General features: G+C 47.4%; 9 protein-coding genes and 1 long non-coding RNA gene across 15 annotated transcripts; 6 read left to right on the forward strand and 4 right to left on the reverse strand.

Annotated features, from left to right (window-relative positions):
• Positions 1-39518: 39518 nt before the first annotated feature.
• gja1b (gap junction protein alpha 1b) lies at positions 39519-46057 on the reverse strand. 2 transcript variants are annotated; one of them, XM_086190561.1, is made up of 2 exons: positions 45906-46057; positions 39519-43199 (listed from the first exon to the last, which is right to left on the reverse strand). In XM_086190561.1, exon 2 carries the CDS (start codon positions 43178-43180, stop codon positions 42014-42016), a length of 1167 nt encoding a protein of 388 aa, XP_086046687.1. In that variant the 5' UTR covers positions 43181-43199; positions 45906-46057; the 3' UTR covers positions 39519-42013. The 2 variants fall into 2 exon arrangements, with proteins under 2 accessions (XP_086046687.1, XP_086046689.1); XM_086190563.1 differs by having other exon boundaries at positions 39519-43196; positions 45906-46046.
• Positions 46058-47670: 1613 nt separating this feature from the next.
• On the reverse strand, positions 47671-51925 carry LOC147242187 (gap junction Cx32.2 protein-like). The gene is made up of 2 exons (XM_086190574.1): positions 51788-51925; positions 47671-49711 (listed from the first exon to the last, which is right to left on the reverse strand). Exon 2 carries the CDS (start codon positions 49693-49695, stop codon positions 48838-48840), a length of 858 nt encoding a protein of 285 aa, XP_086046700.1. The 5' UTR covers positions 49696-49711; positions 51788-51925; the 3' UTR covers positions 47671-48837.
• Positions 51926-53559: 1634 nt separating this feature from the next.
• Positions 53560-55951, forward strand: LOC147242188 (gap junction Cx32.2 protein-like). Of its 2 annotated transcripts, XM_086190577.1 has the most exons (3): positions 53604-53660; positions 53914-54000; positions 54692-55951. In XM_086190577.1, exon 3 carries the CDS (start codon positions 54716-54718, stop codon positions 55478-55480), a length of 765 nt encoding a protein of 254 aa, XP_086046703.1. In that variant the 5' UTR covers positions 53604-53660; positions 53914-54000; positions 54692-54715; the 3' UTR covers positions 55481-55951. The 2 variants fall into 2 exon arrangements, with proteins under 2 accessions (XP_086046702.1, XP_086046703.1); XM_086190576.1 differs by lacking the exon at positions 53914-54000 and having other exon boundaries at positions 53560-53660.
• Positions 55952-56720: 769 nt separating this feature from the next.
• On the reverse strand, positions 56721-72040 carry mcm9 (minichromosome maintenance 9 homologous recombination repair factor). The gene is made up of 15 exons (XM_086190547.1): positions 71861-72040; positions 70918-71106; positions 68704-68869; positions 67352-67458; positions 65328-65534; positions 65165-65246; positions 64367-64567; positions 64143-64268; positions 63770-63889; positions 62726-62900; positions 62065-62267; positions 61130-61333; positions 59505-59587; positions 59209-59354; positions 56721-58587 (listed from the first exon to the last, which is right to left on the reverse strand). The coding sequence occupies exons 2-15, from the start codon at positions 71080-71082 to the stop codon at positions 56721-56723; spliced, it is 3852 nt and encodes a 1283-aa protein (XP_086046673.1). The 5' UTR covers positions 71083-71106; positions 71861-72040.
• Positions 72041-79437: 7397 nt separating this feature from the next.
• ptger2b (prostaglandin E receptor 2b (subtype EP2)) lies at positions 79438-84801 on the forward strand. The gene is made up of 2 exons (XM_086190568.1): positions 79438-80305; positions 81382-84801. Exons 1-2 carry the CDS (start codon positions 79505-79507, stop codon positions 81622-81624), a joined length of 1044 nt encoding a protein of 347 aa, XP_086046694.1. The 5' UTR covers positions 79438-79504; the 3' UTR covers positions 81625-84801.
• A 4417-nt stretch (positions 84802-89218) lies between these two features.
• Positions 89219-97430, forward strand: psmc6 (proteasome 26S subunit, ATPase 6). The gene is made up of 14 exons (XM_086190560.1): positions 89219-89376; positions 89933-90012; positions 91299-91338; positions 91424-91476; positions 91851-91918; positions 92566-92680; positions 93023-93110; positions 93343-93404; positions 93483-93606; positions 95403-95464; positions 95814-95934; positions 96014-96094; positions 96869-96940; positions 97030-97430. The coding sequence occupies exons 1-14, from the start codon at positions 89292-89294 to the stop codon at positions 97146-97148; spliced, it is 1170 nt and encodes a 389-aa protein (XP_086046686.1). The 5' UTR covers positions 89219-89291; the 3' UTR covers positions 97149-97430.
• Positions 97098-102321, reverse strand: cgrrf1 (cell growth regulator with ring finger domain 1). Its single transcript, XM_086190569.1, has 6 exons — positions 102115-102321; positions 101103-101239; positions 100850-101027; positions 100284-100431; positions 99524-99631; positions 97098-99235 (listed from the first exon to the last, which is right to left on the reverse strand). The coding sequence occupies exons 1-6, from the start codon at positions 102216-102218 to the stop codon at positions 98891-98893; spliced, it is 1020 nt and encodes a 339-aa protein (XP_086046695.1). The 5' UTR covers positions 102219-102321; the 3' UTR covers positions 97098-98890.
• Positions 102322-102575: 254 nt separating this feature from the next.
• ddhd1b (DDHD domain containing 1b) lies at positions 102576-118932 on the forward strand. 3 transcript variants are annotated; one of them, XM_086190548.1, is made up of 15 exons: positions 102576-103727; positions 104730-104906; positions 105335-105463; positions 106677-106824; positions 106913-107022; positions 108301-108407; positions 108509-108768; positions 109110-109185; positions 109435-109584; positions 111063-111127; positions 111341-111519; positions 113671-113928; positions 114377-114415; positions 114513-114599; positions 118166-118932. In XM_086190548.1, exons 1-15 carry the CDS (start codon positions 103013-103015, stop codon positions 118291-118293), a joined length of 2628 nt encoding a protein of 875 aa, XP_086046674.1. In that variant the 5' UTR covers positions 102576-103012; the 3' UTR covers positions 118294-118932. The 3 variants fall into 3 exon arrangements, with proteins under 3 accessions (XP_086046674.1, XP_086046676.1, XP_086046675.1); XM_086190550.1 differs by having other exon boundaries at positions 102585-103727; positions 114377-114599; positions 118166-118205; XM_086190549.1 differs by having other exon boundaries at positions 102587-103727; positions 114377-118932.
• Positions 118933-120897: 1965 nt separating this feature from the next.
• Positions 120898-130910, forward strand: stxbp6l (syntaxin binding protein 6 (amisyn), like). 2 transcript variants are annotated; one of them, XM_086190570.1, is made up of 8 exons: positions 120898-121074; positions 121356-121427; positions 122790-122957; positions 125284-125414; positions 125897-126200; positions 126279-126368; positions 128252-128409; positions 130051-130910. In XM_086190570.1, the coding sequence occupies exons 2-8, from the start codon at positions 121358-121360 to the stop codon at positions 130072-130074; spliced, it is 945 nt and encodes a 314-aa protein (XP_086046696.1). In that variant the 5' UTR covers positions 120898-121074; positions 121356-121357; the 3' UTR covers positions 130075-130910. The 2 variants fall into 2 exon arrangements, with proteins under 2 accessions (XP_086046696.1, XP_086046697.1); XM_086190571.1 differs by lacking the exon at positions 121356-121427.
• Positions 130911-135670: 4760 nt separating this feature from the next.
• On the forward strand, positions 135671-137317 carry LOC147242195 (uncharacterized). Its single transcript, XR_015110764.1, has 3 exons — positions 135671-135849; positions 135974-136210; positions 136712-137317. It is a non-coding gene; the product is annotated as an uncharacterized LOC147242195 (long non-coding RNA).
• Positions 137318-141123: the final 3806 nt, after the last annotated feature.

A 141123-nucleotide genomic window follows, 5' to 3' on the forward strand; every position in this document is an offset into this window, starting at 1 on the left:
CCCGACTGGTCTGATCTGCAGAGGCCAGCCTTAACGCCAGGTGTGCACACACTCACTGAGATCTGGTCACTGAAACCACATTCAGAGGTGGTCTGGCCCACATGTGGCCACATTCTTTCAGTGCTGTGTACTCAAATGTCTCCTGGGCCACAGTGAAGGATCAGCTGATGTCTTTTCTTTAAGCAGAAGTACGTACAAGTAAGTGTACGAGTAGAGGTTATTGTTATCACAGTTGCTTCAGTAGTATTTGAAGGTTGGGTGTGTCAGGAACACAACAGGGAACAGACTCAGCACTTAGTAAGAGTGAATGGCTCTCGTCCATGATCTGATCGCTCTCGCTCTCGCTCTCTCTCTCTCTCTCTCATCAAATACCAGACATCCAATACAAGGCTGTAATTCCTTTAGCGTTAAAATGTCGGTGATGAATAGAAACTTTCGCTGGTCCAGACACTGATTCAGAACAGACCCAATGTGGGGATTCATTTGCATACAAGGAGAGGAGATCAGGACGGATCTTGATTCCAGGAGTGTACTGGCCTGAGAGACTGGCGTATAGGCGCTCGTGTCCCAGCTTCAAGGTCACTGAGGTCACAGGTAGTCCTTTATCCTCCTGGCTGTGTCACTGCCACCTGCCCCAAGACGTGAACGGGTCTTAAACTGCCTGGACAGAGATGGCAAATTAGCAATGTATAAAGAAACTGATGGCCTTTTAACTTCTGTAAAATAAATAAACTGAAGATATGTGTACATTTTATTACACCACCTAGCATCAGCCAGTGCCCAACTACACCCCCATTATCTGGACAGGACACACGCGCGCGCACGCACGCACACACACACACACACACACACACACACACACACACACACACACACACACACACACACACACACAAGACCTGGAGTAACAGGCATTTGTAGGAGGACTGACCTCTCTCCACCCTCATCCTCAGCAACATCCAAAGGTCATGACCTTTCTTCAGGAGTCAGAGAACAGGCTCCACATCAGCCTGAACCTCCTATTACAACAATAACAGGAGTTGGTCACTGCAAACACGCGCAGTAATGAGCCTCCGCTGGCAGATCCGACCTTCCTGAGCTGCTGACTTGTGACGACTGCACGGTTACATGGGTCTAAGTATGTTTTACTGTTAGCTGCCAGTCCAGCTGTTACTCATCATTCGTGATGTCCATCACCTGAATCACTGGTTACAACCTAAACTGCTTTTTGAAAGCTTTACATGAACGTCTGTCGGGGGAGCAAAGCTGATCGTTTCCAAACCAACCTGACAGTAAATAAGAAGAAACGAGGGTTCAATATCCTCAGAGTCTGAGCAGCAGGTCTGATGCCTTTCTGGACTTGATGGATTCCTGGTGGCCTTTATTTTAAGACCGAACTCATCTGGTTGTGTAGCTTTCAAAGACAACTGAGCTGATTTCTCCAACATTTTGTTCCTGGTAATGAAAGGAAGTTAATGAAGAATGGAATCAAGTGAACTCAACGACAGATCTCACATGAACACAACCAGACACGTTAACTTATGACTCTCCTTGGACAGCGTGGATGCAGACCAAGGCAGAGCTGAATAACTGACCAGTTGCAGTTTGCCAGGCATCTAATAATAATGATCTCATTCAGAGTAATTGTCTGACTGTTGATTATTGAATGTTTTTCAAAGATAAATTAGTTTATCCAATGACATACACCGTCTTTGCCTCAGCTAATAAGAACGAGGGGGAAAATAACAATTATTCATTCCTGAGAAATTCAAACTAAACAGATAATGTCTGTTGTGATGTGTTTGTGTTAATTCTCTAAAATCATTTTTGGCAGCTGTCCTGAAATACGCACACTTATTGGATATTATCTTAAAATGACACACAGAGTATGTCATCCATTATGTAAGATTTCCACTTGTTCCTTTTCTCATAATCGAATGAGTGTCCCTCCGTTTCTCACAAGTGGATCTAAAAAGGTTGAGATTTCATAAACATTTCAAATGCAGTCAATTACAAAATAATGAAACCTTCTCAGTCATAAACATTCCTGCCTGTGTGTGTGTGTGTGTGTGTGTGTGTGTGTGTGTGTGTGTGTGTGCGCGTGGGTGTGTGTTGTAGGAACCAGCCTCCCCTCAGAGGACAAAGCGAGTCCCCACTGTGAGAGCCTATCTGCTGCTACAGTGCCTGATTACCAGCCATCACGTAGATTCAACGTTAGAGGGAAGACTTGTTGTGAGTTCGGGGTGAGGACAGCGGTCGGACCGCTGTAGTACAGGGTCGTTGTCAGTCTCCAAGCCCCCAGCTATGAAAGCTGAACCTGGTACAGAACTTAGAACCTAATGATGTCTGTGGTTGCAAGAAGTCCGTCTCAAGTTTTCTTCACAACATGTTTTTAATTTTGGCTCCTTTTAGAATGAAGTTGACAGTGCTGATCGAATCACCCTGTGATTTCCACATATACTGTATGTGTGTGTATCTACATCTATATCTATATCTATATCTATATCTATATATATATATATATATATATTTATTTATTTATCTCCATGTGCAGTCCTCCAGTTTGGAATGAGCTACTGTAAGTAACTGATTAGCTTCTCAAGATGAATCCATTTCATACAAAGAACAGAAAAAAGTGAACGACGTCGTCCAGACGGCAGCAGAGTGAAGCATCTTGCGTTGTGAATAATCTCTGTCAGCTGCAGTAGCGGCAGCATGGAGGACGGTGACTGTATTTGAATCCCGGAAGTTCCCGCGGGTCTCTGGGATTGGAGGGACGTTATTGATGTCCAACCCATGTGTCAAGAAAGCAACACTTGGGGTCAGAATCTTTGATGAGTTTCTGATAAGAACGAAGCTCCGCCTGCTCCGGTGTCTCAGACGCCGCTGTCGTTTGGTCAGGGTTTTTGTTTCTGTTGCGGCACATCGATCAAGGTCTTGGTATCATTGCAGTAAAGTCCAAAATGAAGCGGAAGCAAAATGTCACTGATGTTCTGAGTTATTGGACCAAACTTTTTCCAGATGAGGAAGTGGCAGTGCAGCACTCAAACAGAAAGTGTAATTGCATTCTGTTAATTATTGGATCCAGTTTAATAATTAATAATCTTGTCAGCAGCAAGGGGTTGGCTGCTGGAGCAAATCTTTGGTACCAGTTGCACGTCGACTACACGCCACCCTTGGTAAGCCAAGTAGCCACACGGAGAAAAAAACTAGACCAGCTGAGAAAACTGAGATCTGCCAAGAGCCTCATTGTTACATCGGTGACATATTTTTTCATGGCGACGACCACAGCCTGGTTAGTTGCTTCCTCTCGCCATCGAAGCTGCGTAAACACAGATATGCTCAGTGCCTCTGCCTGACCCACCACAGCTCGACATGTACTTGGATCAGAACCAACAACAACGGCCATTGAAGAATTACGTCATCACCTGTGACTCATTAATGTGTGTTTTAAGTTTTTGTGCACGGACGGATCAGGCTTTGATATGACATGAACTGAGCAGAGACAAGTACACGGAGAACCTGTCTCTGATGAAGAGAGGCATGAAGTCTGGGGATATTTTGGTGTGATAGTTATCATTTTGGTAAACCCAACAAAGTGATGTTACAGCTACGACGTACACATACTGGACATGCCATGGGCGGTCACTCTGCCTCTACCAAGAGCTGATGCACCCAGGACAGCTGGATGTATGGAGCAGCAGACGGAACAGGCTCCCAACAAATACAATCTCATTAGACGATTAATGGAGGTTCAGAAAGAAAGCAATTATTGGCAGAGAAGGCGTGGTTAGTTGAGTGGAAATTTCAGAACTGGTTGAATGATTTGAGCTTGACTTTAGAAATGAGAAATAAACCTAGCTTACTTTCTTTGAGCTATTTCATTATCGAATGTATTTTGTATGTTTGTTTGCTTTGTGGCATTTTTATTAGTCGCAGCTTAAATCTCATTGTGTTATGTTTTAGTTAACTCTGTATGGGAGCCCATACAGGTAGAAAAGGACTAACGAGGAGCCATAATCAACATAAACATAAACCTGCACTGAACTATTTGTCTTCTTTTGCACATTGAATTAATATGACAGTCAGTTAGGCTGCTCTTTTATTTTTCATTTTTATTTCCCATCTTTCAGGATTTTAATCAAACAGCCTTCAGCAATTTAAGCAGATAAAAGCCAGCCTGTAAATTGAAGTTTTTCTAAACGTTTGAGCGATGACCTCCAAGCTAAGCCCTCTAACGTACACGTGATTGATAACGACGATCAACTATTGAAACACAGATTAATCACGATTAAGAGCTTTCATTGTGCATTTCTCCATTAATACTGCTGGGTCGTCCCAGGAATGGTTTGCAGCATTCGGTTCTCCGGTGACAATTTATTCAGTTCAACTTGTAGATTCACCAAAGTGAAGGGTTTTAGACTCGGCCTCCATGAACGGTGTGATTCAGTAACCATAACCAGGTGGAGGTTGCCTGCTAGATGATTGAGAAGAACAGGCTTTTGATGCACTACAACATCAGCGTGAAGAAGCATCTTCCAGGATTGGTTCTGTTTTGCTCTTCCACTCCATGCAAGGCAGCCAGCTCCAGGCCTCCAGCTCCAGGCCTCCAGCTCCAGGCCTCCAGCTCCAGCCCTCCAGCTCCAGGCCTCCAGTTCCAGCCCTCCAGCTCCAGGCCTCCAGCTCCAGCCCTCCAGCTCCAGGCCTCCAGCTCCAGGCCTCCAGCTCCAGCCCTCCAGCTCCAGGCCTCCAGCTCCAGGCCTCCAGCTCGCACCGGTCTGGGTGTTGAGGGTGAACCAAAGAGCAAAGCGGCTCTCTTCACTTTTGGGTATCTTTCATCACTGCGAAGGTTCTGCAGGAACACACAAAATCGAGTGTTCGAGGCCTCAGGAGTGCAGATTTGCACGTCTTTTTTATCAGCTGACAACAGCAGGGCCCCATGTGTGTCATTTACGAATGCCTGTGTTCTTGTGTCAACTTTAATGTCGGGTGTAATTTGGGTGAATGGGATGTAATCAAAACCACCCAGAGTAAGAGCCCTCTTCAATTATGACACCTCCTTTTCACACATATTACGTGTTCACAGAAATGCGCCTCCAGCTGTGATGGTGGTGGTGTGGGGGGGGGGGGGGGGGACTAGCGGGGCCAGCACCAGCACCGTCCCCAGGAAGCAGGGACAGGAAACACTGGAGGACAGTTGTGGCTTTTCCAGTCTTGAGATGAAAAGGCTTCTTGGTCGACACCAGGATATTTCAACCCTGTTGACCCACGTTGAGTCTGAAGGTCTGTAAACCAAAGTTTTGACATTAGGACAAATAAATAGGATGGCAAACCATGACAGTAAATATACACTGATGTTTAACTGTAAAATGTAATCTAAAGCTGTCAAACTCTGGGATATACAGTATGGTTCATGTGAGTGAGGGGGTGGAGCCTATCCCAGCTGGGGCAGAGGCGGGGTTCACCCTGGACGGTTGCAGGGCCATCAGGAGCAATCAGGGGTTCAGTATCTTGCTCAAGGACACTTGGACATGGTCACCGGGGGAAGTGAGGATCAAACCAGCAACCCTTTGGTTGCTAGACAGCCACTCTACCTCTGAGCCACGCCGCCATGAAGACAAACTGTCTCTCATATTTCCTTTGTCTCTACACGTCTGGAACAGCTGGAGGAACGAAGCTCAGACGGAAGCACTGAGCCTATATTTGTTAGATGAGTTTAGCGTTTGATGAAGAGTCTGGGTGGAAACTCTACTTGGTGACCAGCGCCATGGGAACTGTAAAAATGATCACTGTGTGTTTTCATTAGCCAGATAGCACAAAAGAGCTGGCCACCGTCCAAACCGGACCCCCTCGTTTCCTCTTCTTCCACTCACATCATCTTAACCCTTGTGTCCCTGGAGGCTGATCAAATCTTGGAAGTGACTTTTAGAAAACTGTAGATTTCCGGTGAGCGTGTCGTTGCCCTGAGAGGAGCTCTAGAATCCGGCACTCTGGTTGTGGTTGCTTCTATTTGAAGACACACAGTTATGAATACTTACAAGCAACAAATCTTGATCATTGCTCAGATATGTTGGGGGGGTTGAGTAATCGAGGTTGTTAATGCTCGTACTGAAGGAAAAGAACTGCAGCAGCCAAAGCAGCATGAGTTTGCATTTCGTAGGCCAAAGAGGGCGCGTGGAGAGCTGTCACCCACTCCTCTCCTCTTCTTTTTAAGGTATCCTGCTAACAGACGAACCGCCGCCGGTGACCCCTGATGAATGTCCACAAGAGATCGCATTCATGCACGCAAATATAGCTTTCCATTACACCCTCAAAACATATACTGCAGGACATGACAAAGCGGTGGCGTGTACTACTGTAGCCCTCAGGTGCTGTGACTGCCCCACGTTAGCCAGCAGTGCAGACGAGTGTCAGTGTGCTGCTGTGGCTGTAGCATCAGCGTAAACACGCATGGAATGGTGGTCATATTTCCTGCCTGTGTCCCGCGGGGATACACTCTACGTAGAAAATGTTTATTTGCATGGTGTGTGTGTGTGAATGTCTTTGAACAGTGAGTAGCATAGGCCACAGCTGCAATAAGGAGCACTAAACAGATGTAAACACACACACTCTCACACACTCTCACATACACACACACACACACACACTGGAAGAACCAGTTTCATGTTAATGATCATGTTCTTGTATCAAAATTGCAAATGTTCACAGTTCGTGCAGGGAAAAAAGGTTTTATTTTTCCGAGTGGGTCACTGAGGTCGGTCAGTGTTTCTTCGACTGAATACATTTAAACCACCAGCGCAGCTGTGACTGAAATGTCCACACATTCCACCTGACAGAGAGAAAAACTCTGTCCGTGTGCTTTTATTTTCAGTGGCAACTATTGTTTTTTTGCATGTCGGTTTGTCTTTAACAAGGGATGGAGATGCAAATAAAAGATTTGTTTTGGTGCCTCAGAGTGAAATGAGAGTGACCAGTGTATTTAACGACAGCTTTTTCTCATTATAACGTTTTTTGAGTCACGACTAATTGCTTGTTTAGTGCTCCAGGGAACAAAAATAAAATGCCTGGCAGTGCGTGTGTGTGCGTGCATGTGTGTGCGTGTGTGTGAGGGGTGTGATTTCTGCACTCTACACATGGTGTACTAGCTGTAACAGGCTCCTCCCACTCACAGTATCTGTATCCTGTCACCTGACATTTGACCTCCACAGCCAAAGAACTGGGTTCAAAGCCTCAACCCTCATCATAATTCATGTTTCTTTTAATTTTCCCTTGGTTTTCATCAAAATGTTAGAGTTAATAAAGTGGTTAATGTGCCATTAAACAATGCATATTTTTGGTGAATAACCTTTACATTTTTTTGTACTCTGACCCCCCAGGCAGTCTAACGGCAGGGGGGGCACCAGTGTTCAGTTGATCATGGTTCCTGGTTTCGGTGCTTATCAAAGTAGATTTAGTGGTTTTGTGGTGTCTCAGGCCAGAAGACCTCTTTAATCTATGATATTAGACAGGCGTTCTTCACAAGGAGAGATTATAATTCAGGTGGGTGGGCGGCACCAACACCAGCACCACAACACCGACGTCACTGACGGTTCAGCTCCCACAGCTGCCGTCATTCACCGCCACGGGGAAGGTTTCCTCTTTGTTTTGGGACCAGATCTACTTTTTTGACCCTGGTGTGTTCAGCTGGATGTTTTAAATTAAAAGTCACCTTTACAAACTTTGAGCAAAGAAGCTACTGGCGTGTTTTTGACCTGATTTGACACTGCTGTCCATGTGCTGTCTTTAACTGGGTTTGCCAGTAGACTGGCGTGAGTCAGCTGGCAAAGACACAGCTATTTGTTCCTTTTGTATTTTCCAGGTCTTTTTGCCAAAACATAACCAGGCTTAAACTACAACCTTGTCACATTTAGAGATGTCAGTATGAGGATAATTGACTTATTCTGTCACTTGGGTATGTGGAAGTGTTGGACGTGATAAAAAACACATTGTTGTTGATGGACGGTTTTTCTTCTCTGTTGTTGCTGACATGCAACACCCAGGATTTTCCTAATTTTATGAAAAAAAGCTCCTGCTCAGAAATGCGTTCCACTTGTTGTGATGTTTTCAAGGTTGTTGCTGTTACTTGAAGTTGTAGAATTGGCAGTGAATGTGGGATTGTTACTGGTACTACAACCACAAAGCCACTCACGCGGGGCTTGTGACCGCTCACCGAGGCTGAGGACGGGCTGGTTTATGGGAATGGCCCATTACCTCCCGTGGCTCATTCTTTCCTGGAATAGTCAGTTAGATGACGGATCATCAGTGTTCATGTCTGCGTGTCACTGTGACATGTCTATGATATCCTTTGACACTCTGATGACAGCAGCTGTCTAAATGCCTTCTCTGATTATCTGCCTGTTCCATTGATACACAACATTCATGAGGGCCGAGGTTAGCAGCTGGTCTGCTCCTCACATCCAGCCAGACACGCCAGAAAAGTCACGGGCATTGGCGCGATGCACATCCCACATTTATATTGTAGGATGCAGACATGCATGAATATGTCATATTAACCAAACACTGAACTTCCATCAAGCAAAACAAAATATTCAGCTTTTATTCCAAAAAATGCTCACAAGCAACAGTCATTTTTGAAGAACTGCAAAATAAAATGTATGAAAACAAGACGCGGCTAGCATTGAGCTTGGATACCAGCGGATGAGTGTGTACTGTGTACTGATGTGTATTATAATGTGTGCATAGCAGCAGGGCCGTCACTGTCCAGTCTGAGCTGACTCCATTGATCCCTCTGAATACAGCCTTAAGTAAGACGTGAAAACTGTGGAGGGTTTTATTGGGTTTATTCCATCCACTGCTGGCCCAGCTGGAGTCAAATGTTAGCTCATTAACACTGACACAGGTTCACGGTCTGAACAGTAACAGGTTTTAGTATAAATGGTCATTAACTTTTAGTCGCCCATCAGAAATGTGAGTCCATTCATTAGCTCTTGTGGAAAGAGGAGGAGAAAACTTCTGCTGATGCAGCACCACTGCTGTTCGTCCCACTGGTGAGAATGTAGGCCTTGGGACATCTGTTCTGCGGTCATTTGGTCTAGATCACAGTTACAGATTGTGGACAATTCGTCCTAAGTGAACACGGCTGTCGATGATTGCGGAGGCTCACTAGTTAGCTAGTTGCTAGTTAGCTTAGCTGTCCTTGCAAGAACCTCTGCCCACACCTCCTGTTTAACCACGGCAGAGACCTTTGAGTCAGCGGCAAACCTCAACATGATTCACTCTGGTAAAGACTGAGACAGGAATATTTCTTGGCGGTGCAACATCAGTCTGACTGCTCTCCAGGCAAAAGCTTCTGCTCAGTGGACAGTCAGCCCTCACAGTCCTTGACAACAGAAGCCCCAGGCAGGACCGCCAAGCTCAGACCCACGTCACCGAATTAGTCCAAAACTTACTGTGTAGCATGTGAAAATATCTGGTGTGCTGCACGAACACTGGAGTGTGAAGAACGACAACCAGCTCATCCTCCTGGCGGAGTCCTGCTCTGCTCCGCCACTCACTCAGGAAGCACCTGACACCTTGTATGCATGGCTTCCTCTGGACCCTGCCAAAAATATTAAAGATGCCATAGTATTATAACTGTGAGATATATAGATACATATGTGTGTGTGTTGATCAAAGTGGTGTGTTTGCTACATTTCAGTCACCTTGACTCGTTAAATAGTTCACCGTGATTTAAAGGATCAGTGCAGTCGTTGTTCACTTGAGCCGTTGTTTCCATGTTTCAGGGTCTGAAGGACAAATAGGGCCAAGGCCTGGAATCAGTCCAGTATTTCGTAAGAATGCTTTAACCTCCATTTGTGTTGTTAAATGTGCTTGTTTTTGCCACTGACTGGCTCATGTTGTTATTCTAAGTGTCTGACAACATTATGGAAAGGATCCCTGCAGAGATAGACGTGTGTCTAACATATAACAGATGTCCTAGTCAAGAAAAGTCTAAATGTGAAATCCTGTGGGAGGTGAGTTGTTGCAGCAAGAGGGAAGAGTGGAGTATAGAGTTGGAGCACAGAGGCTTGAGCTGAGTGCTGTTTCAAAGATTTATAAAATAAACAGTACTTAGTATATTTCAGAGTTTAGGTGCTAAAAAGACACCATGTACTTTCCTAAGACCTGATGGACTTCCTCTGGAGCACAGGGAGTGAAAACACTCATCCATGCACTGTGTTTTGCAGTAGTTTGAACAGATCAGCCTGGACGATGACTGTCAGTCAGACAGGAGAGTAAAATTTATACCCCAGTGCTTCTGTGACGGCACAAACGTTGAGGATGAGTGGAGAGACCTGCTGCTGCCGGAGCGGAGGTCGTGTTATGGTGTCGGTCTGGTAGTCAACCTGTAGGATGTAGAAAGTGCTGACCTGGTATTAACTAGGCTAACCTGGTCAGTTATATTCCAAAACTTGGGAATTTAAACAAAGGACTTATCCTACAAGTACGTGCACTGTTCTGAAGCGCTACTGAACGTGATTCTGCTTATATTTCCCTCCACGTGCTGTCGTAGTTTCCTTTATCATGACCTTCAACCTTCTCACAGCCCAGTTAGGCAGCAGGATGAAGCCAGTCCTCGCAGTGAAGGCAGGGATCCATTCGAATGGGAGTGGGGAATGTGGACGCAATCACGTAACACAGAGGAAGCATAAGTATGCACTCAAAGACCTCAGGCCTCGCTGCTGGAGCCGGTCCAGTGAGGAACAGGATGGACTCCCTGGGTGCTGCACTACTACAGGATGATAGACTCTTTATGAATGCTCAGGTTTATTAGTTTGGGAAATTATTGTTTACTGTGAACATTTAAAGAGAACAGAGCAGGATAGAGCGCCATAGTTACAGCCGGTGAGGCCGCTTCATTAGAGTACACCAAAGAAGAAGCCAGTCCCTGATGGAAGTAGGTCAGCCGCCGGGGCGCTGAGCGGCGGTATGCTCCCTCACAGCTGGCTTCCTGTTCACCTTTTGCATCACATTCCAAGCACGGCAGCAAGCAGCGACCCTGTCGACTTGAAACTGATAAACTATTAAAAAAATGAATTCACAACTTAACCATCCAGTTTCAGTCTGGTTAACTCAGTACTAGAGCAGCAGCTGCCTGACAGTCTTTGTCATATTTTAATGGATGAATGAAAAACTGCACCATTTATATGTGAAGACATTGTTGATGTTGTTAGAAGACGAGTTTGATAAAATAATGATTCAAATAACTATTTCATGAATGAATGACTGGAATAACTGCAGTGCAGAATTCATTCTCATGGTTCTTTTTGACCTTTGTGCCCCTGCGGCCTGTCGTCCCGAAATGATCCACTTTAATTATTGTTGTTTTCGTTCTACAAGCAAGAGCCACACTCATGGATTCTGAAGCATTGACCCTTAGCCTCTGGTGGAGGGAAGCAACTTCACATCTGGCCTTCAAAAGTCCATCACTCCTCCAGACAAATAAGCCAGTTCATTCACTAGAAGAGACAATTTAACAAACTCACTGTCACATATAATAAAATGCTGCATCAGACGAACACTCTGACGCCCCTTCTGGCTCCGAACTGCATCGGTGTGTTCCAGCTGTGAGTTATCGTCATATATCCTGCTTGTAGGAGTATATTTGATGCTGTACATCCACTGACGCGCCCCAGAATCCTCCATTAGACACCAAACGTCTACAATCACGGCCTTCAGCAACTGTGTTACTGCACTCTCTAAATGCAGAGGGAGGGTGGTCTGGTCTCCAACGGCTTCCTGACTTCTAGTATCCTGAGAGGTGCTCAGGGTCACAACTGGAAAATATCTGACCTCTTGTTTGTGATTCGACAGATTCTAAGTCAAGGTCACCAAAATACTACATTTCTCTGCCTAATTACGCTCCTTCACACATCTGCCTACTTCATTTTAAAGGTTTGTTCCGCCCAAATACTACTTCTTGTCCAACAGAGTAGCCTGTGCTTCTGAAGGATTTACAGGTATTGGTGATGGAAGTGTCTCTGTTAACTATGTACAAGCATTCATCCGTGTCATGAATTCAGGCACTTACTGAGGTTTCTCCTTCAACACACACAAACACACCCACGAACATAAGTGAAATCTTGCGTGTGTCTTCACTTGTTTTTGTCCGCGTCTGTTTCCTGTGTGTGTGAGTGTGTTTTCCTCCTCTCATTAGCCTGCGTGTGATGTAACTGGGCATGTGTATGATACTCTTCATACTCAGACTATTAGCTCACCAGAATCAACTGCTAATAATGTGATGGTGTCTTTTTTTTTGGGGGGGGGGGGGGGTAAAATTATCTTTGGAAGGGCGCGCTGCCAGATCTTAATGTGAGATGCCAATGCAAAAGCACTCTGAGTGTTATTTGCTTTGGTGTTGCTTCATTAATGTGAAACAAGGACAGAGGGGGCGGAGTCCCACTCATCCCTGACTTTACCTACTAGGTTAACACATGTGTGCGGGGGCCCTCTCTGCCGAGCGCGTGCTCAGCTGACCGGGCTGTCGAATGTCGGCTCTCCACTGTGACTTCATTCAGCTTCAAACATTCCAGAGCAGAGTGCAGTCTCGCTGCTGGCCGGGCCGGCGGCTCCTGGCAGGTGGACTGTATGTTTCGCTGCACATGTAATTGTATGTTTTCACTTCCCTCCCACAGCACTGAGAGGTTGTTGTTGCAGCTGTTTTTTCCTTGAGTAGCTGTTGTTGATCCCTGAATGTGGCAGTTCTGCTATTAGAATCAAAGCGCTCATATACAGCCTTCCACTCGCCAGTTTTCCTTTTAACCCTGTGTTGCCGCCGCGTCGCCTCCTCGTGACGCCTTGCTAACAGGACTACAGTGTGATGGGTCTGCACTGGAGGGCCCACAGCCTCTCTGACTTTCACTCAAGCTGGTAGGATCCTTCAACTCAAGGTTCCATCGTGTTTTTCCTGCTCCAGCGAGTACGCCGGCTGCTGCATGGCTACTGTTGCTGGTATTAGTACTGCTGAACCGCCCGCTGTGGAATGACTGGTGACGCTGCAGCAGGTTGGACTGGGAACCACAGCAACAGTCACAGGCATCTTTAGCAGAAACTAACATTCATAATATCAGTAGGGTTGCACGGCCCGGGACTCTTTGCTTGTACAGGTATAAAAAAGTTTAGGAGATTTTAACATTTGTTTAAACTGAAAAACCACACAAGTAAAAAAGTTGAATTTGAAAGCGTAACGTTTTTTTTAATTTTTTTTATTTCAAAGACATTTGCAAAAGCCCGTTGCTCCTCCTTCCTCCCTCACACACAACAGCAACGGGCGAAAGTGAAGAATGCAGTCTTGACTTGCTGTGCTGACATTAATATCGACGATTGGGTCGATACATTTTAAATTTAGCTATATTTAGAATATGACCACGACCTGCCAGTGGCAATTAGTTAATTACTTTGTAATTACTACCAGTCGTAGCCTGGTGGAGCTTGTCCTCCCTCCCCTGTGGTTATACTCTGCTTTTACCTGGTATCTGGGCTGTGAAGGTGGGGCCACTCATGAGAGTCACAGCTTGGTTTTGTCTGATGGGAATCTCACCTCTCACCCTGCTGAGCTCCAGGGTTTGGTGGACCCAGGTGAGAGGGTGATAAAGGAATAAAACACTCCTCGAGTGGCCCAGTCACTAAGCCAGGAGGACCCTGATGGCCGCAGGCTGACAAGTGTCAGACTGATGACGTTTTTGGATCCACTTCAAGAGCTGCTGGAGCTTTTTAACCTCCTCACTCATTTGGGTGAAGGTAAAAGTACTTTTCAAAATTATCGACACATCGGTTCTGCTTCCTTCACAAGTTAAAATGAAACTTTAAACTCGCTGGAAAAAATCACCAAACTGTATTTATTGATAAATGCTGACTTAACTGAACAATATACTTGCTTTTACTACATTCAGTGTTGTTAAATGTACTGATCAATCAATCAATCAATCAATCAATCAATCAATCAATCAAAACAATTAATCAATTAGACTTTAACAATCCTCTACCCTGTTTTGTTAACCTTCATCGTCTCCTACATGATGTGTAAATCAGTCTCATGTATTTATGATGTATTGCAGGATATTGTATGCCTGCTCTTTGTCTTCTGCTTTGAATGATTGACAGCAGCCTGCGGTGTGACCTGATTGGTCCAGGCAGCTCATCCCAGGATGGTGAGACTGACACATCACCACTACTGCAAGTGTGACGAGGTGTCAGAGAGTTTTTTTCTTAGCTAATATGGATATCTTGAAAATAATTGATTGTCTGACAAGCCATTTGTGACAGGCATCGCTCTGACAACACAACGCGCAGAAGTGCGTGTGAAAGTATGATCAGCTTCTAAAGTGTTTACCATGTAACATGCAGCCCTCGCTGTAATGTGCAGTCTGACAGAGCAAAGCCACCAAATGGCTGCCAGCCTCATTTTGAGCCTCAGGAACTGCAGCCTGCAGTTACTTCAAGGACCCAAGAAGGATAATGGATAAAATGTTTGTTGGAAAAATCAACAAATACTCTGTGTGTGTGTGTGTGTGTGTGTGTGTGTGTGTGTGTGTGTGTGTGTGTGTGTGCTCAGTAGGCTGCCCACACATCTGGAATAATTGAAAAGGTTAAGAAAATACACCGCAGCAACAACAGGAGTTCAGTGGAGGGATGGTGACCTCATCATTCTACGTCTTGTTCCACGGTTCTAGTGTGCTTGCACCTGTTCCACGCTACTACTCTGGAGTATTTGTGCTGTACATCGCATGCAGTAGCCTCAAGCCTTTTGCCCCAAGGCCTCTTATCATTGTCCTACATTCAGGAGGTTGACAGCTGCAGTGGGGACCAGCAGAGTTCCTGTCCCGCGTGGCAGCAGACGGTGCAGCGCAGTAAATTTTATGCAGCCTGTTTTCAATTGTTTGCACTTTGTTTCTGTATTGTACTTTGAATGTGACTGTTACACATGATTTACCCATGGAAGCCCCAGACAGGCAAATCACAGGCTGTCAGCCTCCATAACTGAAACTGGAATTTGTCCCAGATGTCTAGCAGGTCATCTAGATTCTTCAGCGATGGGCTTCAACCATGACAGCCAATGGGAAGCCCAGACATGGCGTGAGGGGTAACCTGCAACTGTGGGAACATGGACCAGTGCTGTTGTAGGAGACAACAAGATAAAGTGTTTGGAAATGAGCTGTACATAGTAAACATGCGTGTGCTGAGAACATCCAGTCCTCTATCTCACCCACGATCACTTGTTTGTTAGCGATACATCTTTCAAAGTAAAAGCCTTGTCCTGATACGGGCTGGTGTCCCGTGAGTCTGGAGAGCAGACAAACATGTTGAGGACTCTTCTGGGGGATTATTCTCTAATGTGTCTGTCAGATGTGGAGTGAAGACACACCCTGAAGGGAGAGACAAGGAGGCTGGAGGAGATGTGTTCGTAGAGTCCTCAGCAAAAATCTCAAACTAAACTCACGCAACGAAACACACTAAAGCAGAGAACCTGGAACACTGGAGGACCGGGGGGTTGGACAGAGAAACGTAACGTGACCGAGCAGAGACTGACAAGGGAAACCAAACTAACATCAAAATTTAATTCATCGCACATCAAGAAGAAGATGGAGGAGCACAACAGCAGAGTAGGAGCCGATCGGAACAGGTGTGTGGCTGACTGAGGAACCAGGTGGAGCACTCCCATACGGCGGGAAAGACAGGAAGTGCAGAGAAAACGGAGACTCAGGAGGGAAGTGAAACATAAGAATAAAATATAAACCACTAAGAAGGAAACCCAAGAAACACAAACTAGAGACACACAAAGGAAAACTACGAAACTTCACCAAGATAAGAACTACTACACTAAAGAGTCAGTAATGGAAACTAGAGAGGCCAACACTAAAAGTGGACACAGCCCAAAACACGACGGTGTCACTGACAGCACACAGGAAGTGGCCTACAGAAGCATGTGGGTGTTGCGGCGGCGGCGGCGAGTGTTAAACTCTGATCCTTCACTTGCTTAGTTTAGATTTGTTAAGTCTGATAACTTTGCTCTCTGGCCTGTTTTTGTTATTACAGAAATGAGACTTTGGAGGTTTTTTTATCGGACAGTAAGTCCACCTCTCACAGCACTCCACAACTCAGAAGGACAATTATCTCTGCACTGCTTCTCTCTGACGCCACTTTTACACAGACACGCTGCGGTGGCGCAGTAAAACTGCCGCCGCCGTCATGACGCTGCGCTTTGTTATGGAGAAGACAGAAAGTGTTTCACTGACATGTGCATCATGAGAGAGTTTGAACTGTGAAGCTAAAGCTAACGAGATGAAGAGAGGCGGACGAGGTAGACAGAGAGACTTCACGCATGACTGAGCCGTTTAGTGTGTAAGAAAGTGTAAAATTTACTAGAGCGACTGCACCTTTGGAATGGCATCGTTCTGATAACACAGGATTAGCTGGGCTCAGCTCAGGGCCAGGTCCGCTCGCCCCCGTTGAGACGGACCAAAAACCTCCTGATATCATAGCCAGAGCTCCACTCAGCAGCTGCCTCGGCGCTCCCACAGCAGCTCACATGAGGCTGAAGTATGTTCATCATCAAAATGTAAATCTGCATTCATGTGTGTTGTGTTTCACGCTTAACACTGACAACTGAGTGCCTCTGCGCTAGGCTACACAGGAGTGCTGCGGTTCTACTGGCGTCCCATTTTGTCCTGGTTTCAAGATGGGCTCCTGAAAAAATACTCTGATGTCCAGAGTCTCAACATTCCTCCAAATCATCCAGGTCCCAGTCTTACAGGTAGTGGGATGGGCTCAGGGCAGCTGGGTGCGACTCTGATGGTTCAGCACAGGCTTGCCGGCCTCACTCACCGAGGCAGTAGGTTTTCCAGTCGTCCGTCAGTCCGTCCCATTCCTGTGAACGTGAAAACATTGGTGGTCAAAGACCAAAGTCACTGTGACTGCTGGGATACGGTAATTGTAGTTTGGTTTTTTATGATGATTTCTTTAGCTCCATACTCTAGTGTTGTTTTTGGCGGCCTGTTTTAATTTTAGTCTTCGTCTAGTCTTTGTCTTCAGCTAACATTTTAATTTGTATTACTTTTAGTCACTGTCATACCCTCTTTAGTCTAGTCAAGTTTTAGTCAACTAAAAGTCTGAGCATTTTAGTCGTTTTAGTCGACGAAAACTGATGACTGACGTATTTTAGTCTCTTTTTAGTAACGCAATTCTATTTATCCCAGTCAATATTGTATACGTCCAAAGAAGAATAGACAAAACCAGCATTTTCTTTTAGCCCAATTCAAACCAGGTTACAGTGTTAAGAGACTTAAGAATTCATCCGTTCCAGACACTGATATGAATTCACAACCTTCGTTGATGTGGTTCATGCTAGAGTCTAACGTCTCTGGCACTGCCAGTTGCGTGCGTCTTCTAAATAATGAGGCTTGAGGAAGTGACGTCACGTACATCTGCGCAGTGTTGAAAACAAACGAATGACGTCATCACATTTCGTCTCGTCCAGTTTTGGTCAACAAAAACGCCGAGACTTTTTAGCAAAGTTTTGATTTCGCGAACAACATTTAGTCTGGTTTTTATTCATCAACAATACGGCATTCTTCATTTAGTCACGCCACCGTCACATGACCAGCATTAACGTTGCGTCTTGTCTTCGTCACGTGACAAAAAGTTCGCTGACAACGATGTTTAGTCGTACCTTGCGTTGAGGAAAGCAACGCCACCGTACTCGCGGCTGTTCACTGAATCAGCTCATCATTTAGGGATTTTGAATGATTTTGTATTGCAATTCCAAGAAAGTGGGGCAGGTAGAGCGCATGCAGTTCAACAGCGTCACAACACCTCTGTCAGGGTCAAAACCACCCATGCAGTACGTGATGGATGAATGAAAGTAAAATGAATGTGCAGATGTGGCGAGCGGCCCATCAAGGTTGTTTTCTGCGACTCCTTTCCCAGGCTGACTCGGGCTAACTATGACAAGAGACCTAACGTTGACATGCAAAATTGTGGAATGCCCCATTACTGGTTACTGCTGTTTTCAAAGAGCGCGCACCACACAGTTTACAGCTCACAACAAGTTTCTTGTTTTTCAGTCTGGAGCAGCTTTGAAGCGGAGGGTCTGTTTCAAATCACATCGCAGAGATAGACACTGCAACTCCACTCATAGTAGGGGCTACAAGTCAGACGTGTCTTGACCCCTGATGCTCACCTGACTATAGCGAGTCCCCTGGCCTCATAGAACCATCACACTGTATCACTCTGTATCACTGGTACTCCACCACAACAACATACTGTGAGTATTTTGGTTTTGGCCGCAGAGTATCTTGGCTGTACTTAAGAGAACCGACAAGAACAAATGCCAGTCTATTCTGTACTTTCACAGATACATTAATACACACACACACACACACACACACACGCATTCACCCTCTTTAGCTGAGAGAGCACCTCTCCAAAAGCCCACACACTCTCAGAAGCGGATCAAACGATAGGGAGACTTCAGATGTTTCCCAGACTGGAGCTATTGTGGATCAGCTGCTATCTGCACCAGCGGTTTCACGATTGTCTGTTGAGTCAAAAAATACACGAAATACAAGTCTGGGCGTCATCGGATGCTCATGCATGTCCGCGCTGGAGCTGAACCAGGGTGAGTCGGCGTGGCAGAGGTCAGTTCCACCTCCATGCACAGCCTCCATCCATTTACTGCAGGAGCAACTCGCTGACTCAGTCTTGTTAGGGTGAGTCAAGCCAGGCCACAAAGAGAAAGAGCTGCAACTTTCTCATGTAAAACCCCTGGATACTGTACCGTGTGTGTGTGTGTGTGTGTGTGTGTGTGTGTGTGTGTATGTGTGTGTGTGTGTGTGTGTGTGTGTATGAAGCTATACACATGGCATAGCTTTTTTCTGCCGAGTCAGTGCTGTTCTCGAGCATGCAATTGATTGTGCTGCGGCTTTGCCAGCCAAAAGCAGTTAAAAATACCCAGCCCAACCAAATGAGGTGCAATTTGTTTGTTTCTCTTCAAGCCTGTAAAGTGGAACCATGTGAAGCAAAGACTTATATCTCCTGAAGGCTGTTTTCTTTCTTGTCTTCTTTGAAAATAATTGGAAATCTCGATATTCCAGTTACCACATTTCAAACATAATTACAAGCTGTAGGCATTGTTTTCTTGTCTGATGTGGGCCCACATTTTTTTTCTTTCTTGCATAAAAAGTGAAACAAGAATGAATAGTTTCTTTTTCTCTGTCTTTGTCCTAATTTCTTTCCACGCTGCCATAGGCGGGGAAGCGCTGAAGGTCCAAGCTCGATTTTATCTTCTTGATGATGGCTTTCCTGTCAGCAGTGAATCTCCTTGATCTGAAGCTACGTGCCGGCGTTCTGTAGACCCGAAGGTCAGTGTGTCACCCCGGACTCCACTGCGGGGCCGGCTGCTGGTTGTCTGCGTCTCTGGATAGTGTGGTGAGCTGGTTGAGATGGAGCCCTGTAGAACCCCCGTTGAGGACTGTAATCATCAAAGACTCTAATCACAGGCTGGGGAGCGAGGTATCGTCCCTCCCCTGTCAGTCTCTTTTCTCTGCAGGGATAAATGGAGAGCTGGCTGGTGTTTGGGGTGTGGTTCCACTTTCAAGGTCTACTCAAAGGTTGAAGCGTAGACTCTGATCCAGGGTTTTACATCCTGAATGACGGGATTCATCGAAGCCATGGACTCGACATCTCGTGTCACCCTGGGAAATTCCTGCTGTTGTAAAATATTACTGTTTGATTAATTACTCGGTGTTAGCAGTTAATATTTGCTTTCAATGTTTTTCCTCACTCAACATCAGGCATCAGGGTGAGTAAAGAGAAATGGGTTTCCAGCCATTAACCCTTAGCTAACCAGGACATTGAGCCTAAACTCTTTATCCTCCCGAAAAACAAAACAGGCAGCAGCAGATAAAACAAAGTTACAATGAAAGTTTCTGATCTGCATGAGAGGAAATGGGAAGCGCTGTCCATTTAATATCCAGTCAGTAAGAGGGTGGCACTCCCACATGACACCGTTATCACCACAGGCATTCATTTCATCTGCCCTGGTAACCCACAGTCATCCACTTTCCACTTTTGAATCTGTAGGTACACCATCACACTGAGAGACAGCGCAGTCAGGAGGCTCAGGGGCGTCACTTCCACACACACAACGGCAGCGCTGTCATACTAGAAGAGGAATAACTACATTTTTGAAGCTGAGTCATTATGCGAATGACATTTGCTAATGATGACGCCCCTCCATGCCCACCTGGTCGTGCAGGTCAGGCGTTCAGCATCATTCAGCCTCTGCGTGTGAGGCCCACCAGACCTCACCTGCATGCTCTCACACCCCTGGAAGACCAGCGTCAGCAGGCTAGCAGTCATAAACTCTATTTAGAGGACACACGTGAGGCAGAGCGTCTCAGATCATTGTTGTACAACACACAGAGTCCTGATGTTCTGCTGAGTCTGTTGTTAAGGTCTTCAGAAGGAGTTTACTCATTCAGACACAGAGTGCGTGGTGTGTACAGTACTGTCCCGGTGTGCGTGGTGGGGGGGGGCAGACCTACAGAGAAGCTGATGGCAACAGCAGAGGTCCACAGACACACAGTCAGTGTTCAGATGGGTGAGTAGATAGCGAAGGGGAGAGGGTCAGTCTCCTCCTGTCCCAGCAGCCATGCATGATGAAAGCAGTGTAGGAACTCTTTTATACGGTGATTTTCCAGCTTTGGTGGCACCTGGAGCTCCTAAACAACCTCCTGGATGTGAATCCCAAGTCTTACCTCTCTTCAGTGCTGTTCTGTTCTAATCTGTGAGTCTCCTCCCAGCGCGCCGCCAGCTGAGGGTCCTGGACGAGTTGCGGATGTTTGTCTGGGACCCAGCTGGCAACCTCAGACGCCTGCATACCTTTGAATCTATTAGTAACTACGATTGTACTCTGATTGTGTCAGTCTGTCTGAAACTTTGGACGTCTTTGTCATGTCTGTCCGTCCAGGGGGAGTTTTCTCACTAAAAGGGGAGTTTTAGCAAATGTATCCGATTCTCCAATCACTTGAAATCATCTCACAGCAAATGTTAGGCACAACCTGTTAGGCAAGCAAAGGTGAGAGAAGTGGGTTTGATGAGGTATGCTAACACTTCCCACCCACTGGCATTCATTGTGCTAAGCTAACATGCACACAGGGGGGGGGCTTTAAATGGAAAGGTTTCCTGCCCAGTGACCTACATCCTGGTTTAAGTGAGGAGATGATGAAGACCAGACCAGAACAGCTGTAGATGTAACACACTGTAATGACATCTGTCTAAAATATAAAATATTAGGATATCATATCAGAATGCCAAATGTAGGCGTTAAACCATCCTTCTTTGAAGTGTAGTTTGAAAGTCCTCTTTTCTCCTCTGAAATACTTTTTCTCTAAAAAGAAACATTCGTATATTTGCTCCGATTTTAGTGAACAAGTTAAAACTCCCTCAAAGTCTCTCTTACTCACTCACTGCAGGAACAAGACAGAGAATTGAGGAGGTATAGAAGGGAGGAATGGTGTGTGTGTGTGTGTGTGTGTTAGCGAACACCGTCAACAGCCAAAAACACTTAACTATAAAAGGGATAATTTCTTTGTTTCTGCTTCATGCTGACTGCACTGCCTGGAAACCCCAAAGAATTTCACAAGGCATTTAAGACGGAGGAACATGATAACTAGGAAACCAAATAAATTGCCTCAGCTCCAAACAACCGCTTTCTCAAGACTTTCAGACTCATTCTAATGACTTCAACTCTCAACCTTTCAAGCCACACTCATTTTCTTAACTTAATTCATGTCAAGTATCATTCTGCACGTATTTCTGGCCTCTCACTGCTATGGATGCTGCTGCTACTGTTTCTGCTGCGTATCTGCAGACAGCGCTTCCTACTCTGCACTGTGACTGATTTCCTTTTAGACAGGGATTCCTTCATGACCCCAGCAGCGAAGCTAAATCTCTACACAAAACATGTAAAGTGGAAGCTGTTCTTCCTTCCTGTAAGTCTGCGTGATTTTACAACGGACAGGGACTTCAAGGCTGGAACTGACATCATCGAAACAATGAGCTGTGCGAAAGATGAACAACTCTCATGATGCCTCGCCGCACAAAAAAAATCCCTTTTAAGTTCTGAAATTCTGTTTGAATGTCAAATCAAAGGTTTAAAATGAGAGTCAAGTTGACATTTTACAGATGTCCATGTCAGCTTGAAACCATACAACTCACATAAATTACAGCGTCAATGCTAACGGAAAGTTAACGGTTGTCTTGAAGCTAAGAAAGCTTCATTTTAGGGTTGAATTGTGTCACTGCAGCTTTTTGAAATTAAGTTCCCTGCTGGAAAATGTGTCACTAAGACTGAGGTGTGTTTCAACACACGCGACACGTGATGTGCGTGGTGTTGTTGGTTGGTGTTTTCAAGAGGCCATTGGATCAGTAACCCCGAGACTCCTCCGCTCCGGCACTCCGACTCTGTTTTTACGTGCGTCCACTGCACAGCTGCCCGTTCCACCAGCAGCCATCTTGTGTTTTATTCATTTGCTTTGTGAACTTGCTCAGTTTCTGCTGGTGGGGCCGTTGTCTCTTGGCGACCGTGTTTTAGCTGCACCACTGAGATCTGCTCGTGGAGCTGCGTGCTCTTGGCTGAGCGCTGAGTTGTGCCGTCTGTGACCTGACACAGACGTGTCTGGTGGACTTCAGGGGTTGAACCGTTAAGGTAATGTTATTGAAGAAGCTGAAATCATTTGTGAGACAGTTAAACACACGTTCAGCTTAGCAGGTTTCCATCAACATCCAGTCTTTCAGTTTGCTTTAGGACCCAAATGTGCTCAATTACTCCAAGAGAACCACTTCTGCAGGGCTAGAAAAGTGTTCCTCCTCAAGTGCTTCTGTCTTCCCCTCACCTGAAGTGTTCAGCTGGCACTTCCCCTCTGGTGATCGTTTCCTCTTCCCCAGACAGAACTCTGGCCTCAGTTACAGTTCCAACCCACGCCGTCATTGTCTGTTAACAGAGAGAACATGACAACGCGAGTCAGCTGACAAATCCCAGCTCTGAGCATCAGTTTGACATCACGGCTCAGGGGTGGTGGTGAGGAGAGTGTGTCTGCTAGTCTGAGAGGTTTACACATTGTCTCAGTGCTGCTATGCAGGTTGAATATTTTCCAACCAACATCTGCATCAGAGGGCCAACGGCCAATGACTGAGAAAAGACAGATGCTGGTCACTGAGTGATTTAGCTCTTGACAGTGAGGAGATGCATTCACCTTTCTTTTTCTTTTCTCCCTTACATGTGTTTATTCATGCGTGTGACAGGCCTGAATGCCATCTTCGACCATCCTTCTCTCTTTTATGTACAGTTAAAAGCACATCAGCATTTCCTTAAAGATTGCCTTTAATAAGAGGAGCCACAATTTAGTAATCAAAGTCTGATTGCAGTGCGATGGTTCTGCGTGTCTCGTGCTATGGGGTCTTTTTATGTTCCCGTTATAATGACAGAGGTAGGTGGACTTCATTCCACAGTACTGACATAGCCAATGAAAACACTTGGACCCAGCTGATAGTCTTGATTGATCTCAGATACATCCCTGATGACCTCACCAACAACACGTTCTTCTTCTCTTCTACACTCCCAACTTGACGAACACGAACACTTAGGTGTCACACTCGGAAACTCGACACCCTCCAGAATCCGTTTTCGATACGCAGAGTTACTTTAAACTGTGAGAATGTAGGTGGTACCTGTCTCCACTCCAGACGCTGCTGCCCTGCAGAACCCAGCCTTCACCAATAATCTTCTTTTATCAGGATTTGATCATTGTCGGAATGCTACGGTTTAGGTTTCGGCACAAAATCTTGGTTAAGGTTTGGAAAATATTGTGCCTTGATTATTAGTTGATTGATTATCAGTCCCTTTCTCATTTTTGTTACCATAGCTACAACATCAACTTGGTGAAAACACCAGGCTTTGCAGACAGGAGTTTGTTGTGCATTTTTCCCTGATAAGTGCATTACTGATTGTGGGTCACTCTTGATGTCTCAGAAGCAAACGGCTCTGCTGCCTCAGTCAGGAACTTGTCTTGTTCTTCCCTCTGTCAGTGCTGCTGCGGTAATTGTTTCCAGAGGTGTAGAGGTCATGTCCTCTGTTTTCTTCTTGGTATTTAGAGGCTTTACCAGCCACAGGTGTAGGTAACAGTTAGACACAGCAGGACATGTTGCACAATTGCATGCAAAGTGCAGCTTTCCAGTTTATATATGTGCTCTCACAGTGCCACTGTGGGCTGGTAGCTGTTGCACGGGTTTATTTTATGTTGATGTAATTTAGCTGCAAACTGCATAAATAGGCACCGGTCCCCTCTCGCCAATCTCAAAGAACATACCTGAAATCACCACAGCTTCTGAACACCACATTAAGCTGTGGTGCACAGAAACTCAACTCTTTCAACAATGTCGTGCGATGGGCGGTGCTCACTTTTAAAACATGAGAGAGTTCCGTGTCAGGGAGTTGCAGGTCAGGGTGGAGGTTGGGTGCAACAAACTTCAGACTTACACGAAGCGAGACGCCTGGTTTGGTCCTGTTTATAACACAGAGTCAAGCTGCTGCTCCAAGCCACAATTTTTTCTTAAAAACTTTGTAACGGAATGTGTTTGTCCACCTCAGATAAAGGATCCTAAATGAGTGTCCATCTGCTTTGCTGACAGGGTGCTGCACCAGCTCACAGTGCTTTGTTCTAGTTAATTCATATTTACTGTAAATCTATAATTAATAGCCGGCTTCTCTTTGCTTGAATCACTAAACTTTGCAGGCACATATTCGGGACAAACCTTGATGTCCTTTAAGCTAAAATCTTGCTCAGCAAAGCTGGGAAATACTGTCACATATCGGCCCCATATCAAAATAACAGCTGGCTGCCTTCTATTGTGCCAAAATAGTTTGACGTAGGATTTGTAGAACATGTAGTATTTTATGACTACTATTAAACAAAAGGTCTTAATGTCCCGCCCTCTTTAATGATAACAGCTTTAATGATGCGCTTCCTGAGACAATCATGTCAAGGAAATCAGTTTTTTCTAAAACTACAATAACCAGAGACCTTTCGGCGTATTTCAAGTTACAAAGTCAAAAGAAGGTCAGTCCTCAGGGCAGTATTTTAGCGGCAGTATGTGACTTGTACAACTGATCTGTTGCAGTATTTATAGCAAACTGAGACCTATGGAGGTAAATGGACTCAGTTTTATTCAGCGCTTTTCCACCTTAGCAGCACTCAAAGCTCTTTACAGTGTCATCTCATTCACACACACACTGATAGTGGAGCTGCCATGCAAGGCGCCAACCTACTCATCAGGAGCAATTATGGGTTCAGTATCTTGCTCAAGGACACTTCGACATAGTCACCTGGGTCGAGGATCGAACCAGCGACCCTTCGGTTGCTAGACGGCCACTCTACCCCTGAGCCACGCCGCCCAAGGTGACAGCAGTGTCTCAGTGTTGCTGTAAATGACTGCTTACAACTCAGGTTTAACATTAAATCCAAGTCCAATTCTGTTTGGAGTGTCTTGTTCATCAGTTTGCAGTCCGTAAGTCCATTAATACACTCAGAAGTCTGTTTACTGTAGTTGGGATCTCCACTGTGCTTGCGAAGCCTCTCCTTTTGTTTGAGTTTGCTCCGGTATTTGACCCGAGTACACGGTGCTAGAAACAATAAGCTAAAGGTAGTGTGCTATAAGTGAGCTAGCAGGCTACGAGTGAAGCAGCAGGTTGTCACTGTCTCTGCAGTTTGTCAGAGCAAGAACGTTCCAGTCTATCGGTTTCTGAGTGATGTAGTTTAGGTGCAGTCCTGGTCAGGAACTCTGAGTCTAAAGACGTGACGGCTGTGCACCGACTCGCTTGCTGTATCCATCTTGGTTGTCACAGACTGACAGCTCTTGGCTGCTCCTCAACAGTGAAGAAGACAAAGTTTGCTGCACAAAAACTGATTTGCAAACACAAAATGTTTAATATGATTATGGATTTCCTGTGGACTGTAAAAAGTTCAGGGTTGGATTTTAAAACTTCTGACAGGGATACATTCACTCTGGACCGGGCTGAACTCAGTACAGAGGGGAATTGGAACCCACAATACCGGGCCAGCAAAACGGACAGGCTTCTATTTGGGATTCAAACTCTAATTCAAGTTATATGGTAAATATGTGAGATTGGCTGTGTGTTCGCTTTCCATAATTTGAAAAAAAAAGATGTCATGGATGTGACTGTGGGGAGCAGACCTGGATCAACAATGACTGTTGATCATTCAACTGTTGGAACCTGGAATCTGTATGGAATTGCTTACCAGTCTGGCATAAAGAAAGAAAAAGAAACAGAAGATGTTCCTGTTTATTGGATCCTGATGCGAGACATTTTCAATCATGACTGAAAAGGTTTTTGTGTGACCCATGTTGAAAACCTCTGCGAGTTCACTGACTACAAATCCATCCCGCCGCAGTATTATATGGATTATATACATTCCACTAGCTGTAGTAGAGGACATTCAGCTTGCAAACTTCAGCAGACACAGAGAAATGTTTGTGTCATTTTCTACTGGTCACTGTGTGTGCTGCTGCCAACCAAAACCACAAAAATTGTTTTTTGTGCTTGTGTTTGGTATGTGTTGGACCGGAGAAACCGAAGGCTAAGCAGAATGTCTTGCCAAATCTCTACCAAAATTACACCACACTGCCTGATCTGCATAAATGCAACCTCAACAACGCCACTCCACCCAACTTGGATCTAAGTTTATTTGGAGTTAGGAAATGAACCATCAGGCACAGAAAATGGACTCGACAGTGTGTCCGTGTCAGTGATTCCACGCTCGGCAGTTTTTAGTTTGTGCACCTGTTCCTCTGAAAGACACATGCTGCTTTTATCACATGCAGGAATCCCAGTTGTTTGTCATTTTTGTAAATGTTTGCCTGGTGTGTCTTCCTCTTCATTGCATGCTCATGCACAAAAACCTAAATGTGAAGTTGATGGGTGCAGACAGCATCTGGAGCGGCCAAATCAACATGCTGCCAGCCTGGAGCGCTCGCTGAGTCCCTCACTGTACAACCTCGGGTGTCAAAGGGCCCATATTCTTAACCTATGACCTGTTAAATGCCTTCTGATGTATTCATAATATATCAGATATGATAATACTGCAGTTTTATAAATTGTATGATATTTTGAGTAACAGCCAAAACTAAAGCTTTGATTCAAAATTGTATCTTGACCTCTGACCCCATGAACTCCCTCTCCATTCCCTGCGCTTTGTTTAAGGAGCAGCATCAGTAAATCAGGTGCTGAATACAAATGGAAGGAGACCACAAACTCACTGAATGAGCACACGCTTGTGCAACACTACTTGCTTTGTAAAGCTGGTGTGTTTGGAGATGGTTACTGAGGAGACAGTATGCAGGAGTATGTACGCCCCCCAGGGCCTCCCACCGAACACCTATCTTCTGGTTCTGATAGATGTCCAAGGCTCTTGCTGAGTGCAGCCGTGTAACTCATGAGGAGTGGGCAGTTTACTTTTTCAAGCAACAACACTTATTAATCTATAGCCACATAAACATTTCAACTGCGATTTAATAAAGTGAATCTGCAAAACAACCGAGGCAGGGTGGGAGTTCTCATGTGTTGGCTTCATCTCAAGAAACCTGGACTACATCCAGCATTCCCCCATAACTACCAACCCCCATCCAAACTACCCTTGATTTCAAAAATCTCTACAAAAATAGTCATTAAGTAACTTACAAACAATAGAAGGAAATAATCTGTTTCACACATTTCAATCAGGCTTCAGAAGGAACCATAGCACCGAAGCGGCCCTCCTCTGAGTTACAAAGGACACGCTGACCAATCCTGACTGGGGGACTATCATCACTCTTCTCATTTTATCGGTGCAGCGTTTGATACAGCGACCGTGGATCAAAAAATCATACTCAACAAACTCGAGCACGGATTGGACAGCCCTTCAAGTGTTTTTTTATCAAACCTGTCTGACAGCTCCTCATCTCCAAACATTACGTGGAGTCCCACAGGGCGATGCTCTTGGCCCTTTGTTGTTCATTTTCTACCTGTTTCCTCTTTGGCCATGTTATGTGTACAAGTGTTACACTGATGACACTACGTTGTACGTATCCTTTCGTCCAAAGAATCAGAACGATGTGGATGCTTGCTCCCTTGCTGCTGTTGAATGGAAGGACTGGATGGACACCAGCTTCTTGCAACAGAACACACAAGACTGCGGTCCTGGTTACTGGTCCAGATCACACTTCTAACAGCATCCTGACCCATTAACATCGAACACAACGCTCAGCTAAAACAGCACAGTAGTTTGATCAGTTCTTCAAACGCTCTCCAAAACCACCATTCATCCATGCCCTTACTGTCTCCCCTTTAGATGATTGCAATCCATCATTCACGTGCTCTGTTAATTCAGCAGCGAGATTTGTTAGTCACCTGGTTCAGGGAAGTTGATTGAAAAAGGTTCCTGGCACAGGATGAAATCCTCTACGCCAGAATCAGAATAGTCAACTTTAAAATGTACAAATACATATGTAGGTTTTTTTTTGGTTTTTTTTATACAATACAACAATAAAATGAACATACAGTTGTGTGAACTCACACACTCTTGTACCTTAATACACACAAAATCCTACATTTGACCAGAGAAGACATTACTCTGGTCCTGGCTGGATTGGATTCCATTAATTATGTATAAATCCCTTTGTAGTCTGGAAGCTCTGAATATCTCAGAACTGTCAGCACCTTTTTCTGTCCCCAGATCCCTCAGAGCAAGAAGTTGAATGTTGCTTCATGTTCCAAACTGCAGGCTTAAAACTGAGGAGGACTCTGCTTCCTGTCTTAGCCATTAGACTTTGATGCAATCGCCCCCTCAGTGTCAGCTCCTCACCTGAAAAAACTTTTAGAAACTCACTTCTACTGATTGGAATCTGTGTAATGTATCTTTAAAGTTTTGGATTGTTGTTGTTTTAGGTTTACAAGAATGGGTCAAAGTCTCCGCTGCTTCAAACAGAGTGCAACATGCCATAAAGAGAGGGACAGTGTGGGACATGCACCTTCAAACAGGAAATACACCTTTAGTCCAAACCGCAATGTGACTGGCCTGCTACTTGGGATTGGAGTTAGGGGCCCTGCTGGGTGCCTCCAGGATGATAGTCAGGGAGGTTCCCTGTGAAAAACTCTACTTTTTTTCATTTTCCACCCACATTTATTCATCCTGACGTGGGAACTTTAACCCCCCGTCACAAGCTTCCCACATGACCTTTCGATGTGGAGTTTACCAGCAGAACATACGGTGTGACGTATGTTGTGTCGTGTGCCTGAATTGTTTTGCACTGTGTTTGTCTAAGGGCTGCACGGACGCAAACTGGCCCTGGAAAAAAAAAACTCCATCCATAGCATAATGTGGAGTTGAGGGGTGATGGGAGCGTCCTCCCCACTCACCTCTGACCCGGCGCTGAAACCTGGATTCAGCCTGAACTCATGACTCATCGGCTGTTTCCTTTTCTTTTTCCTTTACAAATGGTCTTGTGTTTGGACTTAAATGTCTTAATCGTATGGTTTAGCCTCTTAATGCACTTTAAGCTATTTTCCAACACAGTACATTTACACGCACGCACACGCACAGCTTGTAGATGTTGTGCTGTGTACTAACAAACACCACGTGTTTCATCAAGGTTGTATGACCAATTACCCTCCACTTGGATTGGACAGCCTGGAGGTGGAGGTGATGAAGACCACTGGACACCCCCCCCCCCCCCAAAAAAAAACCAACACAAAAAAAACAGCGTAGCCTCTGAACAACAGGAGAGGCTGAGAACTGATGTTTCCCACTGACATTTATGGTGGCATTTTTGTTAAAACCCACAAATGTGATTAATATAGTGGTTATGGTTTAAACAAAAAAAAAAACAGTTAATGAAAGTTAGAGACGAATTGTGGCCTGGTTGTCATGGATACAGTAAAAAAACAGACAGGAGCAGCAGTCTTTTGTTCCTCTGTCCGACGAGTCGACTTCAATGACTTCAAGGACCTGATTTACTAAGCAGCACAAATTAGCGTGAGGTCACTATCCAAAAATAACGCAGATGGGAGTGACTTTTTCTGAAATTTAGAGGAAAAGCGCAATTCAGCACCGTGCACACGCTTGACGAGGGAGCGGGCAATCTAATAACAAGCCAGTTGCTGCTTGTTACTTGTAATCACACAAACTTAATATAAGTGGAAGTTTAATGCATGAACTTTTTCAGGACGCACTACTGCATCGCAGACTAATGACAAGTTCTCTGGCACAGCTGCTCGACACACCTAAATATTCCTGCTGTTGCAGCATGCGATTAAGAGCATCGATGATGAAACATGATCAGATAGTTGGAGTCACGTATCGGTGCTGTATCCATGGATTGGTGCTCTATGTGTGGATTCATCTACAGCCTGTGGCAGGGTATGACATGTCGGTCAATAGTAAACTTAGAGAGCTCAGAGTGTGACCTCTTGGTTCACTCACTCCCCGGCGGCGGATGGAGCTCAGGAGGACATGCCTGCAGTTTTCAGAAACCTCAACATTGACAGTTAAGGGAGTGAAACCCACACTGAACCATGGCCCGACGGTTTTCTCTCAGAGGTCCTTGAGACTTGCAACCTAGACAAAATCTTCTTGGACGTACAACCTCGTCTGATTAGGGACAGCAAGCCTGATATGTGGGCTTTCTGAAACATCATCAGAGCCTGATTGAGGTGATCTCTCACCGCCGGATAACGACCATGGCATCGGTCTCACCTGTACCATTGCTAAGATGTACAACTGCATGACACTGAACTGGATTCCAAGCTGGGTGGCAGTGACTTCTGCTTCTACTCAGAGGAGAGAGAAGCAGTGTAGCCCAGATCGTGGCGTTCAGGGGGATCATGGAGGCGGTGAAAACAACCTGACAGCCGTGGAGTGATTCAACAGGGGCAGGACGATGAAGAGGCTTCATCCGGTTCCTCCCAACCTGCCCAGGGGTGTAACGACTTTTTAATATAGTCTCAGATTTGGAGTCACAGTTGCGAGATGAAAGAAAGGCGAAACTACTGGCTCCTTGTTTTGTGGTTTCGAATGAGTCGCACTTGCAGCACCAGACTGATGCCAGCAGCAGAGGACCAGACCCGTACCGTGGGCAGCACGGGTCCACAGCACTCTTTCAGACATCAACAGGACAGATGTAGTGCAGCAGCTCTGTATTACACACCAGAGCAGCACTGAAACACGCTGGAATCACCAAGTTGATCTTTCCCTTTCCTGCAGATTCCTTTGGCCTATTTTTCTTCACTTGTAATTACAGCTCTCGACTTGTGGTGAGAATACTTTAGCAATAGATGCCTGCAAATCCAAAAATCGTCTTCATTTCAACCAATATTCTAAAATAAGCAGCATAAAGAGTTTTTCTTTTGTTCCCTCACTGTTGGTCACACATTGAAACAGTTCTACAGCCGTAACAGTAAATGTAGTACATGCCCCTTTGGATGATCCTCATTAGTCTTTTTGTTTGAAACCACAAGACATGGATGGAACTTGGTGAGCACTTCAGACCTCTGAGAACATGCAGACTCCACACAGAAAGATCCCGTGCCCGAGCCGGGGCTCGAACCCAGATACTTCTTGCTGTGTGCCACAGTGCTGACCACTGCACCACCATCCCGCCCTGGGCTGGTAGTTTATTCAGATATCTGAGTTTCATGCTATGATTTGTATTTTATTGTGAAACACTTTGTCTCACAGTTTCCCAACTGTAGACTGGTGTACTGTACTCAGTGGGCAGTCTCATAAAGAACTCCTGCTCTGTTCATGTGCTTTCTCTTCATTAGTCCTATAATATTTTATCCTCAAGGCCGTTCGAAGCCTCAGGGATACGCAAGAGTCTCCAGTGATGGAGACTCTTGCGTCCTGAAACTCAGCAAATGGGCGATTAAGACACATTTACCTTCCTGCTGTTTGTTCTGTGAATGTTGAGGTTCTGACGGAAGCTCACTGGGAACACTGGGAACACAGGATTTAACAGGGGTCAGACTGGGAGGTGGACAAGTGGTGGATGGGAAGAGAATGCGGGATTGAAGGGAAAGTCTAATGTTAATCACGGAGAGGAGGTGCGGTGGTTGAGGAGCTGGAGAGTAAACATGGACGATAGTGAGCTCCAGCTACTGTGAGAGCCTCTGAGACCTGAGCTGCTCGTTTCCTACCTGTTTATTGATCATGAGTCACTCTTTCCACAGGTTTCGCCATTTCCATTCTTAGAACCAACTCTCTGGCTTTGATGGTAGGAGACTCCCCGTGCTTGCTTGTGCAGGCTAATTACATCCGAGATCTATGCTGCCTTTATAGTTTCTTCTATCTTCGGGGTGGGAAATGGTTCTGCTGCGTTATTATCAGGGTCTGTCTGTGACCGCCACCGCACTCAGTATCAACGTGTTCCCCCTTTTGCAACGTGTGACACGCCGGTCCAGCAGCTGTAAAATGACAGAACCTCAACAGAAGCAGCTGTTTGTGCTGTGTTGCTACCAGAACCATAGACACTTTCACAACCAAGACAGGAGGAGCGGATAACATCGTTGTCTGTCCCATCAAGGCGACCACCGTCCTGGTACTGTGCCCCTTCACTGCTTTGAAGGGGCACAGAAAATGTGCGCTGTTGTCCATAAAAAGAGCAAAGTTGTGCGCACACAAAAAAATCACACTCACAGACTGAAGTGAAAGGTTCAAGAATGGCCAGATGTCCACCGATGGGGCTCGATTCCAAACATGTGGATTCGAGGAGTTCTGAGGTATAAGTACTGCAAACAAGCTGTCGTACTGAGCAGTGTCAAAGGTGAACACAGTAAAGTCTCCACATAAATAAACATGCTGTGGATATTGCAGAACATTTTACCAGGAAATCGAGAAACTGTGAGACCAGCGACAAACAAATACATTGTGAACGTATTCTTTCCATCATTTTTCAAATAATTTTTCCCTACAAAAAGTGAGTTCATCTTGAGAGAACGTTGCAGTCCAGCCCGAACCCTAGAGCCCATGCAAGGGTGCATCCAGTGGTTAGAAAGTAGGAGGATCTGGAGGATCGTAACAGAGAAAACGTAATAAAGGAAAGGAGTTTGATCACTGAGTCGTGTTAAACGAAGTTAGCACAGCTACGGATGTGTGGTCATGAGCGAATACGATAACCTCCATTGCGTTTGTGCTCTTTCACAACTGCACACTTACACGCCATTGTGAGCTCCCTGCAGCTGCCATGTTTGTCAGACATGCAGAAATGCAGCTTTTCAGTCGGTGGGTATGATAAGGCGCTCGGTTTGACAGGCGGGTAAACAGAGCCCATTGAGTCAGGCGCACATGTTACAGTAACACACGCTGATACGCAGTCGCTGGAAGACACATCTTGGTGTGTTCGGCCTGGGTTTGACCCGTTCTTACCAGACTGCTGGCAGTGGCTGACTCCTGGTTAACCTAAATGATATAATAGAGCCGGCACTTCAACAGACACCACAAGCTGACAGAGTTCAACCATCTTAGGTCCACTTAGCTTCAGTGCGCTCAGCTACGTCTGAGTGTCTGATGGTGGCTGCAGTAATGACGCTAATCATCTGCTAAAGGCCATATTGGAAGACAGTCAGGCCGTAACCCCCCCCCCCCCCCGCCCCCCACCATTCTCAATGTCAAGAGTTCCGTCTCATGATTTAGTGGAACCTTGAATGATGATTTGCCTTCTTTTCTTTTTTCACAGGCATCTATGAAAGTGACTCAACCAGTTTTTCACGACCCTCTGATAAAGCACACTTTAAGGTTGTCAAGATCATGTTTGCGCCACCTGCTGCATGAGCCCGATGCTGCATCCGCGTAAATGCTCAAAAGTCACGAGTGCAGGATTTATCTGACCTGTTTGATACCATAGACCAAAATATCAAAATATGAATGTTAGATAAAAGTGAGCAGTGGCTCTGAGTGGAGGGCACTGGACGTTCAGCAGTGCTCGTTCACTTTAAGGCTCATTCCTACGCTGCTCTGTCGACGAACCATCAGCTGGTCCCTCGGGGGAGGACGGCGTTCCTCTGCGTGGTTTTATTCCCTCCTCAAGAGTGTCTAACCACAGAGAGGACCATCTCAGCTCAGCTCAACTTCTATTACTGTCCACCCGAATACTTTTAAACAGCCTCTGGGTACTTATGAGTATATTGTATACTTCATGATTATTATCATTACTATTATGACTATTAATTATCATCATCGTTAGCTAACACACAGTGCTCTCAGCTCTTTCTGTCTTGACAACAAGGCAGCATCTTCATCAGCGGACAGTTCCACAGTTGTCATGAAGTCGGTGGTTGTCGCCCAGGTTCATCGGCCTCCAGGCTCTGCCCTGAAGAACTTATTTATATTCCACTGAAGCAGAAGCGGCGAGCAGGTCAGTTCGTTATTGTTGTGAGGTGCTGCAGTGTGATGACAAGTCCTGAAATCACAGATTGATTAAAAAAAAGACTTATTTCGTACTATTTTTAAGACTTTTTAATTTGATTTAACAGTGTTGTTTAACAGTGGGTGGTGGGGGTGGAGCCTATCCCAGCAGCCTTCCCCCTGGACAGGTCACCAGTCCATGGCAGGGCCAACACATAGAGACAGACAACCATTGGCTCTCCCAGCCACGCCTACGGTCAAATTAGAGTCTGGATTAACCTGGTCCCTCTTGATGTCTTTGGACTGTGGAGGAAGCTGGAGTACCAGAGAGAACCCAGCAGGAACAGGGAGAACATGGAGACTCACCCAGAAAGACCCCGTGCTGCAGCCGGGACTCCAACCCAGAATGCAAGAATCAATTTTTTTTAAAAAGGTGGGGGGGGGGGGGGGTTGAGCATAGACATCAACAACAGAGGAAATTCTGGGGTTATGAAATTATATTTGTAGCACTTCTGGTGTTATTATATATATTATTATACATACAATGGGAAGCTGTTGCCTAAACATGCTTTATTTTCATTGCGCCGATGTCACAGCCAGTGATGAATGCACATAAAGCTTCAAATCAATCAATAATCATGCACTTCTTGGGTGGGTTTTATTAGTGGCTGCGAGGAGTCCGTGGAAATATGAGTCTCAGGGTTTGAGTTTGATAAAAGACGTTGGTTTTTTTTTTACTTCCTTTGTTCGGCGTGTTCCCAGAGCAGCGCTGGTCCAGCCTGCTGATAAAGCCAGATCGGCTTCCACTCAGCCCAAAGACCACAATGAGTCACTCAGGTGGTCCAGCCATGGCAGCCAGGGTTAGGTGGTTAGCTGCATTTCATCTCCTGTCCAAACCTCTATCAAAAATAAGAAGGGTAGCAACTTTGACATGCCAAAATGTGTTTTTCCTCAAATAACCCAACTCCCAGCATTCTGGCTATCAGAGCCATAATTAATTGCTGTATTTCAGCTGAGTGTGAGCGGCTATGTGGCCCAGCGCTGAGCCAGACCAGTGTTTCTGTGGGGGTTTGCACTGCCAGATGGTTCTGGTTTGAGGATGACATCACAGTTCCAATACCTTTTTTAGCTGCCCAAAAATGGACCTTCAACACATTCTGAGTGATGACGTAAAGCGGACGCGCGTGCGCGCGCACACACACACACACACACACACACACACGCACACACTATGCATTTTGGCCAAGTGAACCACGGTTCCACTCCAGCTCTGTGGTGTTAGGTTATAAGTTCTCACTGATGTCTGGTGCAGCACACCAGCGTGCGCCCCACAGCTGCCACCCGGAAACTTCCTTTAAAAATAACCCCAGCCGTCATAACAGCGTGCACAGTGTCTGGCCCTTCAGCACAACATTGGTCTTGGAACCTCGCTTGTTTGAATGTGGGTTGAATATCGTACGTGTAAGATACTGACTCAAGTTCTTATTCGTTTTGTTCTGGCCGGTCAGATGTGATGTCACACACCACCAGTCTCTCTGAGGGAGAGGTCAAAGTGTTGAATGGTGTGGTGAGTTTTGAGCTACTTGAAGATTGTGGCCAGACTTTTTATGGAATTCTTCCCATGTCAGGAGCGAGAGTCCCGCTGTCAAATGTCCCTCAACATCAGATCCTTGTAGCTGAGCCGAACAACTCGGAGCCTCGAAGGTCCCGTGATTTACGATGTTGGGATATCTGAATATCAATCAAAGTTGATATGACATCAGAAACAACTTAGCAGCATCGACCCGGTTTCTGAGGGAGCTGAAGATGTCTAAACAGTAGCTCAGACAGACACAGTAGCTGCCAATCATCCGCACGCAACGATGCAGTGACGACGCAGCAATGACAATTACACAAAAACCGCAATTCCATTCTGAACCGATATCCTGGTCTCGTGTGACTTTTATTGTTGCTCTGGTGTACAGTTCGATTTGTCTTCATCCTTAAAACAACACAATTGAACAAAATATTGAATTCTGTAATCAAAGTGTGAACCTGTGCCTTCTCTCTGATCCAGGCTGATGGACTAAGAGAACATGTGGGGCAGTGATGGAAGTCCAGGGCCATCTATTCCGGACAGTGGGTTTGATTTATGTTTTCACTCAAGCTCAGTACTTTCCACAAAACAAATGGATTAAAAGGTGCTCTGCGTCCCAAAAGAAATAAAAGAATTATTTAACAGATCATGCACTGGCCTGCAAGAATTCTGTTATTTTATGGTTAAAACTATTTAATTAATAAACCATGATTGAGAGTTCAACTCCCCCCTTTGCTGCTTCCCCTCTCTCGCTCTGACGCGTGTGGTTTCAGGCTGCAGCTTGACTCTCTGCACACATGTGGTTTGATTTAGTGCAATGGAAAGATTAAATGGGAAACTTGGAGAAGCGAAAAAGAGCCGTGTCCTTTCATAATATGAAGTTTAACTGCATCCCTCGGAAGCCTTATCAAAGCTGCAGTATAACTCCGCACCGAATACCTGGGGCCTTGTTGCTCTCCTCTATCTGGATCACGACTGGGTTTATGTGTTGTTCTGAGGGCCTTGCCAGCTTTCGCTGGATAATTTTCCTGTGTTTTAAGGACATGATGCAATCCTCCATAAATATTACAACCGTTAAGTCAGGAAAACTCTGATGATAAAATGAAGGGTTTGTGCATGAATGGCACGCTGGCTACACCTGCCAGCTCAGGTAGGACTCTGACAGCAGGAGCGCGCACAGCCTCGCCGCCACATCTCACTCAAGTGTGTAATATTCCAGAGTTGAATATGACATTATTTCAAAGGTGAATTAAGAGATTCTGATTCTGTAGAGCTAAGCCAGCATGGTGACGCCATTAGAGTATTTAAAATTACCATCAGTGACGAACCTCATATGTCCAACTTCCGAATCGTTTCAAATCGATTAAACACTGTGACGGGGCCCCGGGCCTTGGCCCTTCTCTGGTGCTCTGTGTGTTCTGGTTTGCAGGTCCGTCGTTGGGTGAAGGTACAATTAGGTAACCAGGAACACCTGGCCGGCTTTCCAGGTTGAGAGCCTGCCGACCCAGACACCTCCTGCCCTCCTGCCGTCCGTGTGGCTGCTGCCGATGGTCCCGCCACTCCACCGTGCTGCCTTTTAGTTTTGTTTGGTGTCGTTTCAGCACGCGCCAGTCATTACACACCCTCACACGCCACAGCACTGGCTTTCACACCTCACTGCAGTATTTGTTGTTGCTTGATTATTGAATGCATTTCATTTTACTTATGGCAGGACAGCGGTCATCGCTCTTCTTTGTGAACGTCACAAGTACAAACGTCCTAATAGAGCCACCAAAGTACGTCTACATACATGCGGCCTTCCGTCAGCCCAAGAACAACAGGGTCTCACTGCCTTTCGTGATGGCATCGCGTTGTAAATAAATCAACACGGTGACGCCATCACGAATATGACCTGATTTATGTGATGTGGTCACAACTCGCCGTAAAGTTGGTCGATAAATCACATAACAGTTTAATTCTTAATATAGTCACTATTTATGTTGGTAGGCTATTGTTGCAACACATTCAGTAACTTCCATTAAGGGGGAGGGGGAGGGGGAGGGTTCGTCGTGACCACATCACGTAAATCAAGTCCTGTTCTTGAATAAAAGAAAGAATAAAACTGGACTGCATGCAGACATGTCGACCTTCATTTTCAGCTTAAACCGGAGACAGAAGAGTCCGAGTTTGTGTAAATGAAGTGAAGCAAACCTTCACTGCGTCTACAACGTGAGCACAGCGTCCGTCCATCGCTGCCTTGTACTCTGCGACCTATGAACCCGTGTCAACCACGTTACTTTGTGACTGCTAAATGTTTGATGATATTTTCTATTCCAAGTGGACAACGTAGGTCCATTGACTGCTGGAGGATATGAGAGAAGCCTCAATAGACTCAGTAAACATATTGAACTGACCCCCCCCCCCCTTTTTATTTAATTGCGTGCTCAAAGTGATGAAGGGTGTCGACTCACACTGCATAGCAGCAATCATACATGGTTCTTCGCTCATCATAAAAGAAAGATGATGAGGGAAGGGGACTCGAGCAAGACTGGGCCGACAGAAACATGAGCCACCAGTGTGATACTGATGTACGTAGACGATGACCAGTGTCTGCTGGTGCCAGTCACGTCCCGGGATTATCCAGCATCCCTACTTCAAGCATTCCACGGATTGGATGTCTGTCGTGGCTGCGTCACACTCATCCTGGGTGGATGGTGATCTGGAATGACCTTCTGGACAAGAAATGCCGACCCAGGCTTCAACTGGGAGGTCCGCGTTAGTCCCCAGATCGCCAGTCAGCGCTTTACTGATGTTTGTCACTGGACCAGCAAAGTTTCGAGCAGCACTGGTCGAGATAGTAGGAATATGCCATATTTATGCAGGAAGGAGTTAAGCATGATTCAGCGCTCTCACTCACAGGCCTGCCTGGCGCTCTCAGTGGGCCGATTGTGAAGACAGGAAACGTCAGAGTCCAAAGCAGCTGGAGCACACAGACATCTGGCAAGAGCTTTATTATCGACTAAAGTTTCAACACCTGGTGCATCTTCATCCTTCTCTGGAGTTTCCTCTTCACTGATATTTCACCGAGGAGTTCAAGGAGCGCTGCGTCGCTCAGCCTGCGAGGTGTTGGACCGACTTTCCTCCCATCTGCTTTTTCTCTTTCGCCGGAGGGTTTTAACAGATTTAGATACCTGAGTCCTGCCAGTCCTTCAGTGTCACGTCTCCACACAGTGATTCGCCAGTTATGATACACTGAAACATTCTGATTTTTTGAATATAGCGTGTACATATAGAATATAGTTGACCACATTCGCTATGTAACCGTGGACGCCGAGCAAGAAAACGGCGTTGATGAAGACTCACGGCGAGACTGCGAGCCGCGTGTCAGACGGAACCGCCATGCACGTGGAGCAGGTTGCTAGCGGCTCAAACCACAGTGATGACAGCAATGAAACCAAATCAATCCCATCTTTAAGAAAGAAATTTTATTGGTTAAAATAGGTTTTCACAGATACAAAGAATGAGTTTTTGTTTTGCTATCATGCACTTACATCGTACATCGATTAGCACTGTCTGAACAACTGCGAAAAAATGACTACTGCTACCACTCTGTCAATGGAAGACATCCGGTGTGTCAATGAAACCTGTGGTCAGATGTCTGATATTATGCACTGTAGTGATTCTGTGTTATAAAATAAATTAGCAACATGTATATCAGAAAACTCTTACTGGGTGCATCATATAACATCTCTATCACCAAGATCTCAGTGCAAACGCCATTGTAGCTGAAAGATCCATGACACATGAAAGTACCGCCAGAGTGATGCACAATTGGCAATTAAAAAATCCAATGAAAAGAAAGAGAACTGAGATTTATCCTAATGGTTGGTAGTTGTGGAGCTACATTGGCATACATCTTTAATATAACTGACTAAATATTAGTCCAGATCTATACGAAGTCTTCTAAAAAACTCACATTTTTACTGTGACAGTTAGCTTGATTTACAGTACTAAATATCTATTTCTCAAGCAGCGAGGCTTAGATCGAGAAACAAAACATCGACTAAAAAGATCATTCACTCAAATATGTAAAACATCATTCTACTGTCTTCCCTACCTCCCGCAAATAGTCAACCTGCCACATTGATGGCAGTAATAAAGCCTTTCTTTGTGGAACCCACATGAAACCAGAGCCGCTCTCTCACACACCCCAAAAAAGACGCAACATCATCAAACAACAAAATGAAAACATAGATTGACACCACATAAATTCAAAGTTTATCAGGAAACAACAGTCCAGACTGACTGACAAAGTTACTAAAGAATTTTCTTTTTTGTTGTCAATAAATATACAGTTTGTGGGGAGTTGGTGTAAAATGTTTGATGTGAGTAGAGATACTGGATAGTAGTCAATTCTTCAACTGAATGGTACAACAATAAATATTCACCACGTGATTTTAAGGAGAAAAAAACCCTGTTTTTCTGTTGGTGACGTGCAGAGGGTGAGCCGGGTAGGTGGCGCTTTCCCTAGAGTTGCTCTTCATCAATGCAAGAGCACAGGACATGTTAGTCTAGTCGACTGAGAAAGATTATTGTGATAAATAATGAAGACCAGGCAGCATAAATGTTTATGAGCCAAGTGAGAGCAGAGGAACATGTAGAAATAACGCTGATTCACACATTCATCTCTAGAACAAGCCGACGAAGAGAGCAGGTGCTAATGTAGCTGAACACAGACAGACTGGAAAAAAACACTGACGTGCAGTGTTGGAAGGTGTGTGTGCGCGTGCGTGCATGTGCATGTGTGTGTGTGTGTGTGTGTGTGTGTGTGTGTGTGTGTGTGTGTGCGTGGCTTCATTTCACCATACGTTTATGGATGGTGTCTGAGCACCGTGAGGCCTCTGCACTCAGGGGGTCCAACAACGTGCCCTGTGGGACCCCATGAGTGGAGGGAAATGACTGTTTTATGGATAACTTGTGCTAGTAGACTTCAGGTTAGTGTCCGGCGCTCGGACGATGTCTGTAAGGATGCCTGGTTTGGAGCCGTCCTCCCAGTGAGTCTGAGCTTCACACTGCTTTATAATAAGGGAGCATAATAAGAATGCACCAGGGGACACAGAGAAACGGCCAGAACCACTGACTCAGTCACTCCTGTAGGGACAGAGTTGGTGTGTTGTTATATCTCCTAGCAGAACTATTTCAATGAACCCAACAGCCCCCCCCCCCCCCCCCCACAAACCTTAAACAGAAGGGGGGGCAGAACAGAGACCTCTTATTCTGGAACTGCCATGAATCACTTTGAAAAGCCCGGTCGGCTCAGTTTGGGAATGTTACAACTCCAAACTCCATTCATCCTCGTGCCGCCACTGTACAAGTCCAGACCATGTGACTGAGATCATTTGACAAAATCATGGGTGAGGAGCATGTGGGGTTTTGTTTTTGTTTTGGGTTTTTTTTTGGGGGGGGGGGGCCATCATGTATTAGTGTGGGGGGGGGCACAGATTATCCCATTGACATAGAAGGCTCTTTTTTTCTGACGCTTCTATCCAGATGTTAAAAAGACACAAGTGATGACACCAACAGGAAACAGAGCAGAGACAAGGACAACACACCTTTCCGTTTCTGTCGTTTTGACAAACCAGGACCAAACGAAAGAGGCGGACCTCAGTTCTTGAACTGACGAGTGACTGGATGTCAGGACCGCCTCTGATCGACTCAGCCACTCCCCCTGCTCTGTTCTGTTAAAGCACTAAGACGGTATGGTAAAAGTCATCCACAAAAATATTTGCAACTTGTACCTTTGACAGTGTTACATACGTTTTAATGTCTCTTGATGAACTAAGAGTCTCTATGCTGAAGACAGTGATTGAGGTTAGCCCCACCTCTTATTTGGACCTAGGTGATCGAGTGTTTCCTGATTCTCCGGCTGCAGCCAGGCCGAGGTGGGAGGAGGTGGAATCAGGTCTTACACGTCCAGGTCGTCCGGCCTGGCTCGGCTGCTCATGCGGCTGCTGGCCCGGCTGCAGGGCCTGGCGTCTATCAGCGCCAGCGGCTGCAACTCGTGTCCCGCTGACGAGGACAGTTTCTTGTGCTCATGGGTGTCATCAGGGAAGTCAAAGGCTTGTGCATGGGAGTTAGAAATAGTGCTTCCTCCACCAGTCTGGCCGAGCCGGTTCTGCTCTGTGGAGTAGTTGGCCCAGTTCTGCTCATTTGCTTGCTTATTATAATTACGACATGAGCCAGTTCCCCGCTCCCCCGTGGCCAACTTGTAACCTGGGGGGGACATGGGTGAGAGGGGGGCGGTCGGAGAGGAACAGCCATTATAGAAGGCATACTTGGTAGAGGACAGGTCTTTCGGGGTGGGGCTCAAAGTGCCTCCACCGGGGAAGAGAGTGGGCTGCTGTTTGCCCTTCACGCGATCTTTGATCCTCTTAAAGAAGACGTAGAAGAGCTCGATGACGTTGAGCAGCAGGGACACCAGCGAGACCACGAGCATGAAGATGATGAAGACCGTCTTCTCTGTGGGACGGGACAGGAAGCAGTCCACCCTGTGTGGACACGGGGCCCTCTCACAGGTGTAGACCGCAGACAGGCTGAAGCCGTAGATGTACCACTGGATGATGAGGAAGCCCACCTCAAACATGGACTTGAAGAAAATGCTGACTATGTAGGTTCTGAGCAGGGCCCCCTTCATCTTCACTTTGCCGTGCTCCTCAATGCCGTACTTAAGCTTTTTCATCTCAATTTTTTTCAGAGGGATGTCGACATCACCGCCATCATTTTGTACAGCTTTGAGCTCCTCCTCTTTCCTGTTGAGTTTCTGTTCCTTCCTGTTCAGGTAGAAGACGTGAGCCAGGTAGAGGAGTGTGGGCGTCGACACAAAGATGATCTGGAGGACCCAGAAGCGAACGTGGGAGATGGGGAAGGATTTGTCATAGCAGACGTTCTCACAACCAGGTTGCTGGGTGTTACACTTGAAGGCAGACTGTTCATCTCCCCAGGCTGATTCCACGGCAGTGCCCAGGACCAAGATCCTGAAGATGAAGAGAACGGACAGCCACACCTTCCCACCAGCAGTCGAGTAGGCCTGGACCTTGTCCAGCAGACGACCCAGGGCGCTCCAGTCACCCATCCTGGAGGAGCGTTAGCTGCTGAAACGAGAGGGCAGTGATTAGGACCACACTCTCGTCTACACACCAGCAAACACTTGGCTGCACAGGTAGAGGGACACACGTGTGTCCTCCGAAGAGTCGCTGTGATTGGCATTCCTGGCATGCGCGACCCTTGGCGGCGCGATGTGATTAAAACACGTGAACGATAGAAGATGCGATGTTTCAAACACAAGCTAATCCAAACACAGAGCACATGCAGTTTGAGCAGCACAACCTTTCACATCCAGGAAGGACCTGAACCTCTGAAATAAACTGAATATTGAAGAAACTAAATAATTTTTTTTTAAAAAGACGAAAAGCTTTACTTATTAACACAGCAACTGTAAGAGACCCTCCATCTCCTTAAACTCACATCAGAGTGACGATCAAATCACAGAGTGACACAGAAAAGGAGGATGGGGAGTAACAGGATTATCAAGTTCCTCTAAATTCTTCCCGGTTCTGCTAAACCCATCGCAGCTCCAAACACTTCTCCCCTGAGAACTGCAGCGACGTCTCTCAGTCCGAAGCAGCGTGATGGAACTGGTCAGCAATACTGGAGAAATACATATTTCAGTCACATGAGCGGATTCCTCCCAGCGTATTGTTCTGCTACATTTCTAAATCTCTCCTTTTTTTTCTCACTGTGCAGAAACTAAAAAATCAGCACAAAAGTGCTAAAGTTTTAAACTAGCAAGTGCAACGAGTGTGGAGGAGAGAAGGGGCTGAGGGCCATAGAGCCGGACCATCAGCAGCCCAGGCCTGTCCGTCGGGCAGAAATGCTACGGAACTTCAGAGAAGACAAGAAAAAGGGCTGAATGCGGCCGCGTGAGCCAAGCTGCCTGTCTGGAGGCGGCTGGAATGAAGACACTGAGCTGCGTGCACTCGCCTGCTAATCATGCCGAGTGGAGCAGACCAGCACGTCAGCTTCAGTGTCCTGTTGACGCCTCGGTCCTGACAGCCGTCCGTCCTCCACCAGGCCTTTTATAGTTCACATAAACACTTGTGTTCCTGTATGTTCTACCACAGACGTTCTCAGGGCGTTTGTCCTGGAAGCGAAGCCGCACTTGAGGACGAAGCGGTGGAAGAAGGACTGAACTCTTTAAGAAGGCTGCTGACATAAAAGTGGACATGCCACTGTTGAAAAATACTTTTTACAATGAGGGGACGTTAATAGCAGCTACTTAATGCTTAGTTAACAGGTAGTTAACAGTCTTGTGATACTTAATTAATGTATTTCTGTGACCCTTCTAGGTCAGGATGAAGAGTTACTTCAGGGGTGCATGTTTTCCACTTTCTAATGAGGTCACAAAGAACATGAATAGGTGGTTAATTATGTGTTATGTAATGCTTAGTAACAGCAGCAGTGGTGTCAGCATCAACTACCCCCCTCACGCTCTCTTACCACAGCCGCGTCACCTCCAGATATGTGAGCAGACCTTCCTGAGCACGAGTTCAGCTTCACAGCACCAAACACCAGAAAGAATCCCGTTCATGCAGAGGAGTAAAAGTACTACATTCCCCTCCCAACTGCAGTGGAAAAGATGTGTAAAGTAGCATTAGATGGATGTAAAGTACAAGTACCCTAACTGAGTAAATGTACTTCAACACTGTTGATGGTTAAAATGTAGTTATTAAAAGTCACTGAGGTCTTTCAGGCCCATCCCCAGAAATGCAGCGCCGCCTCTGGTCAAGACAGTAGCCAGACTCGTTAATGAAGAAGCGTAGAACAAAAAAAAGACGAATAAACTCAGGAGAAATGTCACAGGCGTCCTGAAAGGTCACGGCTTCCTCGTCTCCATCCCTGAGAGGTTCAGGGCCGTAGGGGAAAGGTGCTTGAACCTCATCAGCTCAGCCGCTCCACACCAGAGGTTCTCGTCTGGTTGGGAAGCAGAAGTTCATTAACTCCGACGTGGGTTTCTGTGCCCCACGCTGACTAGGCCACAGTCAGGGAGCTGAGGGAGTCGGACCAGGAGGGGGGGGACATCCCCACAGGTTATATGACAGATTAGAATATGGAGGAGAACGTTGAGAGGAGGAAATCCACAACGGGACAACGTGAAGCTGCATGTTGAGCAACCTGGACAGACGGAATCATCGAGCTTCAAAGAGTCAAACATGAAAGTTACGGGGGGGGGCACTACATCATCATTAATAGTAGTAGTAGTAGTAGTAGTAGTAGTAGTAGTAGTACTAGTATTATTATTATAGAGATAAAGTCCCGCCACTTTCTACATGATTGAGTTTCTGAGAAAAATGTCCAAGACAGAGCAGAACAATAGACGGACTACACGGTCCCTGAGCAGCGGACCCTCCGACAGCAGGGGGGCTCACAGGATATGAGCGTAAAACCACAGTCCCGGTCCGGTTTCCTGGTGTCACGGAGCAACTGGCCGCTGCGGCTGAAACCGCGTCTGGGTCCGAACTAACGTCCCGAGAACAGCGGCACTCGTTCAAGAGACGCCAGGGGTGTTTAAGACGGAGAGGGGGGTCCGAGCAGAAGTCCGGAGAACTCAGCCGCTCCTGTCCGTCAGAGTTCTGCTGGGCTGAAGGGGGACAGACCTGATGAGCCCCCCTCAGGAGGACCGCGGCTGCTGCCCTCCAACTCTCTAACTGATGAGCAGAGCGGCAAAAAAGAAAGAAAGAAAAAAGAGGAAAAAAGTTTCTTCACACGCGTTTTTCTCTTGGAAGAAGAAATAAACTTACCTGGAAGTCGCAGACAGGAAGAAGAGGGCCCAGAGGGACTTTTCTCCGGCGCTGAAGAAGTCTCTCTCTGGAGAAGTTGAAATCCAAGTTTGGGACCAGAGGGGAAACTGAGCCCGACTTGTCAAACTTCCCTTATAAGAGTCCCGTCAGAGAAGTGAGTCACCTGACCTCGACGTCAAGCCTGAAGCCCCCTGAGTGTCCCGGCTGGACCAAGACTCCAGACTCCCAAACGGAGTCAATATATTTTAGGTTTCAAGTTTTCAAAGACCGAATCTTCTCACGTGATTTAATGTATTTGCTTTTTTCGCGTGTCCGCCCCCCCCCCCCCTTTCCCCCCTCACGTTGTGTCCTCATAGCAACACCGTACTTTTGAGTTAGTTTTCATCTTGGTGGCATCAGATTACAGATTCAGTTTGATATTGTCTCAGATTACCTGGGGGGGGGGGGGGGGGGTCTTGTGACAGTAAGATTTGTTCTTGTTGTTTTGTAGCAACTATCAAGTAAATTAATGACTTTACTTGAATTATTTTCCTTTTAACAAGTCACCAACTCTTAAACTTCCACTGTCTTCCAACCTGCAACTCAAATGTGCACAGGTGGAGAGTGGAGACAGGTAGGTCATTCCACCTGAGCGCATCTCTCTCTCTCTCTCTCTCGCTCTCTCTCTCTCTCCTTTAAACAAGTGGAATATGACGACTTTCAATGCACTCGCCAATCACAAACCCCTCAAGTGGAACTCAGTCGTGCTCCTGCATCTAATAACTTTCCACTCCAGGCGTGTGGGTGCACACCGCCGCCTAGTGACACAATCAGCGCATTGCAACCGGCTGATATATCACACACCCTACCGTGTACAAGTACTACATAGTACATCATGTCCTGTTGTGTCATCATTTCCTTCTTCATGCTACTTGAATCGTGTTTCATCTGTCAGGGTTTCGTTCAACACAACACATCATTTATTTATTTATTTGCTCAAAGGATAAAAAACCCCATACAAATCAATTATTCACCAAATTACTAATAATTTAAAAAGTTCTATTCAGTGTGCAGGAGGGAAGCCTCAGAGCCGTACAAGGAGTCTTCCTCGTTAAACACATCATTAAAATCACAGTACAACTCCACCACAGAAGAAGTGTCAGAGCCTCTGAGTGCCTGCAGCGATTCCATTCAGTAAAAGAGGTGTTTGTTCACGACTCGTCAAGGTCATTGAGGAAGAGGAGGGTTTGGAAGCTGAAGTTTGGATCAAAGTTGATGTTCTCTGAGCAGAGCAGCACATTGTTCCTGAGCGCTGGACTTTGATGCTTCAAGACAGCATCTGGCTGAGGTCAGCTGGGCCGCCCACCGGACAACCCTGCAGCAGCTGATGCAGGCGTCTGAGAGGCGGCGCTCCTCAGCTTCATGTCCCAGGACTTCAGTGGGAGCTTCTTCTTTTTTTCCACAGTTGGAGACCAGACTTGATAGATGTTATTTAGGCTTTATTTTTTCATTTTTGCTGTGAAATCTTGTAAAATTATATTTTCACACATTGAGAGTGAGTTGCTGTTATTTTTTTAATCCGGGACCATTTGGAAACAGATGATTTACGGTTGTATCCATGCTGGATGAATGCTTTTAAATACTCCCCAGTTGAATGACATTTGATTAACCCTCAAATAAAATAATAAAAGAGGATCTTTAGAAACGGTGCGGAAATCATAAATAAAAACAGAGGTGGAGCAAGAGCCCCCCCCCCCCCCCCCCCCCCCCGGAATCTCAATCCATTTCAACTGCAACCAAAAGGAAATGCAATTTTTCTCTCAAGTTTAAATGATAAGAATCTAAATAATCGAAGTTTGGAGATGAGAATATTTTTGTTTATTGATACTTTTATGTTACGCCAACGTCAACGAGCTGCAACGCCGCTGGAAGATTCGCACAGGAAGTTGGTCAACACTCTTTTGTGATCAAGAGTCTCCAGAGAATTTGATCAATCAACGCAGTTTCAGCGCGTTTCTACATGAATCATGAAAAGTTGACGGATGCGTCATCCAGTTGACAGAGAAACAGCCGCAGATCCTCATTATTTATTGCGACCGCAGCTATTGTTGCTATCAGAGGTGCAGTCCATTTGATGATTCGATCGTGTCAAACTGTAACACAGTTATTGGTCATATGAAAGTAACAGTAAAGTACAGCAGAGTACTGTACAGTGGAGTACAGTACATGAAAAGTACAGTAAAGTACAGTGGAGCACAGTAGATTAATGTTATAAAAACTCTTTTCCCTGCCATGATGGGGGTTTCTGGTTTGTCCTGCATCGGTTAGTGAGGTCATAAAGGACTGGAGGGTCAAGAGACCGTCTGGAGGACGCCACCTTGATTCAAAGATCTTCGGCTGGACTGGGAAGATACGGGACCGTATCTGTGGAATGTGTCTGTATAAACAGGAGGGAGCAGAAACGCCCAGTTGTGAGGTACATAAACTTTTGGGAGTCCTCTCTGTGTGACCTCACTTGTGTGCTGTGTAGTAAAACGCGCCTTCTTGTACAAGAAAATACCTTTAACTTAAATTTGGATTCTTCGGATTCAGTCTCTATCTTTTTAAGGTCAAGAAAAAAATTCTTGTGACAATTATAATAGAGCACAGTGGAGTAAAATGCAGTACTCTACAGTGGAGTACAGCACAGCAACATACGGTAAAGTATAGTACAGTCGAGTACAGTATAGTAGAGTACAGTGCATTCAAATGCAGTACAGTAAAGTACAGTACCGTAGAGTACAGTTGAGTAGAGAGCAGTAACATGCAGTACAGTACATTACAGGAGAGTAGAATTGAGTACAGAACAACATAGTACATCAGAGTACAGTCCAGTGGAGGGAGAGCAGAGTGCAGTGCAGCTCAGTAAATCCTGGAGCAGAAACCCACAGGCGCCGGATGCACGGCTCCCCTGTCAGGTGTCCTTCCCCTTGCTGAAAGACTGGCTGAGATTCTCGTTGATGCCGAGGGCCCTCAGACTCTCAGCGGACAGCGCCAAGCCGCCGTACTGGCTGCCCAAGACCCCCCAGGCTGGGTTGGATGGGTGTGGCGTTGCAGTGACAGCCTGCTGCAGAGCCAGAAGCTTCTTCCTGGTCTTTGTCCTCTTGTTACAGAGCAGGTAGATGATTTCAATGACAGTGAGGACCACCGAAATGCCCGAAACCGCAAACATGAAGAGGATGAAGATGGTTTTCTCTGTGGGTCGAGAAATGTAACACTGGGCCCCGCTGAAACGGGCGCAAGGTGGAGACTTGGTACAGTGGAAGTAGGAAACCATTAAGATGGGACCAAAGATGTAGAACTGGCCGACACTGAAGCCCACCTCCAGCACGATCTTGAAGAGCAGCTGGGTCATGTAAGTGCAGAAGAGGATGCCTCGAATCCTCACCTTCCCTCTGTCGTCGGTGTATTTGGGCGTCCGCAGGGCCGCTCCATCAGCGTTGTGCAGCTCCAGCATTCTCTTCTCCTTGTGAATGATGTGGACCGCATGGCCCAGGTAGATGAGGGTGGGTGTTGACACAAAGATGATTTGCAAGACCCAATAATGAACGTAGGACATGGGGAACATCCAGTTATAGCAGGTGTGCGCACATCCTGGTTCTAGAGTGTCACAGTAGAACTCTGACACTTCGTCTCCCCAGACTTTGTCAGCAGCAGCACCCAGAACGAAGATCCTGAACAGGAAGAGGACGCTCATCCAGATTTTGCCCACCACAGTCGAGTGAGCCTGGACTTTGTCTAGCAGTGCAGACAAGTAGGACCAGTCCCCCATGGCTGACACCCAACGTCTGGAGAGAAACACACAGTCCAGTTGAACAAGAGATTTCACCCCACCAGAGTCCTCAGAGAAGCAGTAGCGAGTGTGACGCCTCACGGAGCCGTCAGCTTATCACACCTGAGGCGGACAACTGCACTGAGGACAAGACAAAATATCTGAGAAACCAGCACGAATGGATCAGGAGCACCCGTCAGAGCACTCGTTAGGGCACCAATTAGAGCACCAATCAGAAGCACCTGTGAGGAGCACCCGTCAGAACACTCGTTAGGGCACCAATTAGAGCACCAATCAGAAGCACCTGTGAGGAGCACCCGTCAGAACACTCGTTAGGGTACCAATTAGAGCACCAATCAGAAGCACCTGTGAGGAGCACCCGTCAGAGCACTCGTAAGGGCACCAATTAGAGCACCAATCAGAAGCACCTGTGAGGAGCACCCGTCAGAGCACTCGTAAGAGGCACTCATCAGAGCACCAATTACAGCACCCGTCAGAGCACCCGTCAGGGCACCCGTAAGAGCACCCATCAGGGCACTCAGAGCAACCGTCAGGGGCACCCATCAGGAGCACTCCTCAGAGCACCCGTCAGAGCACCCGTCAGAGCACTCGTCAGAGCACCCATCAGAAGCACCCGTCAGAGCACCCATCAGGAGCACCCGTCAGGAGCACTCATCAGAGCACCCGTCAGAGCACCCGTCAGAGCACCCATCAGGAGCACCCGTCAGAGCACCCATCAGGAGCACCCGTCAGAGCACCCATCAGAAGCACCCGTCAGAGCACCCATCAGAGCACCCATCAGGAGCACCCGTCAGAGCACCCATCAGAAGCACCCGTCAGAGCACCCATCAGAGCACCCGTCAGGAGCACTCATCAGAAGCACCCGTCAGAGCACCCATCAGAGCACCCATCAGGAGCACTCATCAGGAGCACTCATCAGAAGCACCCGTCAGAGCACCCATCAGGAGCACCCATCAGAGCACCCATCAGAAGCACCCGTCAGAGCACCCATCAGAGCACCCGTCAGGAGCACTCCTCAGAAGCACCCGTCAGAGCACCCGTCAGGAGCACCCGTCAGAGCACCCATCAGGAGCACCCATCAGAGCACCCATCAGGAGCACCCATCAGAGCACCCATCAGAAGCACCCATCAGAAGCACCCGTCAGGGTTGCGCGGCTGCAGGAGCGCGTCGACAGGCACAGCAGAGAAAACCTGCTTGGTGTTTCTGAAAATGAGTTCTGTGACTCTGCACTCGATTGCTCTTCCTTGATGCCTGACCTGCTAAAGTGAACATCAAGAGCAGATTAGATTTATTTGAACTTAACACTTTTTAAAGCTCCGTTCCCAACTGTAAAGACATACTTTGAATGAGATTAGACAAACATTTCAAAGGTATATAATCTTCATAAAAAAATCTGTCAGAACAAATAAACATTAAAAATCTCTCTCTACTTGACATTTGATAGAACGTCTAAATACACACGCTTACGTGTTTGTGTTCTGCCACGTGCCTGGTTCTGTGTGTGTGTGTGTGTTCTTGTACTTGCTACATAGTGAGCACTAGTATACGTATTTAAGCAACAGAGTGAGGACATTTTAGCAGGTCCTCACATCTTCAAAGGGACGTTTGAAGGTCAAGACTTGGTTTTAGGGTCGAGGTTAGAATCAGGTTCAGGTTAAGTTTAGGGTCAAGGTTAGAGTCAGGCAGGTTAGTTGAGATGGTTAGGTTGAGGGGGAGGGGCTAGGGAATGTATTAGTAAATGAAAGTCCTCACAAAGATATAAGTACAAGGGTGTGTGTGTGTGTGTGAATCAAAAATGCTGACTTCATCAAAACTGAACAGTTCTACATTTTATTTCAAATTAGCTTCAACATCGTCAACGGCGAAGTGCTCGTCACAAACGAGTGCTACAGGCTTCTTACAACGGCGGATTATTTCCACCTCCACGTCCCTCAACTTCCTGTTCTGTAATGTCTAAAATCTGCTGTCTCCTGAATGAGCACATCTGGAATCGTTCCCCGTGTCCTGAAGGAACTGAAGCGGAACGTTCCAAACGCTGACAGGTCGATTAAAGGCCCAGTGTAAACTCACCTGTCGGTCCTGTGATGGCGAACTGAGAGCCAGATGCGCTGATCAGGATCAGACTTGAGTCCTGCTCGGTCCTGTGGTCCAGTCTGAAACTGTCAGCTTCTTGTTTCTCTCTGACAAACTCGTGGTTATTTTGATGAGTCTTCCGAAAACCTTTCATCATTCTCAGTTCCTGTAAAGACGCCACACTGACCTGTGACACTTGTCCTCCTCCCGTCTTCGTCACACGCCTCAAACCTACGCTGAGATTCGGCCGGTTTGATCTTGAAACAACTCGCTACGGTGAGAAAATGGTGTCCTGTGACTGGGAGGCTGGCGTTTGACGCCTCAGCACCAGCAGCTTGAACCCGGGTGTAGAAAGAGAGGCAAGAGAGCTGGAAGACGAGCTTCATAAAGGGGCTGAAACATCACGAGTGACAGCGACAGTTGATTGACATGGGAGACCCAGGTTGGCTCCACTTAACATCAGAACTTTATTCACGTTCCATCACGACGCCTGGCTGCCGGTGTATCGCATTCACTTGAGAAAGAAGAATCAGTGGTTTTTCTGAACGAAGTACTTCATAACCCCATAAATGAAAAAAAAAAGGGGCTGGTTTTGTTTGGGGTTTTTTTAGAGAAATTTCTGATTAATTTGGGGGGGGGGGGGGAGTGTCAGAAAAATACACCTGTTTTTTTCTGAATTAACGTTAAGAATCTTTTCTGAAAAAACAAGTTTCTGAAGCCCTGGCGTCTTTGGTGTCTTATTCATTTTTTAACTGTTTCAGTCTCCATCAATCATTCTTGATCTTCCACTGTGCGACACAAGCATGCCATAATTAGTTTGGGTTTTTATTAGAATGAAGAAGTTTATTGTGAAACGTGAACTTGTTGATGAAGTTGTCATGGTAACTCAGAACCCCTCCCACGCACGTGCTGTCAGTCACGTCTGTCAGGGTGGAGATTGTCGGGTCGCTCTCAGTGAGTGTCCCCAGACTAAATTAAGGCTAAATCAACAAGAGTCAAGGTCAAACCCGAAGTTCCAACGCTACGTTTGAGTTCATTAGTTTGCTGACTCATCATAAACCCGTCTTGAGTTTAGGGGGTACGACAAAGCGTCAGTCAATGAGCAGAATAAGCTCGTTGGTGTTAACACAAGCGAGCTGCTGGTTGTCTCTGGTTCTGTTTTCAGGTCACGTCACGCCGCGTCATCACAGGGCAAACAGAGACAGCGCGACTGCTCAGCCGTGGTTTTGTAGGTTTGGTGGTCGTCTGTGGTGACGCGTGACAGCTGCTCGCCACTCCTTCGTTGGGCTGTACAAAGGGACATTGTCTCCTCATGGCACCAACATCCCCTCAGTCTGCTTGGCTGAGTTTTGACAGGCCGACACCTGAAAGGCGCTCGCAGCTCTGTCCTCTCCTCCTGTCCTGCCCTGTCAGTTCAGCTGGCCCGGGCCACAACGAGGCTCTGCTCAGCCGACGATCCCAAAGGCAGAAACATCAGGGAGATACGGCGCTGCTTTCTGGGTGAGGCTGGGATCTTGGCGGGCACATTGCTACACGACATCATGTTTGCCGCCCTCTCGTGACCTTGACCAAAACAACTTTGCAGCGTCAACAAAGCCAAACTCATCAAGCACAAAGCAGTAGAGGGACATTACTGACCCTCCCAGTGACTGGAGCCATTTTTAGAGGCCAACAATATTCCTCCCTCACTTCTCTTGCTCAACATGAGTCCATTTCAACACCAGTCTCAGTCAAATGATAAGCGTGGGCGGGGCAACCGGACCTGAGCACGTCTGACGACTCTGCAGAATTTGAGTTACACTCAAAGAGGGAAGTGAGAGAACATCTGCCACAGGAGAACTGGCTGAAGACGGCTGGAGCCATCGCTGAGGTAGGAACGATCGACTTATGGGTTCATGAAACGTGAGGGCATGACACAAGACAATTTGATTTTGTGGCATTTTTAGGGGGGGGGGGGGGTGTTGTCAAGAACACAAGTGCTTTGGTGTCTTTTGGAGGTTTGTTATAACTTTGACATCTTGATGCGTTTCCAAGCTAAAAATTGACATTAGGATACGATTGCTGCTGACGGTTAGGGCCAGAGGGTGCTTTTAATTTGAGTCGTTTGTTACACGGACTATCAGGCAGCACGGTGGAGCAGTGGTCCTCCCTGTGGCCCCCAGCAAGAAGGTTGTGGGTGGAGCCCCGGCTGCAGCACGGGGTCTTTCTGGGTGAGTCTCCATGTTCTCCCTGTTCCTGCTGGGTTCTCTCTGGTACTCCAGCTTCCTCCACAGTCCAAAGACATCAAGAGGGGACCAGGTTAATCCAGACTCTAAATTGACCGTAGGCGTGGCTGGGAGAGCCAATGGTTGTCTGTCTATATGTGTTGGCCCTGCCATGGACTGGTGACCTGTCCAGGGGGAAGGCTGCTGGGATAGGCTCCACCCCCACCACCCTCAACAGGAGGAGAGGGGGAACATGGATGGATGGATGGACTAGCATGTTCTGTTTATCTGGATAGTTTCCCTTAGTGTCCCTCGTTCCTCTTGTCAGTAGCTCATGTTCAAGTCCAGAATTTATGTTCCAATTTTTTCTTTGCGGGGGGGGGGGGGGGGGGTTCTGAGCGTGATGTTAAACGAAGCATTACCCCGGTTCTGAAGTTTTTCACCAAGCATGACACCCAAACCTTTACTCAGGACGCCACACGCGTCCCCTTCTTGACTCCAACACTTTCACTGTGGAATGTCTTGATGAATGAACACGTTCTAATTCACAATAAGCTGACGCAGCCTTTCAGATGGAGTTTACTGTTCGGCTGCAGCCGTGACGTCAACGTGAAATGATCGTGTGTGTGATGCAGACCTCCTGTGCTGCCACAGCTTCCATTGTTCCATTCTGACTGCTGTTGCTGCTCTGTCATAGGTCTTCTGCTGTCTGGCTGTCATCATGGGGGAGTGGTCCTTCTTGTCAGACTTGTTGGACAAGGTCCAGTCACACTCGACGGTGGTGGGCAAGGTCTGGATGAGCGTTCTGTTCCTCTTCAGGATCTTCATCCTGGCTGCTGGCATTGATAAAATATGGGGCGATGAGCATGCAAACATGAACTGCAACACCAAAAGCCCCGGATGCAAGAACGCCTGCTACGATCGGTCGTTCCCCATGTCTCACACGCGCTTCTGGGTCCTCCAGATCCTCACTGTCTCAACCCCAACACTCATCTATCTGGGCCACGTCATGTTGGTGATTCGGAAAGAGAACAAACTGAGGAGACGCCTGGAGCTGAAACATGGAAAAAATGGAACGGTCAAAGCTCCGAAATATTCCGACAAGCAGGGCAAAGTGCAGCTCAAAGGCGCCCTGCTGGTCAGCTACGTGATACAGCTGCTGGTCAAGATCCTGCTGGAGGTGGGCTTCGGCGTGGGCCAGTACTACCTCTACGGATTCATCTTCATGCCTGACAAGATCTCGTTTGCAGACTACCCCTGCCCCACGCAGGTGGACTGCTTCATCAGTCGTCCCACCGAGAAAACTATATTCATTATCTTTATGCTGGCGATGGCTGCCCTCTCTGTGCTCCTCAACGTGGTGGAGATGTTCCACCTGATGATTTCAGCGATGGGGGGGAGGAAGAGGAGGAGCAGCAATGAGTTTTCCCCTCAGGAGTTCAACAAACCAAACCACAGTCCAAGCGAGGCAGTGACAGCGTGTTGAGGGTCTGGATCTGATCCAGGCCTTCAGCTTTCTGATCACATGACTGACAGTCACAATGTCTGACCGGTGCTCTTCGTGATGGCTGCATGATCGCACCTTGGACTCACTTTTGTATGCAGATTGATTTGGCTTGAAAGTGGATCTGGTAAATGTCTGACCTCTTCGGTGCTCGCAGATGCAGCTGATGGACATGAAACGCTTTTGAAGAATCTCAAGACAAAGTGATCATATATTTAATTACTGATCTGACTGACAATGAGCATATTGTAATCACTGGCAAGTACAGATGTCAAACTCTGCTCATCAATCATTCTGTGCAATATAGATGGAAGTCAGCTGGAGCCATGCCTGAAACACGGAGGGGGCGTAGCAGGTCGGCAGCGCTGCACCTGCTAGCCAGAGATGAGCTGCTCTCAGCTGATCCCGCTTGATGTTTGTGTCCATTTATTTACAAATAAAATCACTGAATTTCAATCCACACCAGCGCCGAGTGATCTGGTGTCAGGAACCTCCCCGGGCCGTCCAACGCTGCAGTCTGGAGGCTGTGGAGCGCTGCGTGTGTAAGCTGTCATGAGGTAACTTCTATTATGGTCGGACGCTGGGTAAAACTGAGGCACTGATGAAAAAAACAGTAGCACACGGGTTTATCCACTTCACAAGAGCAGCGCGGCAACTACCTGAAACCACGTTTGCCTCAAATCTGGCTCGTATTAAATCAGTAGTACAAAGTACTACTGCAAGTACTATAATCACCAAACCACATGCTGGTTTAACAGATGGGTATTTTATCAGGAGCCTGCAGGCGTTTGCGCTTGTAAAGGATCTTGACGATTGCACTGAAATGAAAAATGTTGTGCCAAGCAGAAAGACTTGTGTCCCAAGAGGAAGCCTCATTTTCCTGTCACGTCAAATCTGCCTGATGATCAAGCGATCAAAGGTCTGACCTGAACCGTTCACTCTGATAGGAAGGAACAGCTGAAGCACATCACCGTGACAGCTCCAACATTTTCTGGCTGTGTGCTTGTGGAGGTCCTGCTCGACAGGCAGAGCTCATCAAGCGAACGAGCGACACTCGGCGGGAGGAATAAGACAAACTCTCCTGTTTCTCACCAAATTTTTGTGTCGAGTGAAATTTGAGGAGGAGGATTTAGGCATGAATTGTGACGCTGTCCTGAAAGGCCTCACAGGAAAAGGCGCCTCATTGTTTTGATCGTCTCTCTTCCAAACCCTTATGATGACATCAAACTTTAGCCTTCTTAGAAACCTCTTGGTCCCAGTCGGTGTCAAGAACGTCATCATTCAACTCTGTAGAACCAAACAGAGACACATTAGAGAACGGGCCCGCGGAACCGCAGACAGCAGTCGGCGCAGGGCCAAGCTCAAAACACTTCCTCTTCTTCATTCTGTCTGTACTCTGACAGTCAGCACCAATACGCTCCGTCACCATAGTTCCACTCTTACTGAGAGAAGCGGGCACCTGCTCGGCCCTGCAGGTGGACATTATTATGGTTGGTGACCCTGGTTCAGGCTCCCCCCTGGGTGGGAGCTCTGTGCTCGGCGGTGCGGAGAGATCCTTCGCTTTGCTCCACGTAACTGCAGTTTTGATCCTTTTTCTTCGCGGACTGTGCTCGGGGGAATCATCTCCAGAGTTTGTTCTCAAGGATTCCCTGACGTCTCTCTCAGGGAGACTTTGTTCCACTCCAGCTGGATGATCCTCGTCCACTCCTGTGTGAGACACGGCCCTTGTTTCAGCTGCGCAGGTGAAAGAGAATCGTGAGAGTTTAGCCAGCGTTGAAGAGCTCACCATCGGCCTGCTGAGGCCTGATGTGGAAGGGCTTGGCTTTAAATGTGGGGTGCACATTGGGCCGTCTACTTTAGTGCTCAGGCTTTGCCCTGGACCCAGTTTTTCTGTATCACCTTCTACATATGTCCTTCCCAGTGCTTGTCCTTGTGCCCCTGGGAAGGTGCAAGCATCCTCCCCAGCTCCAGAACCACCCTCCCTGACCTCAGTGACACAGCTCCCCTGTCTTCTCTTGCCTCCACCTTCAGAGGGCCTGCGTTGCTGCTTCTGCGTTTCCCGTCTTCCCTCTTCTGTGTCTGAGAGTGGGACGGCTGACTCATCATGTCTTCCTGCCTTCTGTTGACATTCTCTGCTTCCTGCGTTTGTGTTGGAGTCTCTGCTGCCCAGCTTACACGCTGCACTCACATCTGAGCCGCGATGAAGGTCTCGGCTGTGGGACAGAGGTCTCATTTTTTTTGGTTTGAATGTAAAGCCAGACAACTTTGCATTTATGTGGTCGTCTGTTTCACTTTGAGCCGCCATCTTTTCCTTTAGAACAGTGCCCATGGTTTTAGTCTCCCGTCTGTCTTCCCTCTCACACCGACCATCTGTGGCAGATGACGTACTGCCCTGAATTAAACTGATTGAGGGACACTTTTTATCTGACAGAGTGCTGCCAGTGACATCACTGGACTTAGTTTCTCCAACACGAGTCATGACTTTTCTTACGCCATCTCCGGTCACCACCCTCTCTCCTCCTCCCCCTCCCTCTGGCTCTTCGTCACACTCCTGGAGGTTCAGCTGCAGCTCCCTCACTCTTCTATCTCGGAGTGTCTTAGAGACTTTCTGAACAACACATCCTGATAACTCAGCGTGTTTTCTGTCTTTGAGTCCCTCACATTGTTTGCTCTTTTCTGTGGTTTTACAGCTCTTTCCATTATCAGGTCCCCTCTCTTCAGCCCTCCTGTTTTTGTCCTCCGAGGCAGCAGAGGTGACCGTCCCACCAGTATTTGAAACGGCAGACTGCTTTAATGATGAGCCAGGGTGACGAACAAAGTCCCTCTCAGTTTGGCAGGTTGGCTTTTTGGTTTCTGTTGAGCAGGTAGAGTTTGGTTTACTCCTGGCGCCTTTCTGAGTTGATGTCAATATTGGTGAGGCCAGCGATGCTGTGATGGAGTGGAACCAATCCAGGCCACCCTCTAACCCGCCATCCCCCTCACAGCTGCTGCTGCTGCCTGTCTTGTTGGTGTTAGCGTCTCTGACTTGATGCTGCTGCTGATCTCTTAGCTGGTCCAGGTTGGAGACCTCTGAAGTGTTCGTCTGTAGCCTGGTGAGGACAAAATACATTTTTATTTTTTTAATTATTACATTTTAACGTTACAAGAATCTGTAGCCACTCAACCTGGTCATCCAAGAACTCCTCAGAACACTCAACATCTGACATTTAGCCTGAGCAGAACAACAGACAGAACTCTGTCCCAGCTTGCAGCACAGGTGCCGGGGGAGAGAATATTCCATGATCTAAAGCTGGGGTGGACAACCAGGTGCCATGGAGGGCCGTGTGTACGCAGGTTTTCCTTCCAACCAAACACTTTAACATGTGACCTCACTGATTAACACACCTTCAGCCACAGAAGAGTGTTAATCAGTGGAATCACCTGTTAAAGTGTTTGGTTGGAAGGAAAACCTGCGTACACACGGCCCTCCATGGCACCTGGTTGTCCACCCCTGGTCTAAAGGTTCGCCGTCTCAGTTTCATTCCCTACTTAACTACCAGACGACACTTCTTTGACTATTCAGGTGTTTGCTGCTCTGCAGTTGTTGCGCTGACTGTTGGGCCAACATCCAAACCAGACACCCACTGGTCAAACAATGCATCTCTTCTCAAAAATCTTCAAGGACTGACCTATTATCTTCAACAACAGAGGTAAAATGGCCTGTTACTCACCTGGCCAGCCTATCCATCTCCTTCTGGAGGAGGTGTGGCAGATTCAGACCTTCCAGCAGGATCTGACACTGCGTTTGGTACTGCCGACCAGGGTCAGCGGGGAATGAGGTCAGTATGGCGTTTACGTTTCCCAGGAGGCCACCACCCTAAACAGCAGTGCACCATGTATTTACAGGCTGTCACAGGCTAACACGCCAAAGATATATATATATTTGTAATGGACAAGATATGAGATGAGGTTTCACACCAAAGTCATGTTCCTAACCATGACTGATGTGGTTCTGTGCTCCTCTCACCTGCATGGAGCATTCCATGACCGAGACGGCCATGACGGCATCCTCGGTGGTCACTCTCTCTCTGTACATGAGCCGAGCATGTGCTGTAAGATTCAAATTAAAGCATTGGTGAGAATAGTTCTGACTTCTGCTCGAGCGCCATCAACGACATTCGTCCAACAGCAGGCACAGCGGGGTGTACAGGTGCGTCTCCACCAGCACCGGTACCACGTCAGCGTGGGTGGACTCACTGGCCGAGAGTTCCCCAGCATAATTTGTGTGTGACACAACAACGGAGGACATGGAGGCAGCGTGACGACTGTTGCTGGGTCAGTGGTTTTTGCTTAAACTAAAAGTGAGGGAGGACAGACAGGCGAGGCTTCAAGTGGTGAAACAGAACCCCTAAGAAAAGAATAAAAGACTTCATCGAGCCATGGCCAGGATTCCACCGAGGCCAGGCTGATAGGAAGTAGACCACGTAAGTGGGTGAGTTACCCAATCAGCGCCCCGCTCTGTGTTTACCTCACATTTTAGTCCCCGCTCAGCTCACTTGGAACCCCAGAAGAGCAGGGACCAAAATGGTAACAGTTAGTACCGCGTTAGGGCCAGTGGACACGGGGCCAAACCAACCCGACCCGACCCGAGGTGGGCCGGTGGAAACTCGCCCTTACATCCCTCTCAGGAGGTTAATAATCCAGCCTGGTGAGAATCAATGAGAATCCTTGCACAGTAAATCCATGACCACATTCTTTCATGAGTTTAATACATTTTTGAAACAAAATGATGGTCTCAGCAAATGAGGAGCCAAGAAGCAGCCAGGAGCCGTCAGCCTGAGTGGAGTTTGTGACTACAAAGCAGGACTCAGAGAGGAAACAAGTAGCCAGCAGGTAAAATCTTCAGCAGACTCTTCTCCACTCCTGGATAAAACTAGAGAATAATTCCTGTCAGGCCAAGACGAAAGACATCCCTCAGAAAGCGATGGGAGTGTAACATTATTGCTCAGACAAGCTGCAGAGACGTATCGGCCCCTTGCTTCACTCGCAGCCTGCTAGCGCACTTGTGACATGCTAATGTTAGCTCATTTCTGCCATAACTGTCAAATACCAGAATGAAAATAAGTGGAAGGAGAAGCCGCACAAACACAAGACTCTCCAGCTGGAGGGATCCGACTGATGGGAATTTGAGGTTAACAAACTGAGTTACGAGCGGTCAGTGACAGCAACACTGAGAAACCGACGGCGTTCATGCTTCTCCTACAAGCGACGGCTCTATAGGTGACATCACCCTGGTAGACAGAGGTATTTTATACTCCGTCATTTTGTGGAATGAAACGAAGCTGCAGAAAGCTGTCCACAACAAAGCCTGTCAGAGGAAGTGATCTAAGTTAATAAAAGTGTGTGTGAGTGTGTATAAATACACATAAACATATACACACATATATGAATACACAAACGTATACACATGTGTATTTATACATGTGTATACGTTTGTGTATTTATGTACAGTATATAGATATGTATACCTAATATTAGTATATCCACATCTCCTTCATTTCAAGGCCCGTCTGTTCATTGATCGCTCCTCTCAGGTCCCACCTGCACTCCCACGCTCATCAGCTGCTGAGGAGTGAGTGAAGAGCCCCTCACCTTCAGCCAGTCTGCTCAGACTCTCCAGCATGCGGATGGTTGTGCGGGCAGCACTGCGGCCTTCACTCTGCCTCTGCAGCCGGTAGTACGTCGTCAGGATGCAGTTGGCCTCCTCAGACATCTGCGGCTGCAAGCGCTTGATCACGCAGAAATAAGCCTTCATTTTCTCCAAGGACCACAGGATGGAGGACTCAGAGGGCAGCCCTTTGAACAACGACAACATGGACATGTCATCACTTTTATCATGTGACAATATGGAAATACTTTTTAAGAAATGAAATAATACCTTACAAAAAACTACAATAACTACACGAAAATCAATAATAATCAGCACAACAACCTTGTGTGTTCTTACAAGAGCTTTTGAACAAACCAACCCTCAACACATCAACAGACCTCATGCATGAAATAAACTCCACCACGCGGACAGCCGGATCTGTTCCTGCTGACCTTGGTCTTTGAAGAATCACGTCTGATGTTAAATTGGACTCGCATGCCAGGCAATGTGCAACCAGCAAAAGGACCCACCCCAATAAACCCATGGAAACACCGAGTCAGCCAAGCTGTAAAACATCTCTGCTCTGCATTTTCAGAAAGCCAATTGTTTGTAGCTGTTAGTGATATTTTACAGCATGAACGCAAGTCTGCTTTTGTGTGCATGAGCCTACGAGCGGTCCGGAGGACTCCTAGGTGTGGAGCTCGCCAAAGTACAGGTACTCTGATGAAACGTGCATGTGCAGAGTTCACGCACGAGGCTCACGTCTGATGGTTTTCTATTTTTCTACATCTATTTTCAGTGTCGTTTTCCCAGCTGTGTATTTATGAATATCTGGGTTTGTATGGGAGATTTGCCAATGCACCATAATCAATTTTCTAAATTGTATTAAAATTACTCCACATTCGTTTAGGATTTAATGTAGGATTTTCATCTCTACCTCTGTCCTCCAGAATAAAGGAGGAGATGATGCGGTCCCACTCTCTGTTTCTGGTGTCCAGCAGAACCAGGACCAGGTCAAAGCGACTCAGCAAGGGGCTAGCTAGAGCCACATTCACAGACAGTGGCTCGTTGGGGTCATACTGGCCTTTTGGGTTGGTCGCTGCCAGGATGGTGGTTCGAGTGTTGAGCTTACACACTATCCTGTAGAGAGGAGAGAGAACGAAGAGGTTCGTACAGGCGAAAGATAAATAAACCAAGGAAAGTTCTGAGGGAGCTGATCACAAGTGGACAGCGCCGAGTGGGTGTGTCCAGTCACCACTGGTGATCAGATCTCACACCTGATTTATGTTTAAGTTTCCCTGCAAGTTCAAATTTATTACAAGAGCTTTTATGACATGTGGAGACTGCAGTGTCATCCCTATCATTTTATTGTTTGCGGCGGATGAACACTGAGTTCATTCACGGAGACTCACACCGCGACAGCAAGGCTCTTGGCCGCTGCTCCCAACAGGGCACCGCGTTTCTGCCGCCTCCAGCCTGAAGACAGCAGGAATGGTGCTGCGTTCTCAGTGCCGTTTCACCTGGACTCAGGTGCGTCTCTCTGCTGAAGGCAGCATTCTTTGAGCACATGGACACAAAGGTCTGAAGGAGTGTCCTACCCTGCTTTGGCAACACTGATAGACTGCTGTTCCATGGCCTCGTGGATGCTGATGCGGTCGTGCTCCTTGATGCTGTTGAATTCATCAATGCAGCACAAACCACCATCTGACAGGACCAGGGCTCCTGCCTCGAGGTGCCAATCACCTCCATCCTTCACTGCTGCTACCGTCAGTCCTTCAACAAAGTGCATGCAAATTATTAGCAAATCCTGCCCTTCATCAAGGGAGTGGATGTTCACACCTAAAACTTCACCTGCGATCGAGTGCTGCACCATTAGGTGTGCGATTGTGATCAAAGAGGACAATGTTGTGATGTGATAAATAAAAGCTTCTTAGCAAGGAAAATGCAGGGAATAGGATAGTTTAAAAAATGTGTATTTCCCAACGAACAACATATAAAAACACATTAAATACAAGTACTAAAGTTTGTACGTAACGTTTTCAAAGATGTCATTTTTTAAATCATCAAAACCTAAATGATTGTCCTCTTGAAAATAAAGCACTTCTGCAAGGTGCAAAGGCAGCGGCGGTGTTGTAAAGTCGGTTGTGGTGATGCAACCAGACGCTGCTCACACCGGCCCAGCCGCCACGGCTCCCTCATGTGTTTGTTGTGAAGCTCTCGTTTAAACCCCTGAGGGGTGTGGCGTGGGCCGCTGTCCCAAACCGCTCTTGGTTAACGGTCCGTATCAGCACCATGGTAGTTTGTTGTAGTCAGTGATTTCTTGAGGTCTCTTTGAGGCCGTGTCCTCGGCCGTAGGCCTCACAGGTATCGTAATTGTGCTTCGTTGTTGTTTCATTGGGTTTAACAGCTTGAGTGCGTCTTTACTTTGCTGACCTTTCACTCGCATGCTCGTCAGACTTTCCTCTGCAGTGTCTGGTGGGTGTAACATTAACAAACTGCACAAACTTGGAGGACACACAAGTTCACGTTAAACAGCAGCATGCTTGTGTGGTCATGTAATCACACGGGTCAAATTGGTGACTGTGGTTAGAGTGATCGAGCAGCTAGCTGACCACAGCACTGACATGGTGAACGGGTCCTACCTGCACTTGTTGATCCAATCCCAGCGGTGAGCACAGAGCGAGGAATGATCTTAGCTGCATACTTTAAGAACTGTGACTTCCCGGTGCCAGGGTCCCCAACAAGTAACATGTGACACTCACCTAGGGAAGACAAGATCGACTCCACGTCACTGAGCGCCGCGTCTTCAAGTGACAGCGACATGCAGGAAACAGGTGACGTATGCTGCATTATAAAGACACAACCCCTGCAGGTGGACTTCATGACACGTACTGAGAAGTATTAAAAACAGTTGCAATGATGACATAATTACTGTAACAACCTTTCAGCTGGAATGGATTTGAAGTTTGCAATCATCATCATCTTTTCAAACAAAGGACTCTGCTGTGGTCATACCCCGGATCTTGGTCCCTGAAGCATCTGTTCTCTGCACCCCACCAGCCAACACCATGGCCACTGCCAGTTTAATGACATACATGCCAAACACTTGAGGGCACAGACTTAGCAAGATATGGTTTCTGCCTACAGATGGTAGAAAGAATCAAAGAAATTAAATTCAAAATAAAACAAGAAGCAGAGAATAGAGAAATCTTAGAGCAGTGGGACAAATTCTTACAAACCAGACATGGGATCATGTTGATGGCTGTCCCAGAAGTCTTCAAATTCTTTCTGAACGTCCTCCATGAGCAGCGCAGCAGCGCCCTGCTGGTTATTGACTTCGATGTTGTTGGCTTTGAGGACCAGCTCCACATCGCAGCGAGCGCCGTCAAAAAAGGGTTTCCAGCGCTGGCACATCACTCCGTAAACAGTGACATCATCTCCTAGGGGCCACACATGAATTCACATCATGAGGCTTAAAAGACATATACACAAAGGCTTTAACATTCAAAAGTAATTCAAAGCAATTTATTTGAGCTGTGTGTGTGTGTGTGTGTGGGGGGGGGGGTGATCCACGTTCGGCGGCCTCATGGACCAGTGCAGCTATGGAATGGAATCTAGTCAATGGACGCTGTCCATATAGAGCTTTCTCTACCTTGCCGGTACTCAAAGCGCCTTACAATGTCGTCTCATTCGCGTTCTCACACTGATGGTGGAGGCTGCCATGCAAGGCACCAACCTACGCCTCAGGACCAGTTAAGGTCGAACCCTTTGGTTCCCAACAGCCTCTCTGCCTCCGAGCCATGCCGCTCCATCTGGGCCGACGCCACCATCCTGACATCCCAATAACGGCACATCTGGGCCCACAGTTGGTGAACTGTACTGGACAGGCGGAGAAGGTGTCGGACCACTTGGTGTCTCTGAACGTCACGTAACCTTTGCTGGCAACTCAACTCACTGAAATGAAGTCCAGTCTGATTCTGAGCTCAGCCTAAGCTTCAGACGGTGAACGGGTCTCGTCTGATCGTGCTGGTTCTTACCAGATTTACACCTGTCGACCAGGTCATCCTCCAGAACCACCACCATGGAACGAGGAATACTGCCCACTGACAGCCTCTGCACCTGTTTGGGTTTATAAAAACGGATTGTTTACTGATCTAAAACTGATCATCAAACAGTCACCGAAGGCGCTGATTGTCCTACTTGCTCTTGTATCTTGATCTCCTGGTAGTCCCTGCACACGGCAGGCTCGGATCCTCCAGACAGACAACTGAACTTGTAAGAGTTGCAGCCATCGGGATGAGGGCAGGCCGCCGGCGGGAAAAAGGTATAGAACTGGTCAAAATCTGCCTGCACCGTGAAAACATGACGACACTTGGCGCACATGTAATCCCGCTCGTACTCCAGGACCTAGAAAGAGGAGAGGGCACTGATCACAACGTGACAACACGGCACGACTGCTGATGAACAGAGCTGAAGCAGACGTTCATTTTATGTCCAAGTTAACAGTTCGGCCCATCACGGACAGTTGCTTCCACATTTAGGACTGTAAGCACAGCCGGAAATCTCAGTCACAATGTGATCAAATTGCTAGGTGGTGTTTTTCCTCAATGAATCCTCCTCAGAGGTAAAAAGCTCCACACAACCATATCAACCAATACTTGGTTACCAGTACTGTGAAGTCAACAACATGCAACAAAGTTCAGACACCCTAAAATAGATAAACCAGCCTCAGTCATTAAACCGTATCATGCACAAGTTTATCATCACACACAACAGGACATTTTTTAACCCTCGATTTAGTTTTACAGGCAGGAAGCAAAACCTGATGGCGACTTTGAAAACCTTGGCTGACATCTGTGGTGTACCCTTTACAACTGGAAATCCAATCATTACTGAGACCTAAATGATAGACAGAATCCAAGCTAAAAAGCCGGCTGTCTTCTTTTTATTCAAAAACTGCTGCTCTTTTTCTCCTCTAACTGTTCCTTTGTTGACTGCAGTGAGTTGGTTGTTCCCAAACACAGTGGTTGAGTCGACATTGTTTTGCATACTTTAATTCTAATTCTTCTAAAATAGAGCAGATTTTCTTAAATGCAGAGAAGTGAAGAATCTTATCTGGTCACAGTGCAGTTGGAGAAGTGCAGCTTTTGCACTGCTTTCAGTGAGTCTCGCTGTAAACTCCCACCTCCCGTCCAGCGCTGCCTCGTCTTGATTGCGGAAGTGAGAGGCTGCACCACAACTACAGTCAAGAACATCTTACAGATTTTTTACAGTCCATTGCAAGTTTTGATTTGCATTTCTGCAAAGCAAGCACAAGCAAGTCTGGTCTCTGCAGGCTTCCCCAGATTTCATCATGACCACCACAGTTCCCCTTGACTGCATCTCCAAGCTACATTCTCCACTATGGAACTGAAAATGCTTCCTTGATCAGTGCATTCTACCTCTTATGGAACAGTAACGGGATATTTCATGATGTGTTACAGGGTGAACCCTGACAAAGAGGTTGACCTGACCCATCTAAAATACCATCATAAAACAGAGATGACAACTGCAGCTGTGCGTGTGTGCGCGCATGGACAAGTACCATAGTGTCTGTTGGCTCTACATCCTGGAGAGACTTGGTTAGGCGTGCCCCAACTTACCTGAACTGTGCCAAAAAAACAAGCTAACCACTGTTCTAACCACCTAACCAACTGTGGTAAGTGTCAACAATCTCAATTAACTACCGGCCTGTTCAACTCACCTCATTTAAAATGTTCCCCACCCACCTCACATCCCACATTCAAATCTGAAATTCAGCATTTCACTGACACAAACTTCCCTAAAGTGCAGCCTCGCTTTTGACTGAAACAAATTCTAATCTCTGAGATTCAACCACGTGATTTTCAAACAAAAAACAACGTGGCCTTGCCACACATTCCCCTTCAACCTCACGCACTCGCGTATCCCAGCCAGCTGGAGAGAGTGACACAGATGAGAGCGTCCAGCATCACTCACAGCTTTAGTCCCCTTGCTGGCATCATCCTGGAGCAGCGCGAGCAGAATGTCGGGATGCCCCCCGTCTGAAGCGCATCCTCAGCAGTCTGACAGTGTTAAGCATGTAGGACGACTCTCAGCGGGGTCAAATCCTCCGTCCAGCCAAGTTTGCTTCACTTTCAATGTGACGTGCCACTCAGTTTAACACCACCCCCCTTGAAAACTCAAACCATGAGGCATGCTGTTACCTTGGCAACACTGGTGCGTATGACGGTACCGGTGACGGACAGGAAGTGTCCCACATCCCTGGACCGGGGAATAGTGTCTCTGGTGAGCTCTGGACAAACTGGGAGACCTGGACACCAATGACAGACCATGAGTAACAGGTAAAACTTCAGGCTTTTTCCTCCATTGTGAGAAGGCGGCTAACAAAGATTTAAATACCAGGAGTCTGCACAATGCAACTGTCATGAATGAGTTCTGATTGGTGGATCCAGCTAAATTCCTGACCTTCGACCTCAGAAAAAAGTAAGTGCAAAACACATGCAACAACTGCCGTGGATCCAGTGCAGACAACTATGTGAAAGGTGGGATTTCACTGCACATCGACATGACCGTGACAATCAGGGATGTCGGGGCCGGAGAAAACCCCCCGGCACAGGGAGAACCGCAGACTCTGGACCCTTATGTTGATATAACAAAGAAGATCCTTAGATTTCATTTTAAGCTGCTATCATGTTCCTTTTTGTGCGTTGAATTGCACTTAAAAAAAAATATCAATTTTCGCTTCCATAGCGTTACACTCCTTCTAAGTGTAATTATTATGAATGGACGCATTCATAATAATTACACTCCTTCTAAGTGTAATTATTATGAATGGACGCATTCAAACTTGTGCATCCCGCACCGATGCATCTCTCTCTTACTACCTTTTACCTCTAAAAACACATTCATTCTTCCTCTATGTAAGCATGATGATTTCCAGTTCCAGACTGGTAAAGTATGAGGAGCTGTCGTCGTGAGCTGTCGCCATGGTGACCCATAGTATCGGGGCTCCACTGATGGCAGCTTTCTATCGTTGTGGCGCACGCACTTAACTCAGAGTCAACCAACTCAAAGCTGATGAGATCAACTGTTGTGAAACCAGACACTCTGACTCAGAGGTGACCTACGAACTGTGGAATCGCTTGCTCATCGTTGGGCTACTTCCTTCAATCTCTCTGCGCAATTGATCACAAAATGCAATATTTGTTCAAGGCACACTAGGTGTCAACCTAACATTTTCAATTAAATATTGTGGCGCTACAGAGACATCCTGCCTTGACATCGCCAACTACAGAGGAGGGAAGCATCTGTCTGATTAGGAGCACCCCGTAGTTTAGCTGTGGGCTCCTCTTTAAGGGACACGGTCATGGCTGCACTTTCAGAATTGTCCAGTCACATAGAAGCTACACACGCCGACAGCCTCAGCATTTCTAAATCTAGAAAGGAAAGGAGAGGAGGAAGTCTCTGTGCTGACGGTCAGAAGGATCAGACATCCTCATGTGACCTCAGGGTTTGACCCACTGAGGTAAAACGTGACCATCTTTGGACGTCTCACCTGCAATGCGGGTATGGAGAGTGTACCTCATTCCCTGAGTTTCAGATCTTTGTCCTCCAAAGTGACTGGCAGAGGCACTGTTTGACAAATCAATGGCTGTTTTGTGCAAAACTTTATCAAATACAGCCAGGACATCGTTGGGATAGGCGTTGAAATAGTCGCCAATCTGTGGCAAAAGAGAGCACAGACATCATGAGACTGGTACAGACATCATGAGACTGGTACAGACATCCTGAGACTGGTACAGATATCATGAGACTGGTACAGACATCCTGAGACTGGTACAGACATCATGAGACTGGTACAGATATCCTGAGACTGGTACAGACATGAGACTGGTACAGACATCATGAGACTGGTACAGACATCATGAGACTGGTACAGACATCATGAGACTGGTGGAGATATCATGAGACTGGTACAGACATCATGAGACTGGTACAGACATCATGAGACTGGTGGAGATATCATGAGACTGGTGCAGACATCATGAGACTGGTACAGATATCATGAGACTGGTACAGACATCATGAGACTGGTGCAGACATCATGAGACTGGTACAGATATCCTGAGACTGGTACAGACATCATGAGACTGGTACAGACATCATGAGACTGGTACAGACATCATGAGACTGGTACAGATATCATGAGACTGGTACAGATATCATGAGACTGGTACAGACATCATGAGACTGGTGCAGACATCATGAGACTGGTACAGATATCATGAGACTGGTACAGATATCATGAGACTGGTACAGACATCATGAGACTGGTGCAGACATCATGAGACTGGTGCAGACATCATGAGACTGGTACAGATATCATGAGACTGGTACAGACATCATGAGACTGGTGCAGACATCATGAGACTGGTACAGATATCATGAGACTGGTACAGACATCATGAGACTGGTGCAGACATCATGAGACTGGTACAGATATCCTGAGACTGGTACAGACATGAGACTGGTACAGACATCATGAGACTGGTACAGACATCATGAGACTGGTACAGACATCATGAGACTGGTACAGATATCATGAGACTGGTACAGATATCATGAGACTGGTACAGACATCATGAGACTGGTACAGACATCATGAGACTGGTACAGACATCATGAGACTGGTACAGACATCATGAGACTGGTACAGACATCATGAGACTGGTACAGATATCATGAGACTGGTGCAGATATCATGAGACTGGTACAGACATCATGAGACTGGTGCAGATATCATGAGACTGGTACAGATATCATGAGACCGGTGCAGACATCATGAGACTGGTGCAGACATCATGAGACTGGTACAGACATGGATGAAACGTGCAAAGGAGACTTCAGGGTTCAAGCAGCTTAGGACGAGTTTGATTTAAGGCCAGTGCAGCTTTATTTCTAGAACCCATTTCATACACAAGAGGACAGCTGAAGGCAGGTCAAAGATGTGATCTTCACCGTGTAGCCAATACTGGCGAGTGGCTGAGCAGCTGCAGCGCCGGAACGCCACTCAACCGTGAATGATTAACAGTTCAACTCTTACCAAAACCGCTGGAAGAGCATACGGTGCAAGTAAGAGAGCTCAAACATAAGCATGAGACAAAAGAAGAGTTTTAATCTGGATTTTAAAATATTCACACTTGGGCCTGACTTCTCTTCTGTTAGCAGCTTCTTCCATTTGTGTGCGGCACACCAGCTAAATGCTGCTTCCCCATGTTAGGTTTCATTATGAGGCTAAGCTAAACTTGCAGACACAGGCTGTGGGGCTGGACCTGAGAAGCAACTTTAGAGCCTGGGAACTAAAGTCTCCTACTCCCATATTTGATGCGTGAGTGACGACCAGGCTTTGGTCGATTCAGAGTTTGTCGATGCTGTGCTGATCATGCTGTGTTTTCTAACGTTTTAGAAAAACTATTGAAAGTAAAAGCAACTCTGCCACCTGTGGTTTTGGGTCGAATTGGGCTGAAAAATGTCAAGAGCAGCAGAAAAGCTTTCTAAAGCTTTCCAGCTGACTGACACAGTCCTCCTGCGTCTCACCGAGGGGTCGCTGTGTCTTTCCTTCACCGATGTCATAACCATGACGTCGTATGATATGCAAAGATATCATTGATATGATGACTTCTAACACGCGGCCTTGCTCCTCCTCATCAGATCCCACTTCCAAGTCCAGTGACTCGGTGGGTTGAGTTTTCAACTGTGCTGTCATTACCTCCATGTTGGCTTCAAACAAGGTCATCGCATTGATAACAACAGGGTGATGAGTCTCTTCGTTCGCATCTGCAACAAGCTGGATGATGTCATCACGATGGTGCTCCGTCACATAGATTTCAAACATCCGACCAACCAGGGCCTCCTGTTCCGCACTCAGAAACATAGTGAGGGAATGTGGTGTGATGCCCTGGAAGAATGAGATGAACGATGCAACGCTCAGCGTTTGACGACAGTCTGAAATTGTCACCTTCGTGGTCCCTGAAGGCAACAAAACTGAAGAACTTTTCTTCTCTCTTTTTTTTTTAAAACCACTTCAACAGAACTCACTATCATTTTTAGCTCCGTGTGAGAGAGAGAGTAAGCCTGGTGCTTTCTTCTTCCTATGACTTCTAGAGCACCTTAGATTCACCTGGAGCCTCCCTCCAGCTCACTGCCAGCAGCTGGGCTCTCCCTTTTATTGACAATAAATTCATTCTGCTCAGTATAATCACAGTACTTCTACTGCGTTACTTTAGACAATATCATCTACGGTACACTCGGTTTTACTTTGTTCTACTCTTCGTTTTAGTACGAAACACATTCACTCTTCAAGCGAGAGTGAAGAGTAAAAGACTGCAATGGTGAAAAGTAACTAAAATACACGATGACATTATGTTTCAAATTTTAGAATTAATATCATTAATTAATAGCTTCATCAAATTTAAGAATAATAGATAAGTTAAAAAATACTTTCCGTATGATCACATTTTGAAAATTATATTTATATAATTATTATATTAAAACTATCACAGTGTTCGTACATGTACTGATTTAACTAAACAGCCAATGGCCGTGTGTCGCTGGTTCCTTCAGGGTTCTGGGTGAGTGAGTCGAGCGGGCCGCCCGACACAGCTACGTTCTCTCCGCTTCAATGAGCCAACTTGTGTGAAGGCTACCAGTACCTTGTGGTCGGGTTAGCGAGCGTAGGGTCCGACAACCACGGCGGTTCCTGCCTCAGTCACTCCGCCATGTCTGCTCTACACTTGAGTTCGGCGGGCTCGTCTCTCACAGGCGGAACCATGGGCGGAACGCCTTCTTCTTCTTCTTCTTCTTCCTCTAAAGTTGGCGGCTCACAAACAACATGTTGGCGCATTGCCGCCACCAACTGGTACGGAGTGTGAACAGACGTTCCCAAAAGACAAAGACAGAATAAAGAAACAAATGCATGAAAAACTACACTCATATTCTCTAATCGAATACGCTGTTTTCAGATATTGAAAAATGAGACAGTAACGACTACATCTGGATTTTTTGTAGGATAGCGTTAACCCCAACCCTAACCCACATCAAAAGTCAAAGTTAGCACTGAGCTGCTAAGTAGCATGGTCGTGATAATGCTCAGTTTATTCCGCTGGCCCCCGAAACAAATAACACCAAATGAGCATTACCAGGCTAATGCTAACACATGCTAATGCTTGTGGTGACGGTGTTGGGTGTTACCTCAGGCATCAAATACAGCGCAGGTCAAAATTAGCACTGACCTGCTGTATGTACTCATTCGATGGTAGTAGGGGGCGCTGATGAGGCACCACTGCACAGCTGTGTACCAAACCCATGTAATGTGTACCCAACCATGACGTCTGTACAAAGTTTCATGATGTCATGACTATGTGGAGTGAATCTCAACTGTGTCAAGGAGACGCATCAACCTTCGCTGCCCCTCCACAGTCTGATTGTGCAACAGGAAGACACAGCTGTGCCTGGGATCCACCCACAAAGGGTTTGGGGGATCTGACCAGCTCTGAGTTGGATTCTGGATTCCCCTCGGTGTAAAACATGCCGTTTCCTGTCACCACTAAGTGGTGCTAAGACCGAGAGTCGATATCAACCCCTAGATGTGTTCAGGGGGGAACATTTATGAAACGTGGCGTTTGACCCAGATCCGACAACGTAGGTATGAGGGTTTAGACTGTGGTGGCCAATCATCAAAACTCGCGGTCATGGCTGGGGGTCTCACAGGATCTGCAGGCAGGTGCTGTCACCTACTGACCAAATGAGGAATAACAATTAATGACACGAACATGCGATGTTTCCATGCGGCCACCAGGTGGAAGCAGAGGACCGTCACTCAGCGTCCCGCACCTTGCTGGGTGTTGGGTGAAGTCAACATGTATTGTTGACGTCAGTCACTTGACGTTTGTTACACTGACCTGCAGATGTGCTGCGAGCAGGATGTTGATCAAACATGTGACGACATGTAGGAAGGACGCGTGAGAGCTGTGGTTTTCAGGGTGAATGATCAAACCTCGCCAGCCAGTCGTGACGCAGCCGACAAAGCGTCACAATTAAAAATACCCAGGTTTGATATGATGGTAAGTGGAGGAGAATCAGGTTCTGCCCCAAAGACGAGTTTGTTGAAGTACAACACCTGGAAATGGGGAAAAATAACAGATGCAATTTAAAATGGTGGACTTCCTGTTGAGGTCATAACAGCTTCCTTTTTCCCGGTGTTTGCCGCCACGTCAGCCTCAGCGTGTAACGAAGACTGACGGCGTTCACTGAGGTTCATCCCCAAGGTGTTTGGGGGTTTCCTACCAGACTAGAGTGGGATCCATCCACAGGCCACATACATGACCTCTCAGTGTAAATATGACATTTCCTGTCACCACTAGGTGGTGCTGTGATTGCCAGGCAGGATGAACCCCTCCATGTGCTCAGGGTGGGACGTCAATCAAACGTGAGCAGTCTGAACCAGAGTTTTAGCTCTGAGTCAGCTCGGCTAACCAGGCTAGCTCGAAGCAGCGGCTGCTGCAGTTTTGAGGCGCGACGAGCAGCAGGGGAGGAAAGCCAGTTGAATGAATATTAATGAAATGAATCGAAAGAAGTTGATTGAACAATTTAGCAGGACACGTTTTTCCCTCCTTTACACAGGCTGCCTTTTGGCCTCAGATGAAGTGTACGTCACTGTGTATGAACATAGGAACTCCTCTGTGGAGTAAATAGGGGTTTCATTTTTGCTTATGAGAGTTCCATCCATCCATCCATCCCTCCATCCATCCATCCCTCTATCCATCCCTCCGTCCAGCCATCCATCCATCCCTCCATCCATCCATCCCTCTATCCATCCCTCCGTCCAGCCATCCATCCATCCCTCCATCCATCCCTCTATCCATCCCTCCATCCATCCCTCCGTCCATCCATCCCTCTATCCATCCCTCCGTCCAGCCATCCATCCATCCATCCCTCCATCCATCCATCCCTCTATCCATCCCTCCGTCCAGCCATCCATCCATCCCTCCATCCATCCATCCCTCTATCCATCCCTCCATCCATCCCTCCGTCCATCCATCCCTCTATCCATCCCTCCGTCCATCCATCCCTCCATCCATCCCTCCATCCATCCATCCCTCTATCCATCCCTCCGTCCAGCCATCCATCCATCCATCCCTCCATCCATCCCTCCATCCATCCATCCCTCCGTCCATCCATCCATCCATCCCTCCGTCCATCCATCCATCCCTCCATCCATCCCTCCGTCCATCCATCCCTCCATCCATCCCTCCGTCCATCCATCCATCCATCCCTCCGTCCATCCATCCCTCCATCCCTCCGTCCATCATTCATCCACCCCTCCATCATCCATCCCTCCATCCATCCATCCCTCCCTCCATCCATCCATCCATCCCTCCATCCATCCATCCATCCATCCATCATCCCTCCATCCCTCCCTCCATCCATCCCTCCATCCATCCATCCCTCCATGTTCCCCCTCTTCTCCTGTTGAGGGTGGTGGGGGTGGAGCCTATCCCAGCAGCCTTCCCCCTGGACAGGTCACCAGTCCATGGCAGGGCCAACACATAGAGACAGACAACCATTGGCTCTCCCAGCCACGCCTACGGTCAATCTAGAGTCTGGATTGTCACTGCAAACCACCGGCCACAGTGCCACCCTCTCCTCAAGGTCATTGTGAGGGAGTTTCTTTACATTGACACAAACCTTCATGATTAACTGATCACATTTTGGAGATCGAGGTCACTGTGACAACACAAAACCTGTTCTTCAATGAAGCCATTTGAGCCGATTTTCAAGCCACGTGAATTTAGTTTAGTTCGTGAGGGCCGATCGTGACCCGATTAGCTCGCGACCGGCCATCTGACATTTGGATGAATTTCAAACGGGTCAGAATTGTTGGTCAGCGTCATCATGATCTCGTACAGTGGAAGCAGAGCTACGAGCCGTTTCTCCAACTTCATCTGAAACCTCTATACACGGGATGCAGGTTGGTTGCCATGGCGATGGCATTAACACCTGTGTTGCGTTTTCCTCTTTGACGACGACACACACGAGCCAGAGAAACTCTGGTTAAAGAAATTCTTCTTAGACTTCAACAACTTACCAGCAATTTATTCTTCATATTCTTCTTCAAGGTGTAAAACAACGTCCTCTGAGCTTCCAAATGAACACTGATTGACAGTTGCTACCACCCAGAAGGACCAGCAGGGGTCCACAGCTGGACTGACTGCTGCCATGGAGTCGTGAGCTTGGGCTTCACATCACAAACCATCTGATCACATGGAAGCGGGCTCTTGGGACATGGAACGTCACCTCTAGTGGGGAAGGAGCCAAAGCTGGTGGAAGTGGTTGAGCGTTACCAGCTAGATGTCATCGGCCACACCTGGACACACAACTCCAGGTCCGGAACCCAAGTCCTTGAGAGGGGTTGGACTTCGTGACCTGGAGGGGCGTGATTGGGAGGCACCGCAGGCCTGACCTGAACCACCCAAGTGGTGATCAGTAATTGACTTCTGTGCGAGTCGCAGTTTGTCCATAACCAACACCATGTTGGGACACAAGGATGTCCATCGGTGCACGTGGCACCAGGACATCCTAGGTCGCAGGTCCATGATCGATTTTATAGTCGGATCATTTGATCTGCGGCTGTATGTTCTGGACACTCGGGTGAAGAGAGGAGCTGAGCTGTTGACTGACCGCCATCTGCTGGTGGGTTGGATCGGGTAGCAGTGGAAGACGCCATGCAGACCTGGTAGGCCCAAACTAGTATTGAGGGTCTGCTGGGAACGCCTGGTGGAAGAACCGGTCAGACTGTGACACTCTGAAGTTGTAGTGATTTCTCACGGTGAGGTGCAAAACTGTGTAAAAACATCAAGCTTACATTGCGCCTGTGAGTGAGTCGCCATGACCTGCAGGGAGAGACGAGTCAAAGCAGAGTGGCAGCCGGAGGGATTGTTATGGCTGCTCTCAGTGCTACCATGATGGAACCTCAAAGACCAGTTAAATCAGCTGGAGATGAGCTGAGGGCTCCACCTGGGCGTGCTGATGTGACACACGGGTCTGTCAGATGTTCAGGACTCTGACCTTCAGAGTCGACGATGGAACCTCTGACTACGTCTCAAGGACTTTGATCGAGAGGAGCTTCCTTTTTGAGACAGTGAATACTTGACTTTTCTGGTGCTGGAGTCACATGACCGGACCGTGACTCCGAACACAACCATAAACACAACAAGGTCAGTCTTGTTTTTTATAGTTTAAGTTGATTATGTTTCCCACGGAGAAACCACTCTGCTGTTCAAGCTTGTACGCCAAGAAACAGTCTAAAAAAAGAACTGGATAAGAGCTACAATTGCTGTATGTAACTTTGTGCCTTGTGTTTTATTTTCGGTGCCCTGCAGTAACCATGGCGATGCTAGTTTGGCTGTCTGAAAAAACAAACGTAAAGCACGTGTGAACACAAAACCCTCTGACAGATTTAATGAAATAAAGATTGCATCAGGATCTGTCCCAGCAGGCCTTGAGGTCTGGGGCTGGGAGGCGGAGCTTGTGCCCTCCTTAAGCCAGAGGAGGAGACACTGGGTTCTCTCTGGTACTCCAGCTTCCTCCACAGTCCAAAGACATCAAGAGGGACCAGGTTAATCCAGACTCTAAATTGACCGTAGGCGTGGCTGGGAGAGCCAATGGTTGTCTGTCTCTATGTGTTGGCCCTGCCATGGACTGGTGACCTGTCCAGGGGGAAGGCTGCTGGGATAGGCTCCACCCCCACCACCCTCAACAGGAGAAGAGGGAAAATATGGATGGAGGGATGGATGGATGGATGGATGGAGACACTGGAGCGCTGCAGGGAGAGGCTCCACCCACTGCTCCTTAGGTTCCTCCTTCTCCAGGCTGTGGATAAACGATAATGTGAGCTGGGTCGTTGTTACAAAGCTGAACGAGAGCTCAGAGAATGCTGACGGCGATGCTGCTGAGACAGAACCTCAGATGAAGAACGGTTTTGTTCCCTGCGTTCCAGACCCTAAACTATCAATGAGGTCCAGACTTTTTCAGAGTGACTGAGGACGTGTTCTTTATACACAAACCCTGAGGCGCCAACTTGTCTGTAGGTACTCAGGTTGAGTTGGGACAGTTGACCCTGATCGTTAGCTGTGTGAACCCCGTTGATGTCTCACACACACACACACACACACACACACACGCATTAAACACAAAGATCCCAGTTTATGTGCAAACTAGAAATGCTGGTGGGCCATGCGCTGATGTGGTGGTCGTGTCTCCACAGCAAGGCTGCATGCAAGGTTCTAAGTAGAGCTTCAGAAGGCAAAAAGAAGAAATGGGAACAAGAGAGCAAAAGTTGTGAGAGGCGATTTATTGAAAACAACAACTGAACTGAACCGGGCCGTTCATCAGCTGATCAAAAGTTTAGACCACAGCCTTCAAAAGCCCAAATCTCTGCAAAGATTTGGATTGCATGTCCAGTAATCAGCTGGAGAGTTCTCCAGATGGCAAAGACGCTCACTGCCTTTGATGATTCAGCACAAACATCCATCCATCATCCATCCATCATCCATCCAGACCTCCTTGTTGATCAGGCTTATAGTCAGGACTGCTTAGGCTGGCCCTTAGATCTGCTGCTATAGGCTCAGACTGCTGGGATCTCCCATGATGCACTGGGCTTCTCTCTCCTCCTCCTGTCCCCAGACGTGTTCCTGACTCCTCTTCTTCTCCCCTCATCCCAGATCCTGGTGCTGCTGGAGGAGGCTCCAGACCTGAAGAGGCTCCAGCTGCCACCCGTAGCATCAGTATTAGTATTAGTACTAGTATTCATATTAGTATTCTCAAGACTGTATTAGCATTAGCATCAGCATTTTATCTTCTACCATATAACTGCTCATATTATGCTGGAACTGATGCTTGTTTTGAACCTGTAGATGAGATGATTGGTAGCTGGTTGCTGTTCTTGTTTGCCGTACTCACCGAGTTTACAGTAAAACTTCAGTCCTTTGCACTAAATCTTAAAGTGATGCTGCAGAAGAGTTTAATGGCAAACCCCCCTCATAAAAACCACACACTGCTGCGCTTCAGATGACATTTCAGAGCAGTGCCTTCATCTATCAGAGCAAATCTCTGAAAACACTGCATCAGAGTTTATCAGCTGCATCAAACACTGAGGAGCACCGCACAAATTCACACGTAACCTCCAGTAAACTGGCTCAGTGCTTTATTGCCCCCAGTGGACTGCAAAAGCAAACGTCAAAAACAGCACAAACAAACACAAAGGTTAATCCACCCACTCCAGAGGCACTCTCATCTCCTCTCATCTCCTCTCATCTGCTGTGCACTTCTTCCACACTGCCGATGAGTCGCCACCTACAGCACCCAACATCTCCCTCCAACAGGCTGAGAACGCTCCTGTTCCCGGGAGCAAAGGAGGATTCTACTTGTCTAATAATGCTTGGGAGCCTTCAAACAAGAGGTCACGTTTCCCCGCTTCAGTAGTTTTTCTTGCAGCTTCTGCACAAAGACAAGCCACAGATTTGCTTCACTCGGTGTTGCAGCTGAAAAAGGAGGCAGCTGAGCAGCCCTGAGCAGAAACAGACACCCCGGCAGGCTGCCTCTGTAAATCATTTGGATGAAGTTGCTCTGCTGCACTCTTCTGTATTTTTTTCAAGGTTTTGGTTTCTTAACGGCGGGGGGTCACCAAAAGAGCACAACAGAAACTTCGCAGATTGCTTTCCTCAGGCAGAGAGAAAGTGTCCAATAGCTGAACAAACTGATGAAGCAGAAGTAAATGCAGGAGCGGCGGAGGGGCGCTGCTCCCTCCACTGACCCTCCATCACCAGGAGCCTCCACAGCAGGACAGAGCAGTGGTGCAGACGCGCAGTCGCTCAATCAATAAGTCAAAGTAGCTTCAGAATCTCCACGTCTCCAAGTATGACAAAGAGAAATCCCACATCCAGCCAGTTAAAAGCTTGACACCTGTAGTATGAGAGCCATCACGTGATCTGTCAGTAAACGCAGCTTCCTGAGGACTGTGAACGGACTCAAGACAACAGACATTAACGGTTGTGTGTTTGTTGTTTGTGTTGCAATATGGTTCAGTTAAGAAGAGGAGTGTTTGACTTTGTCCTGTGTGTGATTCAAATGGTGACTCATAAGAGCCTGTGTGTGTGTGTGTGTGTGTGTGGAGGGGGGGGGGGGGGGGGCTGGGGAAACGCGCTTGTTTCTTCAGACAAGCACGGACCAGGGGCGGGGCGAAAACTTTCACAGAGTTGATATTCGGTTGATTTCCCCCCCGAACTGATTCCGTTGTCATGTCTCCGTTAAATATTTCTTCCAATCAATCCGGATGCCATGACAGTGACGTGGTGGAGTCCGGGGGGCCCATTCCCTCCGCGTTAATGTTCTCAGCCGGCGTCGTGGGCGACATCGTGGCTCTGGTGTTGCTGGAGGCGCGGCGCAGGAGGAGAGGTTCCTCTCTGTACCACATCCTGGTGACCGCGCTGCTGATGACCGACTTGCTGGGCACAATCTCGGTCAGTCCGCTGGTGCTGTGTGCTTACGGCAGTAACAAGTCCTTGGTGGGGATGAGTGAAGGCAAGGAGGTGTGCTCCTACTTCGGCTTCAGCATGACCTTCTTGAGCGTCTCCACGCTGGCCATCCTGTGCGCCCTGGCGCTGGAGCGCTGCTTCTCCATAATTCAACCCTACTTTTACGAGCGCCACCTAAGCAAACGCAGTGGTTACATCATCATTGCCCTCATCTACGCGGGTAGCGTCCTCTTCTGCGTGCCTCCGTTAATGAGCTATGGAGAGTACGTTCAGTACTGCCCTGGAACGTGGTGCTTCCCGGAAATGAGCCCGTCGGACGTAGAGGGTCGAGTTTACATGGGATTCTACGCGTCTTTCATCCTCATCGTAACCTCCTGCACGGTGCTGTGCAACATAGCGGTCATTTCTTACCTGGTGATGATGCACAGGAGACGCAAAGTCCGCCGGAGCAAAGTAGCGCACTCCAGGTACAGCAGGTCGCTGTCGATGACGGAGGAAGTGGAGCATCTGCTGCCGCTGACCCTCATCACCGTGGTCTTCATCTGCTGCACGCTGCCGTTGGTGGTGAGAGCTGCGTTGTCATTGGCTGATTTTTGACCTGATGCCGTTTGGAGCTTCTGTGATTGTGTGTCTCACGTAAGCGACCCTGAAACTGAAAGCCACAGACGAGATGGTCGAGCAAAAAAAAAAAAAGGAAAAACTTTAGCTTTCATTTGATAAAGGTGTGCTTCGGTGTAGCGGACAGCAGGCTGCACCTGTCAGCGACCTGGACAGTTGTATATGTAGTAATACTTCACCGTTTTTATGCAACGTTCCGTGTACTTACACTGCATTACATTTGATAAAGAACTATTGTGCTTCACGTCTGGGTCCGGGGTCAGGTCATCTGTATGTGTTCAGTTGTTGGTAGAATTAACCTGAAACTTCACCTGAACTACTGTCCGTCGGTCAAACGTGCAGGAATCCCAACTCCTGCTGGAATCACAGTTTTGGGACCTAAAACTGAAAATACAAGCTTGTGATGGTGGTTTGCATGAGGTGGAAACATGACAAGTACATTCAAAGCGGGAGTACAAGACATTGGATATTTGTATCAAACTTAGTTTCACTTTAGGAGAAAGAGTCCAGGCTTCAGATGATTTCTGCTGCAGGCACCGTCCTGGTTTTATCTCTCACCCACCGCTGGCTGCAGACCAGTCAGGTTTTTGAGGTTCTAGCAGTGGAAATGCCATCAGTCATATTGTGATCAGCAGATTCATAGCTTCCATAATCACTGATGCCTCCTCTTTTTTGTCTTGTACAGTGTTAAAAAAGGCTGGAATTACACGAAGTAGTGAACTTCTTTTTGTGTGGCTGATCAGTTTATGTGTTTCAGACATGTTACGAGTGTCCTGGGAAGGTTGTATCATTTCCACAGGAGACTTCATCAAGTCGTAAAATAGCACACTGAAGACTTTAACAAATGCGTTGCTAGATAAATTTTTTTCCAGTGGCAGTATAGCAAATACTGAGACGGCCCTCTTGTTTCTGGCTACTTTGCAGGGTTTGATTTAATCCAGCCAGATCATCGCTGCAGGTTCATGAGCCAACGAACGACTCTTTCATTGCTTCTGTCTTGTCTTTTTGATCTGCCCCATCAGCTCCGAGTGTACATCAACTTCCTCAGGAAAAATGAAGATCATCAGGATGTAAAGGACCTGGGAGCTCTTCGTTTATTTTCATTCCATTCCATCATTAACCCCTGGGTCTTCATTACCCTCCGCCCCTCCATTCTGAAAGTCATCTGGAGGAAGATGCGGAAACCACAGGAACCCACAGTCACTTTGAGAAAGACTCCGAGTTCTCAGTCTTGCTGTCCAGCTCCAGAGAGGGAATCAGGATGACTGGAGCGGAGCCACATCGGGCCTGCGGAGGAACCTCTGTTTCTCTGCTTGCTTGCTTGTTCTACGACAACACAGATGGATAACAGGAAGTGGACAAGGGTTCAAGGGAGACCACGTGGTGATATCAGCAGCTTTGCAGGAGGTGGACAAACAAAGCTTCTGAAGTCACATGTTTCACTTGAAGTGAAAGGTTGACTTAACACACAGGGGGGATCTTTTCCTGTCTGCTCTGAAAAACTGTGTTTGGTTGTGCTGAAGGTGAGATTACTAATCTGGGAATGAGGCCAGTGCTCGTCCTCAGGGGTCCATATTTTTATTAGATAAAGCAGTTTATCATGGAGCAAGTTGAGTGGGAACCCTGAGCATGTTGAAGTGACGACAATGCGCACGAGTGACAATAACATACAACTGACGAGCCAGTGAGACGTTACTGCAGAGGGAACTACGGAGTGTTTGGTCTCAATCAGATTATTCTACACTGTAATTGGAAGAGTGAAAAATATCTATTCTCCAGCAATGATGACAACAACAACGTTACAATAGATGATGTGTAGCGTAGTGGTGGTGCTGGTGTGTGTGTGTGTGTGTGTGTGTGTGTGTGTGTGTGTGTGTGTGTGTGTGTGTGTGTGTGTTTGTTTGTTTGTTTGTCCAAACCTCTTCATTGCCTGAAGCAAGTCCAAACTGTTGAGGGCAGCCAGCAGCGTCAGCACAGTTTTTCAGCAGAGATCTAAGAGCAGACGCAGGACTTGTTCTCCTCTGTCTGTACACTGCAGAAGCTGCTGTTACCATGTGAACGCCCCGCGCCTGAAGCTGCTGTTACCATGTGAACGCCCCGCGCCTGAAGCTGCTGTTACCATGTGAACGGCCCACGAGGCTGCTCTGACACCTAAACCATCTCCGCTGAGCTGACACAGTCGACTGTAGCAGATGTTTAAAAACAGTTTGAAATAGGAGTGAAGGACAGTTTAGGATGTAGAAATATAGAAAGCAACTGAGAGGAAATGGCTGCTCACTTCATGAGTACAGCAAGGAGCCAAATAACTATGAATGCTCAAAGTGCAGCATTTATGCTACATGTTTTTATGGGTTTGTGTATGTGTGTTTTTGAGTACACGTGTGATTTTTTTTTTGTTAAAATCATACATAGTATTTTTTATTTATACATATTTTTGGCTTCTTTTTATTTTTACAAGATTGAAACCTGCCTGTAGGTGCGACCCCGCTGATGGCCGAGTGAAGACACTTTTTGCTGGTAGCTTAACGATGGCGATGTGAAGTAAACCTGCTGATGCCTTGTTAGGCTTTGTCATGAGGGACGGGGAGCAGAGGCCGAGCCCTCCGAACCTTCAGGGGGCTCGGCCCAAAGGACAACGTGACCTGCGTTTACAGGAATATCTCATAAAACTGTTAGCTACCCTGCGACATCTCTCACTCCACCAGATAACACTTCATGCATTCATGATCAAAACGTGATATTTTTATTATAACAATAATTCTTCTGATTACTGGTGAGTTAAACCTCCAAGTATTTTTTAAAGAATATAAAAACAGGGGCAAAGTGAGTCAACCTCTTTGCGATGAGCCAGAATTTGTTCCAATTTACTGTCTGTGAAAAAGTTCTGTAGATTAAATATCAAGGCAAATTCTGTCAGAAACATCATGACAACTTTGCCTGATATATTAAGGCGCACTACTTAGCTCAGTAACTGTGCGTGCTTGCTCAGATTAGCAGATAACCTCAGATAATCAGTTTGACATGAGGCTGAAACATTCGCCTGTTTCATTCATTGAAAATCTAGCTTTGTTTCAACTCCGACGCTGAAACATGGTTTCTTGTGTTTTGGGGGGCTTGGATGAGGTCCGGGGGTGCTGGAGTACCCCCACAAGAGTCTGAAATCACAGTTGACATGAAATATTTGTGTATTTTTAATTGTATTATATTTCTGCTTTCAAATGGATGAACACTTGTCATCAAATCTCTGGTGCTGATCAAAATTTGAGCATGAAGAAGAAGCTCAGCTTCATCACGACATGCCAATGGTGGCAACGGTTGTAGGTTCAACATCCTGCAGATGTGGCGTGGACTTCTTGTACTTGCTCAGCTCTTGTACTGCGCACAGTACAGACAAATTACTTCAAAGATTTACAGTAACAATGAGATTTGTCAGAATTCTGCTGCAGGAACTTCCAGTATTCCTCCCATCGTCCTGTGTTGAAGTGTAATTAAAACTGTGAATATTTGTAGACACTCAGACTCTTCGCTGCTCTGTAGTTAGACACAGTTCATTACATCATCCCTCCCTCCATCCCTCCATCTTCTCCCTCTTCTCCTGTTGAGGGTGGTGGGGGTGGAGCCTATCCCAGCAGCCTTCCCCTTGGACAGGTCACCAGTCCATGGCAGGGCCAACACATAGAGACAGACAACCATTGGCTCTCCCAGCCACGCCTACGGTCAATTTAGAGTCTGGATTAACCTGGTCCCTCTTGATGTCTTTGGACTGTGGGAGGAAGCTGGAGTACCAGAGAGAACCCAGCAGGAACAGGGAGAACATGGAGACTCACCCAGAAAGACCCCGTGCTCCAGCCGGGGCTCCACCCACAACCTTCTTGCTGGGGGGCCACAGGGAGGACCTCTGCTCCACCGTGCCGCCTTTCATTACATCATGTGAATTCTTATATTTTTAGATCCTGGTTCTCTCTGTGTAAGTGGATATTGAACAAGGCATCAACAGACATTCATGTTGACCCTGTGAGTGTCATGACTTGTCCTTATCAGGTGCTGCAGGCAAATAATTCTAGAATAAATTCCACTCGCAAAAGCATTTAGCACTGAACACTGCAAATATTCTGTCAAATATACTGGATTTGTATTTTTTAATATATTTAATATGGATTACATTTACATATGTATATTACATTTATTGGCAGAGATGTTATTTAAATGTTGCGCTCCTGGAGTAAAGTTAGAGCTGGATTTCTGTGTCGTAGAGCTCCTGGTGTATTTTGCAAGGTTTCTACATTTCCTGTACATTTCTATAATTGTCTGACTTTTCATGGTGGATCATTGTTGTTGAATCACATCATTATGCTGTTGATTCCTTTTCAGAACTGTTTAAGTTTGATAAAACCCTTTGTGAAGCAGTCTTTATAATATTTGGGGGGGGATTTCTTGTATTGTTGGAGATATAAATTCCTTTAATGTTTATGCATTCCAATTAGTAGAATCATTATTCCTCTTATAAACACCATTGTGAAAATACCTTTAATCCACAGTAAATGTCAGAGCTCGTCTGTCGGAAAAAATCCCATAGATGGGCTCCAAGAATCTTCTCTAAAAGAGACTTGGAGCCTGTCCCTGGGTTCCCTCTAACGATGACTTCGATAAACTCACAAAATCCCCAAGGACTTGGAGCTGGAATACTGGCGCCAGTTTGGATTTAAGATGTTTATGCAGCCAAATACCTCTCCATCGCTGTCTGCCCATCAATCCGACTGATTGCTATTAATATCCATCCATCCTTTTAGGGGTGTGGTCCTACTTTTAAGGTGGCTAACAAGTAGAAGCGTGGCAGCATTTACACTACGAAGAGAAGGGAGCAGTGAAAGGGTAGCAGGAGAGCGGCACACATAACACAAAACTAACCGCAAAAAATGAAGCCCATCCTGCAGGTGTAGCAGGGGGTTGTGTGATTGCAGTGGAACTCTGCAACCTTTTGGGAAAATTCCCCAGTTTTACTGCCAGACAAGCAGACAGAGGCCCTTCTTTCCCCTTTGGTGCATCAAAGACCTCCAGGGAGACCCACCAGGAAGCTTGCTGCTAGTTGGCTCAGCTGCGATGTCTCTGAACGGAGAGACATTCCTCCAAAACAGTCTGCCTGCATAAAAAGTCTTCCGCCCTCTTAGTTACCCCCAAAGTTCATGTCGAACCTGAGGGGTTGCTTTCACAGCCCGCGTCTGTGCACCAGCCTGCCTGGAGACCTGAGGGGAGCAGCCAGTGTTGACACACTTAAAGCAGAGTCAGGACCTTTTAATCAAACTTTGAACTAAACTTTATTTCTATCACTCACAAGTCTGCTTGCGTAGTTTTCATGCATGTTTTTAATCACTATTTAATGAAGGTTTTACCCTTAAATTTATATCCTGTCAAAACTTTGACCATCATTGTATTTGAGATCTGTGTTTTAGATACGCTAACGCTGTACATCTATAGCACTACTTTCAATATTCTGGTTCTGGTGCCTTTCAGTTTACTTCCACTCATCATATTGCATTTGCTGGTATCCTTCAACAACTTTTACACTCATTTCTATTTAGATTCATTGTATTGCATCTATTCTTGATTTTTATCATGATTTTAATCCGTCCTCTGGTGATTCCTCACTGTCATTTTGCAGTGATAACACACCCTCAGTCCCTGACCTCCTTTGACTTAACTCCTTGAAATTGTTGTTAGATTTCTCACAGTGAATGTTAAATTAAGATGCATCTGATTATTTTTGAGGTGGTGTCCTCCCGCCTCCCGGGCTCCAGCGTCAGCGTCCTGAGATTTATCTGCTTGTGGAAAAATAGTCCATGTCCCTCAAGGACAAACAAAGAAATAACAAAGACAGCTGCACAGCGATGGAACTGTGACCCCCCCAGTAAAGTTTAAGAAAAAGAAACTGATGACAAAGACACATTTCATGTGCATATGAGATCATAAATGATTCACTTGAACTTTGTGTAAGCTGTCAACATATTGGGCTCTCAGTAGCTGTGCCACAGTTTTCTACAGTTACTGTGCAGGAAGATGTATTTGCCTGATAGGGATTGCCACCTGCCGCACCTCCTCCGGGGCCCACAGGTCAGCTGCAGAGTCGTCAGCCAGGAACCACCATTCACCAGCGTTTCGCTCCTTTAATCCTGGAACGTCTCCTGTTGGCAGAGCATGTCAGGGACGTCTCCCTGTCACCCCCTGCAGCTGGTAGGTGTTCTCCCCTGCAGCTGTTGTCTGGGGTTACCTGGTCTTTCCCCAGCACTTGTCCTTCCTCCTCAGCCAAACAGCACACAGTCGTCAACAAAACTACGTCCGGATGGAGGGATGGGGTGGTGATCTCAGCGAGGAAACGGAGCTGCCTCAACCCTCACGTTCTACTCCTGATCGGGGGGGGGGGGGGGGGGGCCTTGATGTTTCCCTCTACTAACAACACCAGGGAAGTGGCGTACCCCATGGCGACACCTCCTTCTAGCCATTGCCACCTGCCTGCATTTCCTGTTTGATTTCCTTTTATCCAGGAGCTGAACACATCAGTGAGTTCATCAATGTTCCTGGAAGATTCAGTGAACGCCTCCCGTGCTGTGCGACCCAGGCAGCCCTGGAGTGTCAATGTAGCCTCTTTTGACCACACTTTGATTTTCCTAGTTGTTACTTTCGCCTCCTGAGGACATGTCAGCCCAGCCGAGGGGGTGGGATTGATTCATACGCACTTTTAATAAACCAATAACACTTGTCAAGAGTCTTGTCTTTCCTGGTGGGGCAGGAAACATTCTGGTGAAAGCTCCTGAGGGTTTGGTGAACAATGATTGAAATCACCTAAAATCAGATTAGGGCTGTCTGGAGATATGGACTGAAGTTTCTGCACAGTCTGAAAGCTGAGCTCAGAGGCATTTTTTTCACCAGCCTCTGAGTGGATTGAAACTATCGTCGTGAAAATCTGGGGGAATTCTCGTGACGCGTACACAGGACAGAGAGAGCGGCTCGACGTCCTGTGTACAAGACCTCTCTCAGGTAAAAGGGACCAAAAGCAGAGTAGAGATGCACAGCACAGCAACCCTGAGGAACACCAGCAGAGACTGATAACCACAGCAGCCCTTCACCTACACAAGCAGGGAACAAGCTAAAACAAACAGAAAGGTGCGGTGGCGGAATAACCAGGAGGAATGGCGCAGCCTTGATGACAGCGCGGCTGTGTGTTTATGAAGATCTCATCAGCTGCTGCATCATGGAAGCAATTCTTCCTGGAATCCTCACCACAAGCCTCCTCCAGGACCAATTCCTGAGAGTAAAAGTGAAGTGGGAGTTGCTGAGCAGGCAGTCTGACACAGTCTGTTTGGAAGTGATGCAAACAACGTCACGACTGCTTTCCGGAAATAGCGCCGCTTCTCTCACTCTTGACCCACAGATTTTTCTCAACCGAGTCAGTGAGGTCACACCAAAAAAAAAAAAAAGAGGAAATATGGGAATTTGTCCCAGAGCAAGATTCTGATTAAACACAGCGATCGAAGTGAGGCCTCGTCTCTAATTCTTCCCAGGCTCAGCAATGAGACGTGAAAAACACCAGGCCTGACATGACTATAAATGATCCCAGACCTCAGGCCAGTGTTTACATCTGTGTCTGACTCCGACTCAGTTTACACAGGGGCAGGCTTCCAAGGAACGCCGTTATCCTCTGCGCTGATGATGTGCACCTGGGAAATATAAAATCCCACGGTGACTTTTCAATCATATGATTTTTGGGAAAAGAGCAATCATTTGATGAAGAAGAATCTGTGTCACTATGCAGTTCAGACTTAGGGGCTGACCTATAAGGGATTAGGTAACAGTGCATGAGGCGGCTTCTCTGTGGTGCTTGGTACTAAAGCCTCAACGCCCTCTGATGGAAGGAACAGGCCAGGCCCAATAAATGTGTGTGTGTGTATATACATATATACACACACACATATATATATATACATACACACATATATATGTGTGTGTATCCATCCATCATCATCTTCCGCTTATTCCTACACATTAAGGGTCGCGGGGGGGTGGAGCCTAACCCAGCATCAACGGGCGAGAGGCGGGGTTCACCCTGGACAGGTCGCCAGTCCATCACAGGGCCAACATACAGAGACGAACAACCATTCACACTCACATTCATACCTACGGTCAATTTAGAGAATCAATCAGCCTCGTCCCCTCTTGATGTTTTTGGACTGTGGAGGAAGCTGGAGTACCAGAGAGAACCCAGCAGGAACAGGGAGAACATGGAGACTCCACACAGAAAGATCCCGTGCCCGAGCCGGGACTCGAACCCGGAACCTTCTTGCTGTGTGCTGACCACTGCACCACCGTGCAGCCCTTATATGTGTATATGTATATGTATATATGTGTGTATGTATATATGTGTGTATGTATATGTATATATGTGTGTATGTATATATATGTGTGTGTGTATATATGTGTGTATGTGTATATATATATATATATGTGTGTGTGTGTGTGTGTGTATATATATGTGTATGTATATATGTGTGTGTGTATATATATGTGTGTATGTATATATATATATGTCTGTTTGTGTGTATATTTGTGTGTATGTATATATGTGTGTGTGTAATATAATGTAGTGTAATGTAGTATGTAATAATTCCACCTAATAAAAAGAGTCAACTCCTTCCACAGATTATTGGAAAAGGTGTTTCTCTATGAGATTTCCTGTCACCAAATTGGAATTCAACGTTTTGCAACTCTTGATTCGTGGGGGAACCTTTAAGGAAACATCTCTTGGTTTACTATTGATCGGGAATTCGTGTGGGAACACCCAGACCTTTTCCAAACGATCCAAATTAACATGCGTCCAGGTTGCGAGCCGAGTGCCAAAGCTTAGGTGACGCCTCCGCTACCCAGAATTCAGCGGGGCATCATGGCGGATACCAGGGAGAAGGCGCTGCAAGACTACAGGAAAAAATTGCTGGAACACAAAGAAGTTGATGGGCGATTAAAAGAACGTAAGAGGCTGTTTGACTTGAACCTTCGCACTATGGCAGAAGTACATGTTATTTTTTAATGTAGTCGGATCACCTGTGCTCTGCTGTCAGTGGCAGCTAGCTGGCTGGCGCGCTAGCCGGCTAGCTAGTGCTTTGTCATGCACCGGGCACCCCTGTAGAACTCAACGGTAGTAGTTGGAGATGCTAGCGGGGCTAACGAGAACTAGACACCTATTTGGACCGAGTAGTTAATTGGAGAATTACTCCGAAAAGGACGGTAAACCGTAACCCGCGGTGGTTCTAGGATGATTAACGCATTGTGTTTCGTTTCGATTGCTGTCGTTTATTTCCAGAGCAATAAGCTAGCGTTAAGCTAATGTAATACGGCAAACGCTAACGTCACTGATGCTAACGTACGGGCAAGAACACAATTTGAGTGACAGTATAGAATTTAAATCTAAGAATGTTTGAATTTTGATCGTGAGCTTGTGTTTAGAAGCAATATTGCGAGTAATAAGAGTCTAATATGATAATATGAGCTAAAATCCTCGGTGTCGTGTTGTTTGTTGTTGTCCAGTCAGGGAACAACTGAGAGAACAAACCAAACAGTATGAGAAGTCAGAGAACGACCTCAAGGCTCTGCAGAGTGTCGGCCAGGTAAGCATCTCGGTGTCTCTGTGTGTATTTTTAGCAGTGGGTGATGACGTTTATTCACAGTTTATGATGAGAGTGCCAGCGAATTCACTTCAAGTCTCCCAGAGTTCAGAATCCTTGTGTTTTGCCGGACTGTGGTTTCAGACAAGCCAGCTGTGGAGCTGATGACGACTTCCTTTAAACCCTGATGACTCTTTTTTTTTTTTTTTCCTTCTTCTTTGTAGATCTTCTGAGGTTGAAGAGCAATTTTATAAACCGCACAAGCAGTGGTTCTGACTTTTGACCTGGTGGTCGCTGAGTAAACAATTATTGATTCATAAATGAAATGACAGTACATCATTTTTGTGTTTAGATAACCGTCGCTGCTGCACAGACAACGCGGCCTCATGAATCCCCCACTGTGGTTCCACGGTGTGTGCACCTGTGAATAGGACCGCACACGTCAGTTCACCCACAATCACACAACCTGTCAGACACAAGGCAGCATATCTGTTCATTGACTGTGTCTGCAGTCCGGACTGACTGGCTCGGTCCGCATCTGGACCTGGGGCCAGAGTTTGAGAAGCCGTGGAGTAGACCACTGGGACAAGTTAAACTATAGCAGATGGTGGCTGTGGCCGTCCAGTATGTTCGTGAATAACTACATGTATGTTGTGTGTTGGAGCGAGATGGCGGGGCCGAGGTCTGTGGCCGGCTGTGCGACGTGTACTGTAGTTCAGTTTGAAGCCGTCTATGATACAGAAACCTCTATCGTGTGTCACAAAGAAGCTGCAGGGCTGCTTTACAGCAGTATTTCACCTGGTTAAGAAATACTCGTTTCCTCGTTGGTGTTTTCTGTTCAAACCTCAAACGTTGTTTATCGGATGTTTCTGTGGCCTGAGTCGTGTTTGTGTCCGTGTTCTTCTCACTCCTGACACTTCAGCTGCTCAGTGTCACTCATAAACGAGACAGGGACTCATTTGTGTTTTGTCACCTGATTAACGACAACAACCGTGGGGTGGAGTTAATTTCTAATCATGTTTTCGTAGAATTTACTGTAAACATGCTTGATCAGGATATGAGACGATCTATAATGGGATCTGTATTGCACAGCAGTAGTTGGTGAGTTAAGGTTGATGAAAAAGGCAAAATTAGAAAAAAAACTTGCTCAGTTTTGTGTTTGTGTGCTTTCATGAGGTGGAATTTCCCTTTTTTGTGTAATTGCATGGAAAACTTTTGTGATACCAGAATTAAAGTGGAACGCACCTAGACGGCCGATCCTCACCACATCTGTGCTGCTTTCCCCTTAGATTGTTGGAGAAGTGCTGAAACAGCTGACGGAGGAGAAATGTAAGCCGCCTTGCATGCATATCCCACATTTACATGCCGGCTCTGTCAGACATGTGATGCTAACATGCTTGTTCTTTAATTCCAGTCATTGTCAAGGCTACCAATGGCCCCCGATACGTGGTTGGGTGCCGCAGACAGGTAGGGGCCTTTAATGGATCACCGTCTCGGGTCTCTGAGCCATGGCACAACCGATAGGTCTGACCAACATGAATAAATCTACCTTGATATCATGTGACCAAGCGAATTCGAAAATTGCCAAAGTTCTTTGGTGTATTGAGGCTCAATGCAAAATTTGTATTTGTCAGAACTGAGTTCTGCTGGACTTGATTTCCTGCTCTTTATTGTGGGCGGGGTTGTAAGTGCTGGATCAGTGGAGGTCATACAATATTCCATTTTTGTACGGTCTTGATGTCAGCAGCTGAACCGCTGTCATGTCTCTGATTGGCCCATTCTGCGTCTTGGTAACCTGAGCAGTGTCCACTGGGATCTGAATGTGATATTGTACATTCTAGTTGGACAAGTCGCAGCTGAAGCCCGGCACCAGAGTGGCCCTGGACATGACCACGCTCACTATAATGAGGTAGGCTGCTCACCGTCACCACTGAGAAGAGGTCACACGACATCACGGGCTGGCAGGGGTGTAGCGGGACGGGTGTACATGGGCGGGGCTTCTGTGCTGCTGGGGAGGAGAGCGATGGCCTCATTAACTGAAATGAGCTGAACGCTGAAAAGCGTTCAAACCAGAGGAAGAGGTGGTGTGGGTGTTAAAAGGCGGCGCGCCCACAGTTGTTGTGGCTGACAGGATGCATCCACCCTCCACCCTCAGCACAAGCCGGTCACAGGAGTTGCCTGGGACGAGTTTCCTCACCACGTGTTGGGCTTGTTGATCGTCCTTGCTTGTGTGATGATGTGCTTTGAGGAAGAATATTGTTAGCATGTTTGAGGCCATCTTAATTACTGGTAGTTAACAGGAGGAATGCTGCTTTGTAGCGGAATCATCTGCAAACGCTTAAGGGTTTTGTGGCCTGTTAACGTCTCCCAGTGTTGACCTACATTGTCCTCGCCACCTTAATATCAAGAGTGTGGCGCCGTGACTCAGATGTTAACAGCTACACCCGAAGGTTCGAATGTGCAGTTAGAAATGAGTGAAACTGAGTGAACACAGTGGGTGGTGTGTGTGTGTGTGTGCGCGCGCGCTCAGTGTGGTTTCCATGTTCTTTCACTCAGGTACCTGCCCAGAGAGGTGGACCCATTGGTGTACAACATGTCCCACGAGGACCCGGGCAGCGTCTCCTACTCTGAGATCGGGGGATTGTCCGAACAGATCCGTGAGCTGAGAGAGGTATGACCACACGTGAACAATCGCATCCTACAAGGCAGTCAGGCTTTATTTCTACCGTCAAATATTTTCGCTCTCCTAATTGACGGTTGCAGGACAACCAGCAGGAGATACGGCGTAACTGCCTGGTTACAATAAACACCTGCCTCTAATTGTGGTTTGTCTGCTTTTTGCAGGCAAGTTCATGATCTTTCCAGTAGAAACACCAGCGAATGTTTGAGTTCAGACTTTCCTGTGATTGAGGCTTTGTGTCCGGTGATGGAGCCCAGACGCACTGTGGTCTGATCCCGAGTTGTAGATGACCTGGTGATTTTTCTCCACTACTGTTGTGATTTGATGGATCAGGTGATTGAGCTGCCGCTGACCAACCCCGAGCTCTTCCAGAGGGTGGGCATCATTCCCCCCAAAGGCTGCCTGCTCTATGGACCTCCAGGTGGGTGGACCACTGCAGGCCTCCTCCATTCAGAGTTAAATTCAAAATCAGCCGTCTTTATTCAAGCACACCACAAATGAATGGCAGTCACACGTGCACATCCCACTATTAGGTACAAAAATACATACATTTTGTTTAACAAACTGTCTGAGTAGCTCAGAGGGGTAATGGGTTTTGAAGTCTCCGGGGAGCTGCTGGCCTGTTGAGTGACGAGAGGTTGTTTCTGGAGCAGGCACGGGGAAAACTCTTCTGGCCAGAGCAGTGGCGAGTCAGCTAGACTGCAACTTCCTCAAGGTGGGTGTCAGTGTCACCTATAGGGCCAACTGCCACACTACAGCACAGTCTGGTATCTTATGTGTGTGCATGCTGCAGGTGGTGTCCAGCTCCATCGTAGACAAGTACATCGGTGAGAGTGCCAGGCTGATCAGAGAGATGTTCAACTACGCCAGGGACCATCAGCCCTGCATCATCTTCATGGATGAGATCGATGCCATCGGTGAGTGGCGCTGATGTCCTGGGAGGCTTAAGTCTCAGTTTACAGATAATAACCAGGGCTGGGATTTTTCTGGATTTTGATGGCTTTTTCAACCTTAAAATGATGCTCTCGTGAATCACGCAAATCCATTTTTTTGGGGGGGGGGGGGCGTTGCACGGCCAGGTGTGTTAAACAAACCAGTGGAAATCATCTTGATGTAGCCGCCCGTATCTGCCTGACATATGAACGTGATCATTCCGGGTACTGTGATACGTTTTCAACCCTAGATGCAATGATCCTTAGGCCCACGTCATGCTGGCAGCTCCAGGCAGGAGCCGGCCCTCCACAAGACCACAGACCTAAGACAGACAAGCCTGGAAGGACCGCTCACCTGTTGTCAATTCATGTCTTGCCGCAAGCAGGCCAGTGGATGAAAGCAGAGCTCCAACCAAAGAGCCTGCAGTCTTTGCAGAACAAATCTGATGTTTTAGCCTGTAGGAATTGTGGACGTCTGGGGCGAACTGTTTCTTTTTAAGATGAAGCAGACATTGGAAAAAGAGAGATGATAGTGGAGTTCCTACTTTAATGTAGTATGCTCCTACTAGCAAAGTACATTCTAGTCTACCCCTGACATGACCTAGTAAATTACAAAACAACGTCCATCCATCCATTTTCTTCCTCGTTAAGGGTGGTGGGGGTGGAGCCTATCCCAGCAGCCTTCCCCCTGGACAGGTCACCAGTCCATGGCAGGGCCAACACATAGAGACAGACAACCATTGGCTCTCCCAGCCACGCCTACGGTCAATTTAGAGTCTGGATTAACCTGGTCCCCTCTTGATGTCTTTGGACTGTGGAGGAAGCTGGAGTACCAGAGAGAACCCAGCAGGAACAGGGAGAACATGGAGACTCACCCAGAAAGACCCCGTGCTGCAGCCGGGGCTCCACCCACAACCTTCTTGATGGGGGGCCACAGTGAGGACCACTGCTCCACCGGGCCGCCCCACTAAACAACATAAAAAAATATAAATAGATTTAAAATTGGGGGTAACTTATGGTTTGGATGGTTGTTGAACGAAGGTGTGGCTGAGATGAGCGTCTCTCTCGTGCTCGTTAACTCACACTGGCTATTTGCTCTGTCCTTCTCTTTTTCACTTTCTCTCCCTCTCTCTCTCTCACTGATGAGAAGCTCCCCCACTTTATAACGTTGTTGATATGTGATGTCAACAAACTGACATGAAGGGATGAATCCTGCAACATCTTCTATGTCACATGTCTGAGATGCATAAACCCACACTAGTGTGCCAGGTGACCAATCAGCTGTCAGCAGGATGCTCCTTTCTGCTCCCCTCTGCTCCTCCCTGCTCCCGTCTGATTCCCTCTGCTCCTTCTTGATTCCCTCTGCTGCTCTCTGCTCCCCTCTGCTCCTCCCTGGTCCCCTCTGCTCCTCCCTGGTCCTCTCTGCTCCTCCCTGGTCCTCTCTGCTCCACCCTGCTGCTCTCTGCTCCACCCTGCTGCTCTCCTCTGGTCTGCTGGTACTGCGTTAGACACAATGACACCTGGTCGTGTACATCACTTGTCGTCCAGCTCCACTTGCATGTGTCCAGCTGAGATGAATAACATGGATCTGGAGTTGGTGTCACTGGTGCTCGCCTGCTGTAGGTCGCTAAAGGCACATGATGAACCAAGTACATGTCTGACATAAGAGAACAATGAAGTGGAATGAAACAGAACAAAGTCTAACCTGTGGAGGGAGACTGAGGATGAGACATCCTGATAGTTACATGTGGTAATGACCTCTGGCTGTGTTGCTCCTGCAGGTGGGAGGCGTTTCTCTGAGGGAACCTCTGCTGACAGAGAGATCCAAAGGACTCTGATGGAGGTAACTGACACACTTAAGTGGACGTGACCTTCACTGCTGTGTGCATGATGTTGTGAGTGATGCGTTCACTCCTCCTGTCAGACAGTTAGCATCTCCATGCCCACGGTTGGTCTGACACCGGGGACCAGTGGGGTAATGCAGTGCTGGTAAATGCAGTTGAGGCTGGAACAGATGAATCATTACCACAGCTATAGGACGACATTCCAGATGAAGCAGTCGTCTCAAACGAGCAGTCGGCCACTGTAGGCGTGGACCTGTGTGTCAGTCTGGAGGCAAATGGCGGTTGAGGGTTTCTGCAGGGGCGGGTCACCATCGATAGTTGAAGCAGTGTCTTCTGTTTGTCGGGCAGTTGCTGAACCAGATGGACGGCTTTGACACGCTGCACAGAGTCAAGATGATCATGGCCACTAACAGACCGGACACTCTGGACCCAGCCCTGCTGCGACCTGGCAGACTGGACCGCAAAATCCGTAAGTTCTGCACCCTGTCCCGTCCCACGTCTGTCTGAAGTATCGCTGCGACTCCGTTAACGTCGTCCTCTTCCTCTAGACATCGAGCTGCCCAACGAACAAGCTCGCCTGGACATCCTCAAGATCCACTCCAGCCCCATCACTAAGCACGGAGAAATAGGTTTGATCCACAGCTTTAGTCCAGCAGATTCTATGTGCATCGTACTCCTGCTGAAAGAATTCAGTTAGAGCTTTGCAAAGCAGGTTGAAGTTTCAGCTCACGATTGAGCTCAGCTTTACTGATGTGGTTCTTCCTTTTTATGTCTCTTTTTGAGGAGAAAAAGGCAATACAAGGCCACTGAGCTACGTTCTCAGCACCAGCAGCAGACAGGCACTCGTCACGTCAAACTAAAGAAACCTTCCAGTTGGGTGCTCAGTCATGTGACACCCGCTGAGCCAAGTCACTCACACTTGTCTGCGTTCCTTCACTGTCGCCCCAAACTGGAAGGGTTTTTTTTTTTTCTAGCTCAGGTGTTCGTGGGTTACTGAGCACACGGCTGGATGAAGACGAGGTGGATCATAACGAACTGATGCGTTTGGACAGTTTCCATGTTGTTAGCAAACAATCGCAGTTAGCGTAGAGCCTAATACGCGTGGCGCGCTCTTTCAATAGGGTAAAGGGGTGACGGATTGCTGTAAGATGGAGGATTCACTTCACTGACGTCAGGCCCTCAGTGAGACTTAATTTTCAAGTGTGTTTTTTTGTAAGGAGTTGTAGTATTTACGGTAACCCTCTGCAGTGCTCATGTTAGCATGTACCAGTGGAGACGGTCTTGGCTGTTCACCATACAGATGATGAAAACACTGGACGCCAGCGTGTCTACAGCACCCAACCCTCTCATCTGTGTCGGATTGCCAGCGTTGCTCAAGCCTCTTGTGCCTGTTTGGTTTTTAGATTTTGAAGCCATTGTGAAGCTGTCGGACGGTTTCAACGGAGCCGATCTGAGAAACGTGTGCACAGAAGCAGGTTGGGCCCGAAGCGGATCGTTGGCTTGATCACATTCCTCTCCATCTGTGTACGCGAGCAGCTTCATGTGTGTGTGTGTTTGTCTCCAGGTTTGTTCGCCATTCGCTCGGACCGGGAGTACGTCACCCAGGAGGACTTCATGAAAGCTGTGAGAAAGGTGGCCGACTCCAAGAAGCTGGAGTCCAAGTTGGACTACAAGCCTGTATAAATTCATGTCTTTTTCTCTACCTGACTTTTTTCATTTCATTTTCATGGATTTGCTGTGTTGTATGCCTTTATGTTTATGGGAAGCAACATTAGAAAAAGTAAATTGTCCATTCAGTTGCCACCAAGTGACTTTGACTCACAAAACTGATTCCACTTGTTCGTCCGACCTGCCTCTGTATTTACACTGGTTCTAGGAGGCTGGTCACCGCTGGTGTCCCATACAACTGTAAAAACAAAACCTTCATATACTTCAATAAAAATATCTGAAATCCCTTTTTTTTAATGAATGACCTTCATTCATTCATTTCTCTGATTTCTTCCTGTTCAGTGTGACGGTGTCTCTGGGAAAGTTGAGTGCAAAACTGATTAAACAGATGAAATAAAAATCCTAATGTAAGAGGGGAACGGCTCACAGAAGGTTCCCTCACTCAGCTCTTCCAGATGCTTCCAGGTGTTGAGTGACATTTAAGCCTGTTTTGTACATGCGACCGTCATCAGTGACAAACATGTTCTGGTCATCTTAGGGAATAGTTCGCCAAGAAAAAGCATTTAGACGCTCTAGATTGGAGCAACACCTGGATTGGGTTTACACCTTTTTTGAGCGACGCCTGAAGCAAGTGTGTGTTGGACCATCGATGTCGTATGTAAGAAACTAGCAGCCACACTGGAGTAATTCAACATTTTGAGGTAGAAACTGAGCTGCATTGGCCTTGTCAGCGTCACGTTTCGTGAACGTCGTCCGTCACCTGAGGTAATGTTGGTGGATCTCTGCACCATCGCACCTCTGAAACCCCTCCCAAACTAAAAGAATCTGCTGATGAGAGATGAGGGTGCCAAAGCTTCTGACAATTATCCAAACGACAGTGGCTGATAGTCTTTATGGCGGCATTAAGAGGCACTCGTGACCCAGTTCAGTTACGACCTTCAGCCTTCGGAGAAGAATGAAAGATTCAGGAAGAACTCAGCCACTAAATGCAGAGTTTCTTGAAGTGCAAGCAGCGGCGTGTGTAGTCACTCATGAAAATGTGCATGTTAAATTTTTTAATTCTCCCTCGTGATGCATACTGAAAAGAAAGTGCTAATTTGGGGGGGGGGGGGGGTCTGGTTGTCATCAAGCTACACGACAGCTGTCCCTCTGTGTCAGGACCCACTGGCGTGCTCCCTAAGTCTTCTTCATTCCCACAGATTCAGATCAACGATGAGGTTAACAACACTGCGCTGGTCCTGTAAAAGTGAGGTCAAATAAAACTAAAATCCTGCTCTAAACACCCTTAAAATAAACATACATACATAATCTGTACATGAGAATTCAACAAAGTCTTTGTCTACATTCTTTAGAAACATAACAACACTTCTCAGCAGCTTCTGCAGACACGTGCAGTGTGTCTGGAGGTATTCTGATCCATCCTGCTTGAACAAGCTCTACACACACACACACACACACACACACACACACACTCAGTGCTGCAAGCACAACTCGGCACTCATACGTCAACTGCTGTGTAGAGGTGAGTCAGAAATATGGATGGTGGTTTTCAAATCCACCAAAAAGACCAACAGATGTTGGAATCAGAATGAGATGAAAGCGTAGCTGCTGAGAGACTTTCCTCCCAGGAGAAACCACAGCTACTCCTGGCTTCCATTCATAAACCATGAACATGCTATTGGCTCTATAACCTGTCCAATAATCTCTGCTGATATTCACTTGCAGGGTCTTGGGATCATTTTGCAATGGCGGCTGGTTTATCTCTGAACAATAACTTGTCGTGCGTGGAGTCGTTCTGCAGCAGCAGGCCCCCGCGTCAGGACGAAGGACTCCAGGACGAAGGCCCTACAGATGGGGCAGTGCTGGAAGTGAGACACGCAGTTGTCACACACACACGCGTGTCTGCAGGGCAGCAGCACTCGGTTCACCGCTGCATTCTGACACACCACACAGTCTCTGCCCCTCCCCTCCGACCAGTCGTCCTCCTCCAGCTCTGGCTCCGCCCTACCAGCCTCCTCCTCGATGAGTTCACTGGGACAGGGACTCTGGTCTGGCTCAGGCTGCCCAGATGCCCCCCCACTGTTGGCTGACATGAAGAGAGGCTGCAGAGATAGAAGACGTGGCATTCAATTGACATTTTGACCAGTGAGTGACATCAAGAACTTTTGAGTTGCATCATGGGGAATGTAGGCTCCAGTCCTTTACCACTTCAGAGTCCCGCAGCTTCTGCTGGGTCAGTTGGGACCTTTGTGACGTGAGCCATTACCACTTATGTCAGCAGCAACTCTGAGCGAGCCAACCTGTCGTGATGTTTCTGATGTCCAACTGCAGGCAGCCATACTGTACTATTTAGCAGCGACATTTGGGGGAGCAACCAAAACGTGACCCACCTTTAACTCATACATGTTCCCCTGAGAGGTGAGAAGGTACTGAAAGAGGATCCGGGCCGAGAGGCTGTACTTGTCATCTGGCACATGAATGACTGTCACACTGGCCACCTGACAGAGAAAAGACAGGATCATTTGTTTCTTTAAACCTGGCTGAGATGTGTCGGTACGACCTTCTGCGAAGGCCAATCCGAGGTTCAGCTTAGAAATGCATTCCATTGGCTCCTGGGGAAAAAAGGCATCTCAGTTCAAATCTCAAACACTCAAGTCAAGCAAAAGAAGCCCTTCAGACCAACGGAGCAAAGTCAACGTGATGGTTTTCTCCATGCTCCTGAACCCTGGTGACTCCTGGCTCCACTGTGTGTGCAGGTGATGTGGATGTGATAAACCGTGGTTATTGACACTTACAGGCAATGCTGCTACATGGCTGATGTGAACATCAGAACTGGCTAAATTATATACGGCTGACACGATGTGGTGTACAATCAATTTCTGTCTGATGTGTCTGCTCATCACAGCTTGTGTTATAAAAGAAATTTAATTGAGCAATTGGCCTTGTTTGAAAAAAATGGCTGTGGATATTTTTTGTTCTTATAGTTCATGATCCCCTCTACTGCTCCAATTAAATACAAGTTCAGAGAGTGAGCTGGTGTACTGGGAGTGAACACGCACACAGAGTGACAGCCCAGGCCGATGTCCAGCCCCTGGCCCTGAGCTGATGCCCGTGAGTAGATGACGCCACTCTGGAACAAGATGAACTCACAATGTTGTACGTGTCCCTGGAGTCTGGCTCTGCCAGTGTCAGCACAGCCACCACAGGATAGCGTTCCCTTGGTAACGGGCCAAAATCTGTGATGCCCCGATGAGCTGGAATCTGTGTACGACGCTCCTCTCGGTCGTCGCTGCCAATACTGGGAGAGTGAGGTCAAGGAGCTGAGCAGCTGATGGAGGAACAGCACACAGTCACTTAGCCGAAGGTCGAGGGTAACGTCAAACGTCTGAGACAGCGAACACACACACCGAGTGCACAGAAGGGTGGAGCGACACTGACTTGAGACCTGGAGGTTTATATTTTGGTCACTGCTATCTTGATTTTAGCGGTTGGAGATAAGGAAGAGGATGAGAGGGTAGGGTGGAGCATCTCTATCCTGATACTGTCTGCTGTAAGACCCACCAAGAATGAGGCCATGTTCTAGTTGACAGCTAACCCTGCTTGACCTGTACCCGCATGAGTACCGTGCTGTGTCACCACAGACGTGAAACGGATGATCAAGGCTGCTGACTCTGAATGTAAACTGAGTTCAGAAATCAAGTGTGTGTGAAGGATACTAGAAGCTCTGGCAGTGATTGTACAAGAGCTGCAGGGCATCCTGGAACTGTTGGGGGGTGCGGAGTCTCAGACCATCCTGGTGAGCCTGCAGAGCTCGCTGCAGAGCGCTGACCTCACAGCCCCAGAAACAGCTGAGGACACAGGGCTCCAGGCAGAGAGGTTTCACTGTTGCGCCATCTGCAAGAGAGTGTGAGTCCTGTTATCCGGGTTACCAAACATTCTGGTATTTGCTCAACGCGAGACTGGTCTCACCTGTGACAGACACTGGCCCTGAGCCCATCTCCAAGGCAAAAGGATTGGTCACCTGAACCATTTGTTTTTCTGGGGTTGGTAGGATGGACTCCGTCTCATCTGTGCTGCGTAAAATCACCGGGACGTCAAACCCAAACCTGCGAGACATGAAGCAGCAGTCAAAGAGCAGGTTTTACCTCTTTTCTTCTGACCCAACAATATAAATGAGATGTGAACACAAATATAATCTGGAGTAGAGATGATATCGTCTGCTCTTTAGCCGGTTCATGACAGCAGGGTTAGCTGTAGCACGGTCTGAGATGCTCCTGCTGCAGTCCTGCATGTTCAAAGGGCGCTTCTATGACTGCAGCAGCTCATTAATCACTGAGGCTACAACTGTTCCATTTCGATAGACTCGGTAGTTACAGTCCATCTCTGCCCTGTAGCAAAGTAGGGCTGAGCAACTACATCTCCTTTCACGACATTTCTATTCTCAATACCACAGGAATATTTTGATACAATTCTGGAACAACACTGCATGAAATGTGAACTGCTTGCTAGTGAACCGGCTGATATGTGACCATGTCTCTCAGATACGAGCCATACTGCCAGACTCATCCCCTGATGGAGTGTCCCTGTATTCATTTGTTTCTTTTTCCTCAATTATACGTTTGTTATTATTTATTGTCATTTGTCTTCGATTAATTCTCATTCATGGAGTGAAACCTGATCTTGCTCTCTCACTTAACTGGTCTGGTCATTCTCTAATGTTCACGTAAGTTAAAATAACAGCCCTGAAATATCTGACTCCCAACATGGGATCCTGAAGGCGGCCGAGCGAATTTATTCAGGCGTCCCCCTCCAACGTTTATGTTTGGTGCTTCAGAAGCCATGAGTTGGAGTCCATTGAGAGAAGCCGGAATCTCACTGCAAACGTGACGGACGAGGCTGTTGAAACGTGATGGGTAACAATAATATAACAGTGGTGCTGCGACGATAGCTAAGCTAAGCTAATTTGGCTAATATCACTTACCAGCCGAGCACCATGGCGGCGGTAACAACGAAACACAAAGAAACCACACTGATGTAGAACAGTGGGGAGTACTCATACAATGTCACTAAGAAAACAGCTGCCATTTCCTACGATTTATTCCACAGAGCTTTGAAAAACACTCGCATAGACACTCGCAAGAACGCCATGACAGTTCCCAGGCAACTGGTACAACCGGGTACGGTGGCCCGACAGGTCCAATAACCCCAGTGGCCTTTTTTTTTCGAAGTCAGTTCCTGTAGAAGCGAAGGTCTAAGACTTTAAGTGCTCCCGTCAGGCGCTGATTGTAATTAAACCCAAGACGTTCAAAGTTTAAGAACAAACTTGTGTGACAGCCAGTAAAGAGACAATTACACCGTGCTTTCAAATTAAAAGAGCAAATAAATCTTAAAGAGACGGCTACAATCAATTCATTTGGAAAATAGTACATTTCGCTATAATTCGATAATGCTTATAGAATTTAGGAATTTGTATTTTATCTTATTTTGCTGCTGCCCTTTTATAATACCGACGTATAACAAAATTTAATTTGAGTTTTATTGTGAAAGTTTAAATAGGAAGTTCTTTATTGATTTGACACACCGCCGAGATTACCGCCCCTTAGCTAGCACCGTTAATTGATGATTCCGGCGGTAACGACGGAAAACGGCAACGTGAGACCGGCAGAATGAACAAGCAGGGGAACGGAGGAAGAGTTCTGGCGTCTCAGCGGCCGCGGCAGCGCTGCTGAACCTGTAGCTATGATGCGCACTGCCGGGCGTACAGATGTTCCCAGCTGAGGAGAGCGAGCCCGTCAGATGTTCCATGTTAGCTAACAGCGAGACCGTAGCACGTCCGAGTTGAATTAAGACAATTTCTATTCATCATTTGCGAGCGTACCATGAGCAGCATGAAGGATAAACCGACCATCCGTCAGCAGAGCTCGGAGAACAACTCCGTCAGCAGCAGCGAGTGGGACATGGCCAACGACGTGTTCGTGTCAGGCTACGAGGAGAGTTCGGTAGGAGACGGAGATGCTGCCGGGGACGGGGACCCCGCGCAGCCCGGCTTGGACAGACACCTGCCGCTGTTGCGGGGCGACGCGCACCGGTTATCAGAGGACGGCATGATGCTGGGCCTCGCCGAGGAGGAATATTCCAGCGCGTCGTATTTGGACCTCGACCCAAACTACACCGAAAGTGACGGGAATGTGACGACCAGGAAACGCATACGGTCCAGCAGCTCCAGGCACCGGGGGGAGATCGTGACGGAGCTCGGACCAGAGAAGGTCCGCTGGTTCTACAAAGAAGACAAGCGGACGTGGAAGCCGTTCGTCGGCCACGATTCTTTAAAAATCGAGACCGCCTACGGGCGATTCTGTGAGCAAAACCCCGACAAGGTCAAACGCCCCGCTGACCCCACCGAGGCCGAAGCGAGGTCCGGGGAGGAGAGCGGGGCGGGGGACGCTGGAGGTGTGTGGCAGGACGGGCAGCGGTGGTTGGTGTCAGAGGAGCCGAAGGACCCGGACAACATCTCCGTGGAGCCAGTGTGTGTCCGAGGGGGGCTCTACGAGGTGGACGTTCGGGACAAGGGCTGCTACCCGGTCTACTGGAACCGTGAGCGCATTGTTGTCAATAACGATGAGCACGTTACAGTTGCAGTACTACTACTTCTACCGGTCTACTTCTATCTAATCCCTGCAGCATTGACCCCAACCCAGCAGATTAGAAGCTTGGCTACAACCCACTGCTATAACTTTTACTCACGAAAAGTACTATTACACATAAGGCAATACCCTCAATTACAGGGAACACCCATACTTTACTGCTGGTTTTATAAAAGAGGCTGTGTGAGAACGTTTGTGACATTACGCTACTATTTTATAGATGTTTTTCAATGTTTGTGTCATTAAATATGGGTTCAGATAACAGTGATACTCATTAACCATTAATATGTCAACTTTTTCCTTTAAATGATAAGAGTTAACCTGAGAAGATCGGGCGACACTTCTTCGGCCACTAGATGGCAGTACCTGTGACCAAATCACACCTGAAGCACTTTCGCGCTTCCTGTGGACTTTTCCTTAATTAGGTCTAAATTCTTGCTTGTGTTGTACGTCGCTTTGGACAAAAGCGTCTGTTTAATGAAATTGTAGAATTGTAAAATAATCCAGAACTGAAGGAGCCTGAGGCCTTTGAGTTTAAAGGCAGAAAACTGAGAATCCTTCAATCAGTCGCTTATTTAACCAACATTATCATGATCCTCTTCTTTGGAAAATCGGAGTCCCTGCGCCTTTTCCTTGCATGTTCATGTCACATGTTCAGCCTCCACAACAAAATCAGAATTGGGTCAGTTGTACGCGTGTAAATGTCCCCCAAGGGACACACTGCAGCTTTTCCCCCAGAACTGCTGTTACGTCTCACCCAGCCAAGTCTCCTGCTCTCAAATCTGTACTTTTATCAACAGCATCCACAGTCACAGCCCACCTTACAGTGCTCATCCAGCCAGAGACGTCCCTGCATTCTCTGTTTCTCACGTCTTCAACTGTTTATGCTCAGGTGTTTCTATCCTCCGTTTTACCAGGCTAGGATGTGAATAAGGCATGTGGTCTTCCTCAGAGCAAGACCGCATTCCTGTGATGAGGGGCCAGTGGTTCATCGACGGAAGCTGGCTTCCCCTGGAGGAGGATGAGAGCGACCTGATCGAGCTGGAGCACCTTGCCCGTTTCCGGGGGCAACAGACGAGGGACACCTATGAGATAGAGGCGGTGAACACGACAGTTGACAGCAAGGATGGTAAGGAGCGTGAGGGGCAGAGTGTTGATCTGGAAAGGTGCACGCATGTTTGAGTAGAAAACAGCAGGACGTGGCTGTCGCAGCAAACTCCAGGGCCCACTGGCTTCAGTCGCACCGTCAGCACAGCTTCACGGCTTTATTTGTATGTGACAAGGCAGAGTTGAGTGTGTTAGTGTGAGAGTTGCACATATAGTGTGTGTGTGTGTGTGTGAGAGACAGAGAGAGAGAGTGAGTGTTCCAGGCATTGCTACTTTAGCTGAATCTGAGTAGAAGGACTTCAGTGCAGTGGAGTTTCACAGACACACACACACTCTCTCACACACACGCACACTCTGACACACACCCTCCAGCCTCCTGGGGTACAGTGTTTTAATTACGCTGAGTGAAGTTGCCACCTAACGGTTGGTTACTGTGTGACTTCCTGTCAGCCATCCACAGTCTGAAGTTGAGCCGCAGCCACGTCGACTGGCACAGCGTGGACGAGGTGTACCTGTACAGCGACGCGACCACCTCCAAGATAGCGCGCACCGTCTCTCAGAAGCTGGGCTTCTCCAAAGGTGCGTGGATGAACAGACGGGAAGCTCGTGTCAGGTTCTCAGTGTTCCTTCCTTGCCCTCGGAGAACGTGAGCAGTGCTGACACACATGGGTTGAGTTTGTAGCTCAGACAAACAGGACCTGCATGCACACTGAGGAGGTTTAGTGGCAACTCCCAACATTTTTAGTGTTTTTACAAATACTTCACTTTATTAATACCAGAAGTGGAGTTCCATGTTTTACACGTTCAGTGTACCACCAGTTCTTACTCTGCAGTATGCTACACAGTGTTAGTGCTGATACTTCAGTACTGCAGGCCAGTGGTAACCTCAGGAGCTGCACCTGAAGCAGTCAGTGTGAGTCAAAGATCCACAATGAAAAGACTTGAACTGTAACCTTGAATGTTCTGTAGCTGGCACGACTACGCCTGGGCCAGGCAGCCTGTCGTTACCGTGGTGACAAGGACCCGTTCTGTGCGCTTCTGCTCCAACAGCAGGCATTTCAGGCTTTTGGGTTGCTGGATCATTTGTGGAATCTTTAAAATACGGATGAGAAAAGTGCCAAGAGTTACTGGTGCCGGTTGCAGTTGTGGTAGTGATGACGCGGCTAAAACATGAAAACACCTGACGCTCTTGTGACCTCAGGGGCTGTTGAGATGAGTTGAACTGAGGCGAGCCAGTTTACAGTACTAAACACAGTACACAGTACAGTGGAATGCTAATTTATGTACTTTGCTAGGGATGCAGGATAATAACTGCATGTCGTCAGTGTATGCAGGTTTTGGTCATTTTTAACAATCAATATCAGTGGTGACACCTGAGTGAAGGACTTTCGAATCTTGGAAATAAAGAGGAAGTCACAACGTCTTCGGTGAGAAACGTGAATATTAATTATTTATTGTTGTGAACGCATTTGGATGCAGTTAATCTTGAATTGGCTGTCGATCAAATCAGCGGTAAAACAACAGCGTCCCCTCTGTACTCTGGACCGCAGCGTCAGTATTTTTTCATGTGTTTATATTTTTAAAATGTATGAATGAAGTGGTCTGATGATAAAATTCATAATAAAGACAGTAACCAGTCGAGCTTTTGTAAATGTGCAGTGGTGAAAATCGGTGTCTGTCACACTCCTGGTAAACTGTAGTTCATGGAAAGTGTTGTGACCAAGTGCATTGTGGGAGACATCCAGGGAGAGTCCAGCCTCAGTGGTGGTAACGGGTCCTCTCGTGTCCGCAGCCTCCAGCAGCGGCACCCACCTGCATCGGGGCTTTGTGGAGGAGGCAGCACCTGAGGACACGCTACGGGAAACCACCCACATCGTGTTTGTGGTGCACGGCATCGGCCAGAAGATGGACCAGGGCCGCATCATTAGGAACACCAGCATGTGCGATAAGTGGAACGCAGTAGTGACAGCAGCTGTAGAGCGCAGGATCGTTCTGAAGAAGAACTGTTTTTTCTCGGCTGATGTGCAGGATGAGAGACGCTGCCAGAAAGATGGAGGAGAAGCACTTCTCTGCTCGCACCACAGAGCATGTGGAGTTCCTTCCTGTGGAGTGGAGGTCTAAACTGGCCCTGGACGGAGGTAGGCTGCACCTCCTCACACAACCGTGCAAGACGCTGGAGTCTGTTCTATTGACAGCCTGCCTCTCTGTAGTCTCACAAACCCAGACTACGGAGAGGCAGGCTGTCATAAACCCTCTGCTGCAGAATGAGAGCGCAGTCGTCTCAGCACACAGAATAGAGCGTTTCGAGCAGTAGGGTTGGGCGTGAGGAGGCAGATGGCGTGTTTTTTGGTGTTATTTTATTTTGCAGGTGGAGAGGTTGAGTCAGAATGCAGAGATTTAGAATAAGTGCCCACTGTAGTGGCAGTTTTTACTGAAGTGTTTCAACCTGTGTGCTCTAAGATGACGTGCGCGTGTGATGAGAGTTGGTATGGTGACGGGAGCGTGTGCTAACGCCGCAGTCATGCTTGAGATGCTAATAAAGCTATCAGCATCTCAGGACGCAACCATGCTGATGGAGGCTTGATGCTATGATGACATGATGGCCTCGTGTTGGCTTCACGCCAATGTTGCGCTGTTGTTGGCGTGTTCAGTTTTACACGACACACAGCACTTTTATCAACTTTTGTTTTTTCAACTGAAAATGAATGGAGTGGTTTCAGCTCTGGGTCCCAGCCCCGTCCTTTATGTTAGACATGTAACATACATGCTATATGACCAGGAGCCTATCACAGGGCCACGGTGGAGCTGTGGTCCTCACTGTGGCCCCCCAGCAAGAAGGTTGTGGGTGGAGCCCCGGCTGCAGCACGGGGTCTTTCTGGGTGAGTCTCCATGTTCTCCCTGTTCCTGCTGGGTTCTCTCTGGTACTCCAGCTTCCTCCACAGTCCAAAGACATCAAGAGGGACCAGGTTAATCCAGACTCTAAATTGACCGTAGGCGTGGCTGGGAGAGCCAATGGTTGTCTGTCTCTATGTGTTGGCCCTGCTATGGATGGATTTCCTGCACACCAGTGGACTTGATGGCAGGAAACACCAAATATGGTCTCTGTTAATAATAAGTACATGCAGTTTCCTGATGTCATCTCCTGGTTGATCTCCTGGGACTCTGAATGTACTCCACACTCTGACTGAAGCGGGGTTTGGACAGTTGTCTTTTTACCGTATCATGGGTGGAAGTTTTGGTTTTGAGCGTACCGAAGTTTGAAAGGCCTGAGTCAGCACAATGATTCAGCAATGTGTCCACTCCAGTGTTGGACAGTCATGGCCATGAACATCCTTTACCAGTATGCTCAGTGCCAGTCACTCATTCATTACTTCTCTCATTCCCTCTGACGGCGGTGTGCCTGTGTGTTCTTGCAGACACGGTGGACTCCATCACTCCAGACAAAGTGAGAGGTCTGAGAGACATGCTGAACAGCAGCGCCATGGACATCATGTACTACACCAGCCCTCTGTACCGAGACGAGGTGACGCTGGGATGCAGCTCGGTTGTTGAACCGAAAAACGTATATGAATATGCAATAATACAACATTCAAATTGTGTGTGTGTGTGTGTGTGTGTGTGTAGATTACCAGGGGTCTGACTCTGGAGCTGAACCGCCTGTACTCGCTCTTCTGCTCACGGAATCCAGACTTTGAGAAAAATGGGAAGGTGTCCATCGTGTCCCACTCGCTGGGCTGCGTCATCACCTTCGACATCATGACTGGCTGGGACCCAATTCGCTTTCATTATCAAGAAGCAGCACCGAACCCAGAGGAAACCAAGGGCCACTGGTCGAGTGATGAAGAGCGCCAGCTTCAGGAGGAGCTGAGACTCACACGCCTCAAGTACTGTGGGCTTATTAACTCCGCCCCAATTGCATTGCTTTTCATGTCGAAAAGATCAGAATGAATCCCATTTTGATTTGATGAGCAAAAACTCCTGAGTAACAGCGCGGTCACATTCCTTGTGCGTTCAGTACTCGGCATCATTTTGAATCGTATCATTGTGGTTTGGGAATTCTCAGTTCATAAAGGAATCAGAGTTTTTTCTTTCTATCGCTGCTGCTTGAAGGGCTTTAAACTCCGTCCCATGCTCAGAGGAGTTCCCTTCCTGTGGAACCTGACGAATAAACAGGTATGTTCCCTGCGCTTGAGTAAATCTTGTATCTTATATTCATCCCGTCTAGGCTGACGGACCTGGAGGATCAGTTCCAGAGCCTGCAGACCTTATCCTCCGTTGCCATGCCAGCCTTGAAATTCAAGGTAATCATGACGAAATTTATCAGCTCACTGAGAAGCGCTGCATCACCAGAGCTTGGTGCAGATGCTTGTTACACCTATAAATGAGGCCCACTCCAACACTGTCTGCAGTGGTGTAGTAGAGTCTTGGTTGTGTGTCCTGCCAGGTGCTGGAGGTGTAGAGGGAGGCTCAGTAATGTTGTGGACCTCTCGTGCTACTGAGGGTCTGACAGCCTGCGGGGGGGCAGTATTGAATCTACTCTGTTCTTCCAGGTTGAGAATTTCTTCTGTATGGGTTCTCCCTTGGCTGTTTTCCTGGCCTTGCGAGGGATCCGTCCAGGAGCCAATGGTGTACAGGACCACATCCTCCCCACCTCCATCTGCAAGCGCCTCTTCAACATATTCCATCCCACCGACCCTGTGGTGAGCTGCCTTGTGTCTCCATGATGTGATAGCACCCACTTCCAGAAGAGAGACCACATAGGTGCACGTCCAGAACCAAAACCGACCTCGGGACCAGCACATCTTAGATATCAGCTCCGGCATTTCCAGAGGTTGCTGATGTTCTGTGTTGCCTGAGGTCGTCTCCTCCTGGTTCTTTGCTTGCTGTTTGTTCGTCAGCAGATTCTTTCATTTCAGTTAATTCTCTTTTCTTGCCTGGGGAAGATCTTATATGCCGGGATGTTTCCTTGTTTGAATTAAAGTTATTTGTCGGGAGCTGCAACTGTGTGGACCCACTCCTCCTGACATCTACATCAAGTACGGAGGTCGGATTTTCGCTGCTGTTGGTTTAGAGGGCTTACGCAAGAATTAGCCACTGAGAGAGAGCTGAACTCGCCAAGGGGGCTTCCAGCAGAAGCTGTGATGGCGCCTCCCGTCAAATCAACGGACTTTTTGGAGCCTCCTGAGCCAATTTCCTCAGGAGGCAGTCGCCTGTAGCCCAGAAGACTGAGGCACATCTCTGTCTCCAGGGCTCAGTGAGGCAGAGCCCAGCATGCAGGCTACATAGCATGTAAATATTTCCAAAATCAGTTAGAGATGTGCTCAGGCTGATAACGGAACAGTTATCGTTATATTACACCATAAAACAAAATAACATCCAAGTAAATTGTAAAGTGAGACAGCAGAGGTGATGTTTGCCGTCATTTCCAACAATCAAGCACCGCCTGTGGGAGGGAGGCTGACACGGACACAGTGAGACAGGAGAGCAAGCGAGGCCAGGAGCTGGTGGACCAGAGCGTGAGACAAGCTGGTTCCCATCAGCACCACTGAGCCCGCTGTAAAGAGGCTCAGCAGCGTGCACATCACTCAGGACATCCGCTGGGACGAGCGGTCGGGCCGCGTGGTGAAAAACTCCCAGCAGCTCCGCCGTCACCTCAGGAGACGTTTGGGATGGGCCCGGGATGACGAGGGGTTTCTACGGGGTAACTAACGAGAGCGTCCTGACGGGCGCGTCACTGCCCCGTCATGTGGTCAGTCCACAGCATCAGTGAGTGTGAGGACACCCATGTCTTTTTGAAGCTGGGAGGATTATTGACGACCTCAGCGACCACGTGGTCAAGGCCTCTGAACGCCAACTGTCCTCTTACCTGCTCACAGCCCAGGCAGGAACCACCGCTCCCCGCCGCGTTCCTTTACCCTGCATACCTCACAAGTACCTGCTGCTCTTGCTGTTTTCATTTTATTGATCATATTTTTCTAATTTCAGCCTCTTCTTTTTGAAATAATAATCTTTACTTTATGCCACTATGTTTATTTTTGGTTATTTTCATTGTTTTTAATCATGTTGCTGTTCAGTAGAGGAGACTCCTTCTCCTTCTGGTACTGTATTAGTCGTAGTACCACTACTACTTGTGTTTGGGATGTAAACAGTAACTGGGTTGTTCTTGTTTGTTTTTCAGGCCTACAGGTTGGAGCCTCTCATCTTAAAGCACTACAGTAACATTGCACCTGTTCAGATCAACTGGTGAGGGAGGACGCATGCTTGAATTGATCTCCGTTCATCTCCTTTGTGAAATGATTTTGTTGCTGGAAACCGTTTCCATTAATCCAGTTTAAGAACCTCGAGCTAACAAAATCCCGTCTGGGAAACGTAACAGTAGAACCTGAGTGTGACGGGAGCTCCAGAGCAGCGAGACGAGGATGACATGTTTCACTGACTAGAGGTTATGATGTGCAGGTACAACACTACCAGCCCTACCCCATATGATCAGATCCGGCCCACCCTGCTCAACCCCTCAAAGGAGACGGTATCCGTGTCAGACTCCGATAGCCTTCCCAGCCCCGGCACGTCCCCGCCCCAGGCCCGACGACACTACGGAGAGTCCATCACCAGCCTTGGCAAGGCCAGCATCATGGGTGAGCCTGCCTGGGTCATTCCGCTCCAATGAAAGAAGCTCCTGTACGGGCAAGAGCAGCTGCTGGTAGTGCTGCTGTGCTCAGTGGTCAGCAGAAGATGAGGAGTGTTGTACACTGATCAATAGAAGCAATCAGCTCCTGTCCAGTGGAGTTGCTCTCCTCTACGTTCCTTTATGCATCCGATGATGTTGAACACGAAACCCATGACTGAGGTTTTGTGTTATTCAGCAAATTTGGTTCCAGGTCAAAACCCTGATATTAGTTGTCAGTCCCTCTCTCCCACGCTTCCTGGGGCATCACGTCACGCTTCTCACTCCGTCTCATTTCTTCAGATCAAGACATCTTATTGTCAAAGCTGCAAGTGAAAGAGCAGTCCCAGGAATGTGTTTCACATTCATTTGAATGTCTTATGTCAGTTCAGAGCTCTGCACAGTTACAGTGTCTGCATGAGTGTCTCAACTTGGGTGAAGACATCACGGCAAATCAGACTCAAAACACTTCGTTGTTAAGTTTTTCTTCAAAATCAAAAGTCAAATCAGCCACAGAATGTAAGACGGGTTCATCGTCTCTGAGCTGATTCAGCCTGGAGCGCGGCGGCTCAGGAAAATAACCTCCAACAGCAGCGACAGCCTTCAGTCACTTTAGTTCCTCTTCTACCAAGTGCTCATGTGTAGTTGTACAGATTTATATTCATCCAGTTATGTGTTTTTAACCTGAGAACTTGTGAAGTGAACAGGAAGTGCTGACCTCAGTAAAGAGACAGGAAATGACATCAGACCAATTACTTGACATTACACTCTGATGGTAAAGATAGTAAGAATAAGGCAGGGTACCCATGTGACATGATGTGTCCCCAACACTGGGGGAGAGCCACAGGTTAGCAACTGTGCTACACAGCTCAGCCCCATCATTGAGCAGCGGCTGGGGGTGGAGGAGCCTCTCTGCTGCCCCCTCATGGCTTCATCAGGGTCAGACTGAGCGTTGATCCTAGAGAGCATTTCTTTGAAATGTTACCTGAACATCAAACTCCTGCGGATGGTTGGAAGTTCAGCTGTCATGCGCAGACGTGCTTGGAACCCCAGCAGACAGATGTTCTGACCCAGGCCGCGTGTTTGTATGTTAAGTTAGCGCTAGGATGCTAACAAAGATGAGACGGAGGACAAGCCAGTCAGTCGCAAGTAGGTTTGCTTCTGAAAACAGGAAGTGTGTCACATACAACAAGATCCCCAAGAAACCAACTAAAGTGCACGCCACATTTGACAGAACATTGTGTGTCCTCCAGCCTGAGTCTTGTTCCTGTCGTTGAATATTTGATCGTCACTCTTCAGAATGGCGCTCGTGCAGAGTTTCACGTTCACTGGTGAAAGTGTAGCTATCTGGTTCGAGGCGGCCTGCGAGCCGTACAGGTGACCTCACGGATGCTTTGTCTGATGTCAGATGTGGACCATGGAAACTTCCAGCGACAAACACGGACTTAATAGTGAGTTTGAAGGTAACGTGTATTTTTGTCTCTGTGTGTGGGTGCAGTGGTGGATATGAAAGTCCAGCTGCTGCCTCCTGCTCTGCACACCAGGGAGACTCTCGTACAGTTGACGTGTCTCTGCCATGCCCGATCCAGCCCGCGTGCTCTTTTGAGAAAAAACAAACACCAAAAGACTAAATGGAGTATTTCTGATAGTTCTCCAAAGACCATTTTTGTCATTTTTAGTAATGCAGAACTATTTCCAGCATATTGAACGAAACATGTTGATGTTATTTTTAACTGCAAAGAGGGGAGATCAGATACGCTTTCATCAGACTTTTGTAGCTTGTGTGCGTTTGATGCTCATCACTGCGTTGATGTGGCATGAACTGATCACGCAGGGCAGGAAGTGGTTCGTCTGAGGCGTTCGGAGGGTTTGCGTCGCTCTCGTATGTTTTGTGTCGTTTCAGAGCTCAAACCAGGAAATAAAGAGACTTTTTTACTGAACAGAAAAAGTTTAGAATGTGGGGGAAAAATGCTAGGAGTTCCTGATGAAGTTCTCGATCCTGGTCACGTGACTGCAGCTATTGAATTTGGATTCAGTTCTGCTGATGAACTCATGTCGACTTACTGGGCGTGTCACATGTTTCTGATGAATGGACTGACACGCGCCACCCTCTGCTCCTCAGGTGCCGCCAGTCTCGGAAAGGGAATCGGGGGAATCCTGTTTTCTCGCTTTTCCCGATCCAGCGGCCAGGTGGGCGGGGTGGAGGAGGAACCGTCAGACTCTGAGAGTGGAGCCGCGGAAGGGGAGAACGTGACATTAGGAGAGGAAGGACTGACAGGGACAGACACCGAGGAGAAGGACAAACCAACGGAGGAGGAGAGGAGGGAGATGGAGCCCGCCATGTCCCAGTCCACCTCAGCAGTCATGGACCACACCTCCTGTAAGTACAGGGATCCTCACGGTCCCCCTCAGCTCTGGTGCCTGTACCAGTAGTACTGTACTAGTACAACTACTGCTCCGTGATGGTCATCGGTACTCATTCAAATCAGCGTACAGGGACAAGATGAAGGGTTGAGTCAGAGACAGAAAGACAACACACACCAGTGTGAGTGGTCACTGCTGACTGAGACGAGAGGATGAGGAACAGGTGAAGAGCTGATGAAGAAGCGCACGTGTGTGTTGGTGTGTGTGTGTGTGTGTGTGTGTGTGTGTGTGTGTGTGTGTGTGCGTGTGCGTGCGCGTGCGGTACACAGTTTTTGCTCTGGCTGAAACCACTGGACTTTCCTGTTATTACGTGTTGAAGCTGAAGTGTGAAGATGTTCCGCTGCAGGTGTGACTGCTCCTCTGCTGCTCTCCGGCACCAACCTGCTCTCTTCTCTGTGTTACAGTGGAACTGGAGAGACGCATTGACTTTGAGCTGAGAGAAGGTTTGGTTGAGAGCCGCTATTGGTCAGCAGTGACCTCACACACAGCCTATTGGTGCTCCTACGATGTGGCTTTGTTCCTCCTCACCTTCATGTACAGACCACAAGAGCCACCTGAAGCTGCAGAGGACAACCCAGAGAACTTATAACATAAAGGCAACCAACACATGGAGCCATCGCTGCTGGGGTCGGTTCACTTCCTGTTCAAAATTTTCAAATCAAAACAGAGAGCATCATGGAAAATCTTGAAAGTCCACTCCTATTTTTACAGTTTCCTAGTAATCAGGAGACCATGTGTCATGCAGTTCTCAATGTGAAGATTCTCAGGTCATCCAGTTTATATACTGTTAAATATTCTTTTCCCAAAATGTGAATTATTGGAATTATAAAATCAGATTGGAGTTTACTTTCAATTCTTGTTCATGATGATACGTTTTCAAACCAGAATATGAGAGCTGTTCCACGTGACTGCCATCACACACCTACTCATGGCAACTTCAGCGTCTGATGACTTCCATGACTGTTAGAACCCAGTGAACCCTCACTGAATTGACCCAACAGCCCCGCCACGAGCACTTATTTCACATTAACCTCCCAGTTTACATCCTGGAACCTGGACGTGACCTTCGGCTGAGTGGACGTGTGCTGTGGTCAGACCCAGCCCTCAGCGCCTGTCCTCTGTTTCCTGGACCCTCGTCTCAGCAACAATAGCAGTTTCCTGTACAAAGAAGTGGCTGACGATTACTTGTGGAACTGCAGAGCTCAGCTCGTCCGTCTGTTGTCCAGCTGTGACTGTCAGCGCTCTCAGAAGGATCATCTTTCATCCTAACACAATGAGCCACTCAGAAGCTGAATCTTAAACACTTCATCTCCTGGCTAACGCATCAGCTAACAATAACGGTTGCCTAACACCAACTAACTCGCTGCTGAAAGCACATTGCGTCTCCATTATCAGTCTATCCAGAGTAACTCCCGAAAGTTACCGCCTTCATACAGAATGGCAGCAGAAGAGAAAGATTCGAGTACGTTTACATGCACTGCAGTAATCGCGCTCAGCGCTTCCAGAGTAGCAGCAGCTGGTGGTTTTTCACTCTGTAAATCAGTCCAGGTTTTCTCAATCTAGCTTTGATGGCATTCACGTAAATAAGCCAGCATAACTCCTTCAAGAAGAAACCGTCGTCCTTAACGAATAGAAATCCTAAATACCGGCTGAAGACAACACTGTGCAACACAGAAAGCTTGCAAAAACGTGCCGACTGTGTGAACGCGTAACCAAAAAGTTTTGGCTTTAAGCTCAGCTGTGCTTTCATGAATTGATGTGTTCATAAATGTATTTTTGTATTGATGAAGTCACCATTGTCACATCATTGTTTCAGCTGCTAGTCTGGGAGCAGTGGAGGAACAAAGAGCTTCTCTATGGAGACTCTGCCACTTTAAAGGTCGCCGCGTCAAACGTTAGACCTCCACGAAAAAAAAGAGAGCTGCGTCGTGCGGCGACGTCTCGCCTGTGGTCAATGTAGCTGCTGCGATCCGTCACAATGATTACTGACGGCAGCGGCCGTCTCTGCGCTCACATGCAGGTATTACTGATTCCAAGTTTTAGGCAGATAAAAATGACCCCATTTAAAAAAATAATAATAATTCCATGGTGGGGAAAAAGCAACAGAATTGATTTGCTGAACTAAGCTGAAGCGTTGTCAGAGGCTACCAGAGTTCCTGCGAGAGATCGAATCTGGGCCTGTGAAAGACGGTTTCCTGTGAGCTTGATTGTATGAAAGTTGATGTCATCCAGGAAGTGAGATCTGCAATAGAGGTTGACTGACTGGTGGTTTTGGGTTAGAAGAAATCTATGATAACTACATAACATGAAACTGGTAACTTAAATTGGGATTTTATTTTACACTGGACTAAGTGGTAACATGGAGATGGAAAATAGTGAGGGTCTAAGAATGGAACCCTGTGGGACACCACAGTTTTTCTGTACTGATGCTCATTGAAAATGACAGATTTCTACACAGAATGACCTTTGTGACCTTGTGAGAAGAACACAAACAATCCAAAACCAAGCCCGAGATAGCAACCAAGTTTTCAAGACTTTTCAATGAAATGCAGTTATCAACTGTGTCAAAAACCACAGACAGGCGGGAGTAGTGCAGATTTGGATTCACCCCGGTTACTTGTGTGACCTGGTTTTTCGAGCACAGTGTTACTGAAGTGCATGTAATTATACTCAATATTACTTCTCCAGTTCAACGGCTTCGATATCGAGCCAGGACTTCCTCCACAGAAGCACACAGTGTTAGCATCGTATGCTACGAGACCACGACTGCACAGTGGCTTTAAGAAGAGAATCACTTCATGTCCTGTCTGGAGAGTAAGAATGATGAGAGCCAAAAACAGTCAATATATTCTGTAATGTGGAAAAATATCACGTGTCACTTGATGGAGCTTTAACCTTGGAGCTTTCGTTCAAGTATTCACTCTAAAATTGTGCCATATCATCACGTTTACGTCAACAGAATTTTACTGATTTTTTAGGCAATATAATAAATCCTGTCGGCCAGACATTTGTAGGATGGCGTGCTTGTTCTTGGGGACGAAAGCAGACTTTGACTTTAATCTTAATCTGATATTAATAGAACTGATTTTCAACAATGACCTTATTTCCTCATGTTTTTGGATAAAAATGATTGACGGGGACCAAAATTATTCTAATTTTCCAACATTGATGAGGGAAGTTGTTGTATTTGTTTGTAGTTGTTGAAACTGCAGGGTGAGCAAGTGAAGATTGTAGGGATCCTTTCAGTGACATCATCAGGCGGTGACGAGCAAACAGTTGCTAAAAAAAAAGCTCTCTCACAGACAAACTGTGACACGGACTGTTGCGCTCTCACAAAGTATTTGAACGATTCGACTCATTTTGGTCTTTCATCATCATTTTTGCCCTGAAACCCCAAACAGGAGCCAAGTTGAAACATACCAGAATAACAGACTAAAACGAAACGGACTAAAGGGTTGGACTTGTAAACAAAGGACTCATATTTATACGTGCCATTATTAACAACTATGTGCTCTGATTAAAGTGAGACATGGAGAAAAGCATCTAGAACCTGCAGCGCTAGAACCTACTGTCTTCTACAGTTTCTGTGTTTGCCCTCCACCGGGGCGTTCATGAATCGTAGGGGAAGTGTCCGTTGTTTACGAGGCCAGTCGAGGCGCTGTCGTGTCGGAGCGGTCGCAATAATCCAGCACATAAGCCAAAAACTGACATCTCCCAGCTGCAAGCTTGCTTCAGACCTGTGAGATGCTGTCGTGTCATTGCTCGCCAACACCGCTGCCTAACTCTCCGAGCTCAGGACTCGGAGCTGCTGCTGTTTGTTTGTCGTCTGTGTGATGCGACGATCCAGCACATCCACATCTGGCTGAGGCTGAAAGAAGCAGAGCTGATATCCCCTCAAATACCTCGCTTATTTTAATAATAAAAACCTGACTACAAAACCCTATTGATGTTATTTTGGAGTGTGATGGTGACCGGTGTGGCGTCGCCCTTGAAGAGAGAGATTCTTAATCTCAGCCGGACCGTCCTGTGCAAATAAAGAGGAGCTTCTGGGGTAAAAAGGTCATATCAATGTCGTTCATTTACCATTCGCACCTGCCATGAATGAAACCTGCCTGTTTTTGTTCACGTTGTTTCTGTTTCTGTGTGGTTCTTGTTACGTATGAATCCTTTCTTTTTCCCCCTGAGCACAACAGCCTGTATCACCCACCGAGAGCTGCTGCCGGTGTTGATCGGCTCCGTCTCCCCTGGCACTGATGTGAACTCTCAGGCTTTTACAGACTGCATGCCAGCGATGCAGCTGCACTCTGGGCTGCAAGAATGAGTGAATCCCCAAAATCAGCTTCAACACATTTGGTGAGACCGTAACACCAAGGACCAAGCCACCGACACACAGAGAAGTATGAGGCGGGGGTCTCTCCTCTGCCCCTGGAGCAGCTCTGCCTATCACGTGTTGGTCCAAATGTCCTTAACTGGCCACCAGATGCTCCCCCAGTACCGCCAGTGTGACGAGGAGAACTGCTGTGGTTGTGTGAAGCCTGACTCGTACTGCATGAAACCCTATCGTCCTTGAATTACGCAACAATTGTACGTTCTTGGAGAACCGTAAAGCTGCATGTTCCCTGCCTGGACTGTCCTCCTCCATGAAAACCTTACTCATCACGGTTGAGGTAGAGCTATGAAGGCTCGTCAGTTCTGATCTTTACATTTTTTTAGTTAAATAAATCGATAATCATTTCTTATTCATGTAACTAATCATCACCTCAGTTGCATTTTCACCCCATTTTTTTGTGCCACTCCGTCTTCCATCTGTTGTCATGACGGCTTCCTTCACCGACAGGTCTGAGCCAAAGCATAATTCAAGATACTGTGAACTGATGTGAGTGTGTACCAATGTTCATGAGGTACTCTGCCCCGTTGGACTGTTGTTAAATCAGTTTGACTGATTAAAGCTGACTGTTAAACTGGATTCGTGCTAAAATGGGATGATTTATCTGTCTTGGCTGGTTTAAGTGCAGAATTCACAGGACTGAACCCCAAGTGAGAGCTGCAGGGAAAACATGAGGGGACAAAAAAAAACCATCTGATCAGTTCATTCTCATACTTTTGTGAAATTTGTGGTAGAACTGAACTTGATGGTCAGACTTCTATGGACGAGAAGGTGAGAGGAAAGCGCCCAGCGCAGTCGAATCGTAAATTGTCACTTGTACTTAAACGAGAGGAAGGCCGAGCGGAAGGAGAGTTATAATAAATCACCTAAACAGGAATGGCTGAGGCATAAAACTGTAAACGCTCATAAATCTTCCAGCCCACGATTTGGGTTCCGTGTGTGGTGTGGAGCAGCGGGTTCCTGGTCTTCGAGAACAATCCCGCCCCCTGCTAAGAGACGACTGCGTTATTACTTCATACAGATTTATTTTAAAATGGAAGAACAAATCGGTGAAGATTCCGGCGCGCAGGTCACTGTCGTGCTCCTCTTTCTTTACCTTCAGAGTTGATTCATCACTTTATCCATCCATTCATTCTCAAAACAACCGCCACCGTCTTTTCTCCTGCTAGCGTCCGTTTCCGCCTGTTTTCCACCACCATTTCACGTTGCTCATGCCAACAAACCAGGTTAACGTTCCAGCAAAGCACCATTCCAACCAAGTTTGTGAAAGATACTCAAACAATAAAGAAACACCAGTAGAAATCATCTCTAACCAGAAGCAGAACAAGTTTATTTGTTTCAAATCAACCTGCACATCTGTGGAACAGGGATGAGGTCATGTCTGCCTGTCTGAATGGTTTTTTTGGCTCAGCAAACTGGATCCGGTAAGTCTTGCTGGATGAGGTCCCCGAGGAATTCAGAACCCCGATGGAACATCTGACAGCGACGCTGTGACATCATTTCATGTCCGCTGAAGCTTCTTGCTCGCCCTCAGACCCACACTGAGCTCTGTTCTTCCCAGCATCCTGACCCAATGTCCCACTTAGCTACCTATGCTAACGAAGGTGCTAACTCATGGTGACGCAGGTATTTGGACCTGTTCAGTCCAGAGAAAGCAAATGACTTCTGCTAATGTTGATCCACTAACGACCACTTTGCATCACCGGTTAACTAACTACCACCCATACCTAGTAAAGGTTGCCGTCACATGATCATGATCATCAGCAATGGACAGCGTGCTGACTGCTGAGGGAGGAGGTTCTCCTCTCCCATCATGGGGTGAGTAACCTCAGAGGAACGGTTCCCAACACTCAAGGTGCTGCCGCCGTCCTGACTGAGCAACCACGGCTTCCCAGCCCAGCTTTCATGTCATGAAGAGCAGAGGAACATCTAGATGGGACTTTTTTGTTGCTTGGTCTTCCAGCCATCGTTGATTTGCTTGACGTTCCTTTGCTTGTAATCAGACATTAGAAACTTTGTTTTTACTGCTCCTTTCATACAGACCTGCAGCTGAAGGTGCTCTCCAACAGAAAGAAAGGAAAGGAAAAACTTGTTGAAGTCGTGGGAGTCCAGGGAGGGTCTAAGCAGCCTGCATTTCATTCTGAAGGAAATTAGAACCAAATTAAAAGGAAAATGGCACAGAGTGTTTCAAAACTGCAGCGGAGAGGCAAGCACAAACCCATCGAGGCAAAACTGCCAAAGCTGACCAGTGAACACAAACTGAGCTTGGAAGCCGCAGCTGAGAGTCTTCATGGTAGCGTTGCGTCATGGGATGGGTTTTGCTTTGATCCCCAGGTTTTAGCCAACACAGAATGAACCAAAAACCCACCAGGAGGAAGCTGCTGTTGAAGTAACGGTCGTCTGCTGCTGAATGGGCCGCGCGGCCGCCACCTCAGCACCTCCGGTGTGGTTCTGGGCTGCACGAGTCAGAGACAGATGGTGACTGTTCTCTCATTTCCATGTGAATGTCAGCCTCCTTGACGGGGATGGACTGAGGCTTGTGTGAGCCCTCAGAGCAAGGCACGCCGCTCGGTGTGCCACACCGCCCGGGTATAAATGCATGACAGAACCCTTGGAAATATCTAGTTAATCTAACAGCCTACTAATTTGCTTTAAACTAACGAGAGAGCTCTAATATTCTAGAGGGATTTTGGACGGAGGGAAGAACAAGAACAGGTAACTGATGATTTGATCCCACAGTTTTGGAGTCCAGATTTAATTCAGAATTGATTGGTTACATCTTGGCAGCTTGACTAACGGTCCAATCAAGTGCTGTGGCATCAAGGGTTCTAGCGGGGGAGACTAGGGACCGCTGTAACAAATACTTTATATCTGTTAACATGGAGCTGATGACTGTGATCCCACTGGAACCTGGGGCTCTTTAGCTTCTGGCAGCCTCACAATGATACCATGCTAATGTGCTGTGTTGTGATTTGACTTATCCACCTTATTTCCAGCAATGGGGGAAGAGAATGTTAGACATGTCCTGACGTATGACTGGTGTCAGGCTGTCACTGCCAGCGTGCAGGGTAAGGGAACACTGGCTGGAGATCAGCGGTGTTGTGTCTTCTGTATGTTCATGACCTGAATTGTTCCACTGTAAATCTGCAGCCGGCGAATGAACGCAGTCGCTCAACATCTGGAGGCTTTCTTTCATCAAACTGGCAGAGCGTTCGTCTGCTCGGCTGAAGCCAGCCCGCCTGCGTCCGTCAGCTCCTCCTGCTAACACAGAAGGTTCATCAGAACAGGATGTTTAAGTTCGCACTTTCTTCAAAAACTCATCATAACCGAGGAGTCCGCGGCGTCGCCGTCACGTGACTCCACGAAAGGATTTTGATGCACTTTGTGCACGTTTTGCCTTCGTGGGAACTTCTTAAATCACACCTTCAATTCCGAAAAATGTTTTTACGCTCGCTTGAGTCGGTTTTGCGTCTAATGTGCAAAACAGGAGATGGAAACATCAAATTCGAATAAGCTCTGCCGTCGAGACTCTTAGACTCCCGTGACCGAGCAGCTGGTTCTTCCCACACATTCCTAAACGACCCCTTTGTGAGCTAAAAACAGGTTGTACGGGTGTGAGCGGCGTCCGCGCCTCATCACACCGCTTTAACATCTGCATGAATCCAGCTGCCGATGCGCTGAAATTCCTCGCATTGGATGGATTCATTTCCGACCAGCTGCTGTGATGGGACACAGCCCAGCATTGCACTCTTTAAAAAGGCTGCATGAATTAATGTTGACAGTGTTTGTAGTGTGACAGAAGTGCTTGTTGTCACAACGACTCACGTGCATTTTTGATCACACTGATGATGAAGAGTCACGGAATGATGAAACATCACCTGAGATTAAAGAAGAGAACATGAGCTTCGCGTCTTTGTGTTCAGAGTTATTTGCCTCCAGGAATTTCGACAAACAAGTTCTACAGTTGAGAACTCGATGCCTGCGCCTCCTGGTGTTGAAAGGATGTAAGGACACCTTCTAAATGACCCTCAACAGTCTGTAAAACGCAGAATCAAGGCCACTACTCATCCGTAGCAGAGTGATGAACTTAGTTTGACCCTCCATCAGGATCCACCTCATCGATCCTCGTCAGCTCAGATGGAAATGTTCCTTTGATTTCAACTTCTCACTTTTTGCCACTGCGCAGAGGCGACGTATGATTATAAAGTGTGTTTTATCACACCTGCACTAGAAAACATACGTTCGTACTGTCACCAGATCACATTCTTTACTGTGCCTGGGCCTCCAGCTCTGTTTGGGACCGTCCGTCCCGAGCAGACGTTTGAGCCTCCGTTGTCTCCGTGTCCTGTGACCGATGCTGGAGCTCATCAGAGCTCACAAAGGCCCAGCGAGCTCAGCCGTGCTCATCCATCTGTCCGTCACCTGTGCAGGTCACAAGCCTACCATGAACATCCAGTCTGCCATCAACAAAGAGGTCTTCGTCCCTTGTGATGAGCGCATGCTGGTGGCAGTGGAGGTGCGGCGGAGGAAGAGGAAGAGGATGTCCTTCCTCCCCTCTGCAGCCAAAGGGAACTACGCGACGTTCATCTGTGTTTCAGGTGAAATCTCCCTTGCAGGCTGGAGGTGCTCATGAGTGGCTGCTGGCGGAACATCGCTGCTCACCATCGGGAGCTCTGACGTCAGCAGCAGGCTAGAAACGATGAAGTCCTTTAGGAACGACTTACTGTTGATTACAGACAGACGGACGGATGTAACTTCCTAAAAGCAGCAAATGTTGGTTTGATTAAAAACACCAGCATTTTTTTAGGTGTATTAATTATCCAAAAAACCCATTATTATTAAAACGGAATTTTGTGGATGCGACATCTCAGAGTGATGCCATCAGTATTCAGACTAAACAGGAGGACAAACCAACTCAAACTTTTGCAGACGAAGATCAGGAAACTGTCAGATTTCCGACATTTCAGCTGCAAAGCTCTCAAACGGCCGAGGGGCCGAATTTTGGCTCGTTCCAGTGTTGCATCTGGAAGCCTAAAGCAGTTTTTTGTTGAGCGTAACACTGTTATTGTAGCCCAGAATAGATGCATTGTTGAACGGTGCATCACTGCAACCATTGTTCAGAGGAATAGCGAGCTGGCGGAGCAGTGAGAGCAGTGCTGTCAGAGGATGTGGAAGATTGATCTGTGGACATGGATGCTGGGATGCTGCAGGCTCAGAGGAAAGACGGGAGACACAGCAGGGAGGTGGAGGAGGACGGAGAAGTAACTGCACTCCTACAGCAACGTAAAAATACTCTATTACAAGTAAAAGGCCTGAATAATCCTACTAAAGTATTAACGTATAAAAAAAAGTTGAAGTATTAAAATATAGAGGAGGTATTGAATCAACAGTGGGTGTTTTGTCCTTCATGAATTGTGCTGCTGAAGGAGTTGAAGGAACTTTAAATAGAAAGTGGCTCAAACAGTCGCAGATGGTCGCCAGGGTGAAATGAAACCGTGAGATTAGACGGGGGAGCCCCAGACATGAGGGAAAGCTCCATCTGAGCTCAACTCTGATATCTGAGTAAATCCACACAGCCTCCAATACTGGGAATCGCATGAAAGACACGGCAGCTAATTTATACATGAAATGCCAGCAAAACAAATCCAAAGTCCATGAGAGCCCCAGAAGCGTCCTCAGACCTCCAGACTCTGAACTCTGATGGGGACTCGCGTTGATAGAAGCGGGCTGCAGGTTTCAGCTTCTCGGTTCTGATGACTCGCGATTGGCGATGAGCAGCACATTTAGCGAATATTGCGAGATTTTTCAATGTTATAGAAAAATGACAATCAACAGCATAATTTTCTTAGCGGTGAACGTGTCTGCTACAAAGCTCTGAGATGAGGCTCATTGACCATATTTGGCTATGTCCTGTCAGGTGCGTTCACCAGGTGCGTTCACCAGGTGCGTTCACCAGGTGCGTTCACCAGGTGCGTTCACCAGGTGCGTTCACCAGGTGCGTTCACCAGGTGCGTTCACCAGGTGCGTTCACCAGGTGCGTTCACCAGGTTCAGCCTGCTCTCACTGATTGAGACGTTCTAGTCACTGTTTTATTTTTCATTTAAAGACCGAGTCCCGTAACCATGGACACACGGTTATTATTCTTGTTATTACTTGAATTGAAACTTGTATTAATGTGTGTCACGCCACTGCACAAACTGTCTTTGTTTAATCCAGAAGTCTGGTTGGTGCTCATTCCAACCCAAAGTCAGACGATCAAAAGTCGATTGAACACGCGTCTACGCACCGAACAACGCCACTGTCTCTCAGTGAGCTACTGAAGGAGAAGTAAAACACTTCATATCCTGTTCACAACTGCTCCTCTGGGTGGTAATGATTCAGGGAGCAACTTCGGTTGGAAGGTTGTGTGACAGATTTAGTCACACCTCTGTGCTCTGACCCGTTGTGGGTCATAGTGGGAACGATGTGTGTTCCCCTTCCTCCTCCTCCTCTGATCATGTCTGAGCTTCCTGGTCTGCTCCAAGTGAAGGTTCATTGTACTGCATCTCATCTCACCTCACCTCACCTCACCTCACGTCATCTCACCTCACCTCACCTCACCTCACCTCACGTCATATCTCACCTCACCTCACCTCACGTCATATCTCACCTCACCTCACCTCACGTCATATCTCACCTCACGTCATCTCACCTCACGTCATCTCACCTCACCTCACCTCACCTCACCTCACGTCATCCTATCTCACCTCATCTCATCTCATCTCATCTCACCTCACCTCACCTCACCTCACCTCACCTCACCTCACGTCATCCTATCTCATCTCATCTCATCTCATCTCATCCTAGTCTGATCTAATCCTAGTCTAATTTTATCCTAGACTGATTTCATCTCATCTAATCCTAGTCTCATCATTGTTTGTGCAGTGACCAACACGAGGCCTCATCAGCTCTTCATAACAAAGGTGAAGCGGTTTGGTGGCTCCTCCTCCTTCACCAGGAGGACCCAGTGGAGGGTGGAGCAGCTGCAACAGGTCAACGGCATTAACCCCAACAAGGTCAGCTGCACTCTCTGATTTGATGAAAGAGGTAATAGAAATCACTGTTAAATCCGGCAGCCCTCTGGCTCAGTGGTTGGCTACACAGCGGCTGTCCAAGGTCATTTCTGTGCATGTTTGGTTTCTCCTGTCGTTGCTCCTGGGGTCGGTCCCTGAGCTCCTCGCGGCGGCTAACTCTGCTGTAAAAGCAGGAAAGACAAAAACACAAGCAATCGCACACATCTGAAGACCAGGGAACACATGCTGGAGCAGCTACAGGTCAACAGGAAGTCTCCAGGCTGTAGCTCCTCCCTGGGCCCCGCCCGTCCCTCGTGGATGCACCAGTGAATGCTGCAGGAAGGGAGCGACACACATTCTTGTTTTTAAGTTGTTAACTCCGGGAACAAAATCAGCTTTTCAGTGTAGATGTGAGATGACATTCAAGCTACATACAGCAGAGTATGAGCTGCGTCAGAGTGAGGTCCCGTGTGCTCCTGCTGCAGGACAGCCCCGAGTTTGACCTGGTGTTTGTCAATGCCGTGGATCAGTGGGTCGCCACCTCCGCAGCAGAGAAGTGCATCTTCGTCCAGATCCTCTACCGCGCCTGTCAGACGTACTGGAAGGGGCAGACTGGGAGTCTGGCCAAAGTGGGCCACCAGCGACGATTTAGTGTCCAGCCCGGCGTGACGGCTGGTCCCAGTGACAGCTCACCGGGCGCTGCATCCAGAACGCTGCAGGCCCGACGGAAGAGCTACGTTGCTCCCAGACAAACAGAGTTCATCAACTGCCAGTCCAAACTCACAAGAGGTAAAACCTTTGAAAGATCCTCTAGAAATCACTGACTTCTTCTGTGGTTGGCGGGTGACATCCTCCTCATTGTTTCAGACGCCTCTGCCCTGAATCTGCTCATCTACCGTTGCAAAGCCTTCTTGAACCGTTTGAAGAACAGGGTGGTGGCGCGCCAGACTCGCTCAGGTAAGAAGCTGAACTCCTCGAAATCAACCTGAGAGGCTGGGTGACGTCAGCGTTATCAGGGTCCAGCTCATGTTTTACATCTGCTTCACAAAGCCGTGGCTAAAAAGGTCCATTTACCTCCATTAGTGGCTCGTTAATCATCATTAAAGGTGTTCACGTTGAAGGTTTTCAGGTAACCTTGAATTAAGATGTTGGTTCTGACTATCGGAGAGGTGTCACTGCGGTTGAGAGACTGAGATAGTTTTTGGGTGAGGTGAAGAGCTTTCTTTGACATTTGAGTTCACACTCCTTTTGGGGGGGGGGGGGGGGTCCAAGGATTTTTGGATTGAACAGATGCAAGCAGCAGTGACGGGAGGGAGACTGCGGCTCTTCATCCACAAGCTATCGGATTGAAGTGAGAATAAATCCCCTAAATGCGTCAGCGAGTGCAGTGTTGTGATTTCGGAGCGTCTAACCTTTGAGTCCAGAGCAGAGCCTTGTTAGGAGGTCAACAGGTCAGATCCAGGGACTGGCAGTAGCGTCTGTCCTCTCGTGTCCTCACTTTTATCTTTAGTGTATTGATCTGTTTTATATCGGTTTGTCAGTTGAAGCATGGTCGAGGTTAATGGATGTTTTGTTTTTCCATTGTATTCTGGGACTCAGATGAACTTCCCCCTCCCTCACTGACACCTTGACACCTCGAGTCATCAGGTCATCGGGTCATCAGGTCATCCTCTGTCTCTTCAGGTCACTTTCCCTGCTGGGGTTTTGTCCATTGTCCTGCCCGTGCCGCACCTCTCTGCTGTAGAAAGGCTGCTCTGTGCTGTGAGGGGATGACAGATGACATGAAAGGAGACTTTGTTTATTTCGGGGAGGCTGAAAACAATAGCGGGTCTTTAGGATGCCCCGGGCTCTGAGACTGCCAGGGAGCGTGGTGCACCACGGAACCCACTGACGGGGGCAGCGTGCCAGGCCGCAGCAAGGCACCCGTTTACAGGTTGGCAGCAGTCACAAGGGTCTTCGCCTCTGTCTCACCTTTAAAGGTCAGGGGTCAGGGTGCTTACTCACCGCCACTTTAGCAAGTGTAGCTTCTAGCATGTCAGTAATGGCGGACATGAAGTTAATCTGAATATATTGAACATTAATCTGAATGTTCATTCTTTATCCAGCACTCATTGAAATACTTGGAAATTCAAAATGTCAACCCTAGATTGTTATTGCAGGACAATAAAAGACTTATTAACTTCTGTTGAAAATCAAGATTGATGAAGTTACCATGCAGGGTTCCTCATCCCAGCACGGAACGTGGAGCAGTGGTCCTCACTGTGGCCCCCCAGCAAGAAGGTTGTGGGTGGAGTCCCGGCTGCAGCACGGGGTCTTTCTGTGTGAGTCTCCATGTTCTCCCTGTTCCTGCTGGGTTCTCTCTGGTACTCCAGCTTCCTCCCACAGTCCAAAGACATCAAGAGGTCCCCGAGGACCCTGTACCTGAGGATCCTGCCTCTTGGGACCCCCCTCCAAGGACCCTGTATCTTAGGACCCTCCGGGGACCCTGTACCTGAGGATGCTGAATCTGAGGAACCCCTCTCCAAAGACCCTGTATATGAGGACCCCCCCCCCCCCCCCACCAGACCCTGTATCTGTGGACCCTGTATCTGAGGACTGTTTATATGAGGACCCCCTCCTCCAGGACCCTGTATTTAAGGACCCTCCGAGGACCCTGTACCTGAGGATCCTGCTTCTTAGGACCCCCCTCCAAAGACCCTGTACCTGAGGACCCCTCACCTTTTCTCTGGCGTCAGAATTTTGGGAGAGGACTTTGTGTTCTCTGTGGTATTTTTCCTCCTTTGTTGCTGACAGTTCTCATAAGTACGTGTCTTTAAATATTTGTGAATCTTTCTCTTCAGGAAAGAGTCGGCCTGAACCGCCTGGGAGCACTATGGGTAATGTAGTCCATAGGCTGAACGTGGCTCTGGGAGAGCGCGGTGACAGATTGACTCGAGCTGAGGACAAGACTGTGGAGCTGATGCAGAGAGCCCAGGAGCTGGCGGACACGGCACACAAGGTGACTGATCCACCAGCCACAGTCCATCCATGTGTACATGTTAATGTGTAGAATGTATGATTATAATGTCATCATTGCAACACTGGTGAGATTCTATACATGTCTATTATATGTGATTATCGTACAGGTGAGGCTTTTAAATGCTTATTATGCAGGTGAGGTTTTCACGTTTCTCGCGTCATGGCCCCTGGGTTGACCGCTAAAAACTGTGGGCCCCCGTCTGACGTGATTTCTGTCCAAAAGGACCTTTCTACCTACTGCACTGACGTTTTGGGTAAAGCTGCGTCAGCTCCAGTGTCACGGATCTGAATCTTGAAAATATGAATGATAAGTTACATAACATATTGTCACATGTTTTGGTTCGTGATTTGGCCATCTGTTTTTTTGATTTATTTCAGAAACATGACAACTGGCACAATATAATATTTGATGAGAAATGATCGGAACAAAAAAGTCTAAGGATTAAAATGAGATATTCAAAGGTCACTTGGTGATGTAGTGGTATTTTTTACATTTTTTTAATATAATAAAGTGCGTCGAGGACCCTTCAAGGACCTGTGTATCACAGTTTTTCTCAGTTGCTTTGATGCCTTTCCTGAACCTCTTGTGTAACTCAAGTTCTGAGAGAGGAAATCAAATTCTCACTAAACCACGACCACTGAAGCGCTTGTGCCAAGGCGCCTACGACACTCGAGGCATTAAACACCTGCAAAAGCCTCCACATCAGCCTGACGCTCCCACGCCATGGAATCGCCAGCATCTTCTGATGGCCCCATGACCTCTAACACTTGAAAATTCAAAGTATTTGCTTCAAAACAGTTTTGCATCAAAACCTACTCTTTGTACGTCGTGTATCCTGCTGAGAGACGACAAAGACCTCACACTTCCATTTGATTTTGATTCAATATCGGCTCGATAACATCCCTCGGAGGCAGAAACAGCCGGTTGGACAGCATCTGCCATCACTTCTGTTTGTTGTCATTTGCACTTGAGCTCCGTTAATCTACATCCTCCTGATCCTGTTTCCGTGGCCCCCGGGTCGACGGGAGGTCCTTGCAATTAAATGAAGAATCAAATCTTTTCTTTTTTTTTACCCATCATAAAACACAGTTTAATTTACAGATGTAATTAGTCAAGAAAATAAAAATCCAGAATACAAAGAAAGCAGATCCAGACGAATCCTGTGTGAGCGGCAGCTGAGAGGGCGGGTCCTCCGTGACTCCGCAGACTCTCCGTGCGCCGGCCTCCTCTTTTAAACACAAACCTCATTGTGCTGTTGGTTTTTCTTGCAATGATTTACTCAAACAACCGCGTCAATGCAAGCGGGAAATGAACGTCGCCAACTGAGAAAAGTAGCGTTTCTTTTGAGGGGAATGTCAGCACGCTAAGAGAAGCGCATCCAGACAATGACGTTTGTGTTCGGCGTGAACTCAACCAGAGTTGTACATCGTGCGCTGGTCCACTGCTTTCGAGATCTGGGGTTCAGAGGCACAGTTGGAGAATGAGATTTCAGGCGATGCATCTGAGCATTGAGAAAAACTGGGAATAAATATGTCGAAATCAAGTAATAAAAGTAGCAGAATTCAGTTTTTTTGCTTTCTGATCTCACAGGCAGTGTCTGACACTGTGTTTCTCCTGCAGCTGGCCCTGAGGCACTCCAAGTAGAGTACAGATGAAGTACTTGGGAGGATTAAGAGGAATCCTGTCTTGTGGACACTAACACTGTCTGAGCCCAGCAGACGCAGCTAACCGTCTCTCCCAGAAACCAGTTGGTGAGCAGAGGAATGGAGATAAACTCCCAGGCTTGTGACTGCCACTCAACCCAGAGAAAAACCTCCTCCTGATCTAATGTGGGCTTGTGCTGCTGAGGTTCGGCTACGATATCTCACCTGCTGTCGGACGAATCTCCAGGAGAGCAAAGATGGACTCCGCTCATTTACGGAGCCGTCACAAGATATTTTTGTATTAGTTTAAAACACTTCTGACATTTATTTTGAACCTGTCAAACTGTCACATAACATGGTTAGGCACTAAAATCTGTGTGACACAAGTAGTTCGGATGACCGTGAGAATGTTTAAAGTATCATGTTCTGGATCCGATGAACTAAATGTTTCGTTCGAAGGACTAAACTCGCCCCTCAGCTCCTTGTTCTCGCTCGCTGTCCTTCCGTCCCGTCGCACGTTCAACTCTGTCTGTCTCGATACTCAGCAAATTGTCTGTGGATTTGTCCGATGATATCTTGTCTCCTTGTCTGTGTGTGTCGCAATGTCCAGATGCTGACTTTGTCTTTGCATCACTGCCTGAATTTGAACGGCAAATGCAGCATGTTTTCTCGCAGCGCTCAGCCTGAGTCAGGGACTCTTTCCCGACACCTTGTGTTTCATGTGGCGCTTTTGCTCTGTGTGCAGCGTGTGTGTTGTACAGTACGTGTCTGGGACTCATTAACATGCTCACAGTGTCTCAAATCCTCTTTGATCCAAATAAAAACTGTAATACCTGACTTGCAATTGTTGGTTCTGGCTGTTCAGGGTTTGAACCACTAGGGGGCAGTCCAGGGGAGCGTTACGCCTCCCTCAGCTGATGTCAGGTCCATCAGGATCAAGTACACACAGTGTGACTGATGAGGGTTGAAGTGAAGCAACTACGTTCATTTGGATTCTCTGTGAGAACCGACAGTACAAGAAACATTTTCACCAGTTTACCCTGATTTTGTAAGACTTCTATATCCAAAGAGAAATGACATACAAGTCCCTCTTCACCTTTTCTGGACAATTGGCATTTTGCACTTAAAACATTGATTTGAGTGCAAAAGTGTCAGTACTGCAAATGCCTTCTGACTAAATGTATGAGCGCAAATCCCAGAGTTTCATTTTCAAATCCCCAAAATGTGCTTGCAGTTGAACCGAGCTGAAGGACGCGCAAGGATGTGTTGACCAGCCGGACGGCCAGCAGCACCAAACTAATAACTCCTTTTGAATTGGGAAGAAAGAAGAAGAAAGAAAAGCGTGTCACTTTAAAAAGGGTTGAGAAGGCAGCCTGAGGAACAGAGAAGTGCTGAAAAGCTGCCATGGCTGAACAGAGTCCAGGTCCAGACGTCGCGCTGTGACCCTGCAGCCGTCCTTCTGGACACCGGGATGTGTGTCACGTGTGTGCGTCACCTGGTGATGAGAGGACGCAAGTCTGACTTGTTCTGCCAGATGGATCCTGGATTGACAGCAGAGGATGAACGAATGAACATTGTGACATCTAGATGCTTATGTCACTGAATGGATCGACGCTGTTGCTCTCAGGAAATATCAGACTTCTGTATTAACTTGGTACCAAATGACATCACCACCTCAAGATGGCGAAAATCCATGAAACAACTGGGCTTCATTTTCACACAGAGGGAGGAAGTGGTGATGCCTCAGCCACAGCAGTCCAGACCTGGTTCTGGTACTACCTTAAAACCAAAGCAGGTTTGAACAGCATCCATCATGTTAGACAGGACCCACAACTGAGGCTGTGAGCTCCGGCTAGAACTGCCAGTCTCACACACCAGGATTCAGCCTCCGTCCCTGTTAGTCCGAGGTGTCTGTCTGAGTTTACCAAGATCCTACAGACCAGGGTGACCAGCCTGAGTGGTTTAAACTTTTCAGTTCATACATTTTTAGTGTGTGTGTGTGTCCTTGTGATTGTGGTCCTGTCTGAGTCTGTTTGACCCCAGGGGTCATCCAGGCTCATGTTTACAGGAGAATCACGAGCCTGTTGGTTGGAGTCCAGAATCGTTACCTGGTGTACAACCTCAGCACCAGGAGGATGAACGGAACCAAACACTGGGTTGTGACGCTGACGTGTCTCCAACTTCTTGTCGACAAAAGTTTTTTGCAGCTTTTGGGTTCCAGATTCAGTCTGAGAAATTAACATGAACCCAGCAAGATCAGCACGATACAGTAAGATGTGGAGCATCCAGGGTCCACCCTGGGTCGACATGAACAACAGGTTTTGTGTCATTTCTGGATTCGGAGAGAGTTTCCTTCATGTACTTTGTCCGTGACACACAAGCTCCACCTGACCAGGTTATTCTGGGCTATCGTTGCTGTTGGATAAAAAGTTGTGCAGCAGTTAAGAGTCTTCAGGGCATAAACACAACACACACACACACACACACACACACACACACACACAGCATTTATTTCCATTGTAGTGTTTTGTTAATGGTTGCATGACAGTAACATCTGTCCGTGAACATCTGGAGGCTCATGTCTTTCACATCATTGTCACAACATCAATGTGAACACAACAAAACAAAGCACATTCACTCAGGACTCAGACGAAGGGGCGTGTCTGGATGTCCGTCCCGTACTTGTCTGGGAGCTGCTGCCCCTGTAAGGAAGGATTAAGGACACATGTACAGTACATAACTCTTGAGCGTAATGGAAGTAGGGCAGAGTGTCGGTGTGTTTCTACCGCGGTTCAGCCCACAGTGAGTCTGAGTCGTGCCTGCCTTCACTCAGAGAGCTGAGAGTTGCATCACATGGACGCTGGAGGTTTTTGTGGTTGTGGGTTTGTTAAAAGCAGGATGGTCTGATGACCGGACGACGGCACTGATGAGTTCATCGCAGACGGAAGAGAAAAGCAAACACGTCTCCACTCCGTCCAGCGCCGCAGCGAGCCAACATCTGGGCCAGCAAAGGCTCTCAGCTGCGTCTTGTTGTATACTAGTACTACATTCAAGTACTGTTTGGTGTACTATTAGGTATTTATAAGTATTTCCTCTGTTCTGTGCCAACATGAATGAAACAAATCAACATCAAACTGAAATTCTGTTTTAAAAAGCTATGCAAGTCAACAATCACAGCATTTGATTCACGGGTACAATGAATGAAACCGTGACACATGAATTATCTGAAGTGAATGGATGAAAAAAGAACATACATGAATAAAACATATCCAATCATGTTATAGTTCTGAAAATTGAGAGACATGAATGAATGAATCCATCCATCCCTCCATCTTCCCCCTCTTCTCCTGTTCAGGGTGGTGGGGGTGGAGCCTATCCCAGCAGCCTTCCCCCTGGACAGGTCACCAGTCCATGGCAGGGCCAACACATAGAGACAGACAACCATTGGCTCTCCCAGCCACGCCTACGGTCAATTTAGAGTCTGGATTAACCTGGTCCCTCTTGATGTCTTTGGACTGTGGAGGAAGCTGGAGTACCAGAGAGAACCCAGCAGGAACAGGGAGAACATGGAGACTCACACAGAAAGACCCCGTGCTGCAGCCGGGGCTCCACCCTCAACCTTCTTGTTGGGGGACCACAGTGAGGACCACTGCTCCACCGGGCCGCCCTATGGATGAATCCATTCCCTCATAATGGCTGAATGTTGCAGTGAATCACGACTGTAAACAAAACCAAAGGGATGCTGAATACAATGCAGCGTAGTATGGGGAGAGAACGCTACTGCATGTCAACCGTTTCTGATCATGCTAATCTGATTTCACAACCTAAGCAAGGTGTGTGTGTGTGTGTGTGTGTGTGTGTGTGTGTGTGTGTGTGTGTGTGTGTGTAGCAGCAGCAGCCGCCGCTCAGGTCAGCGCTGCACTCACAGTTGGACCATCTGGTGTTCTCTGTTTCAGTCACCTTCAGCTCATCCAGCATCACCCTGACTGACCCGTGGAAGAGCGCCTCCTCCTCTCTTCCAGGAGCAGAGGAGGAGGCGCTCACTCATGAGTTTGCACTTTTAAAATTGAAAAAAGTACATATATAAATATATATACATATATGTGTATACACACACACACACACACATATAAATGAAGTCCCAGGTTAGCTTTAGGAAAGCATCAAAGTTCTTCTAAGCCATTTCTTCAGACTTTTGTTCCTCCTGGTCTCCTGGTGCACAAACATCTGCTCACTGATCTTCCTCTTTGGTGTCAACGCTGGTCAGGTGATCAGGGACCCCATTCTGATGTGCAAGCCAGACAACAGACCGGCGGCGAACTCACCTCAGTATCTGAGAAGCCACTAAACCAGAGGTTTAACGACAGAATTAACTCGTTCAAAACGTGGCGCTCTGGTTTACACTGAAATTCAGAGACAAGTGACAAGTGCAAGTCTTGCTGATGGAATGAGGGAGTTTCCACCTCCGCCACATGAACTCAGAGCAGGTAAGCTGCTCCGCTGCTTCAGCATGGCTGTGTGAATGCAGTGGGAGTGAAATACAAGGGAGAGATTTTCTCCTCAGCATCAGTGTCAAGCTGGTGTCAGACTCCAGTCAGGAGTCGGTGTGTTGTATTTTTTCTTATTTTCCAGGTCGTGAGGGACTGACTTGCTATCGCAGAAGCAGCCCCCTCTCCTGGAGTGCTGCCTCCTCGTTAGACGGTCCAGGTGTTTGGCACGAGGATGCAGGTGAGTGACAGTGGGGTAAGCAGCTTTGCAGTGAATAGCATGAGCTGATTTGTGATGTGGTGATTGTGTGTGTGTGTGTGTGTGTGTGTGTGTGTGGTGGTTCACGGACAGGACAAGGTACAGTGAGCGATGGCCTGCCCGGTCGAGGCCGTATGGGTCAGACTCTGGGCTTCATTACCTGACCACCCACCCAATCTGCTCCACAACAAATCACCACCATCTGTTTGACAGACGTAAGCTAGGACACAGCTATTTTTGAATTAAATTAATCTATAACACATGGATGTATGGAAATTATTATTTTGGATGTTTAAATTTAACTCCATTTCGCGCACTGGTGAGATAAAGTGGGGAGTGGGACGGATGAGCTTCAGCTGGGTGGTGGAGGTGGTGGGCTGAGGCACGTTCAGAGCTCCCACAGTCCGCAAAGACACGGAACAAGAATGACAACCGAGCAGATCCAGAGGGAGGAACACAGGTGAGCAACAGTGCTGGTGGAACACAGAACAAGGCTATAAATTCAGTTGATTTTGATAGGTTTCAGTTCAGTGGAACCTGTTTCTGAGTAACAGCTGGTCTGGTGCTAGTCCAGCTCTGGTGGGTTTGAGTTCCTTTCCTTGGCATTTGACCAGATGGATCTGGGTCTGCTGCGGCTGTGGAACGTGACACTTGGGACGCTGTCAGTGGTGACCTCAGGTGAGGATTGGTGGAGTCCGGTACTTGGGATTCTGGCTTTGCAAGTCAGAGATGATGTCACCAGTCGGTTGTCTTTAGTGATGACACGTATTTGGTCCGTCAGTGAACCGGCGGTGGTCTGCTGGTCCTGATGTGCGTTCTTCTGGAATGATGTGTCACTGTTGTGGGTGAACGCCGGGCTGTTGCGTTTGTCTTCATCCTCTTGGTGTGATATTACATTTGGAGGACGGTGCTGTAAAATAGGTGACACACCGCTACCGATGCTCCGGTTCTCCAGCCTAGCTCACGTTCCCGAACAGGAGGAGGACAATCCTCTCAATTCCTGCTGAGAACCTTGACTTCAGATTTCGAGGTGCTGATTTTGGAAATTATTTGGTGACTATCATCGATGTTGTGACATATAATTTGTCAATGAAAGATTCAAAACAGATGGAATGAAAGGAGGTTGTGTGAGATGTTTGGTTTATAATTTTCAGGGCTGTCTTCTAGAGTGGCTACGATGTCACCACGATAACGCCATGCAGCACACATCCCTCATCAAATCTGAAACTCTTCATGACCTGATAACATAAATCTGGGTTTTGGAGATGCAGCTGGACCTTCTTGAACTTACATGAAAGTCCAGGTCCCTTCAGGAGGGCAATGCTGCGCCCGTCAAGCACAGGGAGGAGCGTCACATTGAGCACAGGCACACGTGGAGCCAGACCCTAAGGGTTAGAAATGTTTTCGTTGTGTTGTGATGTTATGGAAAGAGGAGAGGATCGTCCAGGAGCCATGGGGAAGAACCTTGTTTTGTTGGATTTAATATTTTCTCTGCCGTTTCTTGTAGTTTAGGGGTTCCTCGTCAACATACAAGAGGGGGTATTCAGGGCGTACCTTTGGGCACTTTCAGATACTCACCCTTTAATGCCCAAAAAAACATGGTTTTGATATTTCCTGCAACTACTTGAATAAAATGCATCTAATTTGATTTCTACAATGAAAGTTTATACAAATGGCTATGTATTTCAAATAAGTATGGTCTTCAGGATTTAGAGATGTTAACCCCTTCTTGCCCGGAACAGCAAAATCACATTAAAATATACATTTTCAATCGTCCATGCAAATGACTGGCATTCAATGCACATTTTTGTCTCCATAAAGGAGTGCTTTTCAAGTAAATGTGGTATATTTGGTCATTATATTGGCTAATCATACACCCACTGTGTCACCAGGTGTGCTGGCGAGGAATGGACCCGGGAGCAGACGGAGACAAGCGGTGTTCAAAGAAGGGGTATTTAATAATCCAAAAAAACAAAGTAACGACAAAGGAACTCAAAGTAGTAAATGAGGAGCAGAAACAAAGTAACAACAAAAGGGGTCAACAGGCCAAAGTCCTGGACACGGAACAAAGTATCAACCAAAACTTACGTAAGGAAACGAGGAACACGAGGGGGGAAACTGGAGACATACAAAATTTTAAAAAAGAGGTGAAAGGCACTGGACACAAGACGACCCAACATGGACCAAGGGGAACACGGAGGTTAAATACACAGGTGCAAATGAGACGCAGGTGGTGCAATCACACAGGTGAGACACAGGAAGACAGGCCATGACAACACAGGAAACAGGGATCATGACACACTGAGCATTTTAGAGCTTGGAAAGGTTTGTCTTGAATTTTGTAAACATTCTCCATCGTCCATCGTCGTCTTCCGCTTATTCCTTACTAGTGAGGGTCGCGGGGGGCTGGAGCCTATCCCAGCATCTACGGGCGAGAAGCGGGGTTCACCCTGGACAGGTCGCCAGTCCATCGCAGGGCCAACACAGAGAGACAAACAACCATTCACACTCACAGTCACACCTACGGTCAATTTAGAGTCTGGATTAACCTGGTCCCTCTTGATGTCTTTGGACTGTGGAGGAAGCTGGAGTACCAGAGAGAACCCACGCAGGCACAGGGAGAACATGGAGACTCACCCAGAAAGATCCCGCGCCCGAGCCGGGACTCAAACCCGGAACCTTCTTGCTGTGAGGCCACAGTGAGGACCACTGCACCACCGTGCAGCCCTTGTAAACATTCTATGAAACTGTAATGTGCCTTGTTATTGTGTCTCAAATAATACTTGGTCAAGTGGTCAGCACCATCACCTCAGTGCAAGAAGGTTGTGTCTGGAGCCCCAGCTGGAGCCCCAGAACTTACCTGGGTTTGGTGCCATTCACATTGGAACTGATGATAAAAGATGAAGCTGATCAATGACAGCAGACACAACATTGTCTCTCTCCTGACAGAAAGAAAAGACTCACTGACACCCCCCACTCCCCCCCACTACCAGCCCCAGGGACCGGCCCCAGCACAGGAGGAGAGGAGTGTGGTAACTGAGTTTAGATGGTGCTTTTTTTGTTTTACAGCTCTAAAACCATCAGGATCTATAAATTGGAAACGTCCCACAGATGACGGAGACAGTGTGGAAAGCCTGTCTTATTTATTAAATTTGATCAAATTGTATGAATAATTGTGTTGTTAATGCAAACTGGTAATTTACTCAAGTCCCCAGGTCCTTCTCGCACATACACACACATGTAATTCTGAAAAATTCATCCATTTACATGTTTATTTTGGGATTCATCTCTTTTATGGTGCATGAATTAAACACAAAATACAGTGTTACTTTCATAATATCATGGCTTTCTTACCCATTAACTAAAATGTATTTTCTCATCTTACCAAAACTTAAAGGAACAAAATGTTGTGTTCTTTATTAAGTTCACAAAGACAAGTTATGGTTTCCATATTGTAGATTTGTTTGTATATCCTGAGTTTTCCTGTCTCTTCATTGAAGGGTCTGTGAAAGGGTCGATCCATCCATTCAACCTCAACTGCTTATCTGAAACTGGGTGGCAGAGTAGCAACTCCAGCAGGGAACCCCACACCTCCTTTCCCTGCCCACATTGACACACTCTGATTGGGGTATCCTGAGGCGTTCCCGGGCCGGTGTGGGGATGTAGCCCCTCCTCCGAGTCTTCAGTCTGCCTCTCTAGGGAGGTGCCCAGGTGGCATACTGAGCAGATGCCCGAACCACCTCCACTGCTTCCTTTTCGACCCAGAGCAGTGAGTCCCTCTCGGATGACCGAACTTCTCACCATATCCCTGGAGAGAGGCCAGCCACCCACCTGAGAAAATCTATTTCTGCCTCCTGTATTTGTGATCTCGTTCTTTCTGTCATGACCCCATAATTGGTGACCGTAGGTGAGAGTAGGAACGAGGACTGACCGATGGATGGACAGCTGTGCCTTCTGGCTCAGCCCTCTTTTCATAACAACGGTGCGGTGGAGCGAATGCGCGATCACGCCGGCTGCTCCGTTTCAGAGGTGATTTAAAGTTGCTGATCCTCATCCCAGCCGCTTCACACTTGGCCACGAACCGGTGCAGTCAACCGCAAACCGATCCAGTGAGAGCTGAAGGTCACAGACCGGTGAAGCCATGCACACACGTCCGTCCACCCACAAGTGCAGGAACACAATGTCCAGGCAGGCACAAACACACACACACACCGATACCCCTGTCTCACCAGCATCGTATGTCACATTTACCGCGCTGCGCTTCCTCCTGGTCTATTTATAAGAGTTGTCACGGGGTCATCACATCTGAACTCCTGCTGTGTTACCAGAGACGTAAGGACACGTAGAGCAGCAGCAAGCAGCCTGTCCACTGCTGTGTGTGTCAAAGTTAGATATGCATTATGACCATGAACACTGACACAGCCCTCGATAAGCTGTCATACATGCATAGCAGAGATTTTCTTTCACTCCATCCATTGTAATCCATTATATGATCTTGGCGAATGAAGATTATAAAAAATAAATCCTAGTTTACAGTCCATACCAGCATTTTTAATTGCCCTTCCTTTGATACCTGCACATACCAGCTGGACGTTTATTAGTATTTATTAGTATCAGTCGTTTTAATAATGAAGAGCAGTTACAGATGTCTGTCCAGGGTGACCAGCGCCATTAAAGTAGAGCGACATCCTTCTTCAGATGGTGACGACACATCGTATGAAGCTACTCGAGTATTCAGGGCCCGTTTTGCCTCGGAAATCTTGACTCATTTGAGGAATGTTTCCACATTTGTCAATCTGGTTGCAGTTTTCTGCATCGTAAGAAACTCTCTGGGCCCTTCGTCTCGTCGTGACTTGTGTGAGTTATGGGATGGTGTGCGGTTTCAGTGGGTTGCCATATGGACAGCAGAAGACCACTTTAGACAAACAACATGCGAACTAGCCGGGCCAGTGGGCTGCAAGCTGACCTGTTCCCTGATCCTCCCAGGCTGATAATGTCCTGACATCCCAGTCTGCTGTTGCACTCATCAGTCAGGAAATGTTACCATCAGCTTTACTGCATCTGCTCCGCTGGGCTGAAGGAAACCAGGTGCCGTGTAGCTGCTTGAGGACTGTTTGTGATTATGGAGTTTTACACCTCATTAAAGATTTTGGAAGTATGGATTTGTGTTTAATGCCTTACTTTTTGGCAGGACCCTTGGTGAGTTACCCCTAGAATTTGTTAGGTGCTCAGTGAGGGAGTGAGTGAGTGGGTGAGGGTGGCGCTAGCTAGAGTCAGACGATGGAGGATGTGGGCCCAAGCTTGGCGATCCTGCTGGGGGCTGTTGTCGATGAGGAGTGTGAGCCCTCTGGCCTGGTCACCAGAAGCTGGAGGCAGATTTAGCATGCTAACGTGCTACGCTGGTCAGGTGTGTGTTCAGACTTGATTGCTGATATTGCGCCGATGAGAAAAGCCTGGTTCCACCTGGGTGAATCTTGTTGAGGTTTACTGCTGGCTTGAATGTCCCTGTAGTGGTTAAACATGAGATGATCTCAGAGATGTGAGCTCCTGCTAGAGGGGATGGCTAAGCTAACTAGCAAAGCCTCAGTATTTGCGAACAGCTGCGACCCCTTCGAGCGAACTGTCCACGGCTGACCGCTAAATGTAAGGTCAGCAAGCCATAACTGTCGTCTAGATAAAACAACCACAGTTTAACCGCTAAACACCAGTGCATTCTCAGCTAAAAGATGCTTGAACTGTACATCACCAGCAGCACCAGGATTCCTCTCCTCTTTCCACAAGAACGGATTAATGGACTCATGTTCATGATGGACTCCTATCACTGAAGGGTGAACAAAGACAAGCGCTCAAGCATCCAAACCTGTCATAGTAACATGAATAAAACTGAATTGTAAAATGAAAAAAAATGATGAAATGAAAAATGATGAATGATGAAACTTGCTTTGTGATAAAAGTGAGAGGCGGCTCGGTGGAGCAGTGGTCCTCACTGTGGCCCCCCAGCAAGAAGGTTGTGGGTGGAGCCCCGGCTGCAGCACGGGGTCTTTCTGGGTGAGTCTCCATGTTCTCCCTGTTCCTGCTGGGTTCTCTCTGGTACTCCAGCTTCCTCCACAGTCCAAAGACATCAAGAGGGACCAGGTTAATCCAGACTCTAAATTGACCGTAGGCGTGGCTGGGAGAGCCAATGGTTGTCAGTCTCTATGTGTTGGCCCTGCCATGGACTGGTGACCTGTCCAGGGGGAAGGCTGCTGGGATAGGCTCCACCCCCACCACCCTCAACAGGAGAAGAGGGAGAAGATGGAGGAAT

This window comes from Aulostomus chinensis, chromosome 20 (assembly GCF_037954235.1).
Source record: "Aulostomus chinensis isolate RoL2024-O1b breed Wild chromosome 20, RoL_Achi_v1.0, whole genome shotgun sequence".
Classification (NCBI taxonomy): Eukaryota; Metazoa; Chordata; class Actinopteri; order Syngnathiformes; family Aulostomidae; genus Aulostomus; species Aulostomus chinensis.

Coding starts and splice junctions, on each gene's coding strand:
- gja1b (XM_086190561.1), bottom strand. CDS start 43,180: ATGGGTGACTGGAGCGCCCTGGGTCGTCTGCTGGACAAGGTCCAGGCC.
- LOC147242187 (XM_086190574.1), bottom strand. CDS start 49,695: ATGGGGGACTGGTCCTACTTGTCTGCACTGCTAGACAAAGTCCAGGCT.
- LOC147242188 (XM_086190576.1), top strand. CDS start 54,716: ATGGGGGAGTGGTCCTTCTTGTCAGACTTGTTGGACAAGGTCCAGTCA.
- mcm9 (XM_086190547.1), bottom strand. CDS start 71,082: ATGTTTCTGAGTGCGGAACAGGAGGCCCTGGTTGGTCGGATGTTTGAA. Junction 65,535..67,351: donor TACGCACCAGTGTTGCCAAG/GTAACAGCATGC, acceptor TCCTCTTTCTAG/GTCCTGGAGTACGAGCGGGA. Junction 59,355..59,504: donor TCATGGAATGCTCCATGCAG/GTGAGAGGAGCA, acceptor ACTGCTGTTTAG/GGTGGTGGCCTCCTGGGAAA.
- ptger2b (XM_086190568.1), top strand. CDS start 79,505: ATGTCTCCGTTAAATATTTCTTCCAATCAATCCGGATGCCATGACAGT. Junction 80,306..81,381: donor GCTGCACGCTGCCGTTGGTG/GTGAGAGCTGCG, acceptor CTGCCCCATCAG/CTCCGAGTGTACATCAACTT.
- psmc6 (XM_086190560.1), top strand. CDS start 89,292: ATGGCGGATACCAGGGAGAAGGCGCTGCAAGACTACAGGAAAAAATTG. Junction 89,377..89,932: donor TGATGGGCGATTAAAAGAAC/GTAAGAGGCTGT, acceptor GTTGTTGTCCAG/TCAGGGAACAACTGAGAGAA. Junction 91,919..92,565: donor ACCACGCTCACTATAATGAG/GTAGGCTGCTCA, acceptor TCTTTCACTCAG/GTACCTGCCCAGAGAGGTGG.
- cgrrf1 (XM_086190569.1), bottom strand. CDS start 102,218: ATGGCAGCTGTTTTCTTAGTGACATTGTATGAGTACTCCCCACTGTTC. Junction 100,432..100,849: donor AATCACTGCCAGAGCTTCTA/GTATCCTTCACA, acceptor TCACTCTCCCAG/TATTGGCAGCGACGACCGAG. Junction 99,632..100,283: donor CCAGGGACACGTACAACATT/GTGAGTTCATCT, acceptor TTTCTCTGTCAG/GTGGCCAGTGTGACAGTCAT.
- ddhd1b (XM_086190548.1), top strand. CDS start 103,013: ATGAGCAGCATGAAGGATAAACCGACCATCCGTCAGCAGAGCTCGGAG. Junction 105,464..106,676: donor GAAGCTGGGCTTCTCCAAAG/GTGCGTGGATGA, acceptor TCGTGTCCGCAG/CCTCCAGCAGCGGCACCCAC. Junction 108,769..109,109: donor CTGAGACTCACACGCCTCAA/GTACTGTGGGCT, acceptor CATCCCGTCTAG/GCTGACGGACCTGGAGGATC.
- stxbp6l (XM_086190570.1), top strand. CDS start 121,358: ATGGGGGAAGAGAATGTTAGACATGTCCTGACGTATGACTGGTGTCAG. Junction 121,428..122,789: donor TGTCACTGCCAGCGTGCAGG/GTAAGGGAACAC, acceptor TCACCTGTGCAG/GTCACAAGCCTACCATGAAC. Junction 126,201..126,278: donor CCAGTCCAAACTCACAAGAG/GTAAAACCTTTG, acceptor TCATTGTTTCAG/ACGCCTCTGCCCTGAATCTG.